Raw genomic sequence first — 144000 nt, 5'->3', positions numbered from 1 at the left:
TGAATTCCCTAGGAAGGAAAAAAACCCCTGACCAGAATCCAAGGCCTTCCTCCTGATAATGCAGGGCCATTAAACCAATCCCACAGTAAACATAAACAACCCTTATTTAAGCTACTGAAGTAGCAATGAAAAGACATCTCCAGTCAAGTCAGTAACAAATGACAGCTGAGGCTGTGAGAACTGCAGAGATCATGATTTAAAAAAAAAACTTTCTGCAAGGGACACTAACGTCACACAATCTTAGCAACATCGGCTATCCAAGCACACTCATCTTTGTGTCCAAGAAGGGTGCAAGGTTGATTATAATATTTAAGTTTATTTTAAATGTAATTCAAATGGAAGTGTGGAGCAGGGACAACTTTGAGATTGAGTGACTCAGTGCAGTTGAGGAGAGAGGTCGAGGGTATGCATGTGGCAGTGTGTGGCATCGAGGGCATGGGTTTACTTTTTAATCACCCATGGTGGCAATGTCGAGTGGAGACATTTCCCCCCATCTCAGACCAAAATAACCTACCCCATACCCTGAGACTGTGACCCCTTGTTCTAGACATTGCCCCCCTTACCCACTCTTTTTTCCCCTCCTCCTCCCCTTCACACCCTCCTCCTCCACTCCTTCACCCTCCCCCCACCCCTTTCCCCCTCCCCCGACTCGCTCCCTCCCTCCTTCTCCTCCTCCTCCCTTTCCCCCCTTCCCCCCATTCGCCCTCTCCCCCTTCCCCTCCTCCTCCCCCCTCCCCCCTTCCCCGTTCTCCCCTTCCCCCTCATACCCCAAGAGGATACAATTTCCCGTATCCACTCTCTCTAGCTCGGTTAGAATTTTAGACATTCCAATGAGATCCCCTCTCATTCCTCTCAATCCCGGTGATTACGGTGCCCACTCGAGCCAATCATTCCTCATACAATCATCCTGCCATCCCAGCAATCAGCCTGGTGAACCTTTGCTGCACTCCCTCTGTGGCAAGTTTATCCTGTCTCAGATAAAAAGACAAATTTCACACACACAATACCCCAGGGTGTGGTCTCACCAAGGCCCCATCCAGCTGCAGTAAGATATCCTTGCTTCCGTTGAAGCTATAATGTTCTATGTTCTATGTTCTCAAGCTCTCCTGCAATGTAGGCCAACATCATTTACTTTCCAAACTGCTGACTGTCACTGCACACTTGCTTTCGGTGACTGGTGTACAGGAACACCCAGATCCCTCTTACATCAATATGTCCCAATCCGTCACCAATTAAATAATACCCTTCCATTCTGTCTCTCCATCCAAACTGGATGCCTTCACATTTATCTACGTTATCCTGCATCAGCCGTGTATTTATCCACTCACCTAACTGGTCTAAATCACCTTGAAACCTCTTTACATCCTCCTCACATTCCCACCAGGATTTTGGTTCGGAGATAACAGTTGCTTGGGAAGTTTGTTAATGGGCTGGGACGGGGTGGACCAGAAGGTGACTTTCAAATTGTAGATCAGACGCAGTTTCTGACATCAGTAATGTGCACCCGGTCATTAAAATGATGCTTCCATTGAAGTAAATTTCTTGGAAAGGGAGAGTAATTCCCAGGGGGTGGGTTTGGTGGATTGTTTGGCCAGTGGTCTGTACAATGGCACTGCTGAGTCTCAGACCCCCTGCCTGCCCGGCAGCAGCAACTCCGTGGCTGCCATTGAGGTCGGCACTTTGCAGCCAATTCCTGCCTCCTGGCACTGCCCAATGGCACTGCCCAATCACACTGCCCAATGGCACTGCCTGATTGCACTGCCCAATGACACTGACCAATCACACTGCCCAATGGCACTGCCCAATTGCATTGCCCAATGGCACTGACAAATCACACTGCCCAATGGCACTGCCCGACCATACTGACCAATGGCACTGCCCAATTGCACTGCCCAATGGCACTGACCAATGACACTGACCAATGACACTGACCAATGGCATTGCCCAATTGCACTGACCAATGGCACTGACCAATGGCATCGCCCAATTGCACTGACCGATGACACTGACCAATGACACTGACCAATTGCACTGCCCAATGGCACTGACCAATGACACTGACCAATGACACTGACCAATGGCATTGCCCAATTGCACTGACCAATGGCACTGACCAATGGCACCGCCCAATTGCACTGACCAATGACACTGACCAATGACACTGACCAATTGCACTGCCCAATGGCACTGACCAATGACACTGGCCAATGGTATTGCCCAATTGCGCTGACCAATGACACTGACCAATGACACTGACCAATGGCACCGCCCAATTGCACTGACCAATGACACTGACCAATGACACTGACCAATGGCACTGCCCAATTGCACTGCCCAATGGCACTGACCAATGACACTGACCAATGACACTGACCAATGGCACTGCCCAATGGCACTGACCAATGACACTGACCAATGACACTGACAAATTGCACTGACCAATGACACTGACCAATGACACTGACCAATGGCACTGCCCAATTGCACTGCCCAATGGCACTGACCAATGGCACTGACCAATGACACTGACCAATGGCACTGCCCAATTGCACTGCCCAATGACACTGACCAATGACACTGACCAATGACACTGCCCAATTGCACTGCCCAATGACACTGACCAATGACACTGACCAATGACACTGCCCAATGGCACTGACCAATGGCACTGACCAATGACACTGACCAATGGCACTGCCCAATTGCACTGCCCAATGACACTGACCAATGACACTGACCAATGACACTGCCCAATGGCACTGACCAATGGCACCGCCCAATTGCACTGACCAATGACACTGACCAATGACACTGACCAATTGCACTGACCAATGGCACTGACCAATGACACTGACTAATGACACTGACCAATGGCACTGCCCAATTGCACTGCCCAATGGCACTGACCAATGACACTGACCAATGGCACTGCCCAATTGCACTGCCCAATGACACTGACCAATGGCACTGACCAATAACACTGACCAATGACACTGACCAATGACACTGACCTATAACACTGACCAATGGTACTGCCCAATTGCACTGCCCAATGGCACTGACCAATGACACTGACCAATGACACTGCCCAATGGCACTGAACAATGGCACCGCCCAATTGCACTGACCAATGACACTGACCAATGACACTGACCAATGACACTGACCAATGGCACTGCCCAATTGCACTGCCCAATGACACTGACCAATGACACTGCCCAATGGCACTGACCAATGACACTGACCAATGACACTGACCAATGGCACTGCCCAATTGCACTGCCCAATGGCACTGACCAATGACACTGACCAATGGCACTGCCCAATTGCATTGACCAATGACACTGACCAATGACACTGACCAATGGCACTGCCCAATTGCACTGCCCAATGGCACTGACCAATGACACTGACCAATGACACTGACCAATGGCACTGCCCAATTGCACTGACCAATAACACTGACCAATGGCACTGACCAATGGCACTGACCAATGACACTGACCAATAACACTGACCAATGGTACTGCCCAATTGCACTGCCCAATGGCACTGACCAATGACACTGACCAATGGCACTGACCAATGGCACTGACCAATAACACTGACCAATGGTACTGACCAATGGCACTGACCAATAACACTGACCAATGGCACTGCCCAATGGCACTGACCAATAACACTGACCAATGGTACTGACCAATGGCACTGACCAACAACACTGACCAATGGCACTGACCAATGACACTGCCCAATGGCACTGACCAATGGCACTGATCGATGCACTCCCAAATGGCACTGACTGATGCACTGACCAATTGCACTGACCAATGGTACTGACCAATGGCACTGACCAATGGCACTGACCGATGGCACTGAGCTTTCTCCAGCTTGATTCGGGAGCTGATATGATATCAGACGATGCAGACGCAGTGAGGTTGGGACGTAGACATTGACTGGGGCATTGGATTGAAAGCCAAAGCCTTAATCACCGGATTGTGAGGGAACAGTACTCCCAGGAACAAAGAACGAAGAAATGTCCAGAACAGGAACAGGCCTTATGGCCCTTCAAACCTGCGCTGATCACAATGCCCGCTTAAACTAAAACCGTGCGCAGAGTCCGTACCCTCCCATTCCCATCCTATTCCTGTATTTGTCTAATTGCCCCTTTAAATGTCGCTATCGTATCTGCTCCCATCTCCTCCCCAGGCAGCGCGTTCCAGACATTCACCACCCTCTGTGTAAAAAAAACTTGCCTCGCACATCTCCTCTAAACTTTTCCCCACTCACCTTAAACCGATGTCCCCGAGTACTTGACTTTTCCACCCTAGGAAAGAGGCTCCACTCTGTCCACACCACTCATAATCTTGTAGACTTCTATCAGGTCTCCCCTCAACCTCTGTCTTTCCAGCGAGAACAAACTGAGTTTATCCAACATCTCCTCATAGTTAATACCCTCCAGACCAGGCAACATCCTGGTAAACCTCTTCTGTACCCTCTCCAAAACAACCACATCCTTCTGGTAGTGTGGTGACCAGAATTGTACACAATATTCCAAATGAGGCTTAAGGTTCTGTACAGCTGCAGCATGACCTGCCAATTTTTATACTTGATGCCCCAGCCGATGAAGGCAAGCATGCCATATACTTTCTTGACTCCCTTATCCACCTGCTTTGCCATTTTCAGCAATCAGTGGACACGTACGCCCAGATCTCTCTGCTTGTCAATACTCTTAAGGGTTCTACCATTTACTGTATAATTCCTGCATGTATTGGACCTTCCAAAATGCATTATCTCACACCTCTCCGGATTAAACTCCATCTGCCATTTCCCTGCACAAGTCCCCACCCGGTCTATATCTTGCTGTATCTTCTGACAATCCTCTTTACTATCTGTAACTCCACCAATTTTTGCGTAATCTGCAAATTTATTAATCAGACAAGCTACATTTTCCTCTAAATCATTTATATAAGCTACAAACAACAGAGGTCCCAGAACTGATCCCTGTGGAACACCACTAGTCACAGCCATTCAGAAAAGCACCCCTCTACCCTCTGTCTTCAATGGCCAAGCCAGTTCTGTATCCATCTTGCCAGCTCTCCTCTGATCCTGTGTGACTTCACCTTTCGTACCAGTCTACCATGAGGGACCTCGTCAAAGGCTTTACTGAAGTCCATGTATACAACATCCACTGCCTTTCCCTCATCTATCATCATCGTCACCTCCTCAAAAACTCAATCAGGTTAGTGAGGCACAACTACTCCTTCACAAAACCGTGCTGTCTATCACTAATAAGTCCATTTGTTTCCGCATGTGAGTAAATCCTGTCCCTAAGAATCTTTTCCAATTATTTCCCCATCACTGACGTGAGGCTCACCAGCCTATAATTTCCTGGATTACCCCTGCTCTCCTTCTTAAACAATGGAAGAACATTGGCTATCCTCCAGTCCTTTGGAACTTCACGTGTCGCCAATGAGGATATAACGATTTCTGTCAAGGCCCCAGCAATTTCCACACTTACCTCCCTCAGTATTCTGAGGCAGATTCCATCAGGACCTGGGGACCTTCTACTTTAATGCTTTTTAAGACACACAATACCTCCTCCTTTTTGATATTGTCATGATTCAGAATATCTACACACCCTACCCTAGGCTCCTTATCCATTAAGTCCCTCTCTTTGGTGAATACTGAGGCAAAGTATTCATTTAGTATCTTCCATTTCCTCTGGTTCCATGCATAGACTCCCTCCACTATCCTTGAGTGAACAAAGAACAACACAGCCCGAGAAACAGGCCCTTTGGCCCAACGAGCCCGTGCCGCCATTTTAACATTCTGAGTCCCCTCTCCACCCATGACCCTTGTCTATGCTTATGGCATTCCACATTGAGAGAAAACTAATTTAGGGACAATTTGTTCTACCAATCAGCCTAACAGCACATCTTTGGGGTGTGGGAGGAAACCGGAGCACCCGGAGAAAACCCACGCAAGCACGGGGAGAATGTGCAAACTCCCACAGACACCGGCCCAAATCCATGGATCTGCACAGCAATCAGTGATAGTCACTGAGCTGTTGTGTTGCCCAGTATCTGGTCCAGTTTAAACGTACACTAACGATGTGAAGTACTAGGCTATTCTCGAAACATCCAAGAGCAGCCCTCATACGACCCATCGCGTGTATGCCCCTTGTTGGACAACAAGGCGGACCGAAGCACCTGTGGATTAAAAGAGAGAAACATCAATACCATGCACGTCCTTATACAAACATTCAAGGGAATCCCCAGAAGCTCAACCCTTCAAGAGTGGACTAACCCTTTCCCTGGTTAATTCTCTTAACCCCAAGAGGGTTAAGAGAATTAACCCTCTTGCTCTTTATATATGCATAAAATGCCTTAGGATTTTCCTTAATCTTGTTTGCCAATGACTTTTCATGGCCCCTTTTTGCCCTCCTAACTCCTTCCTTAAGTTCCTCTCTACGTTCTTTATTCTCCCAGGGCTCCATCTGCCCTCAGCCTTTTAGACCTCATGAAATCTTCCTTCTTCTTTTTGACAAAGCTCATAATATCCCTCGTTATCCGGGGTTCCCGGTACTTGCTACACAAATCCTTCATCCTCACAGTTACACACCGGTCCTGAATTCCAACCGACTGACATTTGAAAGACTCTCACATGTCGGATATTGATTTACCCTCAAAAGTGCACCCCCCACCCCCCCTCCCCCAGTCTACACTCTCCAGATCTGGGTGGCACGGTAGCACAGTGGGTTAGCACTGCTGCTTCACAGCTCCAGGGTCCTGGGTACGATGCTCGGGTCACTGTCTGTGTGGAGTTTGCACATTCTCCTCGTGTCTGCGTGGGTTTCCTCCGGTTTCCTCCCACAGTCCAAAGATGAGCAGGTTAGGTTGATTGGCCGCACTAAGAAATTGCCCCTTAATATCCAGGGATGTGTAGGTTAGAGGGATTAGTGGGTATAATATGTAGGGATATGGGGGTAGGGCCCTGGTGGGATTGTGTTTGGTGCAGGCTTGATGGGCTGAATGGCCTCTTTCTGCACTGTAGGGTTTCTATGATTCAGATTTCTCCCAATTTAACACCTTGGCCTTATCCACAAGCACATTAAAACTTATGGAATTACGATCACTGATCCCGAGATGCTCTCCTACTCAAATTTCAATCACCTGCCCGGACTCATTCGCCAATACCAGGGTCTAATGTCGCTTCTTCCTGAGTTACGTACTGTTTTCAAGAAAGCCTCGTGGACACTCCTTACAAATCCTGCCCCATCCAAGCCCCTGGCAGTGAGTCCCAATCGATATCGGGAAAGTTAAAATCACCCACGACAACAACCCTGTTGTTTTTGCATCTTTCCGAAATCCGTGCTGAATATCTAGGCGAGGCCTGTAATTGTGATCCAAAACACTGAGCTCTATTATTTAAAGCTTATTTATTGGTATCACAAGTAGACTTATATTAACACCGCAATGAAGTTACTGTGAAAATCCCCTACTCGCCACACTCCGGCGTCTGTTCGGGTTACACTGAGGGAGAATTTAGCACGGCCAATGCACCCTAACCAGACTGTGAGAGGAAACCAGAGCATCCAGAGGAAACCCACGCAGACATGGGGAGAATGTGCAAACTTCACACAGACGGTGAAACAAGCCAGGAATTGAACCCAGGTTCCCTGGTGCTGTGAAGCAGCAGTGCTAACCCACTGTGCCGATTTTAGTTAGAATATATCAGAGCTGAAACGGTTCGCTTAAGAAGGAAGGGAAATTATTATATCATGTAAACTTATTTCTGCAGAGACCTGGGTAACTACAGACATCAACATTGCTGCAGAGGGCTGCATTGCTGCCGAGGCGGGGGGCCTACACTGCTACCGAGGCAGGGGGCCTACACTGCTGCCGAGGCAGGGGCCTACACTGCTGCCAAGGCAGGGGCCTACACTGCTGCCGAGGCAGGGGGCCTACACTGCTGCCGAGGCAGGGGCCTACACTGCTGCCGAGGCAGGGGGCCTACACTGCTGCTGAGGCAGGGGCCTACACTGCTGCCGAGGCAGGGGCCTACACTGCTACCGAGGCGGGGGCCTACATTGCTGCCGAGGCAGGGGCCTACATTGCTGCTGAGGCGGGAGCCTACACTGCTGCTGAGGCAGGGGCCTACACTGCTACCGAGGCGGGGGCCTACATTGCTGCCGAGGCAGGGGCCTACATTGCTGCTGAGGCGGGGGCCTACACTGCTGCTGAGGTAGGAGCCTACATTGCTGCTGAGGCAGGGGCCTACACTGCTGCTGAGGCAGGGGCCTACACTGCTGCCGAGGCAGGGGCCTACACTGCTGCTGAGGCAGGGGCCTACACTGCTACCGAGGCGGGGGCCTACACTGCTGCTGAGGTAGGAGCCTACATTGCTGCTGAGGCAGGGGCCTACACTGCTGCTGAGGCAGGGGCCTACACTGCTGCCGAGGCAGGGGCCTACATTGCTGCTGAGGCGGGGGCCTACACTGCTGCCGAGGCAGGGGCCTACACTGCTGCTGAGGCAGGGGCCTACACTGCTACCGAGGCGGGGGCCTACACTGCTGCTGAGGCAGGGGCCTACACTGCTACCGAGGCGGGGGCCTACACTGCTGCTGAGGCAGGGGCCTACACTGCTACCGAGGCGGGGGCCTACACTGCTGCTGAGGTAGGAGCCTACATTGCTGCCGAGGCGGGGGGACTACACTGCTGCCGGGCCTACACTGCTGCCGAGGCGGGGGCCTACACTGCTGCTGAGGCAGGGGGCCTACACTGCTGCCGAGGTGGGGGCCTACACTGCTGCCGAGGCAGGGGCCTACATTGCTGCCGAGGCAGGGGCCTACACTGCTGCCGAGGCGGGGGCCTACACTGCTGCCGAGGCGGGGGGCCTACACTGCTACCGAGGCAGGAGCCTACACTGCTGCCGGGCCTACATTGCTGCTGAGGCGGGGGCCTACACTGCTGCCGAGGCGGGAGCCTACACTGCTGCCGAGGCAGGGGCCTACACTGCTGCCGAGGCAGAGGCCTACATTGCTGCCGAGGCAGAGGCCTACACTGCTGCCGAGGCAGAGGCCTACATTGCTGCCGAGGCAGAGGCCTACACTGCTGCCGAGGCAGAGGCCTACACTGCTGCCGAGGCAGGGGCCTACACTGCTGCCGAGGCGGGAGCCTACACTGCTGCCGAGGCAGGGGCCTACACTGCTGCCGAGGCAGGGGCCTACACTGCTGCCGAGGCAGAGGCCTACATTGCTGCCGAGGCAGGGGCCTACACTGCTGCCGAGGCGGGGGCCTACACTGCTGCTGAGGCAGGGGCCTACACTGCTGCCGAGGCAGGGGCCTACACTGCTGCCGAGGCAGAGGCCTACATTGCTGCCGAGGCAGGGGCCTACACTGCTGCTGAGGCGGGAGCCTACACTGCTGCCGAGGCAGAGGCCTACACTGCTGCCGAGGCGGGGGCCTACACTGCTGCTGGGCCTACACTGCTGCCGAGGCAGGGGGCCTACACTGCTGCCGGGCCTACACTGCTGCCGAGGCAGGGGCCTACACTGCTGCTGGGCCTACACTGCTGCCGATGCAGGGGCCTACACTGCTGCCGAGGCAGGGGCCTACACTGCTGCTGAGGCGGGGGCCTACACTGCTGCTGAGGCGGGGGCCTACACTGCTGCCGAGGCAGGGGCCTACACTGCTGCCGAGGCGGGGGCCTACACTGCTGCCGAGGCGGGGGCCTACACTGCTGCCGAGGCAGGGGGCCTACACTGCTGCCGAGGCAGGGGCCTACACTGCTGCCGAGGCAGGGGCCTACACTGCTGCCGAGGCAGGGGGCCTACACTGCTGCCGAGGCAGGGGGCCTACATTGCTGCCGAGGCAGGGGGCCCACACTGCTGCCGAGGCAGGGGGCCTACACTGCTGCCGAGGCGGTGGCCTACATTGCTGCCGAGGCGGGGGCCCACATTGCTGCCGAGGCAGGGGCCTACACTGCTGCCGAGGCAGGGGGCCTACACTGCTGCCGAGGCGGGGGCCCACACTGCTGCCGAGGCAGGGGGCCTACACTGCTGCCGAGGCAGGGGCCTACACTGCTGCCGGGCCTACACTGCTTCAAGTTCAGGTGCTGCAAAGGTGGAGTTGGGATGTGAAGTTTTCTCACTTCCATAATCGGAATCCTGATCTCACCAGAGGAACAATCTACAAACCCGCACTCTTCAATAATTCAACTCATAATCAAACATTGTCCAAGCTGATTGCTGAGACAGGAATCGCCTTCTAGAAAGACAAGATGCTGGTTCTCATGTTTCTGTTGTGTTTTCTGGAACTGTCAAGGTGGCTGGTGATAGATCGGGGGTGGGGTTTGGTGTTGGGGGGTGGGGAGGTTACACTTCAAGTGTTGGACTCACTGAAGAGCAACAAACATGCTGCAGAGTAAGATATCTGACCCCCACCACAAGCACACTCACACCCACAACTGTCCCAGTGTGACAGAGTCATCAACTAAAACCATAGAACATTCCAGCTCAGAAACAGGCCTTTTGCCCCTTCTTGTCTGTGCCAAACCATTTTTCTGCCTAGTCCCACTGACCTGCACTTGGACCATATCCCTCCACACCCCTCTCATCCATGAACCTGTCCAAGTTTTTCTTAAATGTTAAAAGTGACCCCGCATTTATCCGGCAGCTCATTCCACACTCCCACCACTCTCTGTGTGAAGAATCCCCCCCTAATATTCCCTTTAAACTTTTCTCCTTTCACCCCTAACCCATGCCCTCTGGTTTTTTTCTCCCCTAGCCTCAGTGGAAAAAGCCTGCTTACATTCACTCTATCTATACCAATCTCATCTTATACACCTCTATCAAATCTCCCCTCTATGCTCCAGGGAATAAAGTCCTAACCTATTCAATCTCTCTCTGTAACTCAGCTTCTCAAGTCCCGGCAACATCCTTGTAAGCCTTCTCTGCACTCTCTCAACCTTATTAATATCCTTCCTGTAATTAGGTGACCAAAACTGCCCACAATACCCTAAATTTGGCCTCACCAATGTCTTATACAACCTCACCATAACACTCCAACTCTTATACTCAATACTTTGATTTATAAAGGCCAATGTTCCAAAAGCACTCTTTACGACCCTATCTACCTGTGGCGCCACTTTTAGGGAATTATGTACCTGTATTCCCAGATCCTTCTGTTCAACTGCACTCTTCAGGGTCCTACCATTTACCTTGTATGTTCTACCTTGGTTTGTCCTTTCAAAGTGCAATACCTCACACTTGTCTGCATTAAATTCCATCTGCCATTTTTCAGCCCATTTTTCTAGCTGGTCCAAATCCCTCTGCAAGCTTTGAAAACCTTCCTCACTGTCCACTACACCTCCAATCTTTGTATCATCAGCAAATTTGCTGATCCAATTTACCGCATTATCATCCAGATAATTGATATAGATGGCAAACAACAATGGACCCAGCACCGATCCCTGCGGCACACCACTAGTCACAGGTCTCCACTCAAGCAATCCTCCACAACCACTCACTGGCTTCTTCCATTGAGCCAATGTCTAATCCAATTTACTACCTCTTCAACTATACCTAGCGACTGAACCTTCCTAACTAACCTCCCATGTGAGACATTGTCAAAGGCCTTACTGAAATCCATGTAGACAACATCCACTGCCTTCCCTTCATCCACTTTCCTGGTAACCTCCTCAAAAAACTCTAATAGATTGGTTAAACATGACCTACCACGCACAAATTTTAAGGACATTCAAGAGGTCATTGAATAGACATATGGATAATATTGGAATAGTTTAGGTTAAGGGTCATTAGATTGGTTCCACTGGTCAGCGCAACATCGAAGGCCGAAGGGCCTGTACTGCACTGTAATAGAAGGCGTTTGATAAGGTGCCGCACAAGAGGTTATTACAGAAGGTCAGGGGGCCTGGAGTTGGGGGTAGGGTGTTAGCATGGATAGGGGATTGGCTGTCAAATAGGAGGCAGAGAGTAGGGGTCAACGGGTGCTATTCGGATTGGCGGATGGTGACTAGTGGAGTGCCCCAGGGGTCGGTGCTGGGGCCTCAGCTATTTACCATTTATATAGATGATCTGGAGGAGGGAACCGAGTGTATGGTGTCGAAATTTGCTGATGACACCAAGATTGGTGGAAAGGCAAATTGTGCGGAGGGTGTGGAGAGTCTACAGAAGGATCTAGATAGGCTGGGCAAATGGGCCAGGAACTGGCAAATGGAATTTAATGTTGGCAAATGTGAGGTTGTCCACTTTGGTAGGAATAATGGTAGGAAGGACTATTACTTACATGGCGAAAAACTGCAGCAGGCGACGGTGCAGAGGGACCTCGGGGTCCTTGTGCATGAGTCGCAAAAACCCAGCTTGCAGGTGCAGCAGGTGGTCAGGAAGGCTAATGGGATGCTGGCCTTCATAGCGAGGGGGATTGAATATAAAAGTAGGGAGGTCTTGCTGCAGCTGTATAGGGCATTGGTGAGGCCGCAGCTGGAGTACTGTGTGCAGTTTTGGTCGCTGCACTTACGCAAGGATATTTTGGCCTTGGAGGGAGTGCAGAGGAGGTTTACTAGGCTCATACCGGAGTTGAGGAGGTTGAACTATGAGGAGAGGCTGAATAAACTAGGCTTGTACTCGTTAGAGTTTAGAAGAATGAGGGGAGATCTCATTGAGACGTATAAGATGATGAATGGGATGGATAGGATAGAGGTGGAGAGACTCTTCCCGCTCAGAAAGGACAGTAGGACTAGGGGGCACAGCCTCAAGATAAGGTTAGATAAGGCACGGTTTAGATCGGAGTTGAGGAGGAACTTCTTCACTCAAAGGGTGGTGAATCTCTGGAATTCTCTGCCCGTTGAAGTGGTGGAGGCTGCCTCGCTAAATATATTTAAGACATGGGTTGATGAGTTTTTGATAAGAGAGGGGATTAAGGGTTATGGGGAGAGGGCGGGAATGTGGAACTGAGCCACGACAGATCAGCCATGATCTTATTGAATGGCGGGGCAGGCTCGAAGGGCTAGATGGCCTACTCCTGCTCCTATTTCTTATGTTCTTATGTTCTTGTGTAATGTTCTATGTTCCATATTCAAAGCCATGTTGACTGTCCCTAATAAGTCCATGTCCGTCCAAGTATTTGTAGGTCCTAAATCTTAATACTCCTTCCAATTATTTACCTGCTACTGACGTCAAATTTACCGGTCTATAATTTCCCAGATTACTTTTAGAGCCTTTTTTAAACAACGGGACAACATGATCTATCCTCCAATCATCCAGCACCTCACCCGCAGATACCGACATTTTAAATATACCTGCCAGAGCCCCTGCGATTTCAACACTAGTCTCCTTCAAGGTCCGAGGGAATATCCTGTCCGGTCCTGGGGAATTATCTACTCTGATTTGCCTCCAGACAGCCAGCACCTCCTCCCCTTTAATTTGTACAGGCTCCACGACCTCCCTACTTGTTTGCCTTATTTCCGTAGACTCCATGCCAGTTTCCTTAGTAAACACGGATGCAAAAAACCTATTTAATATCTCCCCCCTTTCTTTTGGTTCCATATAAAAGACTCGTGTCCCATACAAAAGTCTTCATACAAAAGACTTGGGCGGCACGGTAGCACAGTGGGTTAGCACTGCTGCTTCACAGCTCCAGGGACCTGGGTTCGATTCCCGGCTCGGGTCACTGTCTGTGTGGAGTTTGCACATTCTCCTCGTGTCTGCGTGGGTTTCCTCCGGGTGCTCCGGTTTCCTCCCACAGTCCAAAGATGTGTGGGTTAGGTTGATTGGCCGTGCTAAAATTGCCGCTTAGTGTCCAGGGATGTGTAGGTTAGAGGGGTTAGTGAGTAAATGTGTAGGGATATGGGGGGGCGGGGATAGGACCTGGGTGGGATTGCAGTGAGTGCAGACTCGATGGGCACTGCACTGTAGGGTTCTATGTTCTAAAGACGACCACTCTGATCTCCAAGAGGACCAATTTTATCCCTTACTATCCTTTTGCTCTTAGTATACCTGTAGAAGCTCTTAGAAACTTCAGCTCAGGTTCGCCTTTGAGAAACACAAGCGATCAGTGAAGACCAGAGATACGCAGGTTAGGGGGATTGGTCATGCTAAACTGTCCTGTAGTGTTCCAAGATGCATGGGTTAGGGGGATTGGCCACACTGAACTGTCCCTTAGCGTTTCTAGGTATGCAGGTTAGGGTGATTGGTCATGCTAAATTGTCCTGTAGTGTTCCACAGTGCACAGGTTAGGGAGGTTGGCCATGGAAAATTGTCCCTTAGTTTCCAAGGTTTGCAGGTTAGGGTGATTGGCCATGCTAAATTGTCCTGTAGTGTTCCATAGTGCGCAGTTTAAGGGGGGATTAGTGAGTTAAATAAATGGGGTCACGTGGATAGCATCTGGGTATAATTTTCTGTCAGAGTCAGTGCAGACTCAATGGGCTGAATGGCCTCTTCCTGCACAGTCCTGTGATTGTGTGCTGAGTTATCCCAGTATCTCACTCTATTCAGAGGAGAGCCGTGTATTTCTCAGAGGTCTAGATTTACACATCATCTCTCGACTGAATTCTGGGGTGGTCTGAAGATTGGGGACAAGGTGGTGACTGGAAGTGATTACTCTGAGAGTGAGAGCAGTGTAAACGCGTTCGGGGACAGTCCTAGCTGGAGCTGTTCTAATGAAGCTGCCACACATTTAGTTCAACAGCAAAACGTTTTTAACCAAATATTTGTTCTCTGTGGCTTGCGGTTTCTGTCTGCATTGACATGAGAGAACACCAACCCCGTGTGGTGTTTCTGACAGTTCCCGTATCACAAAATAATCATCTAGAGAGAGAGAGAGAGAGACTGCGAACATACCGAGGGCAGAACCAACACCTGTGGCAGAGAAACTCAAAGACAAAGAAGATCAAAGTGGAGCATCCATGAAAGGTGGAGCAGGCTCATGGCCTCCCCCCACTCCTACTTTTACTGAACCCCCCGCACCCTCAGGCCCGTCCACCCTCCCCATCCACCCACTGGCTTTATTCCAACTCCCACCGTATCAGTAACACAGGCACAAATACACACCCTCGGCCTACCCCTCACACTTTCCTCACTGAGGAAATCACAAAACTCCAATAGTCCAAAGATGTGCGGGTTAGGTTGATTGGCCGGGCTAAAATTGCCCCCTTAATGTGCTAGGACGCTTAGGTTAGAGGGATTAGTGGGTAAATATGTAGGGATGTAGGGGTGGGGCCTGGGTGGGATTGTGTTGGGTGCAGACTCGATGGGCCGAAGGGCCTCTTTCTGCACTGTAGGGTTTCTATGATTCTGTGAAGGGTTGTATCGCTGCAGAGCTTAGCCACAGATGAAAACCCTCCTTCCCCTCATTCTAAATAAATGACCTTACCTCTCTCCCCCCTCCCCCAGGGTCCTGGTTCATTACCATCCCCCACCCTCCCTATCACACTCTTTCCCCGTCCCCTCAATCTGCAACACTTCCTCCACCCCTCCCTCTTTTACCTGCTCCTGTTCGCTGCCTGGGCCCAGTTAGCACGGCTGGGACCTGAACACAGCCTTTGATTCTGTTCCTGTGTGATATCAAACACCTTGTTAGCAAGGGTGTGACCTCCAAGGGAAGAAAGCTTCTTGACGTGAAACTTAAGTGTGAGTCACACTTCACAAATCAAAGAAGAACAAAGAACAAAGACCAACGCAGCCCGGGAAACAGGTCCAACGAGCCCACGCTGCCATTTTAACATTATGAGTGTCCTCTACCCATGATCTTTGTCTACGCCTATTGGGGAAGATTGAGGGAAGACTAATTTAGGGACAATTTGTTACCCCAATAACCTTTTATAGAAAGCCACATCTGTCACAGCCTCTTCACTGAGTCCATAAATCTTGTCCTTCCTGGAAGCCACTTTAATTCTGATTCTCTAACCTTGGCCTCTGCTCTGCTCCAGCAAAGTTGACACAAGTTCGAGGAATGCACAGTGGCACAGTGGTTAGCACTGCTGCCTCACAGGGCAGTCATAGAACCCTTCAGTGCAGAAAGAGGCCCTTCGGCCCATTGAGTCTGCACTGAATACAATCCCACCCAGGCCCTACCCCCATATCCCTACATATTATACCCACTAATCCCTCTAACCTACGCTTCCCTGGACACTAAGGGGCAATTTCTTAGCATGGCCAATCAACCTAACCCGCACATCTTTGGATGGCACTGGTCAAAATCCTGGAATTCCCTCCCGAACGGCATTGTGGGTCAACCCATAGCACATGGACTGCAGCGATTCAAGAAGGCAGCTTACCACCACCTTCTCAAGGGCAACTATAGAAGGGTAATTTTCTTAAACATTCTTTCTGTTCCATCAGCTCTTGAAACTTGCCACAGTTTGTACCATGACAAAACAACAATAACTTCCATTTACACACAGATTTAATGTAATAACTCAGCCTATGTCACTTCCCAGGAACATAATAAGCAGAATCTGACTCTGAACCACATAAGGCAATATTGGGGCAAATGGCCAGCTCAAAGAGTAGATACTAATGAGTGTATTGAAAGAGAACAGAGAGGGCTTAGGAAGAAAATGCCTCATCAGCTAATGACAAAAGAGGAATTAAAATGTGGAATGCTGAAGAGGCCAAAATTAGATAAGCACATATATGTCTAATTAGATATGCACATGGGTGGAATGTTGGCACAGTGGTTAGCACTGCTGCCTCATAGCGTCAGGGATTCAGGTTTGATTTCTGGCTTGGGTCACTGACTGTGCAGAGTCTGTATGTTCTCCCATTGTCTTTGTGGATTTCCTCTAGGTGCTCCAGTTTCCTCCCACTGTTTGAAAGACATGCTGGTTAGGTGCATTGACTAAAATTCTCCCTGGATCAGCCCCCAACCCGACGCCCAGCCTCAATTTAAAAGTGTAAATCAATTGCAAAGGATCAAATTATGAGTGCTATTAGTACAGGGATATCACCCCTTGAACTCTGACTTTATAAAAAGGGTAAATATTTTCCTGCCACAGGAAATGTCACTTGAAGTATCAATGTAAAAGTAAATCAAGTCTACCCGGCAATAGAGGTGGAAATGCATTGCAAGTGTCCTAGCAAAACGGGAAGCAATGGGTATCAGGGAGAAAACTTTCTGCTGGCACATAGGAAGATGGTGGTGGTTGTAGGGGATGTGTCATCTCTGCTCCAGGACATTCTGCAAGTGTCCCTCAGGGTCATGCCCTAGGCCCAACTATATTCAGCTGCTTTATCAATGACCTTCCCTCCTTCATAAGGTCAGAAGTTGGGATGTTTGCTGATGATTGCACAGTGTTCAGTACCATTCAGCGCATAGTTCTGGACAATATCTAGGCTTGTATATCTAGGGCAAGGGACTTTGATTCCCAGCTTGGCTCACTGTCTGTATGGAGTTTGTACATTCTCCCCGTGTCTGTGTGGGTTTCCTCCGGGTGCTCTGGTTTCCTCCCACGGTCTGAAAGACGTGCTGGTTAGGGTGCACTGGCCGTGCTAAATTCTCCCTCAGTGTAACCCGAACAGGCACCAGAGTGTGGCGACTTGGGGATTTTCATAGTAACTTCATTGCAGTGTTAATGTAAGCCTACTTGTGACACTAATAAAATAAACTTAAAAACAGCAGCTCATGTTTCTATTGAGAAAGTTACTCTCCTATCCAGGCTGCCACAGTGGCGGTGTGGAACTTTGTAGCAATTGCCCCTTTTGGGGCAACACAGCAGAGTATGGGTCACCTGGCCTGGGTGACCAATTGGGAACCACACCAAGGGGAGGAGTTCTCTGAGGCAAAGGTATTTTAGAATGAAAGAAATTACTCTTTGTTCTCTGATGAAATCTGTTAAAGTGTGCCATTACTATCTCATTATCATTATCCCTGCCTGTGCCCCTCTGATGATCTTGTTTCAACTTTCTTCGCAGCTCCTTTCAAATCCTCAATCTTCACCACAAACCCACGTCAGTTTATCACCAAGATACAGCCAACCTTTGACCCATTCTCTACCCTCACCGACACTGTCTCAGGCTCAGCCACACCCCACCTCACCCCATCTCCCTCTGAGTCCCTACTCCTAGCCCTGCCCTCTGCCAGACTGGGGAGAGTCAAAATGGTCACATAACTGGCCACCCTCCCCCCCCAAAAACCTCAGCTTATTCAATATTTTGCTGTCCTCACATCAAATCCCAGTCACCTCTCACCCCTCTGCCCACTGATTTAAGGATGACACAGGGACCTGGGTACAATTCCCGGCTTGGGTCACCGGAGTCTGCATGTTCTCCCCATGTCTGCGTGGGTTTCCTCCGGGTGCTCCAGTTTCCTCCCATCGTTGAAAGACATGCTGGTTAGGGTATATTGGCCGTACTAAATTCTCCCTCAGTGTACCCAAACAGGCACCAGAGTGCGGTGACTAGGGGATTTTCACTAACTTCATTGCACTGTTAATGTAAAGGTTAAGGCTCATGGAATACAAGGCCAGGTATCTAGATGGATTGATAACTGGCTTGGTAATAGGAGATAGAGAGTAGTAGTGGAAGGGTCCTTTTCTAACTGGAGGCCTGTCACTAGTGGTGTGCCGCAGGGCTCAGTACTGGGACCTCTTCTATTCGTAATATATATAAATGACTTGGAAGAGGGAGTTCATGGTGTGTTCAGCAAGTTTGCAGATGACACTAAGATGGCTGGATTGGTGGGCAGTGAGGAGCAGTGTCTGGCAATAGAACATAGAACATAGAACATTACAGCGCAGAACAGGCCCTTCGGCCCACGATGTTGCGCCGACCAGTTTTTTAAAAAAAAAACACTGACCCACTAATCTAAACCAATCCCTTTTCGTCCATAAACCTATCCACAGATCTCTTAAACGCCCCCAAACTAGGTGCATTTACAACCTCAGCAGGCAGGGCATTCCAATCCCTCACCACCCTCTGGGTAAAGAACCTACCCCTGACATCCGTCCTATAACTGCCACCCCTTAATTTAAAGCCATGCCCCCTCGTGCTAGCTTTCTCCATCCGAGGAAAAAGGCTATCACTATCCACCCTATCTAAACCTCTAATCATCTTATATGTTTCAATAAGATCCCCTCTTAGCCTCCTTCTTTCCAGCGAAAACAACCCCAAATCCCTCAGCCTCTCCTCATAGGACCTCCCCTCCATACCAGGCAACATCCTGGTAAACCTCCTCTGCACCCTCTCCAAAGCCTCAACGTCCTTCCTGTAATGTGGGGACCAGAACTGCACACAGTACTCCAAGTGCGGCCGCACCAGAGTTGTGTACAGTTGCAACATGACGCTGCGACTCCTAAATTCAATAAATACAACGGGATATTGATAGGCTGGTATATTGGGCAGATAAATGGCAAATGGAGTTTAATCCGGATAAATGTGAGGTGATGCATTTTGGGAGAAATAATGTAGGGGGGAGTTACATGATAAAGGGTAGACCTATAAAGAGTATAGAAACGCAGAGGGACCTGGGGGTGCAAGTACACAAGTCTTTGAAGGTGGCAGTACAAGTGGAGAAGGTTGTGAAGAAAGTCTATGGTATGTTAGCCTTTATAGGAAGGGGTATAGGATATAAGAGCTGGTGCCTAATGTTGCAGTTGTATAGAACGTTGGTTAGGTCGCATTTGGAGTACTGCGTCCAGTTCTGGTCGCCTTACTACCGGAAGGACGTGGAGACCCTGGAGAGAGTGCAGAGGAGGTTTACCAGGATGCTGCCTGGTATGGAAGGACTGGGTTATGAGGAAAGATAGAGCAAATTGGGGCTGTTTTCCCCAAATGACGGAGACTGAGGGGAGATCTAATATAAGATTATGAAGGGTATAGATAGAGTAAACAGTGGTGAGCTTTTTCCTAGATTGGAAACGCACATTACGAGGGGCCACGGGCTTCGGGTGAGGGGGGGAAACGAGGTATAATTCGGATGTTAGAGGGAGGTTTTTCATACAGAGGGTAGTGGGGGTATAGAATGCTCTGCCAAGCAAGGTGGTGTAGGCAGGCACGCTGGAGTTGTTTGAGTTACTTAGATAGGCACATGAGCGGGATGGGGATGGAGGGATATAGGAGACTGTTTTAAATAAGGTTCAGGAGCCTTGGGATGTCCCTGGGAATCAATTGATTCCTATGGACCTTCCAACATATTTTCTGGCTCACTTGTTTTACTTTTGAGCTTCTGGGGATTCCCTTGAATGTTTGTATAAGGACGTGCATGGTATTGATGTTTCTCTCTTTTAATCCACAGGTGCTTCGGTCCGCCTTGTTGTCCAACGAGGGGCATACACGCGATGGGTCGTATGAGGGCTGCTCTTGGATGTTTCGAGAATAGCCTAGTACTTCATGTCGTTAGTGTACGTTTAAACTGGACCAGGTGCTGGGCAACACGACAGCTCAGTGACTATCACTGTTTGCTGTGCAGATACATGGATTTGGGTCGGTGTCTGTGGGAGTTTGCGCATTCTCCCCGTGCTTGCGTGGGTTTTCTCCGGGTGCTCCGGTTTCCTCCCACACCCCAAAGATGTGCTCTTAGGCCGATTGGTGTAACAAATTATCCCTAAATTAGTCTCCCCTCAATGTGGAATGCCATAAGCATAGACATGGGTCATGGGTGGAGAGGGGACTCGATGTTAAAATGGCGGCATGGGCTCGTTGGGCCGAAGGGCCTGTTTCCCGGGCTGTGTTGTTCTTTGTTCTTAACCCTTACTTGTGACACTAATAAATAAACTTTAAACTTTCAATTTTCATTGGCTCACACTCCAGCAAAGCCTCATCTTTGGAATGTTTGTTGGTAAGATTCATGGTCTCGCTGCTCTATAACTCTGTACTTGTTTCCCCACTCGGTGTGCATCAGGGAATAGAACATTCGCACAACTCTGGCCCCTTGTTCACCCAGAAAACCCTCTGAGAGTCAGTAGCGGAGTTTGGAAGCATCTGCTATTTCCATGGCCACTCACACCCGAAGGTGCTGAGTCTCAGTGCTCCCCTTCCACCCACACCCCCCCCCACCCCCCTACCCATAACCCCTCCTCCAACCTCCTCAAACCCCCCAACCCCCTTCTGCTCACCACCCCACCAACCCCCTCCACAGCCCCCCCCCATTTGCTCCCCCCACCCACACTTCCCCCTACAATCCTCCTTCTGCCCCCCCTACCCACAACACTCCCCAGCCGCCTCCCCGCACAAGCCCCCCCCCCCCCCCCCCCCCCCACCTCCACTCATCTGGAGCCCCCTGTGGGGAGCCCGCCCACAGAGATAACAGGCACCTCATCCAGCAACCCCACTCATCCTTCATAGGTGGGAAGCTGGCAGAGAGACCAGATGCCTCATTCACCTCTCACACTGACAGTGACCCCTGGATATCAGAGAGTCCTAGAGGTTTACAGCACGGAAACAGGCCCTTCAGCCCAACTTGTCCATGCTGCCCTTTTTTTTAAACCCCTAAGCTAACCCCAGTTGCCCACATTTGGCCCATATCCTGCTTACCCATGTAACTGTCTGAATGCCTTTTAAAAGACAAAATTGTGCCCACCTCTACTACTACCTCTGGCAGTTTGTTCCAGACACTCACCATCCTCTGTGCAAAAAAATTGCCCCTCTGGACCCTTTTGTATCTCTCCCCTCTCACCTTAAACCCATGCCCTCTAGTTTTAGACTCCCCTACCTTTGGGAAAAGATATTGACTGTCTAGCAGATCTGTGCCCCTCATTATTTTATAGACCTCTGTAAGATCACCCCTCAGCCTCCTACGCTCCAGAGAAAAAAGTCCCAGTCTATCCAGCCTCTCCTTATAATTCAATCCATCAAGTCCCAGTAGCATCCTAGTAAATCTCTTCTGCACTCTTTCTAGTTTAATAATATCCTTTCTATAATAGGGTGACCAGAACTGCACACAGTATTCCAAGTGTGGCCTTACCAATGTCTTGTACAACTTCAATAAGACGTCCCAACTCCTGTATTCAATGTTCTGACCAATGAAACCAAGCATGCCGACTGCCTTCTTCACCACTCTGTCCACCTGTGCCTCCACTTTCAAGGAGCTATGAACATGTACTCCTAGATCTCTTTGTTCTGTAACTCTCCCCAACGCCCTACCATTAACTGAGTAAGTCCTGCCCTGGTTCAATCTACCAAACTGCATCACCTCGCATTTATCTAAATTAAACTCCATCTGCCATTCGTCAGCCCACTGGCCCAATTGATCAAGATCCTGTTGCAATCGGAGATAACTTTCTTCACTGTCCACTATGCTACCAATCTTAGTGTCATCTGCAAACTTCCTAACCATGTCTCCTATATTCTCATCCAAATCATTAATATAAATGACAAATAACAGTGGACCCAGCACTGATCCCTGAGGCACACCGCTGGTCACAGGCCTCCAGTTTGAAAAACAACTCTCTACACCCACCCTCTGGCTTCTGTCAAGAAGCCAATTTTGTCTCCATTTAGATACCTCACCCTGGATCCTGTGAGATTTAACCTTATGAACAACCTACCATGCGGTACCTTGTCAAAGGCCTTGCTAAAGTCCATACAGACAACATCAACTGCATTGCCCTCATCTACCTTCTTGGTTACCCCTTCAAAAAACTCAATCATATTTGTGAGACATGATTTTCCACTCACAAAGCCATGCTGACTGTCCCTAATCAGTCCTTGTGTCTCTAAGTGCCTGTAGATCCTGTCTCTCATAATACCTTCCAACAATTTACCCACCACAGATGTGAGGCTCACCGGCCTGTAGTTCCCAGGCTTTTCCCTGCAGCCCTTTTTAAACAAAGGCACAACATTTTCCAGTCTCCAATCTTCAGGCACCTCACCCGTGACTATCGATGATTCAAATATCTCAGTTAGGAGACCCACAATTTCCTCCCTAGCCTCCCACGCTGTCCTGGGATACACTTCATCAGGTCCCAGGGATTTATTTACCTTGATGCACTTTAAGACTGCCAGCACCTCCTTCTCTGTAATGTGTACACTCCTCAAGACATCACTATTTCCCCAAGTTCCCAAACATCCATACTTCTCTCAACAGTAAATACTGATGAGAAATATTCATTTAGGGTCTCACTCATCCTTGTGGATCCACACATAGATGACCTTGTTGATCCTTAAAAGGCCCGACTCTTTCTCTTGTTACGCTTTTGTAGAAGCTCTTTGGATTCTCCTTTGCCTTATCTGCCAAAACAATCTTGTGTCTCTTTCATGCTCTCCTGATTTCTCTCTTCACTCTACTCCTACACCCCCTATACTCTTCAAGGGATTCACTTGATCCCAGCTGCCTCTGCATGTCATGTGCCTCTTTCTTCTTCTTGACCAGGGCCTCCTTATCCCAAGACACCCAGGTCACAGCCAATGTGTTAGCTTTCAGATCCGAGAGTGGGTCCTGGAGCCCCCGAGTCTGTTCCCGGACTGCCTCTCCGTGAGCGTCACCATCTCTCCACGGACAACTCCACACACTCAGTAATCAGGGCCAACCCAGTGTTCCTGCTCCACATGGACCACTCTACGGCACAGACCAGGGTGCGCAACTCCCCCAGGTCCCCAACTGCATCCCGCGGGATATTCAGCATTTAATGCCCAAAGGATAAGCCCGCAGACTGCCTGAGACTCAGCCTGGTCCTGTTGTCCATCAGTGCCTCCACTGCCAGTGTCCTGTGGGACCTCTGTGCCTCATACCAGGGGGATGTGCACCCACCACAGTGCAGTACCCATGCAGCTGATGACCTGGTGCCCAGCTCCAACTGTCAGCAGGGGTTAAAAGGCATTCTCAGGGTCACTGGGGCACTTGCTGATGGCGGTGAGAGGAAGTACAATCATCACAAAGTCACTGTGCATGTTGGGTAGGAATGAGGCATCATGGGGCATCTCACAGTGGCACCCCTCCGCCCCCCCAATGGGGTGTATCATTGTGGCTGCCTCACCCTCCAATGGGGTGCATCACAGTGACACCCCTAGCACCACCCCCCCCCATCAATGGGGCACATCACAATGGCACCTCTCACCCCCATCCCCCCAATGGGGCATGTTACAATGGCACCCCACCCCCCCAATGCCCTGAGGCCAAGCGTGCTGGTATCTTTGCCTTGGCAGTGCCAGCTTCAGTGCCAGTTGACACACGCACACAGACACACAGACACACACACACACACACACACACACACACAGACACCCCTGAGCATCACAAGGAATGTCTGCCTGCCTACACATCTGCGTACGTTACATTTCTGCGCTTAACCCTTATTGACTCAGAAGATTTCTTGGCCTTTTGCGGCTCTGAAGACTCCGTCCCGTACCATGTCATGCCCAATGACCTGGGTGGCAACCTCTGCCCAGGCCTCTTTGGTCAAATGGAGCAGTCTCCTCTGGCCATCCCTGGTCATCAGGCACACTGACACTGACCTCCTCCACCAGGACCCCCAGACCAGGGGAATGGGGGGGTAAAGTGCCCACTGGACTTACCCTCCTGCCTCCACGCCCACCAGGTGCTGAGGATACCATATTGATAGACCTGTTCCTCACCTTCAAACAACTCAGGCTACCTCCCTGCAATGCCTGACAACACTCTGGGTTCTGCTCCCCACTGGACTCGAATGCTTGGCACTATCCCACCCCTGCTCACACTCAAAACCCAACCGGCAGACATGTTTCACACTTGGGGGTCGGGGGGTGGGGGGGCCTCAATCAGCCATCCAGCGTAATATCGCGTGGACAGCATAATCTCTTCAGGGAGCAGACCAGTCCTGCTGACTCCAAGAGTAATATTGCTATATTCTCCTCCCAGACTCCCTCTGCTGGTACATGTGTATGTTAGCCTTAAGTGAACAAAATGCTCACTGCAAGTTTTAACACACTACATATTACATCCACAGCTGCCCTAGACAAATACCAGGTTTCTTCACCTGTTTCATTGACCTGGTACCTCTAACTCATTTATCATTCAATCTCTATCATTGGTCTTCCCTTTTGTTCTTTTACCCAACCTCCCTCCTTTCACTTGTTTAAAACTGATCGTAGTTCAAATATTTCCTGGTTCTGGTGGCAGCTGAAACATCTCTCTCTCTCTCTCTCCACAAATGCTGCCAAACCCAGGAAGGATCTCCAGCATTTTCTGTATTGTTTTGAACATTTCTCATTCTGGGTTAGCGGAACAGAACCTGTCCCCTGACAGTGGATTGCTTTAAACCTCTTTCAGACTAGGGTTAGAGGTCCAATGGGATGAAGGAGTATAATATCAAGGGTAGGAGTCTTAGCAGTGCAGAGGATCAGAAGGATCTTGGGGTCCGGGTCCATAGGACTCTTAAATCGGCCTCGCAGGTGGAGGATGTGGTCAAGAAGGCGTATGGTGTACTGGCCTTCATTAATCGAGGGATTGAGTTTAGGAGTCGGGAGGTAATGCTGCAACTTTATAAGACCCTTGTCAGGCCCCACTTGGAGTACTGTGCGCAGTTCTGGTCGCCTCACTACAGGAAGGATGTGGAAGCTATTGAGAGGGTGCAGAGGAGATTTACAAGGATGTTGCCTGGATTGGGAGGCATGACTTATGAAGATAGGTTGAGGGAGCTCGGTCTTTTCTCCCTGGAGAGACGAAGAACGAGATAGGGGTGTTTATGATGTGGAGAGGAATCGATAGGGTGGATTCTCGGAGGCTATTTCCCAGGGCTGAAATGGTCGCCACGAGAGGACACAGATTTAAGGTGCTGGGGAGCAAGTACAGAGGAGATGTCAGGGGTAAGTTTTTCACTCAGAGGGTGGTGAGTGAGTGGAATCGGCTGCCGTCAGTGGTGGTGGAGGCAAATTCGATAGGGTCTTCTAAGAGACTTCTGGATGAGTACATGGGATATAATAGAATTGGGGGTTATAGGTAAGCCTAGTAGGTAGAGATATGATTGGCGCAACTTGTGGGCCGAAGGGCCTGTTTGTGCTGTAGTTTTTCTATGATTCTATGTTCTAGCAATGTAAATAATATGAAGGTCATCGGGTGTATTTGCAAAAATCTCCTACGTTGTGTTAGTTACTTGTATCTCCTCCAGTGAAAGCATCTTGCACCTTTTAAGAACGAAGAACAAAGAAAATTACAGCACAGGAACAGGCCCTTCGGCCCCTCCAAGCCTGCACCGATCATGGTGCCTGTCTTAACTAAAACCGTGTGCACTTAGAGTCCGTACCCTTCCAAACCCATCCTATTCCTGTATTTGTCTAATTGCCCCCTTTAAATGTCGCTATCGTATCTCCTCCCACCCCCTCCCCGGGCAGTGCGTTCCAGACACTCACCACCCTCTGTGTGAAAAAACTTCCCTCTCACGTCTCCTCTAAACTTTTCCCCACTCACCTTAAACCGATGTCCCCCACTACTTGACTTTTCTACCCTAGGAAAGAATATCTGACTATCCACTCTGTCCATGCCACTCATAATCTTGTAAAGTTCTATCAGGTCTCCCCTCAACCTCCATTGTTCCAGTGAGAACAAACTGAGTTTATCCAACCTCTCTGCATAGTTAATACCCTCCAGACCAGGCAACATCCTGGTAAACCTCTTCTGTACCCTCTCCAAAACAACTACAAAATTCTGATAGTGTGACGACCAGAATTGTACACAATATTCTAAATAAAGAACAAAAACAGCCCGGGAAACAGGCCCTTCGGCCCAACGAGCCCGCGCCGCCATTTTAACACCACCCCCTCCACCCATGACCCTTATCCATTGTTTATGGCCATCCACATTGGGGGAAACTAATTTAGGGACTAATGAGGCCTAACTAAAGTTAATGTTTATTTATTAGTCACAAGTAGGCTTACATTAACACTACAATGAAGTTACTGTGAATTTCCCCTAGTCACCACACTCCGGCGTCTGTTCGGGTACACTGAGGGAGAATTTAGCACAGCCACTGCTCCCTAACCAGTACGTCTTTCAGACTTTGGGAGAAAACCCATGCAGACATGGGGAGAATGTGCAAACTCCACACAGACAGTGACCCGAGCCAGGAATCGAACCCGGGTCCTGGCACTGTGAGGCAGCAGCACTAACCACTGCGCCACCGTACCTGCCCATACAGGTACAGCTGCAGCAAAAGCCGTCAATTTTTATACGCAATGCCCCAACCAATGAAGGCAAGCATGCTGTTTGCTTCCTTATCCACCTGTTTATTTGCAGTTTGAATATTTTTCCCGTCTTTAAGGGTCTGACAATCCTGGGCAGAAATCTTTCTCTTATCTTGGTTTCTACAGCTCTGTTCATTCTGAGTTCTGTCTCCGAGACTGCACTCTGCAGCCGTCACCTTTCTCCTGAGCTGGTTAGATAATTTCTCTGTTTCAGGTATTTTACTTTGCACTGCACCAGTTTGTGCTCTTAAAATAATTCTGGTGTGTTTGACATAATTTCCTGTTCTAATTCCTTATCATGATCTTGTAGGGCTGTGTATAATGGCTGAAGAATCACGGGTTGGGTTTATCTGCTGGATCAGCTCTGTAACTGAGTTCTGCAGCTAAACCACACCGACAAACAAACACGCATCCAAAGTGGAGGCCGTTCATCCCCTCGAGCCAACCCCACCATTCAGTAAGATCGTGGCTGATCTGATTGTAACTTCAACCCCACATTCCTGCTGACACCCGATAACCCGATATTTTGGCCTTGGAGGGAGTGCAGAGGAGGTTTACTAGGCTGATGCCGGAGTTGAGGGGGTTGAGCTATGAGGAGAGGCTGAATAAACTAGGCTTGTACTCGTTAGAGTTTAGAAGAATGAGGGGAGATCTCATTGAGACGTATAAGATGATGAATGGGGTGGATAGGATAGAGGTGGAGAGACTCTTCCTGCTCAGAAAGGACAGTAGGACTAGGGGGCACAGCCTCAAGATAAAGGGGGGGAGGTTTAGAATGGAGTTGAGGAGGAACTTCTTCACTCAAAGGGTGGTGAATCACTGGAATTCTCTGCCCGTTGAAGTGGTGGAGGCTGCCTCGCTAAATATTTTTAAGACGCGGGTTGATGGGTTTTTGATAAGAGAGGGGATTAAGGGTTATGGGGAGAGGGCGGGAATGTGGAACTGAGCCACGACAGATCAGCCATGATCTTATTGAATGGCGGGGCAGGCTCGAAGGGCTAGATGGCCGACTCCTGCTCCTATTTCTTATGTTCTTGTGTTCTAACCTTTCACCCCCTGAGTTAATCAAGTATCTATCTAGCTCTCTCTGCCATAAAGATATTCAAAGTCTCCGCTTCCACTGCCTATAGAGGCAGAGAGTTTCAGAGACTCACCACCCTCTGAGAGAAAATAGAACATAGAACCATAGAACCCTACAGTGCAGAAAGAGGCCATTTGGCCCATCGAGTCTGCACCGAACACAATCCCCCACCCAGGCCCTACCCCCATATCCCTACACATTTACCCACTAATCCCTCTAACCTACACTTCCCAGGACACTAAGGGGCAATTTCTTAGCACGGCCAATCAACCTAACCCGCACATCTTTGGACTGTGGGAGGAAACCGGAGCACCCAGAGGAAAATAATCCTCATCTCCATCTTAAATGAGAATCTCCTTACTTTTAAACAGTGACCCCCTGGTTCTCCCACAACTGGAAACATCCTCTCCACATCCACTCTGTCAATATCCCTCTGGATCTTGAAGGTTTCGACCAAGTCGCCTCTTGCTGTTCTAAATTCCAGTGGATACAAGCCGAGCCCATCCACCCTTTCCTCATCAGACAACCCGCCCATTCCTGGGATTAGTTTAGTAAACCTTCTCCGAACTGCTCCCAATGTATTTACACCTGTCCTTAAATAAGGAGACCAACCCTGTACACAATACTCCAGATGTGGTCTCACCAATACCCTGTGTAACTGAAGCATAACCTCCCTATTTTTGTATTCAATTCCCCCTCACGGTAAACTATTACATTCTATTCGCTTTCCCAATTATTTTCTTTACCCGAATACCAGCCTTGTGATTCATGCACTAAGACACCAGATCCCTCTGCACCTTAGAGCTCTCCCATTTAAAGACTATACTTTTTAATTCTTCTTGCCAAGACAGATGATTTCAAATTTTCCCACATTCTCCTCTTTTTGCCAGATCTTTGTTCACTCGCTTAACCTCTCTCCATCCCTTTGTATCCTCCTAATGTCCTCTTCACAATTTACTTTCCTACCTATCTTTGTGTCTACAGAAAACTTAGCAACCATACCCTCAGTCCCTTCATCCAAGTTATTCATGTAACTTATAAAAATTGAGGCTCCCTGTGGCAAACCTCTCATTACATTGTTACAGGGTGGCACGGTGGCACAGTGGTTAGCACTGCTGCTTCTCAGCTCTGGGTCCTGGGTTCGATTCCCGGCTCGGGTCACTGTCTGTGTGGAGTTTGCACATTCTCCTCGTGCCTGCGTGGGTTTCCTCCGGTTTCCTCCCACAGTCCAAAGATGTGTGGGTTTGGTTGATTGGCCGTGCTAAGAAATTGCCCCTTAGTGTCCTGGGATGTGTAGGTTAGAGGGATTAGTGGGTAAAATATGTAGGGATATGGGGGTAGGGCCTGGGTGGGATTGCTTTCCATCTCCTTTCTTTTTTGAATGAAGGATTTATGTTTGCTATTTCCCAATCATGGTGGTACGATGGTGAGCACTGCTGCCTCACAGTGCACTACAGCACAAACAGGCCCTTCGGCCCACAAGTTGTGCCGATCATATCCCTACCTACCAGGCCTATCTATAACCCTCAATCCCATTAAATCCCATGTACTCATCCAGAAGTCTCTTAAAAAGACCCCAGCGAGTTCACCTCTACCACCACCGACGGCAGCCGATTCCACTCACTCACCACCCTCTGAGTGAAAAACTTACCCCTGACATCTCCTCTGTACCTGCTCCCCAGCACCTTAAACCTGTGTCCTCTCGTAGCGACCATTTCAGCCCTGGGAAACAGCCTCTGAGAATCCACCCTATCTATTCCTCTCAACATTTTATAAACCTCTATCAGGTCGCCTCTCAACCTTCATCTCTCCAGGGAGAAGAGACCGAGCTCCCTCAACCTATCCTCATAAGGCATGCCTCCCAATCCAGGCAACATCCTTGTAAATCTCCTCTGCACCCTCTCAATAGCTTCCACATCCTTCCTGTAGTGAGGCGACCAGGACTGCGCACAGTACTCCAAGTGGGGTCTGACAAGGGTCTTATAAAGTTGTGTGAAGAAGTCCCTCCTCAACTCAGCCCTAAATCTGTTTTCCCCTTATGCTGGGGCTATGCCCCCTAGTTCTAGTTTCACCCGCCAGTGGAAACAACTTCTATCTTCTCTATTCCCTTCATAATCTTTTATGTTTCTATAAGATCTCCCCTCATTCTTCTGAATTCCAATGAGTATAGCCCCAGTCTACTCAGTCTCTCCTCATAAGCCAACTCTCTCAACTTTGGAATCAACCGAGTGAATCTCCCCTGCACCCCCTCCAGTGCCAGTATATCCTTTCTCAAATAAGGAGACCACAACTGTACACAGTACTCCAGGTGTGGCCTCACCAGCACCTTATACAGCTGCAACATAACCTCGCTGTTTTTAAACTCCATCCCTCTAGCAATGAAGGACAAAATTCCATTTGCCTTCTTAATTATCTCCTGCACCTGCAAACCAACTTCTTGAGATTCCTGCACAAGGACACCCAGGTCCCTCTACACAGCAGCATGCTGCAATTTTTTACCATTTAAATAATAGTCCATTGTACTCCATCTGCCAGACCCTTGCCCACTCAAAGGGATATAGATAGGGACTATCTATATCCCTTCGCAGACTTTCAGTATCCTCTGCACACTTTGCTCTGCCACTCATCTTAGTGTCACCTGTGAATTTTGACACACTACACTTGGTCCCCAACTCCAAATCATCTGTGTAAATCGTAAACAATTGTGGTCCCAGCACTGATCCCTGAGGCACATCACTAGTCATTGATCACCAACCAGAAAAACACCCATTAACTCCCCACTCTTTGCTTTCTGTTCCTCTATCCATGCTAATACATTACCTGTAACACCGTGCACCTTTATCTTATGTAGCAGTCTTTGGTGCGGCACCTTGTCAAATGACTTCTGGAAATCCAGATTCACCACATCCACAGGTTCCCCATTGTCCACTGTGCATGTAATGTTCTTAAAGAATTCCACCAAATTAGTCAAACATGAACTTTCCTTCATGAACCCATGCTGCGTCTTACCAGTGGGACAATTTATATCCAGATGGGACTATGATGCTGTGGCCATTACGGAGACATGGTTAGAACAGGGACAGGAATGGTTGTCGGCAGTTCGGGGGTATAGATGTTTCAGTAAGAGGTGGAGGACTAGCATTGTTAATCAAGGATAGTTTAGCGGCTGCTGAAAGGCATTTCGAGGGGGATCTGCCTACTGAGATAATATGGGCTGAAGTTAGAAATAGGAAAGGATCAGTCACGTTGTTAGGAGTTTTCTACAGGCCCCCAAATAGTAATAGAGATGTGGAGGAGGAAATGGCAAAACAGATTATGGATCGGTGTGGAGGTCACAGGGTGGTTATCATGGGTGGCTTTAACTTTCCAAATATTGATTGGAACCTTTATAGGTCGAATAGTTTGGATGGGACACTTTTTGTACAGTGTGTGCAGGAGAGTTTCCTGACACAATATGTGGATAAGCCGACAAGAGGTGGAGCCACATTGGACTTGGTACTGGGTAATGAACCGGGCCAAGTGTTAGATTTGGTTGTGGGAGAGCACTTTGGAGATAGTGACCACAATTTGGTGTCCTTCATTATTGCAATGGAGAAGGATAGGGTCACAAGGCAGGGCAATATTTATAACTGGGGCAGGGATAATTATGATGCAATTAGGCAAGAATTAGGGAGCATAAAATGGGAACAGAAACTGTCAGGGGAAGGCATAAACGAAAAGTGGAACTTGTTCAAGGAACAAATATTGCGTGTCCTTGATAGGTATGTCCCTGTCAGGCAGGGAGGAAATGGCTGAGTGAGGGAACCATGGTTCACAAAGGAGGTTGAATGTCTTGTCAAGAGGAAAAAGGAAGGGTATGTAAGGATGAGAAGGCAAGGTTCAGTTGGGTCGCTTGAGTATTACAAGGTAACAAGGAATGAGTTAAAAAGAGGACTTAGGGGAGCCAGGAGGGAGCAGGGGATGAGATTGCGGAGCGTTTAGCTTTGATCTCTGGGTCCTCACTGTCCACAGGGGACTGGAGAGTGGCAAATGTTGCTCCACTCTTCAAGAAAGGAAATAGGAATGCCCCTGGTAATTATAGGCCAGTTAGCCTTACTTCGGTGGTCGGTAAGTTAATGGAAAGGGTCCTGAGAGATAGGATTTATGACCATTTGGAAAGACGCTGTTTAATCTGGGATAGTCAGCACGGTTTCGAGAGGGTTAAGTCCTGCCTCACAAACTTGATTGAATTCTTTGAGGAGGTAACTAAGTGTGTGGACGAAGGTAGAGCAGTTGATGTTGTATACACGGATTTTAGTAAGGTGTTTGATAAGGTTCCCCATGGTAGGCTCATGAAGAAAGTAAGGAGGTGTGGGATAGAAGGAAATTTGGCCAATTGGATAAGTAACTGGCTGTATCATAGAACACAGAGGGTGGTGGTGGAGGGAAAATTTCCAGACTGGAGGCCAGTTACCAGCGGTGTACCACAGGGATCAGTGCTGGGTCCTCTGCTATTTGTGATTTTTATCAATGTCTTGGAAAAGGGGGCTGAAGGGTGGGTCAGTAAATTTGCTGATGACACCAAGATTGGTGGAGTAGTGGATGAGGTGGAGGGCTCTTGTAGGCTGCAAAGAGACATTGATAGGATGCAGAGCTGGGCAGAAAAGTGACAGATGGAGTTTAACCCTGATAAGTGCGAGGTGATTCATTTTGGTAGGACAAACTTGAATGCGGATTACAGGGTCAACGGCAGGGTTCTAAGGAATGTGGAGGAACAGAGAGATCTTGGGATTCATATCCACAGATCTCTGAAGGTCGCCACTCAAGTGGATAGAGCTGTGAAGAAGGCTTATAGTGTGTTAGTGTTTATTAACAGGGGGTTTGAGTTTAAGAGCCGTGGGGTTATGCTGCAACCATACCGGACATTGGTGAGACCACATTTGGAATATTGTGTTCAGTTCTGGTCACCTCACGATAAGGAGGATGTGGAAACATTGGAGAGAGTGCAGAGGAGATTTACCAGGATGCTGCCTGGTTTGGAGGGTTGAGGAAAGGTTGAGGGAGCTGGGGCTTTTCTCTTTGGAGCGGAGGAGGATGAGAGGCGACTTAATAGAGGTTTATAAGATGATGAGAGGGATTGATAGAGTGGATGTGCAGAGACTATTTCCTTGGGTGGATGTAGCTGTTACTAGGGGGTATAACTATAAGGTTCATGGTGGGAGATACAGGAGGGATGTCCGAGGTAGATTCTTCACTCAGAGAGTGGTTGGGGTGTGGAATACACTGCCTGCTGTGATAGTGGAGTCGGACACTTTAGGAACTTTCAAGCGGTTATTGGATAGGCACATGGAGCACTCCAGAATGATAGGGAGTGGGATAGCTTGATCTTGGGTTTGGACATGGCTCAGCACAACATTGAGGGCCGAAGGGTCTGTACTGTGCTGTACTGTTCTGTGTCTCGCTATTTCTTCCTTGATGGTAGATTCAAGCATTTTCCCTGGTACAGAAGTTAAGCTAACCGGTCTATAGTTACCTGCCTTTTGTCTACGGCCTTTTTTAAACACTGGCATCACATTTGCTGTTTTCCAATCTGCGGGAACCACCCCAGAGTCCAGCGAATTTTGGTAAATTACCACTAGTGCATTTGCTATTTCTCCCGCCATCTCTTTTAGAGCTCCCCTTGCCCCAGTATTAAGTTTAAAATCCTTTCTACTTCTCCAGTTACACAGCTTGCTGGAACACCGGCCCCACCACGATTCAAATGTCGAACATCCCAATGGTACGGCCCCCACTTGCCCACTTTGTGTGGCACAGTGGTTAGCACTGCTGCCTCACAGCGCCAGGTTTGATTCCCGGCTCGGGTCACTGTCTGTGTGCTGCATGTTCTCCCCGTGTCTGCGTGGGTTTCCTCCGGGTGCTCCAGTTTCCTCCCACTCTCCGAAAATGTGTGGATTAGGTGGATTGGCTGTGCTAAATTGTTTGTTAGTGTCAAGGGGGACTAGCTAGGGTAAATACAGGGGGTTATGGAGATAGGGCCAGGGTGAACTTGTGGTCAGTGCAGACTCAAATGGGCTCCTTCAGCGTGAACGATTCAATGGTTCAAAAGCTGGTGTTAGTGTCCCATAACCCGGAGCTCACTCCTCCCACACCAGTCTTTGAACCACGCACCCATCTCCCTAATTTAATGTACCCTTCACCAAGTTGCATGCAGCTCAGGTAATCACCCAGAGATTCAGATCTTTGAGGTTCTGCTCCCTCAGGCTCTCTCTGCGGAACCTCTTTCCTCGCTTTATCTATGTTGTTGGTACCTACATGGACGCGAGAGTGGGGTCCTCCCCCTCCCATAGCACGCTCCTCTTCAACCCTGAGCGGATGTCCCACTCCTGGCACTGGGCAAGCAAAACAATTCGTACTTTCGCTCGTTCCTTCAGAGAACAGAATCAATTCCCCGTCACTGTATTATCATTTACTACCACTGCATTCCTTCTCCCTCTCTCCACTGAATGAATTCCTGTATCACAGTGCAATCACCTCCCCACACCCCCCGCACCCCCCCACACCACCCCCCCCCAACCCCCCCCCCACCCCCTCCAGCCCCTCCAGCCCCTACTCTCACCCAAACAAACTGAAGGAATTTTGGTGATGTGAGGCATCCCACCCTCTGGGTACAAAAGCTCATCCTCACACCCCTCCTCACCTCCTGCCCCCTCACCTATGTCCCCCTCGTGACTGACCCTTCGACTAAGGGGAACAGCTGCTCCCTTTCCATCCTGTCCGTGCCCCTCGTAATCTTCTGCACCTCGATCAGGTCACACCCCCCCCCCCCCCCCCCACTCCCCCACCCACCCAAATCTTCTCTGCTCCAATGAAAACAACCCAAGCCTATCCAACCTCTCTTCACAACTGAAGAGAATGATCTTACCGGCTCATCCCACTGGCCAATTGATGTGGCAAGTCGGAATGATGGGGGCAAGAGGCAGAAAATCGGGATCATGCCCGCTCTCTCAGCTCTCGTGAGTTGCCGTCCCATTCTGCCTGGGGAGAGCAATGTCCAGTCGGGCTGGAGGGAATCACAGATCTCCCAGCACACAGTGCACTGAGAGATCAGGGCGCCTGCGCAATGGAGCCCCTAGAGCTCAGCAGCCGGCTTCCCGGTGTAAAGAGGATTCACTCACTGCCCCTGCTGGTGAGAAATCACATTTTGCTTCTTTTTTTCTACGTTTAGGTGCTCATCCAAACAATGGGCGTGATTCCCTCCCGTTTCCACACTCATTTGGCCCTGGAAATTTTTGGTCAGATTGTGGGGCCCCCCTTCCCCATGATGTTCTGTCCCCAGCAGCACCCTGGAGAATCTCCTCTGCACTCCCTTCAGTGCAATCGCATCCTCACGATAATGTGGTGACCAGAACTGTACACAATACTCCAGCTGTGGCCTCACCAAAGTTCCATACAACTCCAACAGGACTTTGCCCCTTTTTTAACCTATGTCTCGATTGATAAAGGCCCATATGCCTTTTTCACCACCCTGCTAACATACCCTTCTGCGTTCAGAGACCTGTGGACAAACACAACAAGGTCCCTTTGTTCCACAGAACTTCCTAGTCTCATGCTGTTTATTGAATATTTCCTTGCCAAATTACTCCTTCCGAAGTGTCTCACCTCACACTTTTCAGGGTTAAATTCCATCTGCCATTTATCTGCCCATTTGACCATCTCATAGAACATAAAACATGGAACAGTACAGCACAGTACAGGCCCTGCGGCCCTCAATGTTGTGCTGAGCTAAATCTAAACCCAAGATCAAGCTATCCCACTCCACGTGCCTATCCAATAACCGCTTGAAAGTTCCTAAAGTGTCCGACTCCACTATCACAGCAGGCAGTGCATTCCACACCCCAACCACTCTCTGAGTGAAGAATCTACCTCGGACATCCCTCCTATATCTCCCACAATGAACCTTATAGTTATACCCCCTAGTAACAGCTACATCCACCCGAGGAAATAGTCTCTGCACGTCCACTCTATCAATCCCTCTCATCATCTTATAAACCTCTATTAATCGCCTCTCATCCTCCTCCGCTCCCAAGAGAAAAGCCCCAGCTCCCTCAACCTTTCCTCATAAGACCTACCCTCCAAACCAGGCAGCATCCTGGTAAATCTCCTCTGCACTCTCTCCAATGCTTCCACATCCTCCTTATAGTGAGGTGACCAGAACTGAACACAATATTCCAAATGTGATCTTATACCTTCTTATAACCCACTCCGTCTCACTGTTAACCACTTAGCCAATCTTTGTGTCATAGAATCATAGAATCCTACAGTGCAGAAAGAGGCCCTTCAGCCCATCGAGTCTGCACTGAACACAATCCCACCCAGGCCCTACCCCCATATCCCTACATATTATACCCACTAATCCCTCTAATCTCCACATCCCTGGACACTAAGGGGCAATTTCTTATCACGGCCAATCAACCTAACCCGCACATCTTTGGACTGTGGGAGGAAACTGGAGCACCCGGAGGAAACCCACGCAGACACGAGGAGAATGTGCAAACTCCACATAGACAGTGACCCGAGCCGGGAATCGACCCAGGTCCCTGGAGCTGTGAAGCAGTAGTGCTAACCCACTGTGCTACCGTGCTGCCCACAAACTTAATAAACCTACCCCACATTGTCATTTATGTTGTTTCTATAAATTATGAACAACTGGGGGCCCAACACAGATTCCTGTGGTACATCACTGGACATGGGTTCCAGTCCCTAAAACAGTCGTCACCCTCTGTCTCCTACAACTGAGCCAATGTTGAATCCATTTCATCAGATTACCCTGTATCCAATGGGCATTTGATTTCTTCATAAATCTCTCATGTGGGACCTTGTTATCAGCTCTGCTAAAATCTATATTAACTACATGCTATACTACTATATTAACTACTCCTGGGATGGCATGGTGACACAGTGGTTAGCACTGCTGCCTCCACAGTGCCAGGGACCTGGGTTCAATTCTTGGCTGTCTGTTTGCGCATTCTCCCCATGTCTGCGTGGGTTTCCTCCGAGTGCTCCAGTTTCCTCAAACAGTCCAAAAATGTGCTGGTTAGGTGCATTGGCCATGCTAAATTCTCCCTCAGTGTACCCAAATAGGTGCCAGAGTGTGTGGCAACTAGGGGATTTTCACAGTAACTTCATTACGGTGTGAATGTAAGCCTACTTGTGACTAATAATCAAACTTTACTTTTACTTGGCATCAACTGCACTACCTTCATCTACACGTTTGGTCCCTCCTCAAAAAATCTTCTTACCCTCTGACAAAGCCATGGTTCTCTGGCTCTTTCCTCTCCTAGTAAGAAGTCTCACAACACCAGGTTAACCAGTGTTTACCCCACTCCAATGCTGGCATCTCCACATCATCCTCCCTCTCCTTACAGATCTGCTGAGATTTTCCAGCAGTTTCTCTTTTGATTCCAATGCTCTCTGGGCTTGTTACTCCTTCCTATCACCTTAGAGGGAACATATTGGGTCTGTACCCTCTGCATTTCCTTTTTGAATGCTCCCCCCCTGCTCTGCTATAGATTTCTCCATTAGTAGCTGTTCCCAGTCTACCTTGGCCAGAGCCTGCCTTATTTTACTAAAATCCACTCTTCCCCAATCCAAGATGTTTTTTACAACTTGTCTACTTCTTTGTCCATAACAAGCTTAAATTGTACTATGTTGTGATCGCTGTCACTAAAATGCTCCCACCACTGGCTTCATTCCCCAGTATCAGGTCCAGTACAGCTCTTTCCCTTGTTGGACCCTATACATATTGATCTAAACAGTTCTTTACACATTTCAAGAAATCCAGTCCAACCAAATCCTTTGAAGTGGTGGAGGCTACCTCGCTAAACATATTTAAGACACGGGTAGATAGGTTTTTGATAGGCAAGGGGATTAAGGGTTATGGGGAGAAAGTGGGAAAGTGGAACTGATCCACTTCAGATCAGCCATGATCTTATTGAATGGCGGGGCAGGCTCGAAGGGCTAGATGGCCTACTCCTGCTCCTATTTCTTATGTTCTTATGTTCTTTTTTTACACTATCCTATCCCAGTTAATGTTGGGGAAGTTGAAATTACCTAATTATCTTGTTATTAATTTTACACATATCTGTGAATTGTGCGCATATTTGCCCCTCAATTTCCAGCTGACTATCTGGGGATCGACAATAAACACCTAATAAAACCCCTGTCATATTCCTAAGCTCTACCCACAAAGCTTCATTTGATGCCTCGTCCAATACATCATCTCTCCTCACTGCGGTAGCTGCCTCCTTATCTAATAATGCAATGTCACCCCCTCTTTAACCCCCTCCTCTGTCTCACCTGAAGATTCTATATCCTGAGACGTTGAGCTGCCCAATCCTGCCCCTCCCTCAACCACGTCTCTGTGATGGCTATATTATAGTTACACGTGTCGATCCTCGCCTTTAGCTCATCCATTTTACCTGTGATACTCCTGGTGTTAAAAAGGGGCCATCCAGCCTGGCCTTACTCCCATAGAACCATAGAAAATTACAGCTCAGAAACAGGCCTTTTGCCCCTTCTTGTCTGTGCCAAACCATTTTTTGCCTAGTCCCACTGACCTGCACTTGGACCATATCCCTCCACACCCCTCTCATCCATGAACCCGTCCAAGCTTTTCTTAAATGTTAAAAGTGACCCCGCATTTATCTGGCAGCTCATTCCACACTCCCACCACTCTCTGCGTGAAGAATCCCCCCCTAATCTTCCCTTTAAACTTTTCCCCCTTCACCCCTAACCCATGCCCTCTGGTTTTTTTTCTCCCCTAGCCTCAGTGGAAAAAGCCTGCTTACATTCACTCTATCTATACCCATCAAAACCTTATACACCTCTATCAAATCTCCCCTCATTCTCCAGGGAATAAAGTCCTAACCTATTCAATCTCTCTCTGTAACTCAGCTTCTCAAGTCCTGGCATCCTCGTGAACCTTCTCTGCTCTCTTTCAACCTTATTTACATCCTTCCTGTAACAAGGTGACCAGAACTGTACACAATACTCTAAATTCGGCCTCACCAATGTCTTATATAACCTTACCATAACACTCCAACTTTTATACTCGATACTCCGATTTATAAAGGCCTTGTATCCCTTGATACATAATACAGCTGCGCTCCCTCTGGCTGGATTGTTTTACTGCACGGTTCTGTGCCTTTATTCTGTGTCCTCTCCCCTGCTGAATTAGTTTATATTCCTCCCAGCAGCACTAACAAAACACCCTGCAAGAGACATCCAAACCATGAAAATATAATACTGATCAAGGGTGTTAGTCTTGCTCTGGTTCAGATGTAGATCATCCCGTTTGTACAGCTCCCACCTTCCCCAGAACTGGTCCCAGTGCCCCAGGAATCTAAAACCCTCCTTCCTGTACCAACCCTTAAGCCACACATTCACCTGCACAATTTCACTATTTCTGTGCTTGCCAGCAAGCGACACTGTGAATAATCCCAAGATTACAACCAGAGAGGTCCACCTTCTTAGTTGACCAACTCCCCAAATTGTTGATGCAGGACCTCACTCCTCTTTCTCCCTTTGTCACTGGTACCAACACGGTGGCACGGTGGTTAGCGCTGCTGCCTCACAGCGCCAGAGACTCGGGTTCGATTCCGCCCTTGAGTGACTGTCTGTGTGGAGTCTCTATGTCCCCCCCCACCCCCACCCCCACCCCCCCCTCCGTGTCTGTTTCCTCCAGACGCTCCAGCTTCCTCCCAAAGATGTGCAGGTTAGGTGGATTGGCCATGCTAAATCACCCCTTAGTGTCCCCAAAATATGTGGGTTAGGTGGATTGAAAATGGTCAATGCACAGGGTTACAGGGATAGGGCAGAGGGGGAGGGTCTGGGTAAGATGAGCTTTCAAAGAGTCCGTGCAGATGTGATGGGCCAAATGGCCTCCTTCTGCAGTGTAGGAATTGTATGGTTGTGTGTGTACCATGGGGATGGAGATGGGGTGATGGGGAGGGGGGTATGGGGATGGGGTGATGGGGATGGGGTGATGGGGAGGGGGGGATGGGGATGGGGGGATGGGGATGGGGATGAGGGGATGGGGATGGGGGGATGGGGATGGGGGATGGGGAGGGGGGGATGGGGATGGGGGATGGGGAGGGGGTGATGGGGATGGGGGGATGGGGATGGAGTGATGGGGATGGGGTGATGGGGATGGGGGGATGGGGAGGGGGTGATGGGGATGGGGATGGGGAGGGGGTGATGGGGAGGGGGATGGGGAGGGGGTGATGGGGAGGGGGTGATGGGGAGGGGGTGATGGGGAGGGGGTGATGGGGATGGGGAGGGGGTGATGGGGATGGGGGGATGGGGATGGAGTAATGGGGATGGGGTGATGGGGAGGGGGTGATGGGGATGGGGATGGGGAGGGGGTGATGGGGATGGGGATGGGGAGGGGGTGATGGGGATGGGGTGATGGGGAGGGGGGGATGGGGATGGGGTGGGGGTGATGGGGAGGGGGTGATGGGGTGATGGGGATGGGGTGATGGGGATGGGGGGATGGGGATGGGGAGGGGGTGATGGGGAGGGGGTGATGGGGTGATGGGGATGGGGTGATGGGGAGGGGGTGATGGGGGTGGGGTGATGGGGAGGGGGGGATGGGGATGGGGAGGGGGGGATGGGGATGGGGTGATGGGGAGGGGGGGATGGGGATGGGGTGATGGGGATGGGGTGATGGGGATGGGGGGATGGGGATGGGGTGATGGGGAGGGGGTGATGGGGAGGGGGTGACGGGGTGATGGGGATGGGGTGATGGGGAGGGGGTGATGGGGATGGGGTGATGGGGATGGGGGGATGGGGAGGGGGTGATGGGGATGGGGATGGGGTGATGGGGATGGGGGGATGGGGATGGGGGGATGGGGAGGGGGTGATGGGGAGGGGGTGAAGGGGATGGGGATGATGGGGATGGGGTGATGGGGAGGGGGTGATGGGGAGGGGGTGATGGGGAGGGGTGACGGGGTGATGGGGATGGGGTGATGGGGAGGGGGTGATGGGGGTGGGGATGGGGTGATGGGGATGGGGTGATGGGGATGGGGTGATGGGGGTGGGGTGATGGGGGTGGGGTGATGGGGTGATGGGGAGGGGGTGATGGGGGTGGGCCGAATGCTGTGTTGGAGACTCGGTGTAGACTCTGCGGGCCGAATGGCCTCCTGCACAGAGGGATTCTCTGAGCTCTGTCGCGTTGCGGAATTCCCTGCGGACACAGCGGGAGTCAGGCTCAGGGTGATGTGTCGGCTCGCTACGTCTCGCTGCTATTGACGATCGATTGCAGCATCGATTCCCCAAAACGTGCCTGAGCTGCGGAAATGTCCGTTTGTCTGGATTTCTGACACACTAAAAAAAAAACGATGCTTCCTTCTGTTTTCTCATCGCCGACTTCTCCTTTTCTGATTTCTCAATGTCCTTGAGTAACAAAGAGGGGTCTTCATTCTCACAGTGCGTGCTTCCTGTCCCGTTTTAGGTTACACCAGCAATACAATTCCTGTACGGAGCTCCCACAGTCAGCTAAACCTGGAAGAGACACTGCTCCCAAAACCATGTGTTAATTGCAAAGGTTAAACTAAATTGGGATGATGAGCAGTGCTCTCGTAGAGAAGAGGATGTCTCAGTCCTGCCTCTGTTGATCTTGGCGTTTCCAGATGTCCTTCCAGCAGAGGGAGCTTTCAGCTGTTTATTCTAAGAATATTGGCTGATGTTCAGAGGCAGTGGACAGAGTTACAAAATGATATAACTGGGCATTGGACTGGGTTAAACACAGCAAGAAGTTAACCTAACCGGAATTACGTAATGCCAGCTTTCCCTGGGGGATTTCACCGGCTCCCAAAACCCGAGGTGTTTAAGCTGAGGGGTTGAGGGAGAGGCCACAGACACCCCTCCTCCCCAGCAGGCCACCTTCGTGGGTAAGGTAAGGGTGGTTAGCGCTGCTGCCTCACAGTCCCGGGTTCGATTCCCGGCTCGGGTCACTGTCAGTGCGGAGTCTGCACGCTCTCCCCGTGTCTGCGTGGGTTTCCTCTGGGGTGCTCCCACAGTCCACAGATGTGCAGGTTAGGTGGATTGACCATGCTAAATGTTTGGGATTACAGGGATAGGGAGAGGGCCTGGGTAAGATAGTCTGTCAGAAAGTCAGTGCAGACTCAATGGGCTGAATGGCCTCTTTCTGATGGTGGGGTGGAATGTTGGCCAAGGCACGGGGGAGCAGGAGGCTGTTGTTCCAGAAAATTCTAAAATTAAGGGAGTAGTTATTATTTTTAGCAGCTGGATTGCGTTAAACATAGAATCCTACAGTGCAGAAAGAGGCCCTTCGGCCCATCGAGTCTGCACTGACCACAATCCCACCCAGGCTCTTCCCCCATATCCCTACACATTTATCCACTAATCCCTCTAACCTACACATCTCAGGGCTCTAAGTGGCAATTTTAGCACAGCCAATCAACCCAACCCACACATCTTTGGACTGTGGGAGGAAACCGGAGCACCTGGAGGAAACCCACACAGACACGAGGAGAATGTGCAAACTCCACACAGACAGTGACCCGAGCCGGGAATCGAACCCAGGACGCTGGAGCTGTGAAACAACAGTGCTAACCCACCGTGCTACCGTGCCACCCAGAGTTCTGAAGGGCGTTTTAGTTAGGAGACCTTGAAACAACTTGAATAGAATTAGGAAGTGGGCGGGAAGGTGCAGTTTTTGTAGTCCATCCCAGTCCAATGACATTTCTTTCATTATTAAACAGGATGTGGGCATTGCCGGCGAGGATAGTAGCTTTACAGCCCGTCCCTAACTGCCCTTGAGAAGATGGCAGTCAGCTGCCTCTTTGAGTTGCTGCAGTCCATGTGGTGTTGGTGCACCCACTGTGCTGTTAGGAAGGGAGTTCCGTGGTGATTGTCCCTTTTTGACCCACACAGCAGATTAAGGGCCACCTGATCTGGTGGGCCAATTGGGATTCAGAGTGGGCAATCACCCCCAGAGGGTGAAAGACTCTTAGTTAAGAGTAGGGAGCTTCCTGCAACCATCTCGTGTTCAATAATGAAGTCAGTGAAAGTGTATTTTACATCTGGCGACGAGGATAAATGATCCTGACACTGCATCTGGCCCGACACCAGTGAGTATCCTGGTTTAGTGAAAGTCTGAGAAAACTGAGCAGAATACCTCTCCTTGGGCGAATGGATCCATTGGAGATTTTTCCAGACCTTGAGTAATGTAGAATCCCAAAACAAAGAGGAGATGAGTGAACAATGTAGAGAGAATGGCAAGACCCCTGGGTCAGAGCTAACTAAAAAGGTGAATGAAACACAGGTAAGTACCTCTATTTCCATTGTAGTCCCGGATGGTCCGAGAGGTTAGCGCATTAAAGAAACTGAAAGATGGATTAAACCTGTAGAACTGACCAGCAGAATCCAACAAAAGACAGAGGGTAGCAGTGGAAGGGTGTGTTTCTGAATGGAGGGCTGTGACAAGTGGTGTTCCTCAGGGATCAGTGCTGGGACCTTTGCTGTTTGTAATATATATAAATGATTTGGAGGAAAATGTAACTGGATTGATTAGTAAGCTTGTAGGCGACACAGAGGTTGGTGGATTTGTGGATAGCAATGAGGACCATCAGAAGAAACAGCAGGATATAGATCAGTTGGAGACTTGGGCAGAGAGATGGCAGATGGAGTTTAATCTGGACAAACGTGAGGTAATGCATTTTGGAAGGTCTAACACAGATAGGAAATATACAGTAAATGGCAGAACCCTTAGGAGTATTGATAGGCAGAGGGATCTGGGTGTACAGATACACAGGCCACTGAAAGTGGCAACGTTTCTAAGTCAACACTTCATTGGAGAAAGGTCCGACCAACAGTGAGTCCAAAAAGGGTTTAGCTGACGTTGAGGTGAGTGGGAACGAAGGTTCCATTTGCAAAATGGTGAATTTCCCTCAGCAGAAACACAGAAATGAGACACTTCAAAAGAAGGCTAGGAACTATTGAACATAAAGAGGCATCGGCAAAATGATTGAGAGCGCTGGAGGAGACAACAAGGTGAAATGACTGACAGCAGAATAAAGAAGTTGCCAAAAAAAAATTGCTGAGTGAAATTAAGAAGAAAGACAAATTAACGACACAGCGGAGAGGACGCTGAACACTGCGAGAAAACAAGAACAAATCCCGTGAAGAAAGGAAGTTTGGAAATCGGAGATAAAAGCATTGAAATTGACAGCAGAAATCAGCAATTCAGGCAGGAAAAGAAATTGAGATCATGCGGCAGAAAAAGATTGCTGAAATATTTGATGACAAAAGATGCTGCAATGGAATGCTGGAATGAGAAGAAATTTTATCACCCGACCCATGCACCGGAAACAGAACCGTGGCAATTCCTTCACACGTGACAGATCCGAATTGAGAAAGAGCTGTTCAGATATGTGCGTGCGTAACGTAAGGTGCTTGGCAGAGCAAGAGTCGGCAGGAGATTGGAGAGCGACACTATACACAGAGTGAAGTATGTACGCACACAGTCAGAGAACAGCCTAAGGCAGAACTTAGTAAGCAGCAGGCTGCACCCAAGCCAGACCATACTCAGAACTGGACACCAATAAAAGTCTTTATATCTAAAAACACAAGCCTCAAGATCTCATAACTGATCCATCACACTGCAACAATAAAAACCCAGATTAAATACACGGCTGGAAACTATGGTGGTGGCTCAGGTTAGATCTCGGGGAGACGTGGGAGGAATGGATTGTTTGCGGACCGCTTAAAGTACAGACGGACTCTCCTTGGAAGCAAATTCTGATGACCAGCCTGTGCCAGGAGAGGTATTACAGCTCCTGTTACTGTCAACCCCGTGGAACCATCTCCGACTACAGAATTACACCGTTCCATCGGAAACAGGAAACCCCTCAAACACTCCATTTATAAATTGTCCAAAATGTGCAGCTTAGGTGGGTCAGTACAGTAAATGCCTGGGGTTACTGGGATAGGGCGGGGAGTTGGTAAGATGCTCTGTTGGAGAGTTGGGGCAGAATCAATGGGCCAAATGGCCTCCTTCTGCACTGTAGGGATTCTAGATTTAATGAACTCGTGTGTGTGATGTTTAATCAGAGATTAGGAGTGAGTAAATAAGTTACTGAAGATTATATGAAGGAGTTAAAGGGGAGGGATGAGGTGATTGTCCCTTTAAGGGAACCATAGCAGATTGAGGGTCATCTGGTCTGGGGAACCAATCGGGACTCAGAGTGGGGATCACCTGGGTTGGCACAGTGGTTAGCACTGTTACCTCACAGTGCCAGGGACCCGGGTTCGATTCCCAGCTTGGGTCACTGCCTGTACAGAGGTGGTGAATTAGGTGCCAGTCAAGCGAGTTCCTTAGTCCCGGATGGAGTTGTGTTGAGTTTCTCGAGTGTTGTTGGAGCTGCACCCGTCCAGGCCAGTGGGGAATATTCCATCACACTCCTGACTTGTGCCTTGGAGATGGTCAACAGGTTTTGGGGAGTCAGGAGGTGAGTTACTCAATGTAGGATTCCCAGCCTTGATCTGCTCTGGTAGTCATTGTGTTCATATGGTGTGTCCATAGAACATAGAACACAAACAGGCCCTTCGGCCCACAAGTTTGGCCAATCATATCTCTACCTACCAGACCTATCTATAACCCTCAATCCCATTAAATCCCATATACTCATCCAGAAGTCTCTTAAAAGACCCCAGCGGGTTCGCCTCCACCACCACTGACGGCAGCCGATTCCACTCACTCACCACCCTCTGAGTGAAAAACTTACCCCTAACATCTCCTCTGTACCTGCTCCCCAGCACCTTAAACCTGTGTCCTCTCGTAGCGACCATTTCAGCCCTGGGAAATAGCCTCTGAGAATCCACCCTATCTATTCCTCTCAACATTTTATAAACCTCTATCAGGTCGCCTCTCAACCTTCGTCTCTCCAGGGAGAAGAGACCGAGCTCCCTCAACCTATCCTCATAAGGCATGCCTCCCAATCCAGGCAACATCCTTGTAAATCTCCTCTGCACCCTCTCAATAGCCTCCACATCCTTCCTATAGTGAGGCGACCAGAACTGCGCACAGTACTCCAAGTGGGGCCTGACAAGGGTCTTATAAAGTTGCAGCATTACCTCCTGACTCCTAAACTCAATCCCTCGATTAATGAAGGCCAGTACAGCATATGCCTTCTTAACCACATCCTCCACCTGCGAGGCCGATTTAAGAGTCCTATGAACCCAGACCCCAAGGTCCTTCTGCTCTTCAACACTGCTAAGAGTCATATTCCTATCCACTGACCATTTGAACGCCCTTAAAGTGAGGGGATTAAGGGTGATGGGGAGAGGGCGGGAATGTGGAACTGAGCCACGACAGATCAGCCATGATCTTATTGAATGGCGGGGCAGGCTCGAACGGCTAGATGGCCGACTCCTGCTCCTATTTCTTATGTTCTTATGTTCTTAAAGTTGGCGAGTCCACAACTGCTGCAGGCAGGGCATTCCACACCCTTACTACCCTCTGAGTAAAGAACCTACCTCTGACATCCGTCCTATAATTACCACCCCTTAATTTAAAGCTATGTCCCCTCGTGTTAGCCATCACCATCCGAGGAAAAAGGTTCTCACTGTCCACCCTATCTAACCCTCTGATCATCTTGTATGCCTCAATTAGGTCGCCTCTTAACCTTCTTCAATCTAACAAAAACAACCTCAAGTCCCTCAGCCTTTCCTCATAAGACCTTCCCACCATACCAGACAACATCCTGGTAAACCTCCTCTGCACCCTTTCCAATGCCTCCACATCTTTCTTATAATGCAGTGACCAGAACTGTACGCAATACTCCAAGTGCGGCCGCACCAGAGTTTTGTACAGTTGCAACATGACCTCATGGCTCCGAAATTCAATCCCTCTACCAATAAAAGCTAACACACCGTACGCCTTCTTAACAACCCTATCAACCTGGGTGCCAACTTTCAGGGATCTATGCACATGTACCCTGAGATCTCGCTGCTCATCCATACTACCAAGTATCTTACCATTAGTCCAGTACTCTGTATTCCTGTTACTCCTTCTAAAGTGAATCACTTCACACTTTTCCACATTAAACTCCATTTGCCACCTCTCAGCCCAGCTCTGCAGCTTATCTATGTCCCTCTGCAAACTGTAACATCCATCCTCACTGTCCACAACTCCACCGACTTTAGTGTCATCCGCAAATTTACTAATCCATCCTTCTACAGCCTCATCCAGGTCATTTATAAAAATGACAAACAGCAGTGGCCCCAAAAACAGATCCCTGCAGTACATCACATTAACTGAACTCCAGGATGAACATTTCCCATCTTCTTGCAACTAACCAATTTTGATCCAAACCACTAAATCACCCTCAATCCCATGCCTCTGTATTTTCTGCAGTAGCTTACCATGGGGAACCTTTCAAACACTTTACTGAAATCCATATACACCACGTCAACTGCCTTACCCTTATCCACCTCTTTGGCCACCTTCTCAAGGAATTCAATAAGGTTTGTGAGGCACAGCCTACCCTTCACAAAACCGTGTTGACTATCCCTAATCAAATTATTTCTCTCTAGATGATTATAAATCCTATCTCTTATAATCCTTTCCAAAACTTTGCCCACAACAGAAGTAAGGCTCACTGGTCTATAATTCCCAGGATGGTCTCTACTCCCCTTCTTGAACAAGGGGACAACATTTGCTATCCTCCAGTCTTCCGGCACTATACCTGTAGCTAATGATGACATGAAGATCAAAGCCAAAGGCTCTGCAAGCTCCTCCCTAGCCTCCCAGAGAACCCTAGGGTAAATCCCATCCGGCCCAGGGGACTTATCCATTTTCACACTTTCCAGAATTGCCAACACCTCGTCCTTATGAACCTCAATCCCGTCTAGTCTCATAGCCTGTACCTCATTATTCTCCTCGACAACATTGTCTTTTCCCTGTGTGAATACTGATGAAAAATATTAATTTAGCGCCTCTCTGATCTCTTTGGACTCCACACACAACTTCCCACTACTGTCCTTGACTGGCCCTAATCTTACCCTAGTCAATCTTTTACTCCTGACATACCTATAGAAAGCTTTAGGGTTTTCCTTGATCCTACCTGCCAAAGACTTCTCATGCCCCCTCCTGGCTATTCTTAGCTCCCTCTTCAGGTCCCTCCTGGCTAACTTGTAACTCTCAAGCACCGTAACTGAGCCTTCACATCTCATCTTTACATAAATCTCCTCCTTCCTTTTCACAAGAGATTCAACTTCTTTAGTAAACCACGGTTCCCTCACCCGACCACTTCCTCCCTATCTGACATCTATCCTTGCCTTAAAAACATTCAGTGAGGCAGCCTCAACTGCTTCACTGGGTAGGGAGTTCCACAGATTCACAACCCTTTGTGTGAAGAAGTCCCTCCTCAACTCAGCCCTAAATCTGCTCCCCCTTATTTTGAGGCTATGCCCCCTAGTTCTAGTTTCACCCACCAGTGGAAACAACTTCTATCTTCTCTATTCCCTTCATAATCTTTTATGTTTCTATAAGATCTCCCCTCATTCTTCTGAATTCCAATGAGTATAGCCCCAGTCTACTCAGTCTCTCCTCATAAGCCAACTCTCTCAACTTTGGAATCAACCAAGTGAATCTCCTCTGCACCCCCTCCAGTGCCAGTCTATCCTTTCTCAAGTAAGGAGACCACAACTGTACACAGTACTCCAGGTGTGGCCTCACCAGCACCTTATGCAGCTGCAACATAACCTCGCTGTTTTTAAACTCCATCCCTCTAGCAATGAAGGACAAAATTCCATTTGCCTTCTTAATTATCTCCTGTACCTGCAAACCAACTTCTTGAGATGCCTGCACAAGGACACCCAGGTCCCTCTACACAGCAGAAAGCTACAATTTCTCCCCCCTTCTCTCTCCCCGCTCTCTCTCTCCCCAGCCCCCTCTCACTCCCCCCCTCTCTGCCCCCTTTCTCTCTCTCCCCCTCCATTTCACTGTTATACCAAAATTAATGACCTCACATTTACCAACATTGTACTCCATCTGCCGGACCCTCGCCCACTCATTTAGGTTATCTATATCCCTTTGCAGACTTTCAGTATCCTCTGCACACTTTGCTCTGCCACTCATCTTAGTGTCATCTGTGAATTTTGACACACTACACTTGGTCCCCAACTCCAAATCATCTGTGTAAATCGTAAACAATTGTGGTCCTAACACTGATCCCTGAGGCACTAGTCACTGATCGCCAACCAGAAAAACATCCATTTACCCCCACTCTTTGCTTTCTGTTAGTTAACCAATCCTCTATCTATGCTAATACATTACCCACAACACTATGCGCCTTTATCTTACGTAGCAGTCCTTGATGGGGTACCATGTCAAATGCCTTGTGGAAATCCAGATACACCACATCCACAGGTTCCCCACTGTACACATAATGTTCTCGAAAAATTCCACCAAATTGGTCAAACGTAACTTGCCCTTCATGAACCCATGCTGCGTCTTAGCAATGGGACAATTTATATCCAGAAGTCTCACTATTTCTTCCTTGGTGATAGATTCAACCATTTTCCCCACTACAGAAGTTAAGCTAACCGGCCTCTGCCTTTTGTCTACCTCCTTTTTTAAACAGTGGGGTCATATTTGCTGTTTTCCAATCTGCGGGGACCACCCCAGAGTCCAGCCAGTTTTGGTAAATTACCACTAATGCATTTGCTATTTCTCCTGCCATCTCTTTCAGAACCCTGGGATACATTCCATCAGGACCAGGAGACTTGTCTACATTTAGCCCCATTTACTTGCCCAACACTACCTCTTTCCTGATAATGATGGTTTCTCGGTCCTCACCAGCCATAGCCTTCCTGTCATCAATTTTTGCCATGTTATTTGTGTTCTCCACTGTGAAGACCGACACAAAATACCTGTTCAATGCCTCAGCCAGTTTCTCATTTCCAGTTATTACATCCCCCTTCTCACCCTCTGAAGGATCAATGTTTACTTTAGCCACTCTTTTTCATTTGATATAGTTGTAGAAACTTTTGTTATCTGTTTTTATATTCTGAGCTAGTTCACTCTCATGGTCTATCTTATTTTATTTATAGCTTTTTTCTTGGCTTTCTGCTGACCTTTAAAGATTTCCCAATCCTCGAGGTTCCCACTAATCTTTGCCACTTTGCATTTTCTTTCAATTTGATACCCTCCTTTATTTCTTTAGATAGCCATGGCTGATTCTCTCTTTTTCTACCGTCCTTCCTTACCACTGGTATATACTTCCGCTGAGGCCTGTGAAAGATCCTTTTGAAAATCCTCCACATTCCTCAATTGTCCCACCATAAAGTTTTTGCTCCCAGTCTTCCTTAGCCAGTGCCCCCCTCATTCCAGTGTAGTCTCCTTTGTTTAAGCACTAGACACTGGTATTGGATTTTAGTTTCTCACGCTTCATCTGTATTTTAAATTCAACCATACTGCGATCGTTTCTTCTGAGATCCCTAATATAACATCCCCTACAATACGATTGGTCTCAGGTTGCCAAAACCATCAAATTTAAATCTAATAGGTTGCTAGTATCCAAGTACCTGATTTAAAATTGGCTGAACTAAAAAAATTAAAAGCCTGTATGTCGGCTTGGCAATGTTTCACTTTGGGTACTCTGTCTGTACTTGCATTTATTAAACTTTCTAAGCACAGAAAAAAATACCTTTATTTTAAAGAGATCATGCAAATACTTTCACCTCTTAGCATTTTACAATTTTTTAATAATTTCACAAATCTCAATCTACAATTACTCTACTCAACTTTGCAATACACAACTATTTCCTCACACTCTCACATTCAGTCACCCCCACTGTGTTAACAATGCACCTTTAAGAACTGCATTCGTCATGCTTTTTGCGCAGATCTGTTCTATGCACTGGGGCCATTCTTCCTATATTCCAGCATCCTCTATTGTTACTGCAGCAGTATAAGTGATACAGTGTTTGTTTTAATCTGAAAGAATGCAGTACTAATGTTGATTTTAGTGTTCCCCTGGGATTTTGCAGAGGGGGCCTTGATTGGGATGATCGGCAGGTATGGTCATACGATGAGGGAGCTGGGTTTACATAGAATATTCCAGCTTAGAAGCTTCTTTTGGTATTGAGAGAGCAGTCTCTCTGTTTTAGAGTCATACAGATTTACAACATGGAAACAGGCCCTTCAGCCCAACTTGTCCATGCTGTCCAGTTTTTACCACTAAGCTAGTCATCATTACCCATACCCCTCTATACTCATCTTACCCATGTAACTAAATACTTTTTAAAAAAAACAAAATTGTACCCACCTCTACTATTACCTCTGGCAGCTTGTTCCAGACACACACCACCCTCTATGAAAAAATTGCCTCTCTGGACCCTTTCTCCCCTCTCACCTTAAAGCTACGCCCACTAGTTTTAGACTCCCCTACCTTTGGGAAAAGATATTGACTATCTAGCTAATATATGCCCCTCATATTTTATAGACCTCTATAAGATCACCCCTCAGCCTCCTACGCTCCAGAGAAAAAAGTCCCAGTCTATCCAGCCCCTCCTTATAACTCAAACCATCAAGTCCCGGTAGCAACCTAGTAAATCTTTTCTGCACTCTTTCTAGTTTAATAATATCCTTTAATAATAATACCCAGACGTGATAAAAGGCTGAAATGCAGCATCACGTGAGCTGACTTGTTTGTGTATCTGTGTATGGGTTAGTGCTTTAAATTGGAACAACAGAAATAGCTAGCTGTTAAGACTGTATTTTGCCATATCTAAGTATTTTAATTGGTAAAAGTTATGCTGATTCCTTTTGCTACATACGAACTGCATTGTTAAATAAACTTTGTTTGATTAAAGCTTCCTAGGTGTGGCACGGTGGTACTGCTGCCCCACCGCAGCGCCAGGTTCGATTCCCGGCTGCGTAGAGACTGCCCATTCTCCCAGTGTCTGTGTGGGTTTTCCTCCCACAGTCCGAAAGACGAGGTGGTTAGGTGCTGAGTTCTCCCTCATTGTACCCGAACAGGCTCTGGAGTATGGTGACTGGGGGGGTTTTCACAGTAACTTCATTGCAGTGTTAATGTAAGCCTTACTTGTGACTAATAAATAAACTTTAAACCCACGACCACTGCCATCCAAGGGCAGCAGATACATGGGAACACCACAACTTGCAAGTTCCCTTCCAAGCCACTCACCGTCCTGACTTGGAAATACAATCGACCATTCCTGCACAGTCGCTGGGTCAAAATCCTGGAGTTCCCTCCCTAACGGCACTGTGGATCAACCCACAGAACATGGAGTGCAGCGATTCAAGAAGGCAGCTCACCCCCACCTTCTCAAGGGCAACTAGGGATGGGCAATAAATGCTGGCCAGTCAGCGACACCCATGTCCTACAAATGAATTTTAAAAAAGACACACACACTATTGCACGCACACACAGAATTGCGTGCACACACAGTTGTACACGCACACACAGAATTGCGTGCACACACAGTTGTACACGCACACACAGAATTGCGTGCACACACAGTTGTACACGCACACACAGAATTGCGCGCACACACAGTTGTACACGCACACACAGAATTGCGCGCACACACAGTTGTACACGCACACACAGAATTGCGCGCACACACAGTTGTACACGCACACACAGAATTGCGCGCACACACAGTTGTACACGCACACACAGAATTGCGCGCACACACAGTTGTACACGCACACACAGAATTGCGCGCACACACAGTTGTACACGCACACACAGAATTGCGCGCACACACAGTTGTACACGCACACACAGAATTGCGCGCACACACAGTTGTACACGCACACACAGAATTGCGCGCACACACAGTTGTACACGCACACACAGAATTGCGCGCACACACAGTTGTACACGCACACACAGAATTGCGCGCACACACAGTTGTACACGCACACACAGAATTGTGCACACACACAGTTGTACACGCACACACAGAATTGCATGCACATGCAGACACCAATGAGAGTTGCTGATGGACACAGGAACTGTTAAGTTCTATTTTGAATAGAGTGTGAAATCTCCTTGATCTATCTGAATGAGCAAGTTTAGCAACTCACCCACAAGACAACAGTTTCAGTGTCAGCCCGTGCTGCACAGTTCAACCCAGTCAGCCCGACACCCCCGGGTCAGAGCTGTGTCCCTCCCTAACTAGAAGAGATGATGTGGAGATACCGGCATTGGATTGGGGTAAACACACTTTGTGAGTTTGTGTCTTTATATTGCCCTGTTTGTGACCAGAACTCCCACTTACCTGACAAAGGAGCAGCGCTCCAAAAGCTAGTGGCTTTTCTGCCAAATAAGCCTGTTGGACTTTAACCTGATGTTGTCAGACTTCTTACGAGAAGAGAGACAGGGGAATCACTGTGTGTGTGTCAGCCACATAGTTACTGATAGAGACTCTCCCCACCCTCCCCAAACACTCTGCTCTCCCCCTACCCCCTCCCCCCACCAGGACTCTTTGCTCCCGCCCCCAGGACTCTTTGCCCCGCCCCCCCCAGGCACTCTGCCCCCTCTCCCCCCCCCAGGCACTCTGCCCCCCCCCTCCCCACAGGACTCTCAGCCCCCCCTCGGGCCCAAGATTCTCTGCCAGCCCCCTCCCCCTCAAAGACGCTCTGGCCCACCGCCACCTCCCCCCAGAACACTCTACCATCCCCCAGGACTCTCTGCCCCTGCCCCCAAGCAGCCCCCAGGAATTTCTGGCCCCACCCCTCCCCTACCCTCCCTCCCAGGGCTCTCTGGCCACCCATTCCCCTCCCCCACAAGGACGCTCTGGCCCACCCCACCACCGCAGGACTCACTGACTCCCCCCCTGCCCTCGAGCCCCTCCAGGTCTCTCTGCACCCGCCCCCCAGAGCTCTCTGGCCGCCCCCCCCCCCCCCACCCCACCCCCCAGGATTCACTGTCCCCCTCTCCCCACCCTCAAGAATTCTCTTCCCCCTCTCACCCCCGGGACTCTCTGCACCTCCCCCGCACCCCCGGGACTATCTGCACCTCCCCCGCCCCCCCGACTCTCTGACCACCCCACCCCGCCTCCCCCCCGCCGACTCTCTGCCCCTTCTGACTCTCTGCCACGCGCCCCCCAGGATTTCCCTGGATACCTGACCAGTCAGTTACTGACTGATACAGAATAAAACAGCAAAAGTAAATGGCGAGAGAGGGTGTTCAGAGAGTGAGTGAGTGTGAATGTTCAGAGAGTGAGTGAGTGAGAGTGTTCAGAGAGTGAGTGAGAGTGAGTGTTCAGAGAGTGAGTGAGTGAGAGTGTTCAGAGAGTGAGTGAGTGTGAGTGTTCAGAGAGTGAGTGAGAGTGAGTGTTCAGAGAGTGAGTGAGTGTGAGTGTTCAGAGAGTGAGTGAGAGTGAGTGTTCAGAGAGTGAGTGAGTGTGAGTGTTCAGAGAGTGAGTGAGAGTGAGTGTTCAGAGAGTGAGTGAGAGTGAGTGTTCAGAGAGTGAGTGAGTGTGAGTGTTCAGAGAGTGAGTGAGTGTGAGTGTTCAGAGAGTGAGTGAGAGTGAGTGTTCAGAGAGTGAGTGAGAGTGAGTGTTCAGAGAGTGAGTGAGTGAGAGTGTTCAGAGAGTGAGTGAGTGTGAGTGTTCAGAGAGTGAGTGAGTGTGAATGTTCAGAGAGTGAGTGAGTGTGAGTGTTCAGTGAGTGAGTGAGTGTGAGTGTTCAGAGAGTGAGTGAGTGTGAATGTTCAGAGAGTGAGTGAGTGTGAGTGTTCAGAGAGTGAGTGAGTGTGAGTGTTCAGAGAGTGAGTGAGAGTGAGTGTTCAGAGAGTGAGTGAGTGAGAGTGTTCAGAGAGTGAGTGAGTGTGAGTGTTCAGAGAGTGAGTGAGTGTGAATGTTCAGAGAGTGAGTGAGTGTGAGTGTTCAGAGAGTGAGTGAGAGTGAGTGTTCAGAGAGTGAGTGAGTGTGAATGTTCAGAGAGTGAGTGAGTGTGAGTGTTCAGAGAGTGAGTGAGTGTTCAGAGAGTGAGTGAGAGTGAGTGTTCAGAGAGTGAGTGAGTGTGAATGTTCAGAGAGTGAGTGAGTGTGAGTGTTCAGAGAGTGAGTGAGTGTGAGTGTTCAGAGAGTGAGTGAGAGTGAGTGTTCAGAGAGTGAGTGAGTGTGAATGTTCAGAGAGTGAGTGAGTGTGAGTGTTCAGAGAGTGAGTGAGTGTGAATGTTCAGAGAGTGAGTGAGTGTGAGTGTTCAGAGAGTGAGTGAGTGTGAATGTTCAGAGAGTGAGTGAGTGTGAGTGTTCAGAGAGTGAGTGAGTGTGAATGTTCAGAGAGTGAGTGAGTGTGAATGTTCAGAGAGTGAGTGTTCAGAGAGTGAGTGAGTGTTCAGAGAGAGTGAGTGTGTTCAGAGGGCGAGTGAGAGTGTTCAGAGTGTGAGTGAGTGAGAGTGTTCAGAGAGTGAGTGAGTGAGAGTGTTCAGAGAGTGAGTGTGAGTGTTCAGAGAGTGAGTGAGTGAGTGTTCAGAGAGTGAGTGAGTGTTCAGAGAGTGAGTGAGAGTGTTCAGAGAGTGAGTGAGTGAGAGTGTTCAGAGAGTGAGTGTGAGTGTTCAGTGAGTGAGTGAGTGTTCAGAGAGTGAGTGTTCAGAGAGTGAGTGAGTGTGAGTGTTCAGAGAGTGACTGAGAGTGTTCAGAGAGTGAGTGTGAGTGTTCAGTGTGAGTGAGAGTGTTCAGAGAGTGAGTGAGTGAGAGTGTTCAGAGAGTGAGTGAGTGAGAATGTTCAGAGAGTGAGTGTTCAGAGAGTGACTGTTCAGAGAGTGAGTGAGTGTTCAGAGAGTGAGTGAGTGTTCAGAGAGTGAATGAGTGTGAGTATTCAGAGAGTGATTGAGTGAGAGTGTTCAGAGAGTGATTGAGTGTGAGTGTTGAGAGAGTGAGTGTGAGTGTTCAGAGGGTGAGTGAGTGAGTGTTCAGAGAGTGAGTGAGTGAGTGTTCAGAGAGTGAGTGAGTGTGATTGTTCAGAGAGTGAGTGAGTGTGAGTGTTCAGAGAGTGAGTGAGTGAGTGTTCAGAGAGTGAGTGAGTGAATGTTCAGAGAGTGAGTGAGTGAGTGTTCAGAGAGTGAGTGAGTGTGAGTGTTCAGTGAGTGAGTGAGTGTGAGTGTTCAGAGAGTGAATGAGTGCGTGTTCAGAGAGTGAGTGAGTGAGTGTTCAGAGAGTGAGTGAGTGAATTTTCAGAAGTGAGTGAGTGAGTGTTCAGAGAGTGAGTGAGTGTGAGTGTTCAGTGAGTGAGTCAGTGAGTGTTCAGAGAGAGTGAGTTATTTAGTTAGTGTGTGTTCAGTGTGTTGGTTAGTGTGTGTTCAGTGTGTTAGTTAGTGTGTGTCCAGTGTGTTGGTTAGTGTGTGTTCAGTGTGTTGGTTAGTGTGTGTTCAGTGTGTTAGTTAGTGTGTGTTCAGTGTGTTAGTTAGTGTGTGTTGAGTGTGTTGGTTAATGTGTGTTCAGTGTGTTAGTGTGTGTTCAGTGTGTTAGTGTGTTGGTTAGTGTGTGTTCAGTGTGTTGGTTAGAGTGTGTTCAGTGTGTTAGTTAGTGTGTGTTCAATGTGTTGGTTATTGTGTGTTGAGTGTGTTAGTTAGTGTGTGTTGAGTGTGTTGGTTAGTGTGTGTTCAGTGTGTTGGTTAGTGTGTGTTCAGTGTGTTAGTTAGTGTGTGTTGGTTAGTGTGTGTTCAGTGTGTTATTTAGTGTGTGTTGAGTGTGTTGGTTAGTGTGTGTTCAGTGTGTCAGTGTGTGTTCAGTGTGTTGGTTAGTGTGTTCAGTGTGTTAGTTAGTGTGTGTTGAGTGTGTTAGTTAGTGTGTGTTGAGTGTGTTAGTGTGTGTTGAGTGTGTTCAGTGTGTTAGTTAGTGTGTGTTCAGTGTGTTGGTTAGTGTGTGTTCAGTGTGTTAGTGTGTGTGTTCAGTGTGTGTTCAGTGTGTTAGTTAGTGTGTGTTCAGTGTGTTAGTTAGTGTGTGTTCAGTGTGTTAGTGTGTTCAGTGTGTTAGTTAGTGTGTGTTCAGTGTGTTAGTTAGTGTGTGTTCAGTGTGTTAGTGTGTTCAGTGTGTTGGTTAGTGTGTGTGTTCAGTGTGTTAGTTAGTGTGTGTGTTCAGTGTGTGTTCAGTGTGTTAGTTAGTGTGTGTTCAGTGTGTGTTCAGTGTGTTAGTTAGTGTGTGTTCAGTGTGTTAGTGTGTGTTCAGTGTGTTAGTTAGTGTGTGTTCAGTGTGTTAGTTAGTGTGTGTTCAGTGTGTTAGTTAGTGTGTGTTCAGTGTGTTAGTGTGTTCAGTGTGTTGGTTAGTATGTGTTCAGTGTGTTAGTTAGTGTGTGTGTTCAGTGTGTTAGTGTGTGTTCAGTGTGTTAGTGTGTGTTCAGTGTGTTAGTTAGTGTGTGTGTTCAGTGTGTGTTCAGTGTGTTAGTTAGTGTGTGTGTTCAGTGTGTGTTCAGTGTGTTAGTTAGTGTGTGTGTTCAGTGTGTTAGTTAGTGTGTGTGTTCAGTGTGTGTTCAGTGTGTTAGTTAGTGTGTGTTCAGTGTGTGTGTGTGTTCAGTGTGTTAGTTAGTGTGTATGTTCAGTGTGTGTTCAGTGTGTTGGTGTGTGTTCAATGTGTTAGTGTTAGTCAGTGTGTTAGTGTGTGTTCAGTGTGTTAGTTAGTGTGTGTGTTCAGTGTGTTAGTTAGTGTGTGTGTTCAGTGTGTGTTCAGTGTGTTAGTGTGTGTTCAGTGTGTTAGTTAGTGTGTGTGTTCAGTGTGTTAGTGTGTGTTCAGTGTGTTAGTTAGTGTGTATGTTCAGTGTGTGTTCAGTGTGTTAGTGTGTGTTCAGTGTGTTAGTGTGTGTTCAGTGTGTGTTCAGTGTGTGTGTTCAGTGTGTGTTCAGTGTGTTAGTGTGTGTTCAGTGTGTTAGTTAGTGTGTGTGTTCAGTGTGTTAATTAGTGTGTGTGTTCAGTGTGTGTTCAGTGTGTTAGTTAGTGTGTGTGTTCAGTGTGTTAGTGTGTGTTCAGTGTGTTAGTTAGTGTGTGTTCAGTGTGTTAGTGTGTGTTCAGTGTGTTAGTTAGTGTGTATGTTCAGTGTGTGTTCAGTGTGTTAGTGTGTGTTCAGTGTGTTAGTGTGTGTTCAGTGTGTGTTCAGTGTGTGTGTTCAGTGTGTGTTCAGTGTGTTAGTGTGTGTTCAGTGTGTTAGTTAGTGTGTGTGTTCAGTGTGTTAATTAGTGTGTGTGTTCAGTGTGTGTTCAGTGTGTTAGTTAGTGTGTGTGTTCAGTGTGTTAGTGTGTGTTCAGTGTGTTAGTTAGTGTGTATGTTCAGTGTGTGTTCAGTGTGTTAGTGTGTGTTCAGTGTGTTAGTGTGTGTTCAGTGTGTTAGTTAGTGTGTGTGTTCAGTGTGTGTTCAGTGTGTTAGTTAGTGTGTGTTCAGTGTGTTAGTGTGTGTTCAGTGTGTGTTCAGTGTGTTAGTTAGTGTGTGTTCAGTGTGTGTTCAGTGTGTTAGTTAGTGTGTGTTCAGTGTGTGTTCAGCGTGTTAGTTAGTGTGTGTTCAGTGTGTGTTCAGTGTGTTGGTTAGTGAGTGTGTTGAGTGTGTTAGTTAGTGTGTGTTCAGTGTGTTAGTGTGTGTTCAGTGTGTTGGTTAGTGAGTGTGTTGAGTGTGTGTTGAGTGTGTTAGTGTGTGTTCAGTGTGTTAGTGTGTGTTCAGTGTGTTAGTTAGTGTGTGTGTTCAGTGTGTGTTCAGTGTGTTAGTTAGTGTGTGTGTTCAGTGTGTGTTCAGTGTGTTAGTGTGTGTTCAGTGTGTTGGTTAGTGAGTGTGTTGAGTGTGTGTTCAGTGTGTTAGTGTGTGTTCAGTGTGTTAGTGTGTGTTCAGTGTGTTAGTTAGTGTGTGTGTTCAGTGTGTGTTCAGTGTGTTAGTTAGTGTGTGTGTTCAGTGTGTGTTCAGTGTGTTAGTGTGTGTTCAGTGTGTTGGTTAGTGAGTGTGTTGAGTGTGTTAGTGTGTGTTCAGTGTGTTAGTTAGTGTGTGTGTTCAGTGTGTGTTCAGTGTGTTGGTTAGTGAGTGTTCAGTGTGTTAGTTAGTGTGTGTTCAGTGTGTTGGTTAGTGAGTGTGTTCAGTGTGTTGGTTAGTGAGTGTGTTCAGTGTGTTGGTTAGTGAGTGTGTTCAGTGTGTTAGTGTGTGTTCAGTGTGTTGGTTAGTGTGTGTGTTGAGTGTGTTAGTTAGTGTGTGTTCAGTGTGTTAGTGTGTGTTCAGTGTGTTGGTTAGTGAGTGTGTTCAGTGTGTGTTGAGTGTGTGTTCAGTGTGTTGGTTAGTGAGTGTGTTCAGTGTGTGTTGAGTGTGTGTTCAGTGTGTTGGTTAGTGAGTGTGTTAGTTAGTGTGTGTTCAGTGTGTTGGTTAGTGTGTGTGTTGAGTGTGTGTTGAGTGTCGCGGGGCTGGCTCTGGGCGGGGGTGAAGGTGGTTCTGACTCTGTCTCTGGGCGGATCCGGAGTTCACTCCGTGTCCCAGTGTCTGTGCAGCGAGTCAGTGAGAAGCTGCCCTCTGGCCCGATGTTCTCCTACACTGTGACCGTGGCCACCGGCAGCCAGTGGTTTGCGGGGACGGATGATTATATTTACCTGACCCTGGTGGGGAGTGAGAGCTGCAGTGAGAAAACCCTGCTGGATAAACCTCTTTACAATGACTTCGAGCGAGGAGCGGTGAGTGTCAAACCTTACCCACCCCCCCTACCCCCCACCCATCTCCGCCCTACCCCCACCACCATCTCCCACCCCCCCACCCCCCCACCCTCCACCTCACCCCCCCACACAGCTGGGTAAGTGCCTGTAATGTACCACCAAAGGTAGTGATAGAAGCAGATACAATCGCAATGTTTAGTAGGCATCATAGATTCCTACAGCGCAAAAGGAGGCCATTCAGCCCATCGTGTCTGCACGGACCCTTTGACAGAACATCTCACCCAGGTCCTGTCTCTGTAACCCCATGTATTCACCCCCCGCTACTCCTCCAACCCACATCCCGGGACGCTAAGGGGCAATTTTTAGCACGGCCAATCAGCCTAACCCGCGCGTCTTTCGGACTGTGGGAGGAAACCGGAGCACCCGGAGGAAACCCACGCAGACACGGGGAGAATGTGCAGACTCCACACAGACAGTGACCCCGAGCCGGGAATCGAACCCGGGTTCCTGGTGCTAACCCGCTGTGCCATCCGAATAGGCAGGGAGTAGAGGAATATGGATAGAGGCGGAAGGTCTTTAGCAAAGCGACATGTATTGGTACAGACTTGATGGGCTGAGGGGCCTGAGCCTGTGCTGTACTGTTCTTTGTTCCCAGTAGCACTTTATCACTCTGTGTGTGTGTGTGTGAGAAAAATGATGGCCCTCATTGGTCTGGGGGATTCTCTACGCAGCATACGGTTATGATACATCCCTGTAGCATCCACACACATCTCTCCTGCAGCTCTGCGCTTGGGCATCCAGAATATTCTCTGGAATACCTGCCCATGGCTCAGCTTCAAACAAGAACAACAACCAAGGAACCTCTGGAATACTTCATTCCAATTCAATCACCACCCCTCCCCCCTCCCCCCTCTCCCCGGTTCCAATCACAATAGGGTCCATTCCGTAGATCGGACTGTTTAATCGTGCCGCCCTTATCCCGAATAAGCAGTCATCAAAATATCTCTAAAGTGTTTTCATGGACAGCAGGTCGGGTCAGTTGTTACACCCTCTCCAGTTGATGTCCAGGTTTGCGCAAGAGCTTTCTCAGTCGGTGTGTGTAGGGGTGGTGCACGAGGAAGAACGACCAATGATCGGAAAAAAGATGCTGTTAAAGTTTCTCATCTTCCAGAGAAGTTTGGTGTGAGTGCGGATTCTCATCCAAACTTATGTCCGGTTATAGAGCTGACTAATTCCCGTCCAGAGTTCAGTGAATCATTCTATTTCTGAATACTGGCGTTGACTGATGTGTAGAATTGTCTGTCCTGTGAAAACCACAAGTCAGTTTCTGAAAATTTCGAATTAAATTTTCAGAAACGCGCTTGGGGTGGGCGGCACGGTGGCACAGTGAAGTTAGCGCTGCTGCTTCACAGCTCCAGGGTCCCGGGTTCGATCCCCGGCTCGGGGGTCACTGTCTGTGTGGAGTTTGCACATTCTCCCCGTGTCTGCGTGGGTTTCCTCCGGGTGCTCCGGGTTTCCTCCCACAGTCCAAAGATGTGCGGGTTAGGTTGATTGGCCATGCTAAGAAATTGCCCCCTTAGTATCCAGGGATGTGTAGGTTAGAGGGATTAGTGGGTAAAATATGTAGGGATATGGGGGTAGGGCCCGGGTGGGATTACATAGAACATAGAACATAGAACATTACAGCACAAACAGGCCCTTCGGCCCACGAGTTGCGCCGATCACATCAACACCTACCAACCTACAGACCTACCTATAACCCTCAATCTCATTAAACCCCATATACTCATCCAGAAGTCTTTTAAAAGACCCCAGCGAGTTCGCCTCCACCACCACTGACGGCAGCCGATTCCATTCACTCACCACCCTCTGAGTGAAAAACTTACCCCTAACATCACTTCTGAACTTCCCTCCCCGCACCTTAAATCTGTGTCCTCTCGTAGCGACCATTTCAACCCGGGGAAATAGCCTCTGAGAATCCACCCTATCTATTCCTCTCAACATTTTGTAAACTTCTATCAGGATTGTGGTTGGTGCAGACTCGATGGGCCGAATGGCCTCTTTCTGCACTGTAGGGTTTCTATGATGCTACGAAAATGCTGTGTCAGTTTGAGACCACAGAAATAAATTGTAGCGGTGAGCAGAAAGGTTCCCGATTGCGCCATTTGTTAGAGAGCTGCCAGATCTATCCGGTCTCTCCCCGCCCCCAAATATCTTGATGTGGTTGGGTTCTCTGGAAGATGAGAAGTTTGGTCATTGGAGGGATTTGACTGGAAGCTGATGTTTGGCCCCAGCCTCAGAGAAACGTTGGGTGCTGGATTGCGAGGCAGTTGCTTTACGTCTAGATTGAGATATACGTGCCGGACATTGTGAACTGCCCTACGTGGGAGGCACACCTGCTCTGCTTTCTGTTCTAACCCTAACAGTAGCACACTGCTACCTCAGAGCACCAGGGACCTGGGTTCGATTCCCGACTTAGGACACTGTCTGTGCAGATTCTGAACGTTCTCCCCATGTCTGCATGGGTTTTGTCTGGGTGCTCCAGTTCCCTCTTACCGTCTAAGACATGCTGGTCAGATGCGTTGTCCATGCTAAATTCTCCCTCAGTACTGGCCAGGCCCCGGAGTGTGGCAACTAGGAGATTTTCACAGTGACTTCATTGCAGTGTTAATGTAAGCCTATCTGTGACTAATAAAAAAACGTTGACATAGCCTATTCTCAGTCCACATTGATCCCAAATTCTATGAATCCTAATTTTAGCCAATAATTTTGTGTGGCACCTCGAGAAATACTTCTTCAGAACCCTGAATTTAAGACTACTTCCCACCTTATCCAAGGTAACAGTTGCATCTTCTTAAAATCTCAAACAGATTTGTCAAACACAATTTCTTTTTTTCCAAACGCGTACTAACTCTACTTTATCGCGATCGTGTTCTCAGTGTTATCCCGTCTCTTTGAATGCTACAGTGCAGAGGGAGGCCATTCAGCCCATCAAGTCTGCAATGACCACAATCCCATCCTATCCCCATAACCCCCCCCCCCCTTGCATTTACCCTAGCTAGTCCCCCTAACACTAAGGGGTAATTTATCATGGCCAATCCACCTAACCTGCACATCTTTGGGGTGTGGGAGGAAACCCACAGAGACACGCAGAGAATGTGCAAAGTCCACACAGACAGTGGCCCAAGGGTAGAATTGAACCCGGGTCCCTGGCGCTGTGAGGCAGCCGTGCTAACCACTGTGCTGCCCTGTACCTAATCATCGATCCTAACATTTTGACCATATAGAACATAGAACATAGAACATTACAGCGCAGAACAGGCCCTTCAGCCCACAATGTTGCGCCGACCAGTTAAAAAAAACAATGACCCTCTAACCTAAACCAATCCCTTTTCGTCCATAAACCATGGCTGTAGCTTTGTCAGCATTTTAGAACATAGAACATAGAACATTACAGCGCGGAACAGGCCCTTCGGCCCACAATGTTGCGCCGACCAGTCTTATTTTTAAAAAAAACATTGACCCACTAATCTAAACCAATCCCTTTTCGTCCATAAACCTATCCACCAATCTCTTAAACGCCCCCAAACTAGGCGCATTTACAACTGCAGCAGGCAGGGCATTCCAGTCCCTCACCACCCTCTGGGTAAAGAACCTGCCCCTGACATCCGTCCTATAACTACCCCCCCTTAATTTAAAGCCATGCCCCCTCGTGCTAGCTTTCTCCATCCGAGGAAACAGGCTATCACCATCCACCCTATCTAAACCTCTAATCATCTTATATGTTTCTATAAGATCCCCTCTTAGCCGCCTTCTTTCCAGTGAAAACAACCCCATATCCCTCAGTCTCTCCTCATAGGACCTCCCCTCCATACCAGGCAACATCCTGGTAAACCTCCTCTGCACCCTCTCCAAAGCGTCCACATCCTTCCTATAATGTGGGGACCAGAACTGCACACAATACTCCAAGTGCGGCCGCACCAGAGTCGTGTACAGTTGCAACATGACGCTGCGACTCCTAAATTCAATCCCCCTACCAATAAACGCCAAGACACCGTACGCCTTCTTAACAACCCTATCTACTTGATTCCCAACTTTCAGGGATCTATGTACACATACACCTAGATCCCTCTGCTCCTCCACTCTATTCAAAGTCCTCCCGTTAGCCCTATACTCAACACATCTGTTATTCCTACCGAAATGGATTACCTCACACTTCTCCGCATTAAACTCCATCCGCCACCTCGTGGCCCAGCTCTCTCTCCCTCTCCCTCTCTCTCTCCCTCCTTTCCTGAATAGCAGAGTTTAGTTGTCTACTCTTATTTTCTACTTGATTATCTATTTTTAAAACACAGGGGTTGTTCTAGAATCCAGGGAATTGGAAGAAATACATCCAATCTCTCTGCAGTAGCCACCTTCAAAACCCAAGCTGAAGACCACCAGATCCACTGCATTTTCACTCGCGTTCATTCCTCCAACACCACTTCTGTGTAAATGTTTATTTAACTTCCGCTTTTTCAGCAGATGATTGCGTGCTCACTATTTCTGCAGCTGTCTGTGAAAAGTTTTTAACACCTCCAGCATTTCCTTATTCACAATTGTGCTTTTTGTGGTGTCACGGTGGCACAGTGGGTTAGCACTGCTGCTTCACAGCTCCAGGGTCCTGGGTTCGATTCCCGGCTCGGGTCACTGTCTGTGCGGAGTTTGCACATTCTCCTCGTGTCTGCGTGGGTTTCCTCCGGGTGCTCCGGTTTCCTCCCGCAGTCCAAAGATGTGCGGGTTAGTTTGATTGGTCCATGCTAAGAAATTGGCCCTTAGTGTCCAGGGATGTGTAGGTTAGAGGGATTAGTGGGTAAAATATGTAGGGATATGGGGGTAGGGCCTGGGTGGGATTGTGTTCGGTGCAAACTCGATGGGCCGAAGGGCCTCGTTCTGCACTGTCGGGTTCGATGATTTATCATAGAATCCTACCTTGCAGAAAAGACCATTCGGAAAATCACACATTTAGCACGGCCGACCAACCTAACCTGTACATCTTTGGATACCATGGGGCAATTTAGCGTGGCCAATCCACCTAACCTACACCTCTTTAGACAATAAGGAGCAATTTAGTGTGGCCAATCCACCTAGCCGGCAAATCTTTGCGCTGTGGGAAGAAATCAGAGCACCCAGAGGAAACCCATGCAGATATGGGGAGAACGTGTAGATTCCACACAGTCACCCAAGCCCAGAATTGAACCTGGATCCCTGGCGCTGTGAGGCAGCTTTGTTAACCACTGTGCCACAGTACCAACCTTTCTGGGACTCAAACTTTATATTTTCCTTTCTAACGTCCCAACAGAGATTTTGCCATCCGTTTTTATGTCATTTGATCCCTTACCCTCGTGTTCTCTTTCAGTTTCCTAATCCTCCTTTGCTTCAGGTTCAAATACTCCCAACTCGGAGGCTCTCTGTTATCTCTGAGAGTATTACCAACCTCTTCCTTTGATTCAGTCTTATCTTTGACACCTCTTAAAATCAAGACCAGTGAGATTTTCCCTTTGATGTGCATTTTTAAATCTCTTGTGTTCTGAATTTCTTCCAGAAGTCTAAACGAGGCAACTCATGCTTAACCCCAAGACACACAACTTTACAGAAATTGTACATATCTTGCCCATCTCCAATTTAATTCATAGCAAAAGCCTTTTCTAGAGAAATTTCCACTAATGAACTTGCTCCAGTCCACTTCACGACCTGTTTTTAAACATTACTGTACAGGATGTGAGCGTTGCTGGCTGGACCAGCATCTATTGCCCATCGCTAACTGCCCTTGAGAGGGTGAACCTTCCTAAACCATTGCAATCCATGCGGTGTAGATACACCCAGTAACAAGCCTCACAACACCCAGGTTAAAGTCCAACAGGTTTATTTGGTAGCCGACACCGCTAGCTTTCGGAGCGCTGCTCCTTCGTCAGGTACACCCACAGTGCTGTTTAAAAGTTAAAGCGTATTTATTGACGCAGCACGGTTTCGTTAAGGGGAAGTCGTGTCTGACGAATTTATTGGAGTTCTATGAGGATGTGTCTAGGGCGGTGGATAGAGGAGAGCCGGTGGATGTGGTCTGTCTTGATTTTCAGAAGGCGTTTGACGAGGTGCCTCACAAGAGGTTATTGCAGAAGGTCAGAGGACATGGAGTTGGGGGTAGGGTGTTAGTGTGGATAGAGGATTGGTTGTCAAATAGGAGGCAGAGAGTGGGGGTCAATGGGTGCTATTCGGATTGGCGGATGGTGACTAGTGGGGTGCCCCAGGGGTCGGTGCTGGGGCCTCAGCTATTTACCATTTATATAGATGATCTGGAGGAGGGAACCGAGTGTCAAAATTTGCTGATGACACCAAGATTGGTGAAACGGCAAATTGCGCGGAGGGTGTGGAGAGTCTGCAGAAGGATCTAGATAGGCTGGGCGAATGGGCCAGGAACTGGCAAATGGAATTTAATGTTGGCAAGTGCAAGGTGGTCCACTTTGGTAGGAATAATGGTAGGAAGGACTATTTCTTACGTGGCGAAAAACTGCAGCAGGCGACGGTGCAGAGGGACCTCGGGGTCCTTGTGCATGAGTCGCAAAAACCCAGCCTGCAGGTGCAGCAGGTGGTCAGGAAGGCGAATGGGATGCTGGCCTTCATAGCGAGGGGGATTGAATATAAAAGTAGGGAGGTCTTGCTGCAGCTGTATAGGGCATTGGTGAGGCCGCAGCTGGAGTACTGTGTGCAGTTTTGGTCGCCGCACTTACGCAAGGATATTTTGGCCTTGGAGGGAGTGCAGAGGAGGTTTACTAGGCTGATGGCGGAGTTGAGGGGGTTGAGCTATGAGGAGAGGCTGAATAAACTAGGCTTGTACTCGTTAGAGTTTAGAAGAATGAGGGGAGATCTCATTGAGACGTATAAGATGATGAATGGGATGGATAGGATAGAGGTGGAGAGACTCTTCCCGCTCAGAAAGGACAGTAGGACTAGGGGGCACAGCCTCAAGATAAAGGGGGGGCGGTTTAGAACAGAGTTGAGGAGGAACTTCTTCATTCAAAGGGTGGTGAATCTCTGGAATTCTCTGCCCGTTGAAGTGGTGGAGGCTGCCTCGCTAAATATTTTTAAGACGCGGGTTGATGGGTTTTTGATAAGAGAGGGGATTAAGGGTTATGGGGAGAGGGCGGGAAAGTGGAACTGAGACATGACAGATCAGCCATGATCTTATTGAATGGCGGGGCAGGCTCGAAGGGCTAGATGACCTACTCCTGCTCCTATTTCTTATGTTCTTACGTTCTTAAGTTATTAGTCACAAGTCATTAACACCGCAATGAAGTTATTGTGACAATCCCCTAGTCGCCGCACTCTGGCGCCTGTTCATGTACACAGAAAAAGAATTTAGCACGGTCAGTGCACCCTAACCAGTACGTCTCTCGGACCGTGGGAGGGAACCGCAGCACCCGGAGGAAACCCGCGCAGACACGAGGAGAATGTGCAAACTCCACACAGACAGTGACCCCGAGCCGGGAATCGAACCCGGGTCCCTGGCACTGTGAGACAGCAGTGCTAACCCCGTGCCACCCGGGGCGGTGTTACGATGGTGTGGGCTCCACAGAGTACAAGCTGCCTTATTGAGTGATTGGAGGTTCACCCAGTGGGAAGGGGTAGGCGGGGGTTTTAAACCTGTTATTCTACCCTGGACCAGTGCGTAGATTTCGAGGCAAAGATTCTCTGATTGTCAGCCACACAGGAACAGCCCTTTCCATTGGGTTCAGGATAAAAGGTGTTGGTGACAGAAAGCTGATGGTTGGGTTACTCCAGAAGAAAGACTTAATGGGACATTTCAGAGAGCTTTTAAGAGTCAGCCACATTGCTGTGGGTCTGAAGTCACGTACAGGCCACACTGAGTAATAATGGCATTTGTAATCCGGATGGGACAGAAAATGGTTTCATCGCAAGTTGCTTTTTGATTTAATTTAGTTATGAGGCAGCACGGTGTTTAGCACTGCTGCCTCGCAGTGCCAGGGACACGGGTCCAATTCTGACCTCGGGCCACTGTCTGAGTGGAGTTTGCACATTCTCCCCGTGTCTGCGTGGGTTTCCTCCGGATGCTCCGGTTTCCTCCCACAGCCCACAGGGTGAGTGGCCATTGTAAGTGAGCAGGGTTACAGAGATGGGGTGGAGGGGAGGGGCTCTTTCAGGGAGTTAGTGCAGACTCGATGGGTCGAATGGCCTCTTTCTGAACTGTAGTGTTCTATGGTTCTGAATATATAGTTTTACTAATTGAATTTAAATTCCACCAGCTGCCATGGTGGGATTTGAACCCGTGTCCCAGACCATTAGCCTCTGTATAACACTACTGTCTCCACTATTCCAGCATTAATTTGGGTTTATGATGAAGGAAGTCAGTTTCCTGTGAACTGTATGGGGAGGAGGGTGGGGGTGGGAGGGTTGGTGGTGACAAGAGGGGTTGGTGGTGATGGGGGTGCGGTGGTGGGGAGGGGTTGGTGGGGGGGGTTGGTGGTGGTGTGGGGGGGGTTGTTTGGTGGTGGTGTGTTGGGGGGGTTGTTTGGTGGTGTGGGGGGGCATTTGGTGGCAGTGGGGGGGGTGATGGGGGCGGGGGGTCAATAGTTATCTTTATACTTCAGTAGCTTTGTGGTTGGATTGAGTGCTAGACTGGTTTGCTTCCAAAGTGAAGGGTGGGTGTGTGTGTTGCATGTACTGAGGGGGGCTGTGTGGGTGTGTGTATTGTGTGCACGGGGGTGCTGTGTGGGTGTGTGTATTGTGTGTGTGGGGGCTGTGTGGGTGTGTGTATTGTGTGCAGTGGGGGCTGTGTGGGTGTGTGTATTGTGTGCACGGGGGGGCTGTGTGGGTGTGTGTATTGTGTGTGCGGTGGGGCTGTGCGGGTGTGTGTATTGTGTGCACGGGGGGGCTGTGTGGGTGTGTGTATTGTGTGCACGGGGGGGCTGTGTGGGTGTGTGTATTGTGTGTGCGGTGGGGCTGTGCGGGTGTGTGTATTGTGTGCACGGGGGGGCTGTGTGGGTGTGTGTATTGTCTGCACGGGGGGGCTGTGTGGGTGTGTGTATTGTCTGCACGGGGGGGCTGTGTGGGTGTGTGTATTGTGTGCACGGAGGGGCTGTGTGGGTGTGTGTATTGTGTGTGCGGTGGGGGCTGTGTGGGTGTGTGTATTGTGTGCAGTGGGGGCTGTGTGGGTGTGTGTATTGTGTGCAGTGGGGGCTGTGTGGGTGTGTGTATTGTGTGCACGGGGGGCCTGTGTGGGTGTGTGTATTGTGTGCACGGGGGGGCTGTGTGGGTGTGTGTATTGTGTGTGTGGGGGGGCTGTGTGGGTGTGTGTATTGTGTGCACGGGGGTGCTGTGTGGGTGTGTGTATTGTGTGCAGTGGGGGCTGTGTGGGTGTGTGTATTGTGTGCGGGGGGCTGTGTGGGTGTGTGTATTGTGTGCAGTGGGGGCTGTGTGGGTGTGTGTATTGTGTGCACGGGGGGGCTGAGTGGGTGTGTGTATTGTGTGTGTGGGGGTGCTGTGTGGGTGTGTGTATTGTGTGTGTGGGGGTGCTGTGTGGGTGTGTGTATTGTGTGCACGGGGGTGCTGTGTGGGTGTGTGTATTGTGTGCAGTGGGGGCTGTGTGGGTGTGTGTATTGTGTGCGGGGGGCTGTGTGGGTGTGTGTATTGTGTGCGCAGTGGGGGCTGTGTGGGTGTGTGTATTGTGTGCACGGGGGGGCTGTGTGGGTGTGTGTATTGTGTGCAGTGGGGGCTGTGTGGGTGTGTGTATTGTGTGCAGTGGGGGCTGTGTGGGTGTGTGTATTGTGTGCAGTGGGGGCTGTGTGGGTGTGTGTATTGTGTGCAGTGGGGGCTGTGTGGGTGTGTGTATTGTGTGCAGTGGGGGCTGTGTGGGTGTGTGTATTGTGTGCAGTGGGGGCTGTGTGGGTGTGTGTATTGTGTGCACGGGGGGGCTGTGTGGGTGTGTGTATTGTGTGTGTGGGGGGGCTGTGTGGGTGTGTGTATTGTGTGCACAGGGGGGCTGTGTGGGTGTGTGTATTGTGTGCAGTGGGGGCTGTGTGGGTGTGTGTATTGTGTGCACGGGGGGGCTGTGTGGGTGTGTGTATTGTGTGCAGTGGGGGCTGTGTGGGTGTGTGTATTGTGTGCACGGGGGGGCTGTGTGGGTGTGTGTATTGTGTGCGCAGTGGGGGCTGTGTGGGTGTGTGTATTGTGTGCGGGGGGCTGTGTGGGTGTGTGTATTGTGTGTGTGGGGGGGGCTGTGTGGGTGTGTGTATTGTGTGTGTGGGGGGGGGCTGTGTGGGTGTGTGTATTGTGTGTGCGGGGGGCTGTGTGGGTGTGTGTATTGTGTGCGCAGTGGGGGCTGTGTGGGTGTGTGTATTGTGTGCAGTGGGGGCTGTGTGGGTGTGTGTATTGTGTGCAGTGGGGGCTGTGTGGGTGTGTGTATTGTGTGCAGTGGGGGCTGTGTGGGTGTGTGTATTGTGTGCACGGGGGGGCTGTGTGGGTGTGTGTATTGTGTGTGTGGGGGGGCTGTGTGGGTGTGTGTATTGTGTGCACGGGGGGGCTGTGTGGGTGTGTGTATTGTGTGCGGGGGGCTGTGTGGGTGTGTGTATTGTGTGTGTGGGGGGGGCTGTGTGGGTGTGTGTATTGTGTGTGTGGGGGGGTGCTGTGTGGGTGTGTGTATTGTGTGTGCGGGGGGCTGTGTGGGTGTGTGTATTGTGTGCGCAGTGGGGGCTGTGTGGGTGTGTGTATTGTGTGCGCGGGGGGGTCTGTGTGGTGTTGCATGTGACATGTGTGGGGGGTTGTGTGTGTTGGCGTGTGTGGGGGGGTTTGTGTGGGGGGGGGCTGATGGGGTGTGTGGGGTTGAGGGAGTGTGTGTGTGTGGGATGGGTGGGTGCAGGTACGGTGGAGCTGGGTGCACGCAGGGGGGTGGGGCGCATGTTGGGGGGGGCAGTGTGAATGCGGGGGTTGGGTGCGTCCGGGAGTGGGGTGTGTGAGGGGGGGCGGGGGTTGGGTCACGTGCAGGGGTAGTGTGGTACATGCTGGGGGGGGAGTCGGGGGGGTGGGGCACATCAGGGGGTTTGTCGAGGGTATAAAAGAGGGAATCTTAATATTCAGAGAATGCATTGCTCTGCTATGACTCATATTTAAGATTGAATTGTGAAGGAAAAGGTCCAGTTTAGACAGTTTGTGTTGTGTACACCTGAAAAACTCTCTGCTTAGAAAATTTCCAACCCTGACTAATATTGGAAGCCCCGTTAGTCGGGTCTTGGTCCTTTCTATCTGATTTACAGAGTTTCTAGCTGAGTTACAGAGAGAGATTGAATAGGTTAGGACTTTATTCCCTGGAGTGTAGAGGGGAGATTTGATAGAGGTGTATAAGTTGAGATTGGTATAGATAGAGTGAATGCAAGCAGACTTTTTCCACTGAGGCTAGGGGAGAAAAAAACCAGAGGGCATGGGTTAAGGGTGAAAGGGGAAAAGTTTAAAGGGAATATTAGGGGGGGCTTCTTCACACAGAGAGTGGTGGGAGTGTGGAATGAGCTGCCGGATAAATGCAGGCTCACTTTTAACATTTAAGCAAAACTTGGACGGGTTCATGGATGAGAGGGGTGTGGAGGGATATGGTCCAAGTGCAGGGTCAGTGGGACTAGGCAGAAAAATGGTTGGGCACAGACAAGAAGGGGCAAAAGGCCTGTTTCTGAGCTGTACATTTTCTATGTTCAGTGTAGCAGCAACAGAACTTGGCTCAGTCCCGGCTTGCTGCCCACTCCCAGCAATACTAACCCTCCCTTTGCCGTTGGACAGGTGGACTCGTATGAACTGGTGGTGACGGATGATATTGGAGAGATTCTGTTGTTGAAGATTGAGAAGCACAAGTACTGGGTTCAGGATGACTGGTACTGTAAATATATCACCATAAAAACTCCCACGGGAGATTATCTGGAATTTCCCTGCTACCGGTGGATCACTGACAACAAGGAAATCGAGCTGCGAGATGGACGCGGTTAGTATTAAACCACAGAGCTAAATTCGGACAGCGAGTGTGGGAGAAGGTGTGGCTTTTTCGCTAGGTTACAGCTCGTGGCACAGTGCTCAGCACTGCTGCCCCCAGCATCGTGGACCTGGGTTCGATTCCCGGCTTGGGTCATTGTCTGTGAGGTGCCTGCGTGTTCTCCTTGACACAAGGAGAACCTCCGGGTTTCCTCCGGATGCTCCGGTTTCCTCCCAGACTCCAAAGATGCGCGGGTAAAACGGATTGGCCACGCGCAGTTGCCTCTTACTGTCAGGGGAGCTGACGGGGAAAATACATGAGGTCGGGGGATAGGGCCTGGGGGGGGGGGGGTGCAAGCTTAATGGGCTAAATGGCCTCCTTCTGCACCCTAGGGTTTCGATGATTCCCTGGGCTTGAGGGAGGAAAGGTTAGTCCGGTACCTGCTTCTGGTCCCATCTAGACACCACTAATAACCCACCCATACCCAGACCACAATAGATAGAGTGGAAAGCAGACTCTGCTGCGATGCCCTTCATGGTTTATTAGCCTGCCATCAATTAGTTGTGCAACATACAAGAGGCCCTTGGAACCCACGAATGGAGCTCCTTCAGGAAGCCATAAGATATAGGAGCAGAATTAGGTCCATCAAGTCTGCTCCATCATTCAGTCGTGGCTGGTGTGGTTCTCAACCCCGTGACTTGATCCCCTTATTGATCAAGAACTTATCTATCTCTGTCTTAAAGACACTCAATGACCTGGCCTCCACAGCTCTCTGTAGCAATGAGTTCCGCAGGTTCACCATTCTCTGGCTGAAGAAATTTCTCCTCATCTCAGTTTCAAAAACGTGTCCCTTCCCTGAGGTTGTGCCCTCAAGTCTAGTCTGTCCCACTAGTGGAAACATCCTCTCCATGTCCACTCTATCCAGGGCCTCTCTGTAAGCTTCATTAGATCCCCACTCATCCTTCTAAACTCCATCGAGTACAGACCCAGAGTCCTCAACCACTCCTCATTTGACAAACCCTTGGGATCACTTGTTATCCTCCTCTGGATCCTTTCCAAGGCCAGCGCATCTTTCTTAGATATGGGGTGCAAAACTGCTCACAATATTCCAAATGGGATCTGACCAGAGCCTATCCAGCCTCAGCAGTACATCCCTACTCTTGTATTCTAGCCCTCTAGGAATGAATGCTAACATTGAATTTGCCTTCCTAACTGCCGACTGAACCTGCACGTTAACCTTGAGAGTCCTGAACCAGGACTCCCAAGTCCCTTTTGTGCTTCAGATTCCAAAGCCTTTCCCTGTTTAGAAAATAATCTATGCCTCTATCTTCCTACCAAAGTGCATAACCTCACACTTTCCCACATTGTATTCCATCTGTCACTTCTTTTCCCCACTCTCCTAGCCTGTGCAGATCATTCTGCAGCCTCCTCCACTTCCTGAGCACTACCTGAAGCTCTACATTTCTTTGTATCATCGGCAAATTTAGCAACCGCGCTCTCAGTTCCATCTTCCAGATCATTAATGTAAGTAGTGAAAAGTTGTGGTCCCAGCACTGACCCCTGTGGAACAGCACCAGTCACTGGTTGCCTTCCTGGAAAGGGCCCCCTTATCCCCACTCTCTGCCTTCTGTCTGTCAGCCAACCTTCTATCCATGCCAGTACCCTGTCTCCAACACCATTGGCTCTGAGCTTATTTAGCTGTAAAGCACCTTGTCAAAGGCTTTCTGGAACTCCAAATAAATCCCATCCAATGGCTCTCCTTTGTCTACCTTCTTCATTACCTCCTCAAAGAATTCTAACGGATTTGTCAGACATGACCTCCCCTTGATGTAGCCATGCTGACTCAGCCCTATTTTACCAAGCATTTCCACGTAGTCACCTCACCGGCACATCTTTGGATTGTGGGAGGAAACCGGAGCATCCGGAGGACACCCACGCAAACACGGGGAGAAGGTCTGTATGGAGAGACCCAAGCTGGGAACTGAACCCAGGACCCTGGTGCTGAGAGACAGCAGTGCTACCCACTGTGCCACCGTGCAGCCTGTTATGCTATAGTTTCCAAGAGAATGCACAAGTGAATTGCATCGTGCATGTCTGTACCCCTTACCCTGGCAAGAGTCTAGATTCCTTCGGATTGTGTTTCTGATCGGAAAGATAATGGAATCTTTAACTCAGACGCACAAATAACAGGAATATCATCCGGATTTAGCGAGAGAGATTATACAAAGAAAGCTGCTGTGTTATTAATCTCACTGAATTCTTTCAAAAACGGATAAAGATCAGACACTGGTGATGGTGACGTGATAACAGTAATGTCACAATTCCTGGATTCAGGACAAGTTTAACCCCGTGCTGTACCGGTCCTGGGAGTGTTTGATGGGGGGACAGTGTAGAGGGAGCTTTACTCTGTATCTAACCCCGTGCTGTACCTGTCCTGGGAGTGTTTGATGGGGGACAGTGTAGAGGGAGCTTTACTCTGTATCTAACCCCGTGCTGTACCTGTCCTGGGAGTGTTTGATGGGGGACAGTGTAGAGGGAGCTTTACTCTGTATCTAACCCCGTGCTGTACCTGTCCTGGGAGTGTTTGATGGGGGGACAGTGTAGAGGGAGCTTTACTCTGTATCTAACCCCGTGCTGTTCCTGTCCTGGGAGTGTTTGATGGGGGGACAGTGTAGAGGGAGCTTTACTCTGTATCTAACCCCGTGCTGTACCGGTCCTGGGAGTGTTTGATGGGGGGACAGTGTAGAGGGAGCTTTACTCTGTATCTAACCCCGTGCTGTACCTGTCCTGGGAGTGTTTGATGGGGACAGTGTAGAGGGAGCTTTACTCTGTATCTAACCCCGTGCTGTACCTGTCCTGGGAGTGTTTGATGGGGGGACAGTGTAGAGGGAGCTTTACTCTGTATCTAACCCCGTGCTGTTCCTGTCCTGGGAGTGTTTGATGGGGGGACAGTGTAGAGGGAGCTTTACTCTGTATCTAACCCCGTGCTGTACCTGTCCTGGGAGTGTTTGATGGGGGACAGTGTAGAGGGAGCTTTACTCTGTATCTAACCCCGTGCTGTACCTGTCCCGGGGGTGTTGGAGGAGACTGCACACTGTGTAACTCTGTATAAACATTGTGCCAAAACAGACACACTCTGTAACTCTGTCTGAAATGTCCTTCTGCAGCCAAATTGCCACGAGACGACCAAACCCAGATTGTTAAACAGCACCGTCGCCGCGAACTGGAGGAGAGGCAGAAATTGTACCGGTAAATTCATATTGTGCACATCAACCCTGCAGGGGGAAATAGTGCGGGGGAGGGGGGGAGTCAGCGTGTCGGGGGGAAGGGGGAGTCGGTATGCAGTGGGGGGGGGGGGGGGCAGTCGGCGTGTGGGGGGAGGAGTGGTGTTGGCATGTGGGGGGGGGGGTAGGGGAGCCGGGGGGAGTGGGACTCGGCGTGCGTGGAACAGGGCGAGGGGGGTAGTCGGCATGTGGGAGGAGAGGGGGCATTGGCATGGGGGGGTGAGGGAGGAGTCGGGGGGGATGGGGGAGTCGGGGAGCGGGGCGAGGGGGAGTATTGGCGTGCGTGGGGGTAGTCGGGGGTTGGGGAGAGTCAGCGTGCGAGGGGAGGGGGAGTCGGCGTGCGAGGGGAGGGGGAGTCGGCGTGCGAGGGGAGGGGGAGTCGGCGTGCGAGGGGAGGGGGAGTCGGCGTGCGAGGGGAGGGGGGAGTCGGCGTGCGAGGGGAGGGGGAGTCGGCGTGCGAGGGGAGGGGGAGTCGGCGTGCGAGGGGAGGGGGAGTCGGCGTGCGAGGGGAGGGGGAGTCGGCGTGCGAGGGGAAGTGCGGTTTTGGGGTGCGGGGTGAGTTGAATGTGGAGCGGGGGGGGAGTCGGGTCGGCATGTGGGGGGGGCGGTGAGATAGCATAGTGTTATTTCTAAAGCTGAATGGACCTCAGTGTTAGTGAAGCAGAGCTGAATTTGATTTCGTTTTGGTTTGATTTATTATTATCACGTGTATTAGGATACAGTGAAAAGTATTGTTTCTTGCGCGCTATACGGACAAAGCATACCGTTCATAGAGAAGGAAAGGAGAGGGTGCAGAATGTAGTGTTACAGTCACAGCGAGGGTGTAGAGAAAGATCAACTCAATGCGAGGTAGGTCCATTCAAAAGTCTGACAGCAGCAGGGAAGAAGCTGTTCTTGAGTCGGTCGGTACGGGACCTCAGACTTTTATATATTTTCCCCGATGGAAGAATGTGGAAGAGAGAATGTCCGGGGTGTGTGGGGGGGGGTCCTTAATTACGCCGGCTGCTTTTCCCCAAGGCAGCGGGAAGTGTAGACAGAGTCAATGGATGGGAGGCTGGTTTGTGTGATGGGATTGGGGGCTACATTCATGACCCTTTTGTAGTTCCTTGCGGTCTTGGGCAGAGCAGGAGCCCAGACCGAGCTGTGATCCAACCCAGAGAGAATGCTTTCTATGGGGCAAGTTGGTGAGAGTTGGAGTGGACATGCCAAATTTCCTTCGTCTCCTGAGAAAGTCGACATGCTGTTTAGGATTTTCAGAATTAATCTCCCACATTGTGTATCACAGAATGGCTCAGTTCGGATCGCGGGAAAAATCAGTGGGTGGGATCGGGAGGCTAACAGGGCCCGAGACTTCAGTCCTGTGCCTGTGGCATCTGGGGTCGGAGTGGCGGGGGCCTGCAGCAACATCCCAAGAGGGGGAGGGGGCACAGCGACGTCCCGGGGGGGAGGGGGGGGGGCACAGCGACGTCCCGGGGGGAGGGGGGGGCACAGTGACGTCCCGGGGGGGCTGGGGGGGGGTTGGGGGGGTGGGGTGAGGGGGTTTGGGGGTGGGGGGGTGGGGTGGGGGGATTGGGGGGTTGAGGTGGGGGGGTGGGGTGGGGGGGTTGGGGGTGGGGGGGTGGGGGGTTGAGGTGGGGCGGTGGGGTGGGGGGGGTTGGGGGTGGGGGTGTGCAGTTGGGGTTTGGGAGGGGTGGGGGGTGGGATTTGGGGGGGTGGGTTGGGGGGTTGAGGTGGGGGGGTGGGGGGGTGCAGTTGGGGTTTGGGGGGGTGGGGGGTGGGGTTTGGGGGGGTGGGTTGGGGGGGTGGGGTGGGGGTTGGGGTGCGGGGGTGGGGGGTGTGGGGAGGGCCACAGCGACGTGCCTCTCAGTCTGAACTATCGCGTTACCCACACAAACATCCGTTACTAATTTGCCTGTGTGATGGCAGCGGCTGTGGAGACATCCAATGAGCCTCATTGTCTTTTTGATAAGCTTGTCTTTGTGGTTAGATGATTTGTGTTGTTATCGCTGTACGGACTGACTTCCCATCCATGGCACAGAGCCAGTCCCCTCACTGCCTTCCCTTGGCTTCACTCACTGGGGGTTGGACCCTCCCTCACCATGCTGGTCACCTGGCCTCATCCTCTTACTTCTCCCATTGGTCCAAAGTGACCCCTTTGAGTCAATAGCAGTCAAGTTGAGTTTGCCTGGAGCCTGCAGTCCCTCGGGTGCCTCTAATCTTCTCGGATTTCAGCTGACTGGGTGTGGTTTCCTGAGGGTGAGGAGCTCAGGTCCTGTTCACACAGACTCTCGCGGAGAAATGATTCCCTCACACCAGAATCGGAGTCAGTGTTTAACCGTCAGTGCCGTTCTGTGCCTCCGAGGGGAGGGTGGGTGGGTGGGCAGGGAGGGGAGGGTGGGAGGGGAAAGGAGGGAGGGGAGGATGGGTGGTGAGGGGAGGGGAGGGAAGGTGGGTGGAGAGGGGAGGGAGAGGAGAGTGGGTGTGGAAGGGAGGGAGACTGGTTGGGGAGGGGAGGGGTGGTTGGGGAGGGGAGGAAGGGGAGGGCGGGTGGATGGGGAAGGAGGGGAGGGTGGGTGGGGAAAGGAGGGAGGGGAGGATGGGTGGTGAGGGGAGGGGAGGGAGGGTGGGTGGTGTGGGGAGGGAGATGAGGGAGGGTGGAGAGGGGAGGGAGAGGAGAGTGGGTGGGGAAGGGAAGGAGACTGGTTGGGGAGGGGAGGGGTGGTTGGGGAGGGGAGGAAGGGGAAGGGAGGGTGGGTGGGGAGGGGAGAGAGGGCAGGGTGGGTGGGGAGGAGAGGGAGGGGAAGGTGGGGAGGGGAGGGTCGATGGAGAGGGGAGGGGAAGGTGGATGGGGAAGGGAGGGTGGATGGGGAGGGGAGTGGGGGTGGGGAGGGGAGGGGAGGGTGGATGGGGAAGGGAGGGTGGATTGGGGAAGGGAGGGGGGTGGGGAGGGAAATGAGCCTCTCACCAGTTCTCTGTTTGTTGCAAAGAACTTAGCGACTCAGCTCCTTTCACAGTTTGTGATCGCTTATTGCTGTTTCTGCCTTTGGTTTTTGTCCTTGATTTCCCCCTTCCTCTGACCCCTTACATAGATTCCCATCCCCCTGCCGTTTCAGTTTAAACCCTCCCCAACCACTTGAGTGAATATTCCCCTCCCGCCCTCCCCCCAGGACACCAGTCCCCGGTCTTGCCCCGGTGTAACCTGTCCAGTCCCACATCCCCCAGAACCAGTCCAATGCCCCAGGAATCTGAATCCCTCCCCCCCTCACACCATCACTTCAGCCAAGTTTGTCATGTTTAGGACCAATGGGATGAAGGAGTACAATATCAAGGGTAGGAGTCTTCGCTGTGTTGAGGAGCAGAAGGATCTTGGGGTCCGGGTCCATAGGACTCTTAAATCGGCCTCGCAGGTGGAGGATGTGGTCAAGAAGGTGTATGGTGTACTGGCCTTCATTAATCGAGGGATTGAGTTTAGGAGTCGGGAGGTAATGCTGCAACTTATAAGACCCTTGTCAGACCCCACTTGGAGTACTGTGCACAGTTCTGGTCGCCTCACTACAGGAAGGATGTGGAAGCTATTGAGAGGGTGCAGAGGAGATTTACAAGGATGTTGCCTGGATTGGGAGGCATGCCTTACGAGGATAGGTTGAGGGAGCTGGGACTCTTCTCCCTGGAGAGACGAAGGATGAGAGGCGACCTGATAGAGGTTTATAAAATGTTAAGAGGAATAGATAGGGTGGATTCTCGGATTTCCCAGGGCTGAAATGGTCGCTACGAGAGGACACAGGTTTAAGGTGCTGGGGAGCAGGTACAGAGGAGATGTCAGGGGTAAGTTTTCACTCAGAGGGTGGTGAGTGAGTGGAATCGGCTGCCGTCGGTGGTGGTGGAGGCGAACTCGCTGGGGTCTTTTAAAAGACTTCTGGATGAGTGTATGGGATTTAATGGGATTGGGGGTTATAGATAGGTCTATGGATTGGTAGGTATAGATGTGATCGGCGCAACTGCTTTGTGCTGTAGTGTTCTATGTTCTATGTGATATGATTCTATGATTTCTATGATTCCCATGTGAAATATCCTGCTCTGATTAGCACATGGCACTGGCATAATCCTTCAATCACCACCTTTGAGATCCGCCTTCTCAATTTTCTTCGTCGCTCTCTCTATTCTGATTTTAGAACCTTGTCCCTTTTCCTGCCTATGCCATTGGTATCGGTGTGTACTGCAACCACTGGCTGTTCGTGCTCCCCTTCCGAAATGTCCAGCAGCCGCTCCGAGTCATCCTTAATCCTCGCACCGTCTCTGCATCCTGAGCTCTCTCTCTCTCTCTCTCTTCCTGCACCCCCCTTTGTAATTCCTTTCTTACTTGAGAAGCTGAGTTACAGAGAGAGATTGAATAGGTCAGGACTTTATTCCCTGGAGAATGAGGGGAGATTTGATAGAGGTGTATAAGATTATGATGGGTATAGATAGAGTGAATGCAAGCAGGCTTTTTTCCACTGAGGCTAGGGGAGAAAAAAAAAACAGAGGGCATGGGTTAAGGAGAAAAGTTTAAAGGGAATATTAGGGGGGGCTTCTTCACGCAGAGAGTGGTGGGGGTGTGGAATGAGCTGCCGAATAAATGCGGGGTCATTTTTAACATTTAAGAAAATCTTGGACGGGTTCATGGATGAGAGGGGGGTGGAGGGATATGGTCCAAGTGCAGGTCAGTGGGACGAGGCAAAAAATGGTTTGGCACAGACAAGAAGGGGCAAAAGGCCTGTTTCTGAGCTGTAATGTTCTACAGTTCTATGGTAGTTTATCTTCTCCCTTTTTATTTGTTCACTCCGCCATAGGCTGTCGAGTTGGTAAACTATTGCTTGCTGAGTTATCAAGGATGTGTTAATTGGTCTCAGGATTCCTGGATTGTGACGTGTGTAAAAGTATGCCTGCGTTCCTATCCCTGAGTGGTGTCTGGCACCTCCCCTTCTCCTCCCCTCTGTTAGGTGCCCCCCTGTCTGGACATCCGGTCAGAGGATTGAGCCTGTTGCGTTCTCCATCTTCTGTGCTTGAATAGTGCAGAAGAAGAAGAAAAGGCTTGGACATATATAGCCCCTTTCATGAGCTCGGGACACCCTAAAGAGTGTTACAGCCAGCTTTTGAACTGCTGTAATAAAGGAACAATGGCAGCCGGTTTACACAGCAAGATCCCACTAACAGCAGTGTAATTTCCTACGGTTTGTATCCCTTCGCACTTTGTGCCAAGTGGGATAGCTGTGTGCCGCGATATCCGAATGTGGTTTGTTTTTTTTGCGTTGCAGGTGGAAGGAATGGCACCCGGGTTTCCCTCTGAGCATCGATGCTCACTACCACAGCGACCTACCCCGTGACATCCAGTTCGACAGTGAGAAGGGGGTCGACTTTGTTCTCAACTACACCAAAGCGTAAGTAAAGGCTGTGTCATTGGCTCACTGACTCTCCAGTCACCGCCCCCCACCCCCCACCCCCAATAACTATTGACCAAGGCCCCCAGATCTGTGCCCAGTCTCTCCGAACCAGGGTAGCTGATCTCTGCCTGGACTGGGAAAGGTCAATCAGACCTGACCCTGCGAAATCTCTGCCAGCGAGTGTGTGTGTGTGTGTGTGTGTGTGTGTGTGTGTGTGTGTGTGTGTGTCTGTCTGTGTGTGTGTGTGTCTGTGTGTGTGTGTGTCTGTGTGTGTGTGTGTCTGTGTCTGTGTGTGTGTGTGTGTGTGTACGTGTGTGTGTCTGTGTGTGTGTGTGTGTGTGTGTACGTGTGTGTGTCTGTGTGTGTGTGTGTCTGTGTCTGTGTGTGTGTGTGTGTGTGTACGTGTGTGTGTCTGTGTGTGTGTACGTGTGTACGTGTGTACGTGTGTGTGTCTGTGTGTGTGTACGTGTGTGCGTGTGTGTGTGCGTGTGTGTACGTGTGTGTGTGTGTGCGTGTGTGTACGTGTGTGTACGTGTGTGTGTGTGTGCGTGTGTGTGCGTGTGTGTACGTGTGTGTGTGTCTGTGCGTGTGTGTGCGTGTGTACGTGTGTGTGTGTACGTGTGTGTGCGTGTGTGTGTGCGTGTGTGTCTGTGTGTGTGTGTCTGTGTGTGTACGTGTGTGTACGTGTGTGTGTGTGTGTCTGTGTGTGTACGTGTGTGTGTGTGTGTGTGTGTGTGTGTGAGGACAAAATTCATCTGTTACAATGCAGTATTTCAACATTAGCCTCATGCCTGAACAGTGGTCATTTTAGACACCAAAATCCCCCCCGATCCGATCTTTCTCTCGTGCTGAAGCTCGGGCACACTCACCCATGGTGGGCCCAGCCGGGCCCCGTGTGTAACACGGCCGTACCCCAGTCAGAATTGCTCTTTTCGGACAGTGAGTGAAGCAAATCGAGATAATTGAGGCGTGTCTGAGAATCACTCTGAAGGAGAGAGTTTTCGGGAAGTTTCTGAAACAGCAGAGGAAACTCCTGTCAAGTGTGAGGTAGGGTGGAGTTTGACACCTTATAAACTCAGTGAAAAATACAAAACATCTTCTAACATCACTGACTGAAGAGAAACACCCTGTACCGCTGGGCGCAGGACCAGGCCGCAGGGTCAGGGCGCAGGACCAGGCCGCAGGGTCAGTGAATAGGGTCAGGGTGCAGGGTCAGGATGCAGGGTCAGGGCGCAGGGTCAGTGAATAGGGTCAGGGCGCAGGGTCAGTGAATAGGGTCAGGGCGCAGGGTCAGGCCGTGCGGTCAGTGAACAGGGTCAGGCCGCAGGGCCCGTGAATAGGGTCAGTGTACAGGGCCAGGCTGCAGGGTCAGGACGCAGGGTCAGTGAATAGGGTCAGGGCGCAGGGTCAGGCCGTGCGGTCAGTGAACAGGGTCAGGCCGCAGGGTCAGGGCGCAGGGTCAGGACGCAGGGTCAGGGCGCAGGGTCAGGACGCAGGGTCAGGGCGCAGGGTCAGGACGCAGGGTCAGGGCGCAGGGTCAGGGCGCAGGGTCAGGGCGCAGGGTCAGGACGCAGGGTCAGGGCGCAGGGTCAGGACGCAGGGTCAGGACGCAGGGTCAGGGCGCAGGGTCAGGACGCAGGGTCAACGCAGGGTCAGGGCGCAGGGTCAGGACGCAGGGTCAGGACGCAGGGCGCAGGGTCAGGGCGCAGGGTCAGGGCGCAGGGTCAGGACGCAGGGTCAGGACGCAGGGTCAGGGCGCAGGGTCAGGACGCAGGGTCAGGGCGCAGGGTCAGGACGCAGGGTCAGGGCGCAGGGTCAGGACGCAGGGTCAGGACGCAGGGCGCAGGGTCAGGGCGCAGGGTCAGGGCGCAGGGTCAGGGCGCAGGGTCAGGACGCAGGGTCAGGGCGCAGGGTCAGGGCGCAGGGTCAGGACGCAGGGTCAGGGCGCAGGGTCAGGGCGCAGGGTCAGGACGCAGGGTCAGGGCGCAGGGTCAGGACGCAGGGTCAGGGCGCAGGGTCAGGACGCAGGGTCAGGGCACAGGGTCAGTGAACAGGGTCAGGGCGCAGGGTCAGGACGCAGGGTCAGGGCACAGGGTCAGTGAACAGGGTCAGGGCGCAGGGTCAGGGCGCAGGGTCAGGGCGCAGGGTCAGGACACAGGGCCCGTGAACAGAGCCTGATGCTTATTGGAAACGCTTTTTCATTGGTTAGCAGGAGTGTTGTGTGGGATCGGGGTTGAAAGGTTAAACATGAGAGTTTGGGCCTCGGGGATTGGAGAGAAAAGCCCTGTTCTGTTCCTCCTGGCCCACAAGCCGTGCTGGAAAGACACTTCCCGTTTCCTGCCACCTTTCACCAGACACGGTTTCCGGGGCCAGGAATCCCAGTCCCGTCTTTAACCGTAAAAATCTGGAGCTGCAAAGCCTGTGTTAAATATGTTGCTGCCCCCCCCACCATCCCCCCACCCCCCATCCCCCCACCCCCACCATCCCCCCCCACCATCCCCCCACCCCCCACCATCCCCCCACCATCCCCCCCACCCCCCCATCCCCCCCCACCCCCCCATCCCCCCCCCGCACCATCCCCCCACCCCCCATCCCCCCACCCCCACCATCCCCACCATCCCCCCACCCCCCATCCCCACCATCCCCCCCCCACCCCCCATCCCCACCATCCCCCCCCACCCCCCATCCCCCCCATCCCCCCCCACCATCCCCCCACCCCCCATCCCCACCATCCCCCCACCCCCCCATCCCCCCCCCACCATCCCCCCCCCCCCATCCCCACCATCCCCCCCCCACCCCCCATCCCCCCCATCCCCCCCACCATCCCCCCACCCCCTCATTCCCCCCCCCACCGCCCCATCCCCCCCCACCCGCCATCCCCCATCCCCCCCCCCACTGCCCCATCCCCCCCCAACACCCGCCATCCCCCCCACCGCCCCATCCCTCCCCACCCGCCATCTCCCCATCCCCCCATCCCCCCCCCACTGCCCCATCCCCCCCCAACACCCGCCATCCCCCCCCACCCCCCCATTCCCCCCCCCAACCACCCCATCCCCCCATCCCCCCCCCCCACATCCGCCATCCCCCATTTTGCCCCCCACCCCCTCACTTAAATCACCCCTTTAAACCTGACACTGGGTGCCTTAGGGTCAGCTTTGATACTTTCCTATGTGGCCCTTCTCCCCCCCACCCCACCATTGGGAGTGAAGTTTCATTGAACAGTAACCCCCTCATACTCACCCTGATAATCCCCTTGCCCCTAGGGTTAACTTATCACGGCCAATCCACCTCACCCGCACCCCCCTGGACTGTTGGAGGGCCCCAGAGGAAACCCACGCAGAGACGGGGAGAATGTGCAGGCTCCGCACAGACAGTGATCTGGGGCCAGAATTGAACCTGGCACCCTGGCGCTGTGAGGCAGCAGTGCTAACCCACCGTGCCCCCGATGCCACCCCAAATGGTTCACCTGTTTGGGATTGCCCAGGCGCCACCACCGTGCTCACTGCTTTTTATACAAACTAGGAGCCTGCTCCGTTATTCCTAATGATCGTGACTGATCATCCAACACAACGGTCTGACCCTGCTTTCCCCTTGTATCAAAGAACAGGACAGCACAGGAACAGGCCCTTCAGCCCTCCAATCCTGTGCTGATCATGATGTCCGCCTAAACTAAAACCAAACGCGTTTACCCTTCCAAACCCATCCTATTCATATATCCGTCTAGATGGCCCTTAAATATGGGTATTGTACCTGCTCCCACTATATCATATCAATGTCACCTGGTATGGTGGGAAGGTCTTATGAGGAAAGGTTGAGGGACTTGAGGTTGTTTTCGTTCGAGAGAATAAGGTTACGAGGTGACCTGATTGAGGCAAACAAGATGATCAGAGGGTTAGATAGGGTGGACAGTGAGAGACTTTTTCCTCGGATGGTGATGGCTAACACAAGGGGACATAGCTTTAAATTGAGGGGTGGTAATTATAGGACGGATGTCAGAGGTAGTTTCTTTACTCAGAGGGTAGTAAGGGCGTGGAATGCCCTGCCTGCAGCAGTTGTGGACTCGCCAACTTTAAGGGTGTTCAAATGGTCAGTGGATAGGCATATGGATAACATTGGAATAGTTTAGGTTAGAGGGTCATTAGATTGGTTCCACTGGTCGGCGCAACGTCGAGGGCCGAAGGGCCTGTACTGCGCTGGAATGTTCTATGATTCACCAGGGATCTGGGTTCGATTCCCGGCTCGGGTCACTGTGTGGAGGTTGCACATTCTCCCCGTGTCTGTGTGGGTTTCCTCCAGGTGCTCCAGTTTCCCCTCCCTCAGTCTGAAAGATGTGCTGCTTAGGGTGCGTTGGCTGTGCTAAGTTCTCGCTCAGTGTACCCAAACCTGTGCCGGAATGGGCAGTAACTTCATTGCTGTGTTAATGTTAGCCCACTAAGGATGGCATGGTGGCATAGTGGTTAGCACTGCTGCCTCACAGCGCCAGGAACCCTGATTTGGGTCACTGCCTGTGTGGAGTCTGTACATTCTCCCCGTGTCTGCGTGGGTTTTCCTCCGGGTGCTCCGGTTTCCTCCCACAGCCCAAAAAAGGTGGATTGGCTGTGCTAAATTGCCGCTTGGTGTTGGGTATTAGCAGGGTAAATATTTGGGGTTATGGGGATAGGGCGTGGTTGGGATTGTGGTCAGTGCAGGTTTGATGGGTTGAATGGCCTCCATCTGGACTGTAGGATTCTGTGATCCAGTCTCAGTTTGACACTAAGGGGCAATTTCTTATCACGGCCAATCAACCTAACCCGCACATCTTTGGACTGTGGGAGGAAACTGGAGCACCCGGAGGAAACCCACACAGACACGAGGAGAATGTGCAAACTCCGTACAGAGAGTGACCCGAGCCGGGAATCGAACCCAGGTCCCTGGAGCTGTGAGGCAGCAGTGCTAACCCGCTGTGCTACCGTGCCGCCCATTGGATTGGAAGGTGGACACTGGCAAGAGCTGGCGGGACCCCCTCTCCCTCCCCCACCCACACCAGGCACCTCACCCTCGATACTGAGCCCACCATCTCTATGCCAGCTCACCCCCACACTCAGAAAAACCGGAGCAGTTTATTACACAGGGCTCTGATGAAAGGAGATGATTGTTTTTTTGTGCAGGATTGAGAATCTGTACGTCAATCGCTTCATGCACATGTTCCAGTCTTCGTGGAATGATTTTGCCGACTTTGAGAAGATCTTTGTTCGAATTAGCAACACGATTTCAGGTACGTCATAATCTCCCTTTATTCCAAACCAACACTGGGGTATAACTGCCCCCCGACCTCGGGTCAGAGTGCCCCGGGTATAACTGCCCCCCGACCTCGGGTCAGAGTGCCCCGGGTATAACTGCCCCCCCAGACCTCGGGTCAGAGTGCTCCGGGTATAACTGTCCCCCGACCTCGGGTCAGAGTGCCCCGGGTATAACTGTCCCCCGACCTCGGGTCAGAGTGCCCCGGGTATAACTGCCCCCAGACCTCGGGTCAGAGTGCCCCAGGTATAACTGTCCCCCAGACCTCGGGTCAGAGTGCCCCGGGCATAACTGCCCCCCCAGACCTCGGGTCAGAGTGCCCCGGGTATAACTGCCCCCCCAGACCTCGGGTCAGAGTGCCCCGGGTATAACTGCCCCCCCGACCTCGGGTCAGAGTGCCCCGGGTATAACTGCCCCCCGACCTCGGGTCAGAGTGCCCCGGGTATAACTGCCCCCCCAGACCTCGGGTCAGAGTGCCCCGGGTATAACTGCCCCCCCGACCTCGGGTCAGAGTGCCCCGGGTATAACTGTCCCCCGACCTCGGGTCAGAGTGCCCCGGGTATAACTGCCCCCCGACCTCGGGTCAGAGTGCCCCGGGTATAACTGCCCCCCGACCTCGGGTCAGAGTGCCCCGGGTATAACTGCCCCCCGACCTCGGGTCAGAGTGCCCCGGGTATAACTGCCCCACAGACGTCGGGTCAGAGTGCCCCGGGTATAACTGCCCCCCGACCTCGGGTCAGAGTGCCCCGGGTATAACTGCCCCCCCAGACCTCGGGTCAGAGTGCCCCGGGTATAACTGCCCCCCCAGACCTCGGGTCAGAGTGCCCCGGGTATAACTGTCCCCCAGACCTCGGGTCAGAGTGCCCCGGGTATAACTGCCCCCCAACCTCGGGTCAGAGTGCCCCGGGTATAACTGCCCCCAGACCTCGGGTCAGAGTGCCCCAGGTATAACTGCCCCCCCAGACCTCGGGTCAGAGTGCCCCGGGTATAACTGCCCCCCCAGACCTCGGGTCAGAGTGCCCCGGGTATAACTGTCCCCCAGACCTCGGGTCAGAGTGCCCCGGGTATAACTGCCCCCCGACCTCGGGTCAGAGAGCCCCGGGTATAACTGCCCCCAGGCTTCGGGTCAGAGTGCCCCGGGTATAACTGCCCCCCGACCTCGGGTCAGAGTGCCCCGGGTATAACTGCCCCCAGACCTCGGGTCAGAGTGCCCCGGGTATAACTGCCCCCAGACCTCGGGTCAGAGTGCCCCGGGTATAACTGCCCCCTGACCTCGGGTCAGAGTGCCCCGGGTATAACTGCCCCCCGACCTCGGGTTAGAGTGCCCCGGGTATAACTGCCCCCCGACCTCGGGTTAGAGTGCCCCGGGTATAACTGCCCCCTGACCTCGGGTCAGAGTGCCCCGGGTATAACTGCCCCAGCACACATTGGGTTATGGTGGTGGACACGCTCCCGGGACCATCTCCTTTTTGTATTAATAAATATTTCTAGCTGCCCTTATCTGGATTTTCTGTTCGATTTACAATCTTTGCCCCCTGGTTATTAATTCTTTCTCTCTATTTTTTTTCCTCACCATCAGATTTCTTCTCCACCTCCTTATCTGTGAGAACTCCCAATTTCTCCAGTCTCTCTTTAACTTGAACACTCTAGTCGATCCTGTCCTCTCCGATATTCTTTCTAGAATCCGCTGGGTGGAATGCAGGGGTTGGCAGACACTAATCTCCCTGCAGCTTGGGTTTAACTTCCTCACTGCGTACCCCAGGATTCCACCTGTTATAGGCACAGCTTGGTTAACCCACCAACACCAGAGATCCAAACTCAAACATCCCAAAAATCCCAAAGAGGGGATTTAATACAATATTTACTCGCTCAGCGGCTCACGGGAATCTGGAATGGGAAGGTAGTGGAGAACGGAAACCTTACAACCTTCCAAAAATATTCGGATGAGGTCTTGTAACATCATAACATCCAAACTTTAAACTTTTTAAAACGTCCAAGGATATGGGACAAGTGCAGGAAAATGGGATTAACAGCTCCAGGGTCCAGGGTTCGATTCCCGGCTTGGGTCACTGTCTGTGTGGAGTTTGCACATTCTCCTCGTGTCTGCGTGGGTTTCCTCCGGGTGCTCTGGTTTCCTCCCACAGTCCAAAGATGTGCGGGTTAGGTTGATTGGGCTAAATTGCCCCTTAGTGTCCAAGGATGTGTAGGTTAGAGGGATTAGTGGGTATAATAGTGGGTAGGGCTTGGGTGGAATTGTGTTGGGTGCAAACTTGATGGGTTGAAGGGCCTTTTCTGTACTGTAAGACTCTCTGTGTGGGTGAGGGGGATTGGCCCTGGGTTGTGGGGATAGGGTAGATGGAAGGGTCTGGGTGGGATATTCTTTCAGAGACGTGCTATAGACTCGAAGTGATATTTGTGGGACATGAGCATCACTGGCTGGCAGCATTTATTGCCCATCCCTAGTTGCCCTTGGAGGGCAGTTGAGTGCCAACCACATTGCTGTGGCACTGGAGTCACATGTAGGCCAGACCGGGTAAGGACGGCAGATTTCCTTCCTTAAAAGGCATTAGTGAACCAGATGGGTTTTTCCAACAATGGTGAAGGTTCACCAGGCTGATACCGGAGATGAGGGGGTTAGCTTATGAGGAGAGATTGAATAGACTGGGTCTGTACTCGTTAGAGTTTAGAAGGCTGAGGGGGGATCTTATAGAGACGTATAAGATAATGAAAGGGATGGATAGGGTAGAGGTAGAGAGATTCTTCCCGCTTAGAAAGGACAGTAGGACTAGAGGGCACAGCCTCAAGATAAGTGGGGGGGGCAGTTTAGATCAGAGTTGAGGAGGAACTTCTTCACTCAAAGGGTGGTGAATCTCTAGAATTCTCTGCCCGTTGAAGTGGTGGAGGCTACCTCACTAAATATATTTAAGTCACGGGTAGATAGGTTTCTGATAGACAGGGGAATTAAGGGTTATGGGGAGAAAGCGGGATAGTGGAACTGATCCACTTCAGATCAGCCATGATCTTATTGAATGGCGGGGCAGGCTCGAAGGGCTAGATGGCCGACTCCTGCTCCTATTTCTTATGTTTCATGGTTATCAGTAGATTCTTAATTCCGGATTATTTTTGAAATTCAAATTTCACCATCTGCCGTGGCAGGATTTGAACCCAGGTCCCCAAAACGTTCTGGATTAATAGTCTAGCGATGGTGTTCCAGCAAAAGAGGCCGTCGCCTCTTTCTGCACTGTGGGGATTTATGGTTCTTGAACCCGCCTTAAAATTGTACAAATGAGGTTGAATTTTACCTCCTGCCAAAATGTGTCTCCGCCACCCCCACCCCCCCCGGCGTATCCCATCCTCTCTACCTGGCTGTCTGTCATCTATCACTAACTTCCCTCACTTCTGACACTTGTAAGTTTTGTGTCATCAGCAAGCTTCAAAGTTGCGTCTGTTGCTCATTGTGAGGAGGGTGAGGGTTATTTTCGCCTTGTTCAGAACCCACAACGAGAGTAACTGCTCAGTTCCAGAAAGGATCTCAAATTAACCTTCAAAGAGGTTCTTCACTGGAACGGCACACAAACTGAAATTGAGGAATTGCAAGGATGTTGAAGATCTGAGTTCTCGGGAGAGATCGGACAAGCTTGGATTCCTTTCCTTGGAGCACAGGAGGCTGAGGGGCTGACCTTACAGAGGTGTAAGGTCGTGAGCGGGGTGGATAGGCTGAAGGCTTTGTCCCTGGGCTGGGGAATTAAGAACTAGAGAGCGTAAGTTTACGAGGGGAAAGAATTAAGGGGAACCCCGGGAGCAACTTTTGGTACTTTTGTGCAATGGGCTGCCGGAGGAAGTGGTTGAGGAAGGAACATCGGCAGCATTTAGAAGGCATTTGGACAGATGCATGAATAGGAAAGGTTTAGAGGGATGTGGGCCAAAGGCAGGCAAATGGGGTTAGCTTAGATGGGCATTTTGTTCGACGTGGAATGCCCTGCCTGCAGCAGTTGTGGACTCGCCAACTTTAAGGGCGTTCAAATGGTCAGTGGATAGGCATATGGATAACATTGGAATAGTTTAGGTTAGAGGGTCATTAGATTGGTTCCACTGGTCAGCGCAACACCGAGGGCCGAATGGCCTGTACTGCGCTGGAATGTTCAATGTTCTAGTTTGGACCGAAGGGTCTGTCTCCTTGCCGTAGATTTTGTGATTCTATGAGTGGTCACAATCACTTGAGTTTAGGAGGTGATCTGATCGAGATGTGTAAGTCGTTAAGGGGTTCAAATCCGGGTCGATTGAGCTATCAAGGCTGGGATTCAGCTCGGTGGCACAGTGGTTAGCACTGCTGCCTCGCAGCGCCAGGGACCTAGGTTCGATTCCCGACTTGGGTCACTGTGTGGAGTCTGCACGTTCTCCTCATGTCTGCATGGGTTTGCTCCGGTTCCCTCCCGCAGAGCGAAAGACATGCTGATTACACGGATTGGCCGTGCTAAATCCTCCCTCAGTGTACCCGGAGTGTGGCGACTGGGGGATCTTCACAGTAACTTCATTGCAGTGTTAATGTCAGCCTATTTGTGACACCAATAAACAAACTCAAAAATCTTTTATTGGGTATGACTATCAAAGGCAATGGAGCAAAGATGGGCTAGTAGATTTCAGCCACTAGTTAATTGAATAGCGAACAGGATTAGAAGGGCCTCTTCCTGTCCAAGACCAGCAGGAGGAGGTAGCAGGGACCTGGCTGAGGAGGATAGTGAGGAAGGAGTGACCGTGTTAACCCTGTAACTCTTGCAGAGTATGTAATGCAGCACTGGCAGGAGGATTTCATGTTCGGTTACCAGTACCTCAACGGGTGTAATCCCGTCATCTTCGAGAAATGCAAAAAACTGCCCGAGAAGTTTCCGGTCACCAACGAGATGGTGAAGATCTGCTTGGAACGCAAACTCTCACTGGAAGAGGAGCTCGAGGTACGGACACGCTAAACCCTGCGGCGGTATCGAGCCGTTCTGCGGCTACGGGAATCTGACTCCGTCATCAGTAGTCGGTGATGGGTCTGAATCTGGGTCAGCCCATACCCCCCCCCCCACCCCAACCCAACCCAACCCAACCCAACCCAACCCAACCCAACCCAACCCAATCCTCACCCCCTTTCTCCTGAGATACACAGGGCGCTGTTCAGTATTTCTCTCTGTGCTCACGGAGAACCCAGTCTTGCTGTAGCTGTTGCCAGCTCCCTGTCACCCCGTCACGCTGACACCAGCTCCCTGTCACCCCCGTCATGCTGACACCAGCTCCCTGTCACCCCCGTCACGGTGACACCAGCTCCCTGTCACCCCCGTCACACTGACACCAGCTCCCTGTCACCCCCGTCACGCTGACACCAGCTCCCTGTCACCCCCGTCACGGTGACACCAGCTCCCTGTCACCCCCGTCACGGTGACACCAGCTCCCTGTCACCCCCGTCACGCTGACACCAGCTCCCTGTCACCCCCGTCACGGTGACACCAGCTCCCTGTCACCCCCGTCACGGTGACACCAGCTCCCTGTCACCCCCGTCACGGTGACACCAGCTCCCTGTCACCCCCGTCACGCTGACACCAGCTCCCTGTCACCCCCGTCACGGTGACACCAGCTCCCTGTCACCCCCGTCACGGTGACACCAGCTCCCTGTCACCCCCGTCACGGTGACACCAGCTCCCTGTCACCCTCGTCATGCTGACACCAGCTCCCTGTCACCCCCGTCACGGTGACACCAGCTCCCTGTCACCCCCGTCACGGTGACACCAGCTCCCTGTCACCCTCGTCACGGTGACACCAGCTCCCTGTCACCCCCGTCACGCTGACACCAGCTCCCTGTCACCCCCGTCACGGTGACACCAGCTCCCTGTCACCCTCGTCATGCTGACACCAGCTCCCTGTCACCCCCGTCACGGTGACACCAGCTCCCTGTCACCCCCGTCACGGTGACACCAGCTCCCTGTCACCCCCGTCACGGTGACACCAGCTTCCTGTCACCCCCGTCACGGTGACACCGGCTCCCTGTCACCCCCGTCACGCTGACACCAGCTCCCTGTCACCCCCGTCACGGTGACACCGGCTCCCTGTCACCCCCGTCACGGTGACACCAGCTCCCTGTCACCCCCATCACACTGACACCAGCTCCCTGTCACCCCCGTCACACTGACACCAGCTCCCTGTCACCCCCGTCACGGTGACACCAGCTCCCTGTCACCCCCGTCACGGTGACACCAGCTCCCTGTCACCCCCGTCACGGTGACACCAGCTCCCTGTCACCCCGTCACAGTGACACCAGCTCCCTGTCACCCCCGTCACGGTGACACCAGCTCCCTGTCACCCCCGTCACGCTGACACCAGCTCCCTGTCACCCCCGTCACGGTGACACCAGCTCCCTGTCACCCCCGTCACGGTGACACCAGCTCCCTGTTACCCCGTCACGGTGACACCAGCTCCCTGTCACCCCCGTCACGGTGACACCAGCTCCCTGTCACCCCCGTCACGGTGACACCAGCTTCCTGTCACCCCGTCACGGTGACACCAGCTCCCTGTCACCCCCGTCACGGTGACACCAGCTCCCTGTCACCCCCGTCACGGTGACACCAGCTCCCTGTCACCCCCGTCACGGTGACACCAGCTCCCTGTCACCCCCGTCACGCTGACACCAGCTCCCTGTCACCCCCGTCACGGTGACACCAGCTCCCTGTCACCCCCGTCACGGTGACACCAGCTCCCTGTCACCCCCGTCACGGTGACACCAGCTCCCTGTCACCCCCGTCACGGTGACACCAGCTCCCTGTCACCCCCGTCACACTGACACCAGCTCCCTGTCACCCCCGTCACGGTGACCTGTTGGGAGGCTCCTCAGTGGATTTCCGGGGAAGATGCTGGAAAGGATCTTTTCTCCTGTCTGGGGCGTCTCGAACAGAGACACAGAATCCCCCACTCTGTGTGGAACGGCTCGATCGTTCAGAGAATCATAGAAACCCTACAGGGCAGAAAGAGGCCCTTCGGCCCATCGAGCCTGCACCGAACACAATCCCACCCAGGCCCTACCCCCCATACCCCCTACGTATTTTACCCACTAACCCCTCTAACCTGCACGTCTCAGGGGCAATTTCCTTAGCATGGCCAATCAACTGGGAGGAAACCGGAGCACCCGGAGGAAACCCACGCAGACACGAGGAGAATGTGCAAACTCCACACAGACAGTGACCCCGAGCCGGGAATCGAACCCTGGACCCTGGAGCTGTGAGGCAGCAGTGCTAACCCCACTGTGCTGCCCGTGCTTCCAGTCCCCACGTTGACACTGGGCAAAACACCCGGACAAGACACAAGACGCCACTTGGGCAGGACCTTCCCCTCCCCGAAACCCCAACACCAGTCAGTGCCCAGAACAGACTTTCAATGGGGAATTTCTAATTTTAATTCTGTTGGTTTTTTTTTTATTCTGGAACAGGAGGGTAACATCTACCTCGCCGACTACGAGCTGCTGGATGGGATTCCTGCTAACTCCACTGATCCGTGCACCATGCAGTACCTGACTGCACCCGTTTGTCTGCTGTATAATAACACCAAGAACAAACTCGTCCCCATTGCCATCCAGGTAGGTGGGCTCGAGAGAGCGAGACGGGGGTCACGGGGGTCGGTAATTAGTCAGTGCTAAGTTTTCGGATTGCCTGTCACAGGAGGGGGTGACTGAGTTTGAACTGTGGTGGGGGGGAGGCTCTGTCGAGGAGGGAGTCGAGCCGGGGCCTACAAGAGGGATGTTACTGCAGAATGATACAGCACAAGAGGCCATTCAGCCCACCCAGCCTGTTCCAGCTCTTTGAAGGAGCTGCCCAATTAACCCCACATCCCGGCGTTTAAACAGTTTCCCTCGGGAACGTTGCTTTAATCTGCTTCCGAATCCAAAACAAACATTTTCCTCATTATCTTTATTTTTAATCTGTGTCCCATGGTAACAGCCTCGTTCCTGTGGAAACAGCTCCCCGCCACCCCCGCTGGACCCTCCAAAACTCCTCGTGGTTTTGAACACCTCGATTAAATCTCCTCTCGACTTTCTCTGATCTGAGGAGATCAAACCTGGTTTTCCCAAAGAACAAAGAGAAAGTACGGCAGAGAAACAGGCTCTTCAGCCCTCCAAGTCTGTGCTGATCACGATGCCCAAACTAGACTAAACGTCTGCCCTTACTCGGGCCCTATCCCTCTATTCCCTCCCTATCCATGTACCCCTCCAGATTCCTCTTGCCATTGTGCCTGTTTCCCCTGGCAGCCTGTTCCACTCTCTGCATGAAAAACTTCCCCCGCACATCTCCCTTAACCTTTCCCCCTCTCCCCTTGAATCTGCGCTCTCTTGTAATAGACACTTCCGCCCTGGGGAAGAGCCTCTGAGTATCCACCCCCTCTCTGCCTCTCACCATTTTGTAGACCTCTATCAGGTCTCCCCTCAGCCTCCGTCTTTCCTTAGAAAACAATCCTAGTTTAACCAACCTCTCCTCAGTCAACACCCTCAAGACCAGGCAACATCCTGGTGAACCTTCTTTGTCCTCTCTCCAAAGCTTCCACATCCTTCTGGTAGTGTGGTGACCAGACCTGTAGTATCCTCTGACAATCCCCGGCACTATCAGCAACTCCGCCAATCTTCGTATAATCTGCAAACTTACTTTCTCCGGGTCATTTATATATACTACATTCAACATAGATCCCAGCACTGATCCCTGTGGAACGCCACTAGTTACAGATCTCCATTCTGAAAAACTCCCTTCCGTTGCTACTCCCTGTCTTCTATAACCAAGATATGGAGATGCCGGCATTGGACTGGGGTAAACACAGTAAGAAGCCTCACAGCACCAGGTTAAAGTCCAACAGGTTTATTTGGTAGCAAAATGCCACTAGCTTTCGGAACACTGCCCCTTCATCAGGTGAGTGGGAATTCTGTTCACAAACAGGGTATATAAAGACACAAACTCAATTAACAAAATAATGGTTGGAACGTGAGTCTTTACAGGTAATAAAGTTTTAAAGGTACAGACAATGTGAGTGGAGAGAGGGTTAAGCACAGGTTAAAGAGATGTATATTGTCTCCAGACAGGACAGTTAGTGAGGTTTTGCAAACCCAGGCAAGTCATGGGGGTTACAGATAGTGTGACATGAACACTAGACACATCATCCAGACACACAGAACAGCCATGGGGACCAAATTCACATCTCAATATGCCAACACCTTCATGTACAGGCTCGAACAAAACTCTCCACCGCACAGAATCTTCAACCGATGCCACACACTAGATACATCGATGACATTTTCTTCCTTTGGCCTCATGGTGAACAATCACTGAAACAACTATATGATGACATCAACAAGTTCCATCCCACCATCAGACTCACCATGGATTATTCTGCAGAATCGGTTGCATTCTTGGACACACATCTCCATCAAGGACGGTCACCTCAGCACTTCACTGTACCGCAAGCCCACAGATAACCTCACAATGCTCCACTTCTCCAGTTTCCACCCTAAACATGTTAAAGAAGCCATTCCCTACGGACAAGCCCTCCGTATACACAGGATCTGCTCAGATGAGGAGGATCGCAACAGACACCTCCAGACGCTGAAAGATGCCCTCATAAGAACAGGATATGCCGTTCGACTCATCGATCGACAGTTCTGATGCATCACAGCGAAAAACCGCACCGATCTCCTCAGAAGACAAACATGGGACAGAGTACCCTTCATCCATAGAACCATAAAACCCTACAGTGCAGAAAGAGGCCCTTCGGCCCATCGAGTCCGCACCAAACACTATCCCACCCAGGCCCTATCCCCATATTCGACGTCCAGTACTTCCCCGGAGCGGAGAAGCTACGACATCTTCTCCGGAGTCTTCAACATGTCACTGATGAAGACGAACATCTCGCCAAGGCCATCCCCACACCCCCACTTCTTACCTTCAAACAACCACACAACCTCAAACAGACCATTGTCCACAGCAAACTACCCAGCCTTCAGGAGAACAGTGACCACAACACCACACAACCCTGCCACAGCAACCTCTGCAAGACATGCCAGACCATCGACACGGATACCATCATCACACGTGAGAACACCACCCACCAGGTACATGGTAAATACTCTTGCAACTCGGCCAACGTTGTCTACCTGATACACTGCAGGAAAGGATGTCCTGAGGCATGGTACATTGGGGAGGCTGTGCAGACGCTACGACAACGGATGAATGAACATCGCTCGACAATCACCAGGTAGGAGTGTTCTCTTCCTGTTGGCGAACACTTCAGCAGTCACGGGCATTCGGCCTCTGATCTTCGGGTAAGCATTCTCCAAGGCAGCCTTCACGATACACGACAGCGCAGAGTCGCTGAGCAGAGACTGATAGCCAAGGTCCCCGCACATGAGGACGGCCTCAACTGGGATCTTGGGTTCATGTCGCACTATCTGTAACCCCCACGACTTGCCTGGGTTTGCAAAATCTCACTAACTGCCCTGTCTGGAGACAATACACATCTCTTTAACCTGTGCTTAACGCTCTCTCCACCCACATTGTCTGTTCCCTTAAGACTTGATTAGCTGTAAAGACTCACATTCCAACCGTTATTCTGTAGATTGAGTTTGTGTCTTTATATACCCTGTTTGTGAACAGAACTCCCACTCACCTGATGAAGGGGCAGTGCTCCGAAAGCTAGTGGCTTTTGCTACCAAATAAACCTGTTGGACTTTAACCTGGTGTAGTGAGACTTCTTACTGTGTTCTATAAACAAGCCAGTTCTGTATCCAGCACACCCCGAATCCCAAAGTAGCCAAACACCCCTTATCTCTGGTTCCATTTCAGTACGTCTCCTTCGCACCCTGTCCAAGACACCCTCCTGAAAATATTGGACACGATCTTCAGCTGCGACGAGCCAGTGAATTATAGACACTTAACGAACACAAACCCTTAGGAAGAAAACGATGCGATGGTTTGGAGTCCAATGGGTAGCTTGGATAGAATGGTAGAGATCAGAATACAGTGACAGCGGGAGGAGGCAACAAGAAAAATTTGGATCGTGTCTTATTTATCACAAACTCAGAGTGACTCAAAGGCTGGAACTTTCGCTCAGTTCAGGAGAACAGAGTCGGGAGAATTCCCAGCTCCGTGAACCGGAAAACTATCCTGGAAGCTCCAGTATTTGTTCCGGGCTGGAATGGGATTCAAGTCCACCCCATCCCCACCCCAAGAAACAGTTCAGAGGCTGCGGACTCTCTGAAAGAGCCTTCCACTCAACCCGCTGTCCACCTCGCACAGTCTCTCTTTTCAGAGAGCAATCCAATTCCCTCGTGAATCGAACCCGGCTCCACCAGCCTCTCAGGAAGTTCATTCCAGATTCCAACCGTCCTTTGGGTTACTGCCTCACATCGCTTCTACTCCAATTGGCCATTATTTTGTGCCCTCTAGTTCTTGGTGCCTTCCTGAGAGGGGGCAGTTTCTCACTCTTTACCCTCTTCATACCCCTCAGAATCCTCAATACCTCAATTAAGTCTCTTCTCAGCTTTTCTTTTCGACAGGAACCAGCCCCAGTCTTCCCAATCGATCCTCACAGCTACAGTTCCTTATCCCTGGAATCATTCTTGTGAATCTCCCTGCACTCTCTCCAATGCCTTCATATCCTTCCTTGAGTATGATGCCTAGATTGAGATACAACCTCCAGATGAGGCCTAATACCGGAGATGAGGGGGTTGGACTATGAAGAGAGATTGACTAGACTGGGTCTGTACTCGTTGGAGTTTAGAAGGCTGAGGGGGGATCTTATAGAGACGTATAGGATAATGAAGGGGATGGATAGGGTAGAGGTAGAGAGATTCTTCCCGCTTAGAAAGGATAGCAGGACTAGAGGGCACAGCCTCAAGATAAGGGGGGGGCAGTTTAGATCAGAGTTGAGGAGGAACTTCTTCACTCAAAGGGTGGTGAATCTCTGGAATTCTCTGCCCGTTGAAGTGGTGGAGGCTACCTTGCTGAATATATTTAAGTCGCGGGTAGATAGGTTTCTGATAGACAAGGGAATTAAGGGGAGAAAGCGGGAAAGTGGAACTGATCCACTTCAGATCAGCCATGATCTTATTGAATGGCGGGGCAGGCTCGAAGGGCTAGATGGCCTACTCCTGCTCCTATTTCTTATGTTCTAACTAATGTCTGGTACAAATTCAACACGGTCTCCTTATCCTTGTCTTCACTGCCTCTGTTAATAAAGCCTATGATACTGTATGTTTTATTAACTGCTCTCTCAGCATGTCTTGCCAGCTTCAATGACTGATGTACACACACATCAAGGTCCCTTTGCAAGGCTCTGCGATGCACTGCTCCTCAAGTTTAGACAAAAATATCTAAACTCCTCCACTAACGCCTTTCTCTGCTCTGTAACCTCTCTAGGTTCACCCCTTCACTTTTATCATATTAACTGTGTTCTCTCACTTTGTCCTATTCGTTCCTCCCTCACTGACTGCATTGGATTTTATGATGATTCAGGCAAAATTTATCCCGTCGAAGGAATATTCCTGCCCCCTAATACTCATCCCAGTATCCCTGCAATCCAAACACCTCTGTCTGACAGTGTCCCATAATTCCAGAATGGTCTCAACGGAAGAGGCCACTACTCAATATGTCAAACCCTTTAAACCACAGCAACTGCTCGCAGGTTCATTCCTATTGGGGCACGGTGGGTTAGCACTGCTGCCTCTCAGCGCCAGGGACCCGGGTTCGATTCCCGGCTCGGGTCACTGTCTGTGTGAAGTTTGCACATTCTCCCCGTATCTGCGTGGGTTTCCTCCGGGTGCTCCGGTTTTCTCCCACACTCTGAAAGATGTGCTGGTTACGGCTCATTGGCCGTGCTACATTCTCCCTCAGTGTACCCGAGGCGCCGGTGTGTGGTGACTGGGGGATTTTCACAGTAACTTCATTGCAGTGTTAATGTAAGTCTGACTTGTGACTAATAAATAAAAATAAACTTATAAATTCCTATGTTTCTGATGAAAGCCCAGCGATGGGATGGGATTTAGGCCCGGCTCCCCAGAAAGAGTTCAGAGGCCGTGGACTTTCTGAAAGAGCCTCCCACCCATTCCCTCCTCCTCCTCCTAGAATCATAGAACCCTACAGTGCAGAAAGAGGCCCTTCGGCCCATCGAGTCTGCACCGAACACAATCCCACCCAGGCCCTACCCCCATATCCCTACATATTATACCCACTAATCCCTCTAACCTACACATCCCTGGACACTAAGGGGCAATTTCTTTGCCTGGCCAATCAACCTAACCCACACATCTTTGGACTGTGGGAGGAAACCGGAGCACCCGGAGGAAACCCACGCAGACACGGGGAGAATGTGCAAACTCCGCACAGACAGTGACCCGAGCCGGGAATCGAACCCAGGTCTTCCTCCTCCTCCTCCTCCTCTCTCTTTCTCTCTCCCCCACCCCCTCCCCTCCACACATGTCTCTTTTCAGAGAGCAATCTAATTCCTGAAGTTCCGGATTGAATCCCTGACGTACGCATTTTATTTTCCCACAGCTGAAGCAGACCCCTGGGCCGGATAATCCCATTTTCCTCCCCACTGACAGCAAGTACGACTGGCTGTTGGCGAAAATCTGGGTGAGGTCAGCCGACTTCCAGATCCATCAGACTGTGACCCACCTCCTGAAGACGCACCTCATGTCGGAGGTGTTTGGGATTGCGATGTATCGACAGCTCCCATCTGTCCACCCTCTGTTTAAGGTACGCTCGCCGCCTCCATCAGCTATTGGTCACCGGAGGTTAACAACTGCGTCTGCTCCGCGTTGGCCGGGCGAGGCTGGATTAGACCCGGAGACTTACCGGAGTGGAGTTCGGCTCAGCGATGCAGATGTTTCCCTCTGTCAGCTGTTCGGAGTTTACAAGGCGACGTGATCAAACCCTTTAAGATGTTAAGGGGGTTATTGACAGGATGAATGCGGAGAGGATTCGACTTAATAGAGGTTTATAAGATGATGAGAGGGATTGATAGAGTGGACGTGCAGAGACTATTTCCTCGGGTGGATGTAGCTGTTACTAGGGGGTATAACTATAAGGTTCATGGTAGGAGATATAGGAGGGATGTCCGAGGTAGATTCTTTACTCAGAGTGGTTGGGGTGTGGAATGCACTGCCTGCTGTGATAGTGGAGTCGGACACTTTAGGAACTTTCAAGCGGTTATTGGATAGGCACGTGGAGCACTCCAGAATGATAGGGAGTGGGATAGCTTGATCTTGGGTTCGGACATAGCTCAGCACAGCACTGAGGGCCAGAGGGCCTGTACTGTGCTGTACTGTTCTATGTTTCCGTGTGGAGTGGAGGGATATTCTCCCTCTTGTGAGAGAATGTGCAGCAAGGGTCACTGTTTAAAAATAAGGGGTCAGAGAGGAAGTATTTTTCTCTCGGGGTGGTCAGTCTCTGGCACTCTCTTCCTCGCAGGGAATGGACTCAGAGTCTTTGAATATTTTTAAGGCAAAGTTGGATAGATTCTTGCTGGGCAAAAGAGGTGAGAGGCTACTGGGAGAAGCAAGATTTGGCGCCACTATCAGATCAGCCATGATCTTTATTAAATGGTGGAGCAGACTTGAGGGGCAGAATGGCCTCTACTCCTTGCTTGTCTGTTTGTTCTTTTCTTCGTTTGAAGTCAGTTCAACCAGTGCTTGTCAGGTGTCCACTGGGTTTGACCAATCCTAGTCCAGGTCCTTCTGGGTTTGACCAATCCCAGTCCGGGTCCCACTGGGTTTGACCAATCCCAGTCCAGGTCCTTCTGGGTTTGACCAATCCCAGTCCGGGTCCCACTGGGTTTGACCAATCCCAGTCTGGGTCGCGTTGGGTTTCACCAATCCCAGTCTGGGTCACTCTGGGTTTGACTAATCCCAGTCTGGATCCTGCTGGGTTTGACCAATCCCAGTCCGGATCCAGCTGGGTTTGACCAATCCCAGTCCGGGTGCCTCTGGGTTTGACCAATCCCAGTCCGGGTCCTGTTGGGTTTGACCAATCCCAGTCCGGGTCCTGTTGGGTTTGACCAATCCCAGTCCGGGTCCAGTTGCGTTTGACCAATCCCAGTCCGGGTCCCATTGGGTTTGACCAATCCCAGTCCAGGTCCAGCTGGGTTTGACCAATCCCAGTCCGGGTCCCTCTGGGTTTGACCAATCCCAGTCCAGGTCCCTCTGGGTTTAACCAATCCCAGTCCAGGTCCAGCTGGGTTTGACCAATCCCAGTCCAGGTCCAGCTGGGTTTGATCAATCCCAGTCTGGGTCACTCTGAGTTTGACCAGTCCCAGTCCAGGTCCAGCTGGGTTTGACCAATCCCAGTCCAGGTCCAGCTGGGTTTGACCAATCCCAGTCCGGGTCACTCTGGGTTTGATCAATCCCAGTCCGGGTCCCGCTGGGTTTGACCAATCCCAGTCCAGGTCCAGCTGGGTTTGATCAATCCCAGTCTGGGTCACTCTGAGTTTGACCAATCCCAGTCCAGGTCCAGCTGGGTTTGACCAATCCCAGTCCAGGTCCAGCTGGGTTTGACCAATCCCAGTCCGGGTCACTCTGGGTTTGATCAATCCCAGTCTGGGTCCCGCTGGGTTTGACCAATCCCAGTCCGGGTCACTCTGGGTTTGACCGATCCCAGTCCGGGTCCCGTTGGGTTTGACCAATCCCAGTCCGGGTCCCAGTGAGCACCTGAGGGTTGGGGATGGAGAATGGATTGTCAGAGGGACAGATATTGTTTCTTGTCAATGAGGTTCTGAATCAGCTCTTGGAGAGAGGGTTAAACTCACCTCTTCATACTCCAAGTAGGAAATGACACTGATTCCAACAGGAATCTGAATTTGATTAATTCTCTGATTTGAAAATCACAGAATGGCTGATTCGGGATATTGGGAAACACGAGATTGGGAAAATAAAGGAAACTCTTTTATCACCTGACTGACTGCTCGGGAAAATTTATATCTGTATCTAACCCTGTGTAGCACTTATCCAAGGATGGGGACAGTGTAGAGGGAGCTTTACTCTGTATCTAACCCCGTGCTGTACCTGTCCTGGGAGTGTTTGTTTTGGACAGTGTAGAGGGAGCTTTACTCTGTATCTAACCCCGTGCTGTACTTGTCCTGGGAGTGTTTGATGGGGACAGTGTAGAGGGAGCTTTACTCTGTATCTAACCCCGTGCTGTACTTGTCCTGGGAGTGTTTGATGGGGAGACAGTGTAGAGGGAGCTTTACTCTGTATCTAACCCCGTGCTGTACCTGTCCTGGGAGTGTTTGATGGGGAGACAGTGTAGAGGGAGCTTTACCCTGTATCTAACCCCGTGCTGTACCTGTCCTGGGAGTATTTGATGGGGGGACAGTGTAGAGGGAGCTTTACTCTGTATCTAACCCCGTGCTGTACCTGTCCTGGGAGTATTTGATGGGGACAGTGTAGAGGGAGCTTTACTCTGTATCTAACCCCATGCTGTACCTGTCCTGGGAGTGTTTGATGGGGGACATTGTAGAGGGAGCTTTACTCTGTATCTAACCCTGTGCTGTACCTGTCCTGGGAGTGTTTGATGGGGGGGACAGTGTAGAGGGAGCTTTACTCTGTATCTAACCCCGTGCTGTACCTGTCCTGGGAGTGTTTGATGGGGACAGTGTAGAGGGAGCTTTACTCTGTATCTAACCCCGTGCTGTACCTGTCCTGGGAGCGTTTGATGGGGACATTGTAGAGGGAGCTTTACTCTGTATCTAACCCCGTGCTGTACTTGTCCTGGGAGTGTTTGATGGGGGACAGTGTAGAGAGAGCTTTACTCTGTATCTAACCCCGTGCTGTACCTGTCCTGGGAGTGTTTGATGGGGGACAGTATAGAGGGAGCTTTACTCTGTATCTAACCCCGTGCTGTACCTGTCCTGGGAGTGTTTGATGGGGGACAGTGTCGAGGGAGCTTTACTCTGTATCTAACCCCGTGCTGTACCTGTCCTGGGAGTGTTTGTTGGGATGGTACAAAGTGACCATTAGGAGAGAGAGCTGGACAGTGGGATTAATTTTGAATGGATGGAGGGCTGTGTGAGAAAAGTGCTTTGGATATTTTAGTATTTCTGTTTGCAGAGCGATTTTAAAATGTATTTGGCTCCCTGTTAAACCTTCCTGTTTCCCTTCAGCTGTTGGTGCCCCACATCCGATATACCATAGCGATAAACACCAAAGCCAGGGAGCAGCTGATTTGCGAATGCGGCCTGTTTGACAAGGTAAGTAACATTCCGAACAATGTGTCCATTGGCCTGTGTGTCGAGGAGTGTGTATCTCATCTCCCTCTCACTGTGGACAGGCAAACGGGACAGGAGGAGGGGGACACGTGCGGTTGGTACAGCGCGCCATGGCTGTGCTGAACTACAAGTCGTTCTGCTTTCCGGAGAGCATCAAGATCCGGGGACTGGACAGCAAAGAGAAGCTTCCCTATTACTACTACCGGGATGATGGGATGACAGTCTGGGATGCTGTACAGAGGTAAGTGAAAGGTTTTCCCTGGGTGGGTCAGGGGAGGTGACGAGTGGAGAGATCAGGGGGCTTCATCTCCCCTGACGAGGGTCCTGGTCTCCTGCTGGGGTCCCCACACAATATGGGGGGAGGGAAGGGCTGAGCTGTGATCAGTCAGTAACTCTCACCTCGAGATGACCCAATGTTGCCGCTGACACTGGCCGTGCCCCAGAGAAAACTTCAGGACCTTTGCAAGAGGGTCAAATCTTGTGCCCGTTAGACTGACCTGTCCCCATCCTGGGGCCACTGACCCTGCCCCCCTCCCGGTTAACCACTCTGTCTGTGCGCTCTGGACATCCCAATACTGTTGCCTCTGACCCAGCTGATTTGTAGCATTCAACAGGCTAATGCGCAATATGAGAACACTCTACTACGTCTCTTCACACCATCAAACACCCATCACAAAGACCTCACAGCCTATGTCACCCCCCACCCCCCCTACACAAGCTGCCCATATTCTGGAATGAATAGGCCCAAAACCCATCTGGAATAATACTGCGTCTTGTTCACTCCAGACCTGGGGCTGTTGAGGCAAAGTTACACCTTGGGAGAAGGTGAGGGTGTTTGGCAGAATTCAGGGGGGGGAGTTCCGGAATTCCGCAACCCTTCCTGACATCAGCCTGCCGGGAATTTGGAAGCTTATTCCCCTTGTCCTGGATTTCCGCAGCAACTGCACTCCCGTCGCTCCACCAGCGGGAAAAACTTTTGAACTGGGGTGCAACTCTTTATCGCAGAAGGCTGTGGAGGCCAGCTGATTGAGTATCTTTAAGACAAACATGGATAGGTTCTTGATTAATAAGGGGATCCGGGGTTATGGGGAAAAGGCAGGAGAATGGGGATGAGAAAAGTATCAGCCATGATTGAATGGCGGAACAGACTCGATGGGCCGAGTGGCCTAATTTTGCTTCTATGCCTTATGGCATGGTTAGCACTGTTGCCTCTCAGTGCCAGGGACCCAGGGCAGCATGGTGGCACAGTAGTTAGCACTGTTGCCTCTCAGTGCCAGGGACCTGGGTTCAAATCCAATCTTGGGTCACTGTCTGTGTGGAACTTGCATGTTCTCCCCGTGTCTGCGTGGGTTTCCTCCAGGCGCTCCGGTTTCCTCCCACAGTCTACAGGATGTGCAGATTAGTTGAATTGACCGTGTTAAATTGTCCCTTAGTGTCGGGGAGAATAGCAGGGTAAATACACAAGGTTACGGAGATAGGGCCTGGGTAGGATTGTTGTCAGTCCAGGCTTGATGGGCTGAATGGCCTCCTGGAGGGATTCTATGAACTTGTCAAATTGCGTCATTGTTTTAAATATCTCCATCAGATCACCCGTCAATATTTAAGCTGACATGAAGCAATTCGGTTATCAGAATTGAATCCTTTTATCCCTGTTGTGACTCTGTGTCCCCTCTCCCCCACCAAGGCCAGAAGTACATCCTCGCTGACACGTGGCTCCCAAAATCCTCGTCATTTTTTAAAATCCTCCCTATGGGATGTGTGTGTTAGTGGCTGGCCAGCCTTTATTGTAACCTGTTGGACTTTAACCTGGCGTTGTGAGACTGTGTTTACCCCAGTCCAACACCGGCATCTCCCCATCACCCTTTACTGTCCATCGCTAACTGTCCTTGAGAAAGTGGTGATGAGCTGCTTTCTCAAACCCGCTGCAGTCCTTGAGGTGTAGGTACACCCACGGTGCTGTTAGGGAGGGAGCTCCAGGATTTTGACCCAGCGACAGTGAAGGAATGGTGAAATATTTCCAAGTGAGTGACTTGGAGGGGAACCTCCCGCTGACGAGGGGGAGTTGAGAAAGTTACAGGGAGATGTGCGCCTGATAGGGAAGGATGTAGAACTCTGTGAAAGCCGTAGCCTGTAGGGTATCAGCGAAATCCTTGACAATTGAAACTAAGATGCTATACATGACATGGACCACCTACTAACTCTTTTCAATCAATTCTTGGACCGGGGGTGAGGGGGGGAGGGTGCGGCATGATGGCACAGTGGTTAGCACTGCTGCCTCACAGCGCCAGGGACCTGGGGTTGATTCCTGGCTTGGGTGACTATCTGTGTGGGGTCTGCACATTCTCCCCGTGTCTGGGTGGGTTTCCTCCGGGTGCTCTGGTTTCCTCCCACAGTGCTAGTTAGGGTGCATTGACCCAAACGGGCACCAGAGTGTGGCGACGAGGGGGATTTCACAGTGGCTTCATTGCAGTGTTAATGTTAGCCTTACTTGTGACTAATAAACAAACTTCAAAAACTTTTAACTATTCCGTCTGTAATTTGTACAGACTGTGGTTTGCCTGTTAATTTATGTTTACAGAGAACTAACATACATTGAAACAGAAGTTACAAGAAGTGAAGTCTGATTTGGAAATTATTTTATTTGGGGTTCCTCGGGAATGTGCCTCGTTTGGTTTACGGATCCCAACAGGAAGCGTAACCAAATCGATGGCTCTCGCAAACTCGAACCCAGAGACTAAAACCAGCCCGCTTGAACTTTCCAGCATTTAAACAAATCTTTCTCTGCATCAACATAGGCACTTCTAATGGTCAGGAAGGTTCCGGAAAGTGATGTTGGTGCCTTGAAAAAATAAACAAAGAAGTTTGAATTTACGCGTGCTCGCTCAGAGGGTGGTGGGAATCTGGAATGCGCTGGGTGGGAAGGTGGTGGAGGCCGGAAACCTTATAGACTTTAACAAATATTTGGATGAAACATCAAAACATTCAAGGATAAATGATAGGGAGTGGGACAGCTTGATCTTGGGTTTGGACATAGCTCAGCACAACATTGAGGGCCTGTACTGTGCTGTAATGTTCTATCTATCTAACTATGGGGCAGGAAAATGGGACTAGTGCGACTTTAGAGTTGGTACAGACTCGATGAGTCAATGGGGCTTTCCTGAACTGTGTGATTCCATGATTTTATGACTACATATGGATCAGGAGCCAAGAGCGAGGAGATCCTTGAGCAATGTAGGATTCACTTGCACCTGGATCTTGAGAAAGAAAGGACCAGTTGCGTTAGTAATCAAGTACATTGGACCAGCTTCCACACTGACCAGGTCCCAGGTGACTGAGGAGTCCAATGTGCGACCGACAGTCTCTGTCGGGGGGGTGGTTGGAGGAGCGGTGGCTGGGGTGCCTGGACGGTGGGTGGAGGGTGGGTGGTATCCGCAATGCCACGCGCTCCTTCTCACTGTCGACGCTTGCCTTCTCATTTGCCCACGATGACCCTCGAGGCCTTCAGCTCCTTCCCGGATGCTTTTCTCCCGGTTTTGGGCCAGGGATTCCCAGGGTTGGGGCGGATGTTTCACTTTGTCAAGGAGATTTCGAGGTTTCTCTCGAAGTGTTTCCTCCGCCCTTCCCGTGTCCTTGTGCATGAGTCGCAAAAACCCAGCTTGCAGGTGCAGCAGGTGGTCAGGAAGGCGAATGGGATGCTGGCCTTCATAGCGAGGGGGATTGAATATAAAAGTAGGGAGGTCTTGCTGCAGCTGTATAGGGCATTGGTGAGGCCGCAGCTGGAGTACTGTGTGCAGTTTTGGTCGCCGCACTTACGCAAGGATATTTTGGCCTTGGAGGGAGTGCAGAGGAGGTTTACTAGGCTGATGCTGGAGTTGAGGGGGTTGAGCTATGAGGAGAGGCTGAATAAACTAGGCTTGTACTCGTTAGAGTTTAGAAGAATGAGGGGAGATCTCATTGAGACGTATAAGATGATGAATGGGATGGATAGGATAGAGGTGGAGAGGCTCTTCCCGCTCAGAAAGGACAGTAGGACTAGGGGGCACAGCCTCAAGATAAAGGGGGGGCGGTTTAGAACGGAGTTGAGGAGGGACTTCTTCACCCAAAGGGTGGTGAATCTCTGGAATTCTCTGCCCGTTGAAGTGGTGGAGGCTGCCTCGCTAAATATTTTTAAGACGCGGGTTGATGGGTTTTTGATAAGCGAGGGGATTAAGGGTTATGGGGAGAGGGCGGGAATGTGGAACTGAGACACAACAGATCAGCCATGATCTTATTGAATGGCGGGGCAGGCTCGAAGGGCTAGTTGGCCTACTCCTGCTCCTATTTCTTATGTTCTTATGTGTCGAAGCTGGATTTACCAGCCCAGTGACAATACTACAACACCACTGCCTCCCCAAACCTTCGAAAGAAAGGTTGAGTGAAGAGGGAGTGTGGATGTGGTTTGAGAAAACGGTCATGAGTCTGAGTGGGCGGAAAGAGCAGGTTGGTGCTGATCGTACCAGGGAGATGTTTGCAGAGTGTCTGTGTGGTTATGAGGAAGTAGAGGTTGCTCTACTCGGTATTAATGGGCTGATGTCAAAACAGAAATCTGCAAATGAGTATAAGAGGAGACAATGTTGAACTTGTCAGGGGAATAATAGGTTGACAAACTTTGATAACTTTAGAAGATGGTGTTGGCTTAGTGTCCCTTTAAGATTAAGGTCTCACCTGGAGAACAACAAAACTCATAAAACTAAGGGAAGCCTTGGTAACAGAAGAGGATTGAGCGTCACGGTAGCACAGTGGTTAGCACTGCTGCTTCACAGCTCCAGGGTCCTGGGTTCGATTCCCGGCTCGGGTCACTGTCTGTGTGGAGTTTGCACATTCTCCCCGTGTCTGCATGGGTTTCCTCCGGGTGCTCCGGTTTCCTCCCACAGTCCAAAGATGTGTGGGTTAGGCTGATTGGCCATGCTAAGAAATTGCCCCTTAGTATCTAGGGATGTGTAGGTTAGAGGGATTAGTGGGTATAATATGTAGGGATATGGGGGTAGGGCCTGGGTGGGATTGTGTTGGGTGCAGACTCGATGGGCCGAAGGGCCTCTTTCTGCACTGTAGGGTTTCTATGATTATGAATTAATTGATTCGTTAACAGGTCCCACTCTGAAATCTTCCAGAGAAACTGAAATGAGTACAAAGTCAAAGAGGTCAGGCCTCAAAGGTAGAGAAAGACCCTGGGTTCAGGGTTCAAGGGGCAAACGTGCTATTTTGTCACAAGAAAGGGCTTGTGAAGGCTGAAATTTGGAAATTAAAAATTCAACCGATAGTATAAGACCCTTGTCAGACCCCACTTGGAGTACTGTGCTCAGTTCTGGTCGCCTCACTACAGGAAGGATGGGGAAGCTATTGAGAGGGTGCAGAGGAGATTTACAAGGATGTTGCCTGGATTGGGAGGCATGCCTTATGAGGATAGGTTGAGGGAGCTGGGACTCTTCTCCCTGGAGAGACGAAGGTTGAGAGGTGACCTGATAGAGGTTTATAAAATGTTGAGAGGAATAGATAGGGTGGATTCTCAGAGGTTATTTCCCAGGGCTGAAATGGTCGCTACGAGAGGACACAGGTTTAAGGTGCTGGGGAGCAGGTACAGAGGAGATGTCAGGGGTAAGTTTTTCACTCAGAGGGTGGTGAGTGAGTGGAATCGGCTGCCATTGGTAGTGGTGGAGGTGAATTCGATAGGGTCTCTTTAGGAGACTTCTGGATGAGTATATGGGATTTAATAGGATTGAGGATTAAGCCTAGTAGGTAAGGATATGTTCGGTGCAACTTGTGGGCCGAAGGGCCTGTTTGTGCTGTAGTTTTTCTATGTTCTATATTCTATTGGTAAGATTGTGTCGTGCAGAACATAGTTCCCCAGTGAGGAAATCCAGTAGATTTTCATCATAAAAATTATTTAGAATCATTAAATCCCTACAGTGCAGAAGAGGCCATTTGGCCCATCAAGCCTGCACCAACACATTTTACCCAGGCCCTCTCCCACCCGCTATCCCTATAACCCATTTAGCATGGCCAACCCCCCTCACCTACACACCTTTGGACACTAAGGGCCAATTTTAGGATGGTCAATCCACCTAATCTACACATCTCGGGACTGTGGGAGGACACCGGAACAACCGAGGAAACCCGCGCAGACACGGGGAGAACGTGCAAACTCCATCAAGACAGTCACCCAAGGCCAGAATCAAACCCGGGTCCCTGGTGCTGTGAGGCAGCAGTGTTAGCTACTGTACCACCCTGGGAGAATGACTCTGCTGGGTTTACTACGGAAATGGATGAAGTTGCAGGAATGTGGGTAAACTTTCAGTGTAAATGTGGTGTGCGCTCAGTTTTGTGGCTAAAACAGGGAAGTCAGTTGTTAGCCCTGGAGGTACAGGATCAGCACAGTCACGAACACTGGTATATGAGAGAGTTTATCCCCAGAAAGCTTACTAAATAAAAAAACGAATACAGAGTATTGATGGCAATTGTTTACCTGTTCATTTATATAGATTAATTAATTTAAGTAGTGGTTTAATCACAGGTCCTGGAATTGGTGATATTTGTTCATTTGCACATTGATCGTGTAGATTTCTTATTAGGAAATAGCTGGGACTGAGGTAATGCCACCTCCAATGGTTCCAGCAAACCACATTGAGCTGCTAACCCTGAAACTGGACAGGACGAGCCACGTGACTTAACAGGGGTTAATAAACACTGGTCCACGTGACCTGGTATCTCTTGCCCTGGAAATGGGAAAAAGCAGTGTACTACACAGACGGACGGAGAGTTGAGAAGAAGTGTGTCATATTGAGATATTACATGGTGCTTACCATAAGGCTTAGGAGCACAATGAGGCTACTCGGCCCATCGAGTCTGCTTCGCCATTCAATCACGGCTGATATTTTTCTCATCCTCATTCTCCTGCCTTTTCCCCTGATCCCCTTATTAATCAAGAACCTATCTATCTCTGTCTTAAAGACACTCAAAGACCTGGCCTCTTCTGTGGCAAAGAGTTCCACGGATTCCCCACTCTCTGGCTAAAGAAATTCCTCCTCGTCTCTGTTTTAAAGGATCGTCCCTTTAGCCTGAGGTTGTGCCCTCTGGTTCTAGATTTTCCTACTGGTGGAAACATCCTCTCCACATCCACTCTATCCAGGGCCTCGCAGTATCCTGTAAGTTTCAATAAGATCCCCTCCTCATCCTTCTAAACTCCAACGAGTACAGACCCAGAGTCCTCAACTGTTCCTTATATGACAAGCTGTTCATTCCAGGGATCATTCTTGTAAACCTCCTCTGGATCCTTTCCAAACACAGAAGCTTTTGCCTCCAGATGATCTGCTAAATCCTTGAAAGCTGAAACTGGGACCCTACAGGTCGAACAGATAACCTAACTCAGTGAGATGTTCTCTGTAGTGTCTACATTATATCATGTTGATTTTATAGCTGGTGCTATCGTAATTTGCTTTTTAATTTGTGTTTGACAGGAGTCAGAATCAACTTTGAGTAAAAGTTACAGAAAGTGAAATCTCTATATTGTGAATCTCTATATCTCTATACAAGTGAAATCTCTATATTGGGCTCCTTTCCTCAAATGTTTTGCGAGCAGCGCAGAGGTTTTAACATGACGTGCGCTTGTCCACGGCCTGATGGCCTGAGTCACGGCCAAAACCCTGGGCCCATTCCCAAAACCAATGGAAATTCCTTCTACAGGATGGATAAGAGGAGTGATATTGGGAACTTAAGGGATTCGTAGGCCACTGCAATAGCGCTTGCAGACTGGAGAATTAATAGAAGCTGGTTTAAGAGTACAATCACTGTCATATCTGGAGGAGGTAGATCACGAGGACTCCTGGTAGGGTTACCAACCCTCCAGAATCGACCTGGAGTCTTCAGGAATTGAGGGACAATCTCTGGGAGACGGCTGTGTGATCCCCTGTAGAAAAATCACTGGGACATCATACATGATTAAAAAAACAATTATTTGAGCATTTTAACTTGCCAAATATAAAGATATTGTACATGGAAAGGAAAGAGCTGACCTCAACCATCATCCAATTGGGTGATGGGTCTTTGTGCTTTCCAATTGGTTAGGAAGGTCAGTGCGTCACCAGGGTGGGTGAGTTGGCGACTAATGATTGGACTGTAGGGAGCAAATCAAGTGATGGAACCTCCATGAGTACATTTAATCATAGCTGGCAACCCCAACTCCTGGAGGAGAAACCACACAGACAAGTCTGGAGGGTTGGCTTGAGTGGTTTTTAAGACAGTTTTTGTCTTGCTGCAGCTGTACAGGGCACTGGTGAGGCCGCAGCTGGAGTACTGTGTGCGGTTTTGGTCGCCGCACTTGCGCAAGGATATTTTGGCCTTGGAGGGAGTGCAGAGGAGGTTCACTAGGCTGATACCGAAGATGAGGGGGTTGGACTATGAAGAGAGACTAAATAGACTGGGTCTGTACTCGTTGGAGTTTAGAAGGCTGAGGGGGGATCTTATAGAGATGTATAAGATAATGAAGGGGATGGATAGGGTAGAGGTAGAGAGATTCTTCCTGCCCAGAAAGGACAGTAGGACTAGGGGGCACAGCCTCAAGATAAGTGGGGGGGGGCAGTTTAGATCGGAGTTGAGGAGGAACTTCTTCACTCAAAGGGTGGTGAATCTCTGGAATTCTCTGCCCGTTGAAGTGGTGGAGGCTGCCTCGCTAAATATATTTAAGTCACGGGTAGATAGGTTTCTGATAGACAGGGGAATTAAGGGTTATGGGGAGAAAGCGGGAAAGTGGAACTGATCCACTTCAGATCAGCCACGATCTTATTGAATGGCGGGGCAGGCTCGAAGGGCTAGATGGCCGACTCCTGCTCCTATTCTTTATGTTCCTATCTGTTTCCACATCTCAGTTCAGTTGGAGCCAGGTTCTAAATGCAGCGTTCGTTGACCTGCCCCAGACGGCCCAGTGTCGGTACTCGGAGCGAGAGCGCAGGGCCCCATTCTGGATTGGAGCGGGTCGTTTAAACTGTAGCACGGGATTCTGCTGCTGACGTCTCACTCTGACTGTTTGTTCCTTCCATCCTGCCAGTTTTGTGACGGAGATAGTGAACATTTATTACGATAATGACCAGGCTGTTCAGGCAGACACAGAGCTGCAGGCGTTTGTGAAGGATGTGTTTGTCTATGGACTGAAGGACAATAAAAGCACAGGTAACTGCCCATCTGTCTGTTCACAAAGCTGTCAAGTGTTGTCGATCGGTGGGGAAGCCTCAGTGTGTGGATCTGATGGGCTTTTCCAAAAATGTCCATCAGCAGAGTCTTAATTCCAGATTTTGGCTCAATTGAATTCAAGTCTCACCATCTGCTGTGATGGGATTCGAACCCGGGTCCTCAGAGCTTTGGATCTCTAGATTACTAATCCAAAGACAATACCCCGAGGCCGCTGCCTCCCCTCAATCCAGACCCCTCGATACTCCTGGTCACCGTGTGACTCTTTGATCTAGTTGGTGCGATGCAGTTTAATCTTCACTGGCACTGCACGTTTACTGTAGTCATTCCTCTACCTGACCCATGTGATATGGAGGAGGATAGATCAAGGGCAGTGCAGAGAGCGGTAATGACAGGAAACTGTAGCTAGTGTTTAAAAAAAGTTACATCAGATTGTAAACACTTGCATATTTATCAGATTCTAGCCGCATACATCATCCAAGTACTGAGATAACACACACAGCCTGGTCTCGATCATCTCTCGAGCTCAAATGAAGCTAATCTTCCAGTCTCATTCTCAGCTCCCAGACTGTCCCACCTGTTCTCCTCGGAGCTGTTCTTCTGAGCCTTTTCGAAACGTTCCCTTCCACTGCCGTTCTCGGGGTTTAATCCAGGTTCCCTCGCTCACCTCTTCTCAAGCTGGAAGAACTCCAGTTATTTCACTCCATTGCTCGCTCTCTAATGCGGGGTAACTCCTTCCCACTGTGTGTCCGTCCCAGATTGACCTGAACCCAGAGCTGCAGTGACTGCCCGACCAGTTACTGCAGGCTGTCAGTACTTCCGGATGACATTCCCCGCACAGCTTTCATTGCGGCTCCCCCCTGTCTCCAGCGGAATTTGCAGTGTTCCAGAGCCGCTTATTACTCGAGTCCATCTGCATTAAAGCTTTTGCCATTTCTACATCATCAAGAGAATTCTTGGCCAATCCCAGTGGGTCTCATACTGTCCTTTCCCACTCTGGGACACTGGGGTCACACACTGTCCTTTCCCACTCTGGGACACTGGGATCACACACTGTCCTTTCCCACTCTGGGACACTGGGGTCACACACTGTCCTTTCCCACTCTGGGACACTGGGGTCACACACTGCCCTTTCCCACTCTGGGACACTGGGGTCACACACTGTCCTTTCCCACTCTGGGGCACTGGGACCACACACTGTCCTTTCCACTCTGGGACACTGGGGTCACACACTGTCCTTTCCACTCTGGGACACTGGGGTCACACACTGTCCTTTCCCACTCTGGGACACTGGGGTCACACACTGTCCTTTCCCACTCTAGGTCACTGGGGTCACACACTGTCCTTTCCCACTCTGGGACACTGGGGTCACACACTGTCCTTTCCACTCTGGGACACTGGGGTCACACACTGTCCTTTCCCACTCTGGGACACTGGGGTCACACACTGTCCTTTCCCACTCTGGGACACTGGGGTCACACACTGTCCTTTCCACTCTGGGACACTGGGGTCACACACTGTCCTTTCCCACTCTGGGACACTGGGGTCACACACTGTCCTTTCCACTCTGGGACACTGGGGTCACACACTGTCCTTTCCACTCTGGGTCACTGGAATCACACACTGTCCTTTCCACTCTGGGACGCAGGGTCACACACTGTCCTTTCCCACTCTGGGTCACTGGAATCACACACTGTCCTTTCCCACTCTGGAACACTGGGGGTCACACACTGTCCTTTCCCACTCTGGGACACTGGGTTCACACACTGTCCTTTCCCACTCTTGGACACTGGGGTCACACACTGTCCTTTCCCACTCTGGGACACTGGGGTCACACACTGTCCTTTCCCACTCTGGGTCACTGGAATCACACACTGTCCTTTCCCACTCTGGGACACTGGAATCACACACTGTCCTTTCCACTCTGGGACGCGGGTTCACACACTGTCCTTTCCACTCTGGGACACTGGGATCACACACTGTCCTTTCCCACTCTGGGACGCAGGGTCACACACTGTCCTTTCCCACTCTGGGACGCAGGGTTACACACTGTCCTTTCCCACTCTGGGACACTGGGGTCACACACTGTCCTTTCCCACTCTGGGACACTGGGGTCACACACTGTCCTTTCCCACTCTGGGACACTGGGGTCACACACTGTCCTTTCCCACTCTGGGGCACTGGGACCACACACTGTCCTTTCCACTCTGGGACACTGGGGTCACACACTGTCCTTTCCCACTCTGGGACACTGGGGTCACACACTGTCCTTTCCCACTCTGGGACACTGGGGTCACACACTGTCCTTTCCACTCTGGGTCACTGGAATCACACACTGTCCTTTCCACTCTGGGACGCAGGGTCACACACTGTCCTTTCCCACTCTGGGTCACTGGAATCACACACTGTCCTTTCCCACTCTGGAACACTGGGGGTCACACACTGTCCTTTCCCACTCTGGGACACTGGGTTCACACACTGTCCTTTCCCACTCTGGGACACTGGGGGTCACACACTGTCCTTTCCCACTCTGGGTCACTGGAATCACACACTGTCCTTTCCCACTCTGGGACACTGGAATCACACACTGTCCTTTCCACTCTGGGACGCGGGTTCACACACTGTCCTTTCCACTCTGGGACACTGGGATCACACACTGTCCTTTCCCACTCTGGGACGCAGGGTCACACACTGTCCTTTCCACTCTGGGACACTGGGATCACACACTGTCCTTTCCCACTCTGGGACGCAGGGTTACACACTGTCCTTTCCCACTCTGGGACACTGGGGGTCACACACTGTCCTTTCCCACTCTGGGACACTGGGGGTCACACACTGTCCTTTCCCACTCTGGGACACTGGGGGTCACACACTGTCCTTTCCCACTCTGGGACACTGGGGATCACACACTGTCCTTTCCCACTCTGGGACACTGGGGCCACACACTGTATACGTGTAGCACGAGTTTTGAATTATTGGATTGGTGTTGGACGTGTGGGGTGGGATTTTCCCGTCCCACAGCCGGGGGAATCACGGCGGGCGGGACACAGGTCTGTTGACTGCGGGCGGGATCTCCCGAGCGCGATTCTAAACCTGGTCGGGTGAAATCGCTGTACCCAGGGGTCTCGGTTACCATCGACCACCTATGTTCTCCAAAGCTTCTTCTTTCCTTTCCAGGATTCCCAAAAACGATCAGGACAATGCAGAAGTTGATTGAGTATATAACCGTAGTGATGTTCACCGCTTCCGCACAGCACGCCGCAGTCAACTTCGGACAGGTATTGGATTAGTAACGATGCCCGGGTTTCCTGCCTGGGGTATGTTTTGTTTTGTACTGTGTGGGGGTCGGGGTCTCGGGCCCAGTGGGTAGTTTAGCCTCGGTGTGGGACTGAGACGTGCAGTCTGGTAAAGCCCCACATCGGGCCCTCAGTAGAAACAGCGGCCTCTGGAGTCGGGAACACGTCCCCAGGTCATGTTGGGGTGGAAAGATTAGCCGTTGCTGACAGACGCTGTGGCAGCGACCTTCCCAACGTGGGAGTGCGAATGGCCGTCGCATTAACACACATTTCCAGACAGGAATGAGAAAAACCTGCCTTGGGGGGGGAAAATCAGGAATTCTGTGTCGGGGGGAACTGGGTTGTTCAGGGCAGGGGCTCCTGCAGGAATATTCACGGAACTTCCTCCATTCCCAACCCTGATCACTCAGGACATCAAAACCACAGCAACTGGGGTCGGAGGTCAAGCCGCAGCAATGGTCCAAACTGTACGGGTCAAGGAAGGACCCTGATGGCTCTAGGTGGCAGCTTAACTGCCTGTCCAGGAGTATCGATTTGATCCGAGGGATCCGGAATTATGAGGGGCCCGGATAAGAGATCGGAATCATTTCCCCGTGGCAGAGGGATCTCAGTCCAGAGGGATGAGGGTCAAGGTGAGGAGTAAGTGGTTTAGAGGGGATCTTTTCACCCAGAGATGGGTGGGAGTATGGAACATGCTGCCTGAGAGGGTGCCGGAGGCTGGGATTCTCCCGACACTTAAGAAACGTGTGGACAATCACTTAAATCATCAAGCCATAGCAAGCTATGACCCAGATGCTGGTAAATGGGGTTGGTATATATTGGTATTTGATGGTTGGTACAGACAGTGTGGCTGTAGGGCCTGTGTCTGTGCCGTGTCACTACGTACCAGTAAAAATTGGGAATAGTGAGAATGGGCAGACAGTTTGCCTGGTGGATTTGAACTCCTCATCCACCAACTGAAGCCAGGTCAGTTGGGCCGATAATAACGGAGAGAGGGAGAGAGGCTGGGCAGGGTCTGTGGTGAGCCTGGTAGGCCCACGGCCTTCCTTTCCCGCCGCATTGTCCGCTGGATCACGTACGGGGCCTCATCTGGGACAGAGTGAGGGACTGGACAGCCAGTGTGAGGACCACGCTGGACTCCTTCCGCTGTGACCCTCACGCCAGCGAACCCCTCGCCCGCCCATGTCCGTCCTTCCCTCAGAAGCTTCCACCTCCATTGCTGATTGGCCATCGGCTGTCGGTAGGTGAGTGGGGTCTTGACTCCAGTGGAAGGCAGGCCGATTGGCCCGTGTTTCGGTGGGGCCTCTCCCAGCTCTCCGGGTGATGGGCGAAGCCTCCCAACAGGGTTCCGGTGCTCACTGTCACTGAGGAGGGGTGGGAAAATATCAATTCTGAATTAAAAACCTTCTTCCATTGGCTGAGAATGTAATACAGCTCTCTGAAACAGCTAGATTTTGTTTGATTCATGGGTGTCGCTAGTTGGGCCAACATTTATTTATTTATTTATCGCGTTTATTGGTAGGGGGATTGAATTTAGGAGTCGCAGCGTTATGTTGCAACTGTACACAACTCTGGTGCGGCCGCACTTGGAGTATTGTGTGCGGTTCTGGCCACCACATTACAGGAAGGATGTGGAGGCTTTGGAGAGGGTGCAGAGGAGGTTTACCAGGATGTTGCCGGTATGGAGGGGAGGTCATATGAGGAGAGGCTGAGGGATTTGGGGTTGTTTTCGCTGGAAAGAAGGCGGCTAAGAGGGGATCTTATTGAAACATATAAGATGATTAGAGGTTTAGATAGGGTGGATAGTGATAGCCTTTTTCCTCGGATGGAGAAAGCTAGCACGAGGGGGGCATGGCTTTAAATTAAGGGGTGGTAGTTATAGGACAGATGTCAGGGGTAGGTTCTTTACCCAGAGGGTGGTGAGGGATTGGAATGCCCTGCCTGCTGCAGTTGTAAATGCGCCTAGTTTGGGGGCGTTTAAGAGATCCGTGGATAGGTTTATGGACGAAAAGGGATTGGTTTAGGTTAGAGGGTCATTGTTTTGTAACTGGTCGGCGCAACATTGTGGGCCGAAGGGCCTGTTCTGCGCTGTAATGTTCTATGTTCTATGTTCTATCCCTAGTTGCCCTTGGAGGGCGATTGAGAATTAGCCCCATTGCCGTGGCTCTGGACTCACGTGTAGGCCAGACCAGGTAAGGATGGGCAGATTCCCTTCCTGAAAGGATATTATTGAACCAGATGGGTTTTTCCGACAATGTCATCAGTAACCCCGGATTTTTGTCATTAAATTCAAATTTCACCACCTTGTTGGGCTCGGAACATTAGCTGAGATTTTTGATTAATTATCCAGTGGTGATAGCACGAAGCCATCGTCTCCCTACATCCCCCATTACTGAGGAGAAAGCTTCAGAAGACAAACGGGACTTTACTCTGAGCTTTCGCGAGTTTCCGTTGAAACGTATTTTCTTTTTGGTGTTGAAGTATGACTGGTGCTCGTGGATTCCAAACTCTCCTCCCACAATGAGGCAACCTCCGCCCTCCGAGAAGGGCGTGGTGAGCGTAGAATTCATCATTGAGAGTTTGCCGGACAGAGGGCGTTCCTGTTGGCACCTGGGCGCGGTGTGGGCACTCAGCCAGTTCCAGGACAATGAGGTGAGCCTGGGATCGCCGGTGTGTGGAACCTCGCTCAGGCCGTGGGGGTGGGTGGGGGTGGGGGTCGCGCTGCAACAGGCTCCCCTCCAGCCCGTGTGGTTTGGTATCATGTGATCGCCATGTGACCATCCAAATCTCTGACCCTGCTTCGGTCCATCAAATTCTCACCGTGGTAACCACCAGACCTCCTCAGTGACCCCCCCCCCTTCACTCCCCGACCTTTCACCCCCCCCCGAGTGAGAGCTGGGCCCACGGGGAGTTTCTCTGTGTCTGGAACAGCGATTGGATCAGATGGGACACCCAATCCAGTAACTTGTCGATATTCCTACCCTGGGGGTGGGGTGGGGGGGGGCGGGGGGGGGGGGGGGGGGCACATGCTGACAATTTTATCCCGGAATCAGAGTCAAATCTCCGCTCCCCTCACCCTCCCACTCACACCAACTCTTCACCTTCCCTTCCATCTCACCCACTCATACACCCCCCCCGCCCCCCGTCTTGTCTGTGGACACTCTCCCCCTCCCACCCTCATCACGCTGCATCCTCCCTTCCTCCCCACCCCCAGGGGGCACGGGATCTCCTCAATGCCTTAGCCCCCTCAGTGCCTCCCGGTTCACCAGCCTCTCTCACTCTTGCTCTGAGCACCGCCCCCCCCAACCCCCAGAGGCCCTCCCTTGTGTCCTCACTTCACTCCCCCATTCCCCTGCCCCCTCCCCGTTCCCGTGCCGCCTGCCTTCTCCCCACCCCCCCGTTCGCTGGCTCTCCCCCCTCCCTCGCCGGCCCTCCCCCCTCCTCGCCAGCCCTCCCCTCCCTCACTGGCCCTCCCTCCTTGCTGGCTCTCCCCCCCCCACCGTCACTGGCCATCCTACCCCCCTTGCTCGCCCTCCCCCCCCTCGCCGGCCCTCCCCCCACCCTCGCTGGCCCTCCCCCCTTCGCTCACCAATCACCCACCTCGCCGGCCCTCTCCCCCCACCCCCCTCGCTGGCCCTCACGCCCCCCCGCTGGCCATTCCCCCTCGCTGGCCGTCCCCCCCCCCTCGCTCTGTTGATTTTTGGTTGATTTTTCCCATCTAGTTCAGCATAAAACCCATTGAGAATATTTGTGTTTTGTTCGCTGATTCCAGCTGCCACCATGTTACGTTTTGTAATTCACAGGAATTCAACGTAACCTTGTTTCATTGAATGTCGATCACACCCTGATGGTATTAGTGAGCGATTTGACAATCTGGATGCTTGTATATACATACACATCTACATATAGTTCCTGATCCACACTGGGCGGCACAGTAGCACAGTGGGTTAGCACTGCTGCTTCACAGCCCCAGGGACCTGGGTTCGATTCCCACTTGGGTCACTGTCTGTGTGGAGTTTGCACATTCTCCTCGTGTCTGCGTGGGTTTCCTCCGGGTGCTCCGGTTTCCTCCCACAGTCCAAAGATGTGCGGGTTAGGGTGATGGGTCGTGCTAAGAAATTGCCCCTTAGTGTCCAGGGATGTGTAGGTTAGAGGGATTAGCGGGTACAATATGTAGGGATATGGGGATCGGGCCTGGGTGGGATTGTGTTCGGTGCAGACTCGATGGGCCGAAGGGCCTCTTTCTGCATTGTACGATTCTATGAATAGTGGAACACTATTGGTTTATATGAATGGGATTTGAATATTGATCTGTGATGGTTGGTATCTCTGCAGTTATTCCTGGGAATGTATCCTGACGAACATTTCACGGAAAAGCCGGTCAAGGAGGCTATGGAGAGATTCCGGACACACCTCCGGGAAATTTCTCAGCGGATCACGCAACGTAACACGGACAAGAAACTGCCTTATTACTACCTGTCTCCAGACAGAATCCCCAACAGCGTGGCAGTGTAAAAGTCGGAGTGCCTGAGCGAGTGAGACGGTCCGGTGGAACGGAAGGGGCGGTATATCCGCGTCCTGCTTTATCTCTCTGCAACACGTGTGAAAAATTATTAATTTAGATGTTTGAACTGGCTTCAGCTTAAAGCAATAATGAGACCCTTAGGTTACAGCCTGGCTCGCCCCGAAACCGTAACATCGGGGGTGGGGGGTGGGGGGGCACGGTGGGGTTAGCACTGCTGCTTCACGGCTCCCAGGGTCCTGGGTTCGATTCCCGGCTCGGGGTCACTGTCTGCGTGGAGTTTGCACATTCTCCTCGTGTCTGCGTGGGTTTCCCCCCACAGTTTTTGATTTTGCTCTCGAGTTCCTCTTAAACCCTCGCCAGCGGGGAAAAGTCGAGGCCGATTTCACCCCTCCCCTCCACCCCCTCCGAGTGCTGAACAGGAAACTCTTTCTCACTCTGATCTCCCTCAGCCGCTTTTCTTTTAAACCGGTTTTATTTTTGGGAGGTGGGTGCTGCTGGCTTGGCCAACAGGTATGGCCCATCCCTAATTGCCCCTGGAGAAGGCGGTGGTGGTGATGGCGGAAACGCTTCCTGTTACGTCCGGGATTGAGTGTCCCGGAGACGGTGAAGGATCAGCGATGTGTCTCTGAGTCGGGATGGTGGGTAACTTGGAGTGAGACGTGGAGGGGTGACAATGCGCCCCCCCCCCACCACCCCCCCCCAACTCTGTCCTGCCCCAGTTGACCCTCCCGTCAATCACAGCGTTTTGGGAGACGGGCAGCCGGAATTCCAGGACCCTTTGTCCGGAACGATTCTGATAATTGGGAATATTTTGACTCTGGATCCAATGTTGAAATAAAACTGCCCTCGACAAATTGGTTGGTTTCTAAGTTCTGAGTTTAACTCCGATCCTCGGAGTGCCCTTGGAAATATTCCAGTCTGAGGGGAACGTGTCAACATGGGAATCAGGAACAGGCCACTCGGCCCCTCGAGCCTGCTGGCCCATGCAATACGATCATGGCTAATCTGATGGTAATCTCACCCCAACGTTCCGGCCGCTCCCCCCCCCCGGATAACCTTTCACCCCCTTGGAATTGAGGGCATTTTGTAAGATCATAACTGAAGCATCTAGAGTTCCCTCCATCTCTCCCTTTCACACTGCAGAGAGGCTGGGGGTGTGTGTGTGCGCAGAGAGGCTGGGGGTGTGTGCACACAGAGAGGCTGGGGGTGTGTGCACACAGAGAGGCTGGGGGTGTGTGCACACAGAGAGGCTGGGGGTGTGTGCACACAGAGAGGCTGGGGGTGTGTGCACACAGAGAGGCTGGGGGTGTGTGCACACAGAGAGGCTGGGGGTGTGTGCACACAGAGAGGCTGGGGGTGTGTGCACACAGAGAGGCTGGGGGTGTGTGCGCGCGCAGAGAGGCTGGGGGTGTGTGCACACAGAGAGGCTGGGGGTGTGTGCGCGCGCAGAGAGGCTGGGGGTGTGTGCGCGCGCAGAGAGGCTGGGGGTGTGTGCACACGCAGAGAGGCTGGGGGTGTGCGCGGGCAGAGAGGCTGGGGGTGTGCGCGCGGGCAGAGAGGCTGGGGGTGTGTGCGCGCGCAGAGAGACTGGGGGTGTGCACGCAGAGAGGCTGGGGGTGTGTGGGCGTGCAGAGAGGCTGGGGGTGTGTGGGCACACAGAGAGGCTGGGGGTGTGTGCACACAGAGAGGCTGGGGGTGTGTGCACACAGAGAGGCTGGGGGTGTGTGCACACAGAGAGGCTGGGGGTGTGTGCACACAGAGAGGCTGGGGGTGTGTGCACACAGAGAGGCTGGGGGTGTGTGCGCGCGCAGAGAGGCTGGGGGTGTGTGCACACAGAGAGGCTGGGGGTGTGTGCGCGCGCAGAGAGGCTGGGGGTGTGTGCGCGCGCAGAGAGGCTGGGGGTGTGTGCACACGCAGAGAGGCTGGGGGTGTGCGCGGGCAGAGAGGCTGGGGGTGTGCGCGCGGGCAGAGAGGCTGGGGGTGTGTGCGCGCGCAGAGAGACTGGGGGTGTGCACGCAGAGAGGCTGGGGGTGTGCGCGCGCACAGAGAGGCTGGGGGTGTGCGCGCGCGCAGAGAGGCTGGGGGTGTGTGCGCGTGCAGAGAGGCTGGGGGTGTGCACGCACGCAGAGAGGCTGGGGGTGCGCACGCAGAGAGGCTGGGGGTGTGTGGGCGTGCAGAGAGGCTGGGGGTGTGTGGGCACGCAGAGAGGCTGGGGGTGTGTGGGCACGCAGAGAGGCTGGGGGTGTGTGGGCACGCAGAGAGGCTGGGGGTGTGTGGGCACGCAGAGAGGCTGGGGGTGTGTGCGCGCGCGCAGAGAGGCTGGGGGTGTGTGCGCAGAGAGGCTGGGGGTGTGTGCGCAGAGAGGCTGGGGGTGTGCGCGCGCGGGAGCGTGGGAGTGAGTGGGGAGGGTGGGGATTCATGGGGCGAGAGTGGGGATGAGTAGGGAGGGTGTGGGTGAGGGGATGAGGTGGGGGTTTGCACACAATGGGGGAAGTGTATGCACGGGGGGGGGGAGGTGTGCGTGTGATGGGAGGGAGGATGGGGGTGAGGGGCGGAGGGGGAGTGTGGGTTGCACATGCGGAGTGTGTGCGCATGGGAAGGGGGGTACGTGCATGAGGGAATGCACACATGGGGGGGAGTGTGGGGATGCGCATGTGCGGGGAGTGGGTGGGGTTGTGTGGGTGCGGGGAGTGGAGTGGGGGTGTGTGTGTGCGGGGAGCAGGGTGGGGGTGTGTGTGTGTGGGGAGTGGAGTGGGGGTGTGTGTGTGCGGGGAGCAGGGTGGGGGTGTGTGTGTGCGGGGAGTGGAGTGGGGGTGTGTGTGTGCGGGGAGCAGGGTGGGGGAGTGTGTGTGCGGGGAGCAGGGTGGGGGAGTGTGTGTGCGGGGAGCAGGGTGGGGGAGTGTGTGTGCGGGGAGCAGGGTGGGGAGTGTGTGTGCGGGGAGCAGGGTGGGGGAGTGTGTGTGCGGGGAGCAGGGTGGGGGAGTGTGTGTGCGGGGAGCAGGGTGGGGGAGTGTGTGTGCGGGGAGCAGGGTGGGGGAGTGTGTGTGCGGGGAGCAGGGTGGGGGAGTGTGTGTGCGGGGAGCAGGGTGGGGGAGTGTGTGTGCGGGGAGCAGGGTGGGGGAGTGTGTGTGCGGGGAGCAGGGTGGGGAGTGTGTGTGCGGGGAGCAGGGTGGGGGAGTGTGTGTGCGGGGAGCAGGGTGGGGGAGTGTGTGTGCGGGGAGCAGGGTGTGTGGGTGCGGGGAGCAGGGTGGGGGAGTGTGTGTGCGGGGAGCAGGGTGGGGGAGTGTGTGTGCGGGGAGCAGGGTGGGGGAGTGTGTGTGCGGGGAGCAGGGTGGGGGAGTGTGTGTGCGGGGAGCAGGGTTGGGGAGTGTGTGTGCGGGGAGCAGGGTGGGGGAGTGTGTGTGCGGGGAGCAGGGTGGGGAGTGTGTGTGCGGGGAGCAGGGTGGGGGAGTGTGTGTGCGGGGAGCAGGGTGGGGGAGTGTGTGTGCGGGAGCAGGGTGGGGGAGTGTGTGTGCGGGGAGCAGGGTGGGGGAGTGTGTGTGCGGGGAGCAGGGTGGGGGAGTGTGTGTGCGGGGAGCAGGGGTGGGGAGTGTGTGTGCGGGGAGCAGGGTGGGGGAGTGTGTGTGCGGGGAGCAGGGTGGGGGAGTGTGCGGGGAACAGGGTGGGGGAGTGTGCGGGGAGCAGGGTGGGGGAGTGTGCGGGGAGCAGGGTGGGGGAGTGTGTGTGCGGGGAGCAGGGTGGGGAGTGTGCGGGGAGCAGGGTGGGGGAGTGTGCGGGGAGCAGGGTGGGGGAGTGTGTTGCGAGGGGGACTCTGCCTCTACTCTTGTCCAGCGGGAGTTTCACTGATGAATGAGTTGGTGTCCTGAGCTGCCTGCTCAGTTCCTGGTCTGCAATCACCCAATAATTAACCATAAGGAGGGTTAGAGTAAAACCAGCGCAGCGCGGTCACCAGGAACAAGCTAAACTCTCAGAATCATTGCACTGGACAGTGCAGATGTCTCTTTGACAAATGCGAAAACTGTTGGTTCTCACCCTCTGTACCATCGTGTAACACCTTTGATAATTGTGATATTGCGACCTGATTAAACCATGAGATGCTTTGATGAAAAATACCTTTCTGAATGTGGCTTCCTGTGTGATAAGGAAATGAAAGGTGTGTTTCTGTGTCTGACCCCGTTGAGTTTCCGATCAATGGTTACCCCAGGATGTGGGGTGGGGTGGGGTTCAGTGATGGTAACGTTATTGAACGTCACGGGGAGATGCTCGGACCCCGTCTCGTCGGTGTTGGCCATTGCCTGGATCTCGTACAAATGCTACCTACCGTTCTCAGTCGGAGTTTGTATATTGTCCGGGTCTTGCTGCATTTTGAACACAGACCGTTTCCGTATCTGAGGAGTTAGGAATGGTGCAATCAGCGAACATTCCCACTTTACAATGGGCTTTGATGCTCCAGGTCAGAGAGTGTAATTACACAGTCACTTACACGGATCATTTTCACAATTAGTTGAGAAATTATCAGGGGGAAGTTCGAGTAAAATCATTACAGAAGGCAGAAGTTATCTGTGCAAGAAGTGTAGACAGCGGTGAATAGTTATTAAACTAGAAATAGCCAGGAACATAAAATGACACAAACAGGCTGGCTCTCAAACTCTCCCCACAAGTTATTTCTGGGAGAATGTAAACAGAATTTACACATCTCTGCTTAGAGATATCGCAAAGTGCAGAGCAGCGAGGAGAATCCCCTCAACACTTCCATATGAAATACTGCAGAGATTGCACAGGAACAGCAGGAGGGGACCATTCAGCCCATCCTTGAGCCTGTTACACAGGAACAGGAGGAACCCATTCTCTGAAGTGTCAGACTGGAATAGAAGGCCATTCAGCCCCGGTTACACAAGATTAGGGGGTGGCCATTCAACCCCTCGAGCATAAAATACCATTCAATCCTGGTTGACCTATGGCTTTGCTCCATTTCCTTTGATATGTTGACCTGACAGAAATCTATCCATCTGAATACTGAAATACTCAAATTCAGGGTCTGTAGCCTTGCGGAGGTGAGATTTCCAGCTTGATATCCCTACTAATTGACAATATAATCTGAAGTTTATATCCTGGATTCTTTTGTGAGAGTTTAAGTAGAATGTCTTAAAACTGCTGCCTTGAGACTGAGGCCTTACTGGATTTCAGATCTTGCTTGAATTTGGCTAGTGGGTCATGTAGGGTCAAGGGTCACTTGGAATAGACATGGCGAAGAGGATTTCTACTCAACTCACTCTTCACCCGTGCAAGGCAGCTGAATTGTCCAGGTACATTTTAAAATTTGACCAATTAAAATTGATGCAAAGGCACATTTTAAAAATGTCCAGACGGTCTGAGAGACGATACGGTATTGGAGGATTTCAAACACCTCGATCATCCCTCAAACTTCTAAACCGTAGGGTTCGATCAGTAACGTCTCTCAATGGGTCAGTGGGCCTGACACTCAGAGTGTGTTAGGGTAGAAATGAGTTTGGGTTCAGCCAATATTTGGGCACTAAGTGAATGTTCATTCAGGAATAGTGTAATTTCCTATACATTGGTCGTATTCTCACTACCACAGAAACACAGAGGATAGGAGCAGGACGAGGCCATTTGGCCCTTCGAGCCTGCTCCGCCATTCATTACGATCATACCTGATCATCCAACTCAATAGTCTAATCCTGCTTTCTCCCCATAACCTTTGATCCCATTCGCCCCAAGTGCTATATCCAGCCCACCTCTTGAATACATTCAATGTTTTGGCATCAACTACTTCCTGTGGGAATGAATTCCACAGGTTCACCGGGTGAAGAAATGTCTCCTCATTTCAGTCCTAAATGGTCTACCCCGAATTCTCAGACTGATCTGGACTCCCCCCACCATCGGGAACATCCTCCCTGCATCTCCCCTGTCTAGTCCTGTTAGAATTTTATAAATCTCTATGAGATTCCTCCCCTCATTCGTCCGAACTCCAGCGAAAACAATCCAAACCCAATCTCTCCTCGTACATCAGTCCCACCATCCCCGGAATCAGCCTGGTATCAGTTGCTTTGTCGAGAGAATGTTAACATCACAGAGTCCGTGAGACTGGGGAAAATGATCAGAAACTGACTCCAACTTTCACATTTAACTCGAGCATGTTCACTTCACTCACTCATCCCCTGAGGGAGATGCCAGATATTGATTCAAAGCCGGTATTTCCTCGAGCAGAACACTAAACAGAGCAACATGGCAAAGTCCAAAATTATAAACCAAAGATGCTGGAGTACTCAGCAGGTCTGACATCCTCCCTGTAAAGAGGAACGGTGAACATTTTAGTTGGATGAGCCTTCATCAGATGTCAGTTCTGACATGAAACTTTAACCATTGATATATTGACGCAGATGTTTGAATGTAATGTCATGTCTGGATTTCTTAATAGTTCTTAAACTTAAGTTTTTAAACTTCTTTATCCCGTCACTATCCCCCCCACACATCCAACAATGACTCACTTGATGAAAGGGGAGTGCTCCAAAAGCTCGTGATTGCAAAGAAACCTGTTGGACTTTGAGGAGGGGGATTATCTACACTTTAGTGGTTAAATCAAAATAACTACCTGAGACCCTCTGTAAAATCAACAAGTTACACTTCATTTATCTAACAGTAAACAGGTTGACTAAATTATTAACAAACTGAATGAAATATGATTCTAATGGAATGCTGTTTAGATAATTACAATTCCCAAATATTAACAAAAAATAATTTCCAGTCAAAACGTAACCAGGTTTTAACTTCTGGAATCTTCTATCTATTTTGCTGATTTCTTCAGCATCCATTTAGATGATTTCTAAAACTATCTAAATGGCCAAATCTGAGCTTCAGTGTTAATCTGAGATCGATCACTCACTGCCTGCTTTATCAGCAAGCAGCAGCAGTATTTATTATACAACACAACTCCGCAAGTAGAAAGGCACAGCGGCACAGTGGGTTAGCACTGCTGCCTCACAGCGCCAGAGACCCGGGTTCGATTCCCGGCTCGGGCCACTGTCTGTGTGGAGACTGCATGTTCTCCCAGTGTCTGCATGGGTTTCCTCCGGGTGCTCCGGTTTCCTCCCACAATCCAAAGATGTGCGGGCTAGGTGCACGGGCCAATGCTAAATTGTCCCTTAGTGTCAGGGGCACTAGCGAGGGTAAGTGGGGATAGGGACTGGGTGGGATTGTGGACAGTGCAGACTTGATGGACTGAATGGCCTCCTTCTGCACTGCAGGGATTCTATACAGTATTAAATTCTTTCTAATTACCCTCACGCACGCAATAGAGTAATTCTACCAAAAGTCAATGGTCCATGGGAAAAAGGGGAGATCGTGGAGGTGCTGGGTCTGGTTTGTGTGTTGTAAAGCTCTGTGACATTGACCCCTGTGGTATTTCCATCATCACAGCCTGCCAACTTGTAAATTATTTATCCCTACCCTCTGCATCCTGTCCATTAACCAAGTCTCTATCCATGCTAATATATCACTCCCAACTCCATGAGTATCTGGTGTCTCATTGAAAATCTTTTGGAATCAAAGAATTGTTTGATAGAGCAGACGCAGCACGGTTTCGTTAAGGGGAAGTCGTGTCTGACAAATTTATTGGAGTTCTATGAGGATGTGCCTAGGGCGGTGGATAGAGGAGAGCCGGTGGATGTGGTCTTTCTTGATTTTCAGAAGGCGTTTGACAAGGTGCCTCAGAAGAGGTTATTGCAGAAGGTAAGGGGACATGGAGTTGGGGGTAGGGTGTTAGCGTGGATAGAGGATTGGTTGTCAAATAGGAGGCAGAGACTGGGGGTCAATGGGTGCTATTCGGATTGGAGGTTGGTGACTAGTGGAGTGCCCCAGGGGTCGGTGCTGGGGCCTCAGCTATTTACCATTTATATAGATGATCTGGAGGAGGGAACCGAGTGTATTGTGTCGAAATGTGCTGATGACACCAAGATTGGTGGAACGGCAAATTGTGCGGAGGGTGTGGAGAGTCTACAGAAGGATCTAGATAGGCTGGGCGAATGGGCCAGGAAATGGCAAATGGAATTTAATGTTGGCAAGTGTGAGGTGGTCCACTTTGGTAGGAATAATGGCAGGAAGGACTATTACTTATGGGGCGAAAAACTGCAGCAGGCGACGGTGCAGAGGGACCTCGGGGTCCTTGTGCATGAGTCGCAAAAGCCCAGCCTGCAGGTGCAGCAGGTGGTCAGGAAGGCGAATGGGATGCTGGCCTTCATAGCGAGGGGGATTGAATATAAAAGTAGGGAGGTCTTGCTGCGGCTGTATAGGGCATTGGTGAGGCCGCAGCTGGAGTACTGTGTGCAGTTTTGGTCGCTGTACTTACGCAAGGATATTTTGGCCTTGGAGGGAGTGCAGAGGAGGTTTACTAGGCTGATACCGGAGTTGAGGGGGTTGAGCTATGAGGAGAGGCTGAATAAACTAGGCTTGTACTCGTTAGAGTTTAGAAGAATGAGGGGAGATCTCATTGAGACGTATAAGATGATGAATGGGATGGATAGGATAGAGGTGGAGAGACTCTTCCCGCTCAGAAAGGATAGTAGGACTAGGGGGCACAGCCTCAAGATAAAGGGGGGGCGGTTTAGAACGGAGTTGAGGAGGAACTTCTTCACTCAAAGGGTGGTGAATCTCTGGAATTCTCTGCCTGTTGAAGTGGTGGAGGCTGCCTTGCTAAATATTTTTAAGACGCGGGTTGATGGGTTTTTGATAAGAGCGGGGATTAAGGGTTATGGGGAGAGGGCGGGAATGTGGAACTGAGCCACGACAGATCAGCCATGATCTTATTGAATGGCGGGGCAGGCTCGAAGGGCTAGATGGCCTACTCCTGCTCCTGTTTCTTATGTTCTTATGTTCTTTATCTATCCTACTCATGACATCTTCCAAAAATGCCAATCAGTTTGTAAAGCACAAGTTTCATTCACTAAAACCACACAGATTATTTTAATCGTATTTTGCTTTTCTAATTGCACTGTTAAGACATCCTCGGTGATAGATTTTATTTTTCGGAATCTGTCTTCTTTGCCAATTTCTGCTGTCTTCATTATTGAGAAGAGGCTTTCTTTTAAGACATAAATGTGCCATGGCAGAGGAAGTTGCTGTGGCAGAGGCTGATGCTCTGGCAGAGGCAGTTGCTGTCTGACTCAAAAAACAAAGCAAAGAACAAAAACAGCCCGGGAAACAGGCCCTTCGGCCCAACGAGCCCGCGCCGCCATTTTAACATTACCAGTCCCCCTCCATCCATGACCCTTATCTATGCTTATGGCATTCCACATTGAGGGAAACTAACTTAGGGACAATTTCTTACCTCCAATCAGCCTAATAGCACATCTTTGGGGTGTGGGAGGAAACCAGAGCACCCGGAGAAAACCCACGCAAGCACGGGGAGAATGTGCAAACTTCCACAGACACTGGCCCAAATCCATGTATCTGCACAGCAAACAGTGATAGTCACTGAGCTGTCGTGTTGCCCAGCATCTGGTCCAGTTTTGGCACACACTAACGACATGAAGCACTAGGCTATTCTCGAACGTTCAAGAGCAGCCCCAGTACGACCCATCACGTGTATGCCCCTCGTTGGACAACAAGGCGGACCGACTTAAAACCTGTGAATTAAAAGAGAAAAACATTAGTATTATTCTACATCCTTTTACATTAGCGGGGACGTCCCAATGCTAATGAACCTTATTTAAAACAATCTCCTATATCCTCCCATCTCCAACCCACTCATGTGCCTGTCTAAGTTACTCTTAAACAACTCCAGCGTGCCTGCCTCCACCACCTTACTTGGCAGAGCATTCCATACCCCCACTACCCTCTGTGTGAAAAACCTCCCTCTAATATCTGTGTTATACCTCTACCCCCTCACCCTAAGCCTGTGGACTCCCTTGGTAACAGGATTGCTTTGGTAACTGGCTTTAGGCATTTGAATCAGAACATGTTTTTTGAATTTTAGCCAGTCAATTTAAAATAGGCATCTGAATAACAGCAGCCTATCGGATTTGAATGTGATGTTTTGGTAACCTGTAAACCAATCCTATTGTGGGGATTTTGGGATATCATCAGGGGTGTAAGAGACAGAAATCTAGCACTGAGGAAGTCTTAACAATGCAGTTAGAAAAGCATTTTCCTGTTGACTGATATCTGGACAACTGGCCTATCGTTACAACTGGCCAGGATTCTCCAGCCCCGCTGTCAAGGTTTCACCAGGTTTGCAATCGGCAACCAGCCAGTCTCCCAGAGGCATTTTTTTTAGTGCAATCAGCTCCTTACCGGGAATCGGTTCAAAGCTGATTATCATACAGAAATGTTCCGGAAATTGAAATTTGCTGATGGTTAGTGGGCCTAGGATGGTATTCTCTAGGCCTACAAGTGATCAGGGCCTGCCCATCGGGGTGTTGGGGGGGGGGGGGGGGGGGGGGGCGTCAGGACTGGCTACATTTTCCCGTCTGGAGGGCACTGAGTTTTGTTTCGGGAGAATCCCGGCCTTTATCTCTCTTCCTCCTTTCCCGAACAGCGATGTTGATTGGCCGGCTTCCAATCCCTTGGGAAAACCTAAAGCTTTGACTGCTTCCCAAACTTTGAGAGATCTTCCCTACCCTCAACACATCCTCGGGACTGCCATCCTCAGGAGTATAGAGAGGCCTTGTTAATGCCTCGCTGAGTTAATGGTCTCAACAAACTCGGCTTTATAAGACCCTCGAGGTTTACAGCACAGGAGGTAGCCGTGTCCCTCCTCGAAAGAGTCCCTCCAGTGCAGAAGGAGGCCATTCGGCCCATTGATTCTGCACCGACCACAATCCCACCCAAAGCCTATCCCCATAACCCCCTCATATTTACCCTGATAATCCCCGGCACTGGGCTCCAGTTATCACGGCCAATCCACCTAACCTGGCCATTTTGGACTGTGGGAGGAAACCGGAGCATCTGGAGGAAACCCACGCAGACATGGGGAGAATGTGCAGACTCCACACAGACAGTGACCTGAGGCCAGAATTGAACCCGGGTCCCTGGTGCTGTGAGGCAGCAGTGCTAACTCCACTGTGCCGCTCTCCCTGTGGCAGGCCAGCCCCCTTGGCTTGGTTGGTATTAGGGTCAGGTTTTTGGGGTCGGACAGAGAGAGGACATGCCCCCTTTTCCTTTGTGCCCGGCCATTCTCCTTCTTCACATCCAACTCTTGTTGCTCCCTGTTGAGGCCTTGCCTTTATCTTTTGGCTTGTTGCCTTCTGACCTCCTGGGCTTTTCTCTTACACATTATTATTGGCGTTAGATTTCTCTTGTGTGGAGTGGTGAACAGGTCACTGTCTGCCTGGAGTTTGTACGATCTCTCTTTGTGTTTGCATGGGTTTTCTCCGGGTGCTCCAGTTTCCTCCCACACCCCAAAGGTGTGCTCTTAGGCTGATTGGTGTAACAAATTGTCTCTAAATTATTCTCCCCTTAATCTGGCTTCCAATGTGGGTGCTGTAAGCGTAGACATGGGTCAAGGGTGGAGGAGGAAAAACACATTGGTAAAATAGTGGGGTGGGCTCGTTGGGCCAAAGGACCTGTTTCCCGGGCTGTGTTGTTCGTTCAGCTGAAGAAGGGTAGAACAGGAGGGTGGGTCTGCTTCTGGTTTGGTTGGCGTTAGAGTTACAGTTAGAGGAATTCGTCTGGAAGGTTGATGATTAATCTGGAAACTGTTTACTCTTCGCACACCCACGTTAGACAAAAAACTCCCTTCAGTTCATTTCCGTTGCAGGTCTAGCACAATCTCACATACAAAACATACCTGATGCCCAGCTTCCCTCTGCCGCGTGTCTTCAACCTATGGAAATCATTCATTTGTTCAAATTTTACTCTCGTCCCTTTCTTTTCGGAGAAATGTTTGTTTTCAAATTCCACAACGCCGCCACAGCTCACGGCACCTTTTAAACCTCATCCTGGTGTGTCACAGACGATCACTAACATCGATTGCCTGGTAAAGGTCAGCAACGCGAGTCACTCTCGACTGGAAAGGGTTTCTGACTTGCTGGGGACAGTTAAGGGTTAACCAGCTGTGGTTCTGGAGTTACCTGTCGGTCAAACCACATCACAAGAGGTCCCTACAGTACAGAAGGAGGTCACTCAGCCCATCGAGTCTGCGCAGACAACAATCCCACACAGGCTTTAACCCCGTAACCCCACATATTTACCCTGTTAACCCCTCTAACGCACACCACTTGGGACACTAAGGGGCAATTTAGCATGGTCAATATACCTAACCTGCAAATCTTTGGACTGCGGGAAGAAAACTGGAGCACCAGGAGGAAACCCACACAGACATGGGGAGAATGCGCAAACAGCACCAAGGACCCGGGTTCAATTCCGGCCTTGGGTCACTGTCTGTCTGGAGTTTATACAATCTCTCTTTGTCTGCGTGGGTTTCCTCAGAGCGCTCCGGTTTCCTCCCACAGTGTGCAGGCTAAGCGGATTAGTGGGGTAAGTATGTGGGGGGACAGGGAAAGATCCTGGGTAAGGTGCTGTACTGAGAGTTAGTGCGGACACAATGGGCAGAATGGCCTCCTTCTGTAGGGAATCTATGACTCTACCGTGTCTGTGCTAACTCTCCAGATGGGCATCGTGACTTAATGCCATTCCCCTGCCTTTCTCCCTGTACCATTCCCCATCCCCCTGTACCATTCCCTTTCTCCCTGTACCATTCCCTATCTCCCTGTACCATTCCCCATCCCCCTGTACCATTCCCTATCCCCCTGTACCATTCCCTATCTCCCTGTACCATTCCCTATCCCCCTGTACCATTCCCTATCTCCCTGTACCATTCCCTATCCCCCTGTACCATTCCCTATCTCCCTGTACCATTCCCTATCCCCCTGTACCATTCCCTATCTCCCTGTACCATTCCCTATCCCCCTGTACCATTCCCTATCCCCCTGTACCATTCCCTATCCCCCTGTACCATTCCCTTTCTCCCTGTACCATTCCCTATCCCCCTGTACCATTCCCTATCCCCCTGTACCATTCCCCATCCCCCTGTACCATTCCCTATCCCCCTGTACCATTCCCTATCTCCCTGTACCATTCCCTATCCCCCTGTACCATTCCCTATCCCCCTGTACCATTCCCCATCCCCCTGTACCATTCCCTATCCCCCTGTACCATTCCCTATCTCCCTGTACCATTCCCTATCCCCCTGTACCATTCCCTTTCTCCCTGTACCATTCCCTATCCCCCTGTACCATTCCCTATCTCCCTGTACCATTCCCTATCCCCCTGTACCATTCCCTATCCCCCTGTACCATTCCCCATCCCCCTGTACCATTCCCTATCCCCCTGTACCATTCCCTATCTCCCTGTACCATTCCCTATCCCCCTGTACCATTCCCTTTCTCCCTGTACCATTCCCTATCCCCCTGTACCATTCCCTTTCTCCCTGTACCATTCCCTATCCCCCTGTACCATTCCCTTTCTCCCTGTACCATTCCCTATCCCCCTGTACCATTCCCTATCCCCCTGTACCATTCCCTATCCCCCTGTACCATTCCCTTTTCCCCTGTACCATTCCCTATCCCCCTGTACCATTCCCTTTTCCCCTGTACCATTCCCTATCCCCCTGTACCATTCCCTTTCCCCCTGTACCATTCCCTATCCCCCTGTACCATTCCCTATCCCCCTGTACCATTCCCTTTTCCCCTGTACCATTCCCTATCCCCCTGTACCATTCCCTTTCCCCCTGTACCATTCCCTATCCCCTGTACCATTCCCTTTTCCCCTGTACCATTCCCTTTCCCCTGTACCATTCCCTATCCCCCTGTACCATTCCCTATCCCCTGTACCATTCCCCATCCCCCTGTACCATTCCCTATCCCCCTGTACCATTCCCTATCCCCTGTACCATTCCCTATCCCCCTGTACCATTCCCTATCTCCCTGTACCATTCCCTATCTCCCTGTACCATTCCCTATCTCCCTGTACCATTCCCTATCCCCCTGTACCATTCCCTATCCCCCTGTACCATTCCCTATCTCCCTGTACCATTCCCTTTCTCCCTGTACCATTCCCTATCTCCCTGTACCATTCCCTATCCCCCTGTACCATTCCCCATCCCCCTGTACCATTCCCTATCTCCCTGTACCATTCCCTATCTCCCTGTACCATTCCCCATCCCCCTGTACCATTCCCCATCCCCCTGTACCATTCCCTATCTCCCTGTACCATTCCCTATCTCCCTGTACCATTCCCTATCTCCCTGTACCATTCCCCATCCCCCTGTACCATTCCCCATCCCCCTGTACCATTCCCTATCCCCCTGTACCATTCCCCATCCCCCTGTACCATTCCCTATCTCCCTGTACCATTCCCTATCTCCCTGTACCATTCCCCATCCCCCTGTACCATTCCCTTTCTCCCTGTACCATTCCCTATCTCCCTGTACCATTCCCCATCCCCCTGTACCATTCCCTATCTCCCTGTACCATTCCCTATCTCCCTGTACCATTCCCTATCCCCCTGTACCATTCCCTATCCCCCTGTACCATTCCCTATCCCCCTGTACCATTCCCTATCTCCCTGTACCATTCCCTATCCCCCTGTATCATTCCCTATCCCCCTGTACCATTCCCTATCCCCCTGTACCATTCCCTATCCCCCTGTACCATTCCCTATCCCCCTGTACCATTCCCTATCTCCCTGTACCATTCCCTATCCCCCTGTACCATTCCCTATCCCCCTGTACCATTCCCTATCCCCCTGTACCATTCCCTATCCCCCTGTACCATTCCCTATCCCCCTGTACCATTCCCTATCCCCTGTACCATTCCCTATCCCCCTGTACCATTCCCTATCCCCCTGTACCATTCCCTATCCCCCTGTACCATTCCCTATCCCCTGTACCATTCCCTATCCCCCTGTACCATTCCCTTTCCCCTGTACATTATTTCTATTCCAATAATGCCCTCTTGAATGCTTCGATTGAAGCTTCCTCCCCCCACACCCCCAGGCAGAACATTCCAGACTCCAGCCACGCGCTGGGTGAAAATCTTTTCTCACATCACATTTGCTTCTTTTGTAAATCGCTTTAAATCTGTGCCCGCTCGCTCTCGATCCTTTTACGAGGGGGTGCAGAGTCACCCTCTCTGCCCAGCCCCCTTATGATTTTGAACATCTCTATCAAATCTCCTCTTAGTCCTCTTCACTCCAAATAGAACTGAGAGTCTGCGTTTACTCTCCAAAGGAGCATCCCACCCATGCCCTTGCCTCACTCTGTCCCCACAACCCAGTGCTTTTACCAAGGCCAATCCACCCTCACCTACACATCATTGGATTAGGTGGAAATCTTCATTATCCCTCTCGCTGGGTGCGGTAGAGATTCACACACAGCAAGATCTCATGGCTAGAGAACTGACACTGAATATATCCCGAGCGTACAGTATCAGCATGCAGGTTAGTGAGCCTGAGTGTGATGCCCCTCCTGGTTGGCCAGCCTGCCATTGTACAGACTGTGTCAAGCAGCAGGGAGGGGTTACTGGGTTGCGTCGAGTTGTGTTTCACCTGGAATCACTGAAAAGAGGGAAGCTTGACCTTTCTAAGAACTAAATTGCCCTGAGTGTCAGGGGATTGCAGGGTAAATATGTGGGGTCATGGGGAGAGGGCCTGGGTGGGATTGTGGCCGGTCCTTCAAAAACCGGGTTCAATTCTGGTCTTGGTCACTTGTCTGTGTAGTGTTTGCATGTTCCCCCCGTGTCTACGTGGGTTTCCTCCGGGTGCTCTGGTTTCCTCCATAGATATGGAGATGCCGGCGTTGGACTGGGGTAAACACAGTAAGAAGTCTCACAACACCAGGTTAAAGTCCAACAGGTTTATTTGGTAGCACGAGATTTCGGAGCGCTGCCCCTTCACCAGGTGAGTGGGAGTTCTGTTCTCAAACAGGGCACATGTGTCTATAAATGCCCTGTTTGTGAACAGAACTCCCACTCACCTGGTGAAGGGGCAGTGCTCCGGAAGCTAGTGGCTTGTGCTACCAAATAAACCTGTTGGACTTTAACCTGGGTTCCTCCCACAGTCCAAAGATGTGCAGGTTAGATGGATTGGCCATGCTAAACTGCCCCTTAGTGTCACGGGGACTAGAACATAAGAAATAGGAGCAGGAGTCGGCCATCTAGCCCTTCGAGCCTGCCCCGCCATTCAATAAGATCATGGCTGATCTGAAGTGGATCAGTTCCACTTTCCTGCTTTCTCCCCATAACCCTTAATTCCCTTGTCTATCAGAAACCTATCTACCCGTGACTTAAATATATTTAGCGAGGCAGCCTCCACCACTTCAACGGGCAGAGAATTCCAGAGATTCACCACCCTTTGAGTGAAGAAGTTCCTCCTCAACTCCGTTCTAAACTGCCCCCCCCCTTATCTTGAGGCTGTGCCCTCTAGTCCTGCTATCCTTTCTAAGGGGGAAGAATCTCTCTTCCCACACCCTATCCATCCCCTTCATTATCTTACACGTCTCTATAAGATCCCCACCTCAGCCTTCTAAACTCCAACGAGTACAGACTAGCTAGGGTAAAGATGTGAGTTTATGGGAATGGGGCCTGGGTGGGATTGTGGTCGGTGTAGACTCGATGGGCAGAATGGCCTCCTTCTGTAGGGACTAGGTGATTGTAAGAACATCACAGTGGTTGTTGAGTCTCTGGGGTTGGGAACAAGGTGTGGTGACATCTCATTTAGAGTGTTATCTCTAACTCCGCTCAGTGCTGTAGCTCTGTTCAAATCCCACTTCCTTATCAGCTAATTTCTTAGTGAAATCTCCTGTTCCATTGTTTGCAATCTGGCTTATTGCAGCTTTCAGTAAACATTTGGAACGTTGCAAGAATTTGCATCAATATCGAACAGAGTGGATACTACACAGCGTATGGAAATATCAAACTCACCACATCTCTCACAATGTTCATCCTCTGTACACAGAGAACCTTACACCACACCCCTGAGTAACCCCCTTACACGCCACCCCCATGAATGCCCCTTGACCCTCAGAATACACGTTAGAACATAGAACATTCCAGCGCAGTACAGACCCTTCAGCCCTCGATGTTGTGCCGACCAGTGGAACCAATCTAATGACCCTCTAACCTAAACTATTCCAATGTTATTCATATGCCTATCCACTGACCATTTGAACGCCCTTAAAGTTGGCGAGTCCACAACTGCTGCAGGCAGGGCATTCCACGCCCTTACTACCCTCTGAGTAAAGAACCTACCTCTGACACCCGTCCTATAATTACCACCCCTCAATTTAAAACTGTGTCCCCTCGTGTTAGCCATCACCATCCGAGGATAAAGGCTCTCACTGTCCACCCTATCAAACCCTCTGATCATCTTGTGTGCCTCAATTAGGTCACTTCGTAACCTTCTTCTCTCTAATGAAAATAACCTCAAGTCCCTCAGCCTTTCCTCATAAGACCTTCCCACCAAACCAGGCAACATCCTGGTAAACCTCCTCTGCACCCTTTCCAATGCCTCCACATCTTTCTTATAATGCGTTACTCTTTACCCAATTATCCCCTTAGGCTGTGCCATCAAATATCCACTTACACTCTATCCCCTAATGCCCCTCTAACTTTGTACTGTCCCCTTGGATGCCCCCCTCAGTCTACATCTCCTGGAGTGCCCCCCCAGACAATAATTTGGCAACGTGATTTAATGTGGCACCATCTCGATTAGGACCTGGGAGGTCAGGGGTCAGCGGATGCTGGGTCAAGAGGAATCAGGGAGGTTAAGGGACAGGGGTGAGAGGTCAGGGGTGGGGTCAGATGTCAGGAATCGTGGAGTCAAGGGACTGGGGCATCAGAGATCGGACATTTTGCAGGGTAGGTAGTCAGGGATCGGGAGCGGGGGGGGGGCGGGGGGGGGTCTCCTTGTTTAGGGGAACAGTAAATCCAGACTGGAGTCAAGAGAACCGGAGCAGAAAATGCTGGAAAATGGCGGCTACTCAGGTCTCTGGAATGAGAAACGCTTCCCTGGGATTCCGAGTCCTTTCAGGGGTTGGGAAGATGGGGAGGAATTGTTTCCATTGGGGGAAGATCGAGAAGCAGATGTAATAGCTGCAAAAGTAATGGTTACAATCCCAATCCCCCAGCTTATTCACTCCTCAGGCAGCCATTTTGAGGAGTGATTGTTGAGGACCCTAATCCCTTCAGAATGGAAGCAGCCTTCAACATCCCCCGAGTGTGGCAGCTATTGGCGGGAAGGATTTTGGCGTTTGGCTTTGAGTGAGTCCGTTGCAGACACTCTGGGCCAGAGTCAGGCCTGTACTAGGCCGAGATCACCAGCCAGCCCTCACACCTAGAGATGGCTGGACAACCCCAGGGAGGCCTTTGGGTGAAAGGAGAGCAGCTCAGTGCCAGGTGCAGGGCCTGAGGAGAATCACTCGCCAACTGAGGGTAAGGTACCTGAATGGCCAAGATTACCCGTGCAATCCCGTGCCCCAGCTGAAGCAGTGTCTGTCCCCGTCCTGCGTTGGGGGACAAGATGTGGAGATGCCGGCGTTGGACTGGGGTAAACACAGTCTGACAACACCAGGTTAAAGTCCAACCGATTTATTTGATAGTAAACTCACAAGCTTTCGAGGGGTTTCCCTCTTCGTCAGGTGAATGGAGAGTTCTGGCCTCAGACAGAGCATATAACAGCACAGACAGTTTAGAGATTACTGATTAGAATGCGAATCTTTACACCTAACCTGCTATTCAAGTCTTAAAGATGCCAACAATATGAGTGGAGAGAGCATTAGGTTAAAGAGATGTGTATTGTCTCCAGACAGCACAGTAAGTGAGGTTTTGCAAACCCAGGCAAGTCACGGGGGTTACAGATAGTGCGACGTGAACCCAAGATCCCGGTTGAGGCCGTCCTCATGTGTGCGGAACTTAGCTATCAATTGCTGCGACTGCCTCAGTACTCAATGCCGACAACTGCCAGGTTCCAGGTGCAATTTTACAACTCATCCGCTTTATCCTGGACCACAATGTCTTCACCTTCAACAATCAGTTCTTCATCCAGACACACGGAACAGCCATGGGGACCAAATTTGCACCTCAATATGCCAACATCTTCATGCACAGGTTCGAACAAGACTTCTTCACTGCACAGAATCTTCAACCGATGCTGTACACTAGATACATCGATGACATTTTCTTCCTTTGGCCTCATGGTGAACAATCACTGAAACAACTATATGACGACATCAACAAGTTCCACCCCATCATCAGACTCACCATGGACTATTCCCCAGAATCGGTTACATTCTTGGACACACACATCTCCATCAAGGATGGTCACCTCAGCACCTCTCTGTACCGCAAGCCCACAGACAATCTCACAATGCTCCACTTCTCCAGTTTCCACCCTAAACATGTTAAAGAAGCCATTCCCTACGGACAAGCCCTCCGTATACACAGGATCTGCTCAGATGAGGAGGATTGTGACAGACAAAAAAGACAGTAGGACTAGGGGGCACAGCCTCAAGATAAAGGGGGGGCGGTTTAGAACGGAGTTGAGGAGGAACTTCTTCACTTAAAGGGTGGTGAATCTCTGGAATTCTCTGCCCGTTGAAGTGGTGGAGGCTGCCTCGCTAAATATTTTTAAGAAGCGGGTTGATGGGTTTTTGATAAGAGAGGGGATTAAGGGTTATGGGGAGAGGGCGGGAAAGTGGAACTGAGCCACAACAGATCAGCCATGATCTTATTGAATGGCGGGGCAGGCTCGAAGGGCTAGATGGCCTACTCCTGCTCCTATTTCTTATGTTCTTATGACACCTCCAGACGCTGAAAGATGCCCTCATAAGAACAGGATATGGCACTTGACTCGTAGACTGACAGTTCTGATGCATCACAGTGAAAAACCGCACCGATCTCCTCTGAAGACAAACACAGGACACAGTGGACAGAGTACCCTTCGTCGTCCAGTACTTCCCCGGAGCGGAGAAGCTACGACATCTTCTCCGGAGCCTTCAACATGTCATTGATGAAGACGAACATCTCGCCAGGGCCATCCCCACACCCCCACTTCTTACCTTCAAACAACCGCACAACCTCAAACAGACCATTGTCCACAGCAAACTACCCAGCCTTCAGGAGAACAGTGACCACAACACCACACAACCCTGCCACAGCAACCTCTGCAAGACATGCCAGATCATCGACACAGATGCCATCATCACACGTGAGAATACCATCCACCAGGTACACAGTAAATACTCTTGCAACTCGGCCAACGTTGTCTCCCTGATACGTTGCAGGAAAGGATGTCCCGAAGCATGGTACATTGGGGAGACCGTGCAGACGCTACGACAACGGATGAATGAACATCGCTCGACAATCACTAGGCAAGACTGTTCCCTTCCTGTTGGCGAACACTTCAGTGGTCACGGGCATTCGGCCTCTGACCTTCGGGTAAGCATTCTCCAAGGTGAATGCCCATGAACACTGAAGTGTTCCCCAACAGGAAGAGAACAGTCTTGCCTGGTGATTGTCATGTGATGTTCATTCATTCTCCAAGGCGGCCTTCACAACACACAACAGCGCAGAGTCGCTGAGCAGAGACTGATAGCCAAGTTCCACACACATGAGGGCGGTCTCAACAGGGATCTTGGGTTCATGTCGCACTATCTGTAACCCCTGTGACTTGCCTGGGTTTGCAAAACCTCACTCACTGTACTGTCTGGAGACAATACACATCCCTTTAACCTGTGATCAGTGCCCCTTCCACTCACATTGTCGGCCACTTTAGGACTTGAACAGCAGGTTAGGTGTAAAGATTCGCATTCTAATCAGTAATCTGTAAACTGTCTGTGCTTTACATGCTCTGCCTGAGGCCAGAACTCTCCATTCACCTGACGAAGAGGGAAACCCCGAAAGCTAGTGAGTTTACTATCAAATAAATCGGTTGGACTTTAACCTGGTGTTGTCAGCCCACAGGCTCATTCAGGCCCAAACTATGGGATTTTCTAAAGACCAAAGCGTTTGATAATTGCCCACAGACATTGCTTTTAAAATAAGGGACCTCCAGCCTGAGGCCAGTGTTTATACAATCGAAATAAAACTCAGAACATTAACTGCCTCAACTTCAGGACAGGAAATGAATTCATTCTCCAAACAACATTACATAGTTCCTCAAAGTAAGTTCCTTGTTCAAAATTCTCCTCAATCTGGATTTATTGATCACAAACCACACAAACCATTCTTGATGAATAATTAACCTTGATCGGTTTGTTTCAAAGATGTTTATTTCTCGCACGCCACACACCCTGTCGACTGATCCGCATCGGCACAAAGCTCATCCTACAGAGTGAATAACTGAGAAATGGGAGTTTATTTTGATGTGAGCGTTTCCAGGATAAACGGCCAAAACACTCCCCTCGCAGGAATGCAGCAGTTCGGGAAGGTTTGGATTGTGTAGCCTGCGCCAACACGGATTTAAATTCAAACCAAAAATTCCAACCCACAAACTGCCCCACTGCCCATTTGGAGACTCTCGAAGGAGTAAAGTTTATTTATTAGTTACAAGTAAGGCTTACATTAACACTGCAATGAAGCTACTGTGAAATTCCCCTCATCGCCACACTCTGGCAGGGAGAATTTAGCGTGGTCAATCCGCCTAACCAGCACAGCTTTCGGACTGTGGGAGGAAACCGGAGCACCCGGAGAAAACCCACGCAGACAAGAGGAGAATGTGCAAACTCCATACTGTGACCCGAGCCAGGAATCGAACCCAGGTCCCTGGAGCTGTGAGGCAGCAGTGCTAACCCACTGTGCCACCGTGCCGCCCACGGTGTATTGGAGTCTATCTGGAGGGTACGGACAACTGAGGCCATGCCTTTGAAACTCCATCATGTGATCCTGAGGGACCATTGACTCACCAGGGGACTGTCCCCAACACTGGGTGGTTGGGGGGAGTGGGGGGTGGGGTGGAGGAGCACCCCCATCTGAACCTCTAACGCCAGGGATCTCCATCTTGGGTCCAGAGCTTCCTCTGGACTCCCCAGGTGACCGAGTGTCTGGGGCAGAGCTACCCTCTGACCAGATCCAGAGGAGGAGCCTGAGGAGGAGACCACTGCCAACCCTGGGGGTGGGATCGAGGCAGAGGCGGTGCTGGTGGGGGTCTCAGGCCAGAGGACGATGGCTGCTCAGTGGTGGGCACGGGGGGACGAGTTGGCATCTATCTGTAGCTGGGCTGTGGACACCCTCGTGCCCACCACTGAGTTGCCTCTCAGCTCCTCTGGGGGAACTCTTGGACTTTGTGTTCCTGAATCACAGGGGACGGAGTGAAGTCCTTGATCACCGGTCGGATCTGGCATTGCCAGTCCGGACTCTCCAAAGGGGCTCCGGATTTGGATCCAAACGAAGAGGGCCAGCTGAATGGTTTCATCCCTGGAATTCCGGAGGGAGTGGAGGGTCCGGAGCCCATCCCCTGAGAATTGGAAAGCGGTGTTGGTGAAGGGAGCGCAATACCTCTCTCGGGAAAGTGTCCATAGCCATCCTTAATAGCAGTCACGGCAGAGAGGCACAGCGCAGCTCACAGAGCTTCCCAATCCTTAGGGAGAGGGAGAATCCGGCAAGAAACTCCCACCAGTCCAAGAGAGGGAGCCACATGGCTCCCGGAATGGCGAGGAGGAGATGCCAACTCGCAACTAATTCTAGTGGGACGGCTACTTTGTTACCCCACATTTTCAGCCGGAGATCCTGGGGGCTCAGGGAGCCTGTGCCGGGTCGATTGACGGAGATTTGTGACCCGGAGTTATGCCTGGGTCAGCCCGACGAGGACCCGTCCCTGCGGCTGGAGTACGGAGAGAACGGGCGGCACGGTGACACGGTGGGTTAGCACTGCTGCCTCGCAGCGCCAGGGAGCCGGGTTCGATTCCCGGCTCGGGTCACTGTCTGTGCGGAGGCAGTCTGTGCACATTCTCCCCGTGTCTGCGTGGGTTTCCTCCGGGGGCTCCGGTTTCCTCCCACTGTCCAAAGATGTGCGGGTTAGGCTGATGCGAAAATTGTCCTTCAATGTCAGGGGGATTAGCTAGTTAAATATGTGGGGTTATGGGGATAGGGCTTGGGTGGGATTGTGGTTGGTGCCGACTCAATGGGCCGAATGGCCTCCTTCTGCACTGTTGGGGTTCTCTGATTCTAAGAAGGACCTGCAACTTGCCGGGTCTCGGGACACATACGTGAGGGCCACGGCTCCAGTTCTGAATGGACCTGGACCGCGGCTCCCCCTTCTTCTACTTGCTGGAGAAAGGGTGGGCCAACCGCCGGCATCTCCTTACACTGCTGTCCGGTGACGGTTCCACCCCCCCCTCAACCTAACCCGGCCAATCAACCTAACCCGCACATCTTTGGACTGTGGGAGGAAACTGGAGGAAACCCACGCAGACACGAGGAGAATGTGCAAACTCCACACAGACAGCGACCCGAGCCGGGAATCGAACCCAGGACCCTGGAGCTGTGAAGCAGCAGTGCTAACCCCACTGTGCCGCTCAGTCAGTCTTCCGACTGGTGCAGATCACCTCCCTTGTTGAGTCTCCTCTGTTGAGGTGTCTGAAAATGTGTCCCTTTATCCCCTTCCCTGTTTGCCTTTCCAGAAACTTCTCTGCTTCTGGCCAATGAGGTCCCAAGAGGGGGTTCCAATACCCAGTGGGTGCCCTGACAGGACACCAGGGTCTGCCCCCCCCCCCCCCCCAGGGTGTCCATCTCCATGCTGCTGTTTACATGTAACCTGTTATCAGATAAGATCACTGCAGGAACTCTCAGTGAGGGAAACTCTGTCCCGATCCGGGTTTCTGACAATAAACCGCTGCATTTCAATGG

General features: G+C 51.0%; 1 protein-coding gene across 1 annotated transcript; it reads left to right on the top strand.

Annotated features, from left to right (window-relative positions):
- The first annotated feature begins 59682 nt into the window (after positions 1-59682).
- LOC145360451 (polyunsaturated fatty acid 5-lipoxygenase-like) lies at positions 59683-120318 on the top strand. The gene is made up of 14 exons (XM_080215668.1): positions 59683-59870; positions 71670-71868; positions 75024-75105; positions 80435-80557; positions 85708-85814; positions 90617-90789; positions 93297-93443; positions 99397-99600; positions 103001-103087; positions 103168-103346; positions 112185-112306; positions 115502-115602; positions 118102-118272; positions 119956-120318. The coding sequence occupies exons 1-14, from the start codon at positions 59721-59723 to the stop codon at positions 120133-120135; spliced, it is 2025 nt and encodes a 674-aa protein (XP_080071794.1). The 5' UTR covers positions 59683-59720; the 3' UTR covers positions 120136-120318.
- Positions 120319-144000: the final 23682 nt, after the last annotated feature.

Source organism: Carcharhinus amblyrhynchos, chromosome 31, assembly GCF_965287045.1.
Source record: "Carcharhinus amblyrhynchos chromosome 31, sCarAmb.v2.hapA, whole genome shotgun sequence".
In the NCBI taxonomy this organism is placed as follows: domain Eukaryota; kingdom Metazoa; phylum Chordata; class Chondrichthyes; order Carcharhiniformes; family Carcharhinidae; genus Carcharhinus; species Carcharhinus amblyrhynchos.
Note: the sequence above shows the minus strand (reverse complement) of the source record. Positions and strands in the feature narration are given on the sequence as shown.

Coding starts and splice junctions, on each gene's coding strand:
- LOC145360451 (XM_080215668.1), top strand. CDS start 59,721: ATGTTCTCCTACACTGTGACCGTGGCCACCGGCAGCCAGTGGTTTGCG. Junction 75,106..80,434: donor GAGAGGCAGAAATTGTACCG/GTAAATTCATAT, acceptor TTTGCGTTGCAG/GTGGAAGGAATGGCACCCGG. Junction 93,444..99,396: donor TCGTCCCCATTGCCATCCAG/GTAGGTGGGCTC, acceptor ATTTTCCCACAG/CTGAAGCAGACCCCTGGGCC.